The following is a 144,179-nucleotide window of genomic DNA, read 5'->3' as shown; positions in this document are numbered from 1 at the left end:
AAGCTGATATTGTTTCAAAAAAAAAATCACAAATAATGCAGAACAAAAGAACTGATGCACTCAAAGTGAAAATTCATTGATTCCCACTGTCTTAAGAAAACTACTACACTCTGCCTTCAAATGCATCAGACTGGTTTTAGTTATACCAAGACAATCCCAAGAGTCAGAATGAAATAAAGCAATCTGAAAGATTTAAGAGCTGTTATCAAAAATAAATTACATTTTTTCAAGTTAAAGAAACACTGCTATGAAGGCTGAGAGCCAAGCAGCCTTTCAATAGCTGCATTGATGTCTCCTCCTGTTGCTATTAGTGCTTGTAAATTTGCTTCACGGTTCAGAAAGCCCATTGCACTCAGCTGTTCCAGTTGTTGCTGAAATCGAACTTCTGGATTTTGTAACTGCTAAGAACAAAATTTCAAGCTATAAAAGCATAATACATATTCAGCAAAATACAGGATTTAAACATAGGTGGCTTCTGCACCACTCTGTCTTTTCTATTTTTCGACTACACCTTTTTTACACTCCAAAAAATATATTCAGACAAATTCAATTAACAATTGAAGAACTTTTTTTTAACACGTCAGCACCTTCAAATTACCTACCCTTATATAACATTCCTGAACTCCAGGAAAAACTGATTGTTTGATAGAGGAGGATTAAAATCAAATTGGGTAAATGTATGTCCAATGAACAGTTTCTCAAAGATATGCATGTAGATATTTTTTTAAAACAAAACAGAGTTCAACCTAGCAATGTGTAACACCAAAGATTATGATGTTGTCGTCAGCAATATTGAACACCGTAAACTTTATTTTTCCTCAACATAAAGATCACTTATTTTGTAACACTCCCAAGTGTTTGTTGACTAAAATTACCAAAATCCTAATTGTTAGAAAGCTATAATCTAAGGCAAACTGTTAGCTGTGCTTTATAAAGGGATCCTGTTTACACCAACCCATGGCAAAATTCTGCATTGTCTCAATGGTATGACCTTCAGAGACATGTTTTTAATCAGAACTATTATAGGAAAATTATATTCTGCAAAGTAACTTTTTTAAATCATTGAGTCAATTTAGATACTATACAAAACTTGTGCACCTACTGCTAATTTTTTTTTTTGTTCTAATTCAGCAGTTTCATACATCAAGAAATAATCACCCGGATTGAAAAATCTGTATACAGTTCCATACCAACAAAACAAAACAGAATGTTGACTCAGAAGGGTTAGATTTGGCAGGATAAGTGAAAACATGTAGAATCTGGTTTGCTACAGTAACACCCACCAACACTTTCTCAGGGTTATATAACAATAGAAAGAAGTCCCTCAGTACAGCAAAGCTGAACTGACTCAGCCCATGGTAAGGGAGGAGATAAAAGCAGGACTGCCCTTTCCACCAGCTGTCTGCCATTACACTGGGTATGAACCATGTGTAAAGGAGGTGTTTAACACAGTGCCCCTGAAAGCTAACAGCATGTCTTCTTTCAAGCCCGTCTTGCTCACCTTTCAACCACCAGCAAAGCTTCTACTTCTGCTTGACTTCTGGAGCTCTCTGGAAACCCTCAATCCCCACTGTGTTAACGAAACTCACTGCAGTCTGGACCCACTGTTAGGGAATGTTAGGATGCTAGGGAAGCCAGACAATAAATTCAGACTCCAAACAGGCAGTGTGGCTGCTCTTAAGGGGACAGAGGCTTAGTTACAGCTAAAGAGTAACAGTCAGCGACACAGGCAAAGAGCACTGAGGTAAGTGTTCAATATGCTTAAGCTCTACTCTTGCCTGAACCCACACTACAGTTGTCAATGAATCTAATCTCAATCTGCCTCAATCTTTAAAGGCATTTCAAAACTCAATGGTATGAAGATGAGTATATAAAAATCAACTGTTCAGAGGACACTTTTGTTCAAATTGGATGTTTTTTCAGTATATCCTTGCACAGCTGCGATAGCACTTTTAAGCCTCCTCTCCTGCCCTTTGATCAGAGGCAGCCAGCAGGCTCTCCCCTCAGCTATCTGCCTCCTTTACAGCAGCTTACAATTAAAAATAAAGTAAAAATATCTAGAATAGAATGATGTACTTTACTTTACCTGAGCATTTGCACCAGCAAGTGCCTGCAACATCTGGTGGACAAACTGCTGGTGACCAGGTTCAGCAGTTCCTGAAGCTGGACTTGTATTTTCAGTGGAAACAGAATTAGGTATAGTGGATGCTGTAGGAGCTCCACTGCTTCCCACTCCACCCAAACCCGGATTAAATCTATAAAAATTACAGAAAAACAAATACACCACTTGAATAAAAAAATATTAGTTAGTCTCTTCTCATTCTTAGTAGGTACAAACTCTGTAAAAGATGGGATGACAATTTAAATAAAGTATTGAGACAAAGACCAGCATTATCACTATTAAGAATTGCACAGCAGACAAAAATGCAACAGAGTCTAAAACAAATTTAAACTGAAAAATGCAGGAGAACGAACCTTTAATAAAGACTTCATAGATGTGTGCATCTAAAAGGAATGAACAACACAAGGGAAGACTTCCTTCTAAATTTGTAAGATCAGTTCTTACCCTGGTATAAGCCCCGGTGCTTCTGTTGCTAATGTCTGTAAGCCCTGCTGAATCTGTAGCAGAGCCTGCATTGCTCTGGGGTTTGACATAGCTGATAATGTGTCAGGATTCTGCATCTAAGGAAAAGAGAGAAACTCTTAATTACATGTAGATGTTCCAAGGTAATTTTTATTGCTAGATGCCTTATAGAATCTGACATAATTTCAGAACTTGGCTTTCAATTTTGTAGTTGAATATTTACAGGAAAACCTTCAGTTATTTTTCTGCCGTGAAAAAACTTTCATAGAAGGTGATCAATGAAATCTCCAGATGCAGGAAAAGCCTTTCAAATGGGAATTATACAAGAAGAAGTATTTTTCATTACAGATCTCAATCTTTCAAGTCCACAGGACTGTATTAGTACATTATTCTAGAATTAGTCTCCTGTATCATACTACTGGTAAGCAACAATGCTGAACATGATGTAACTTGACTAATAGATACCTAACAAAAAGTAGTAAGTTTCACTTTCCAAGATAATTTCAGATCACAATTTGATTGTGACCATTTGTACATATCTTATCTGTAGTGTCCTCACAGCCTGAAATGTAAACAAATACACTGCAAAATATACCAGCAAGCAAATGTATAATATTCAAGGGCTCTCAGTCTACTTCAGTTACAAATTGGCTTTTGCATTCACAAATTATTTAGAAGGCAAATCCTTTTAATTTCTGAAATGAAACATCTAAATTTTAGATATATTTTAGATATAAAGTCTAACTTTATATCATTATTTTAGATATAAAGTCAAAACTAGTGGCTCATGCTCACCTTTGCGTACAGATGCAACAGGTAAGTGAAAAGTAATGTTTCAATTACAGGTAACACTGTTTTGGTAGTCAGACCTACTTCAAATAGCAGATAGGCTAACTAATCTTAGCAGCTTTCCCCTGGCAACAAGATCAGATTACTTTTGCTGAAAAGCCACATTTGATTCATGTAGAAATCACAGATTAAGGTGAAACTTCCTCTGGTGCAGAGCAGAACTGCAGAATAGGACATGAAGAACTCTGATCTGGAGTATGGGTGCCTAAAGAGACTTCAGAACAGCAAGTTAATATTCTCCATTCATCTCTTGGACTTTTATCTTTGTGATAGCTGTAAGTCAAAGAATAACTAAAGGTATAGATGGAAAAGTTAACTCAAATTTTAAAGAGGTAAACATTTTGGATTCTCCAAAGAAAGCTGCTGCAATGACTTCATGAAAATATTTAAATCATGACTTACTGTCTGATATTTGAAGCTGTCTTACAGAAATGGTGGCCCAACAATTTTTAGAGCACTTAGGTGGCCTGGAGCTCATCTCTATTAATGTTATTAATTCCAGTAGCAGCAATTCTTCCCTAGTTCTGCTGGGCAATTGCCCTTCGTTGCAAATGATGCCTTTCATTATGCAGATTCCATGGTTTCTGTCTCCCAACCCCATAATATAAGCACCAGTAGATAAGCAAGAAAACACAAATTGAAGTATTACCAACATTCTGAGAACAACCAGATATTTCTCCACTTTACCCCACCAGCTAATGCTATTAATTACCTAATTTTAGACAGTGAATACAACAGAGAACTAGGTGGTTATAACAGAAGGAGCTACCCAAAGGAAACAGAAATGATTCCTACTGTGCCTTTCTTAATTACCAATTATTCATAGATTTCAAAACATAAATGTAGTACTAGCTCCTCAGATACTACTGAGTAATTACAAAGCAGCGGCAATATGAAAACCACAGCTATTCATGTGCCTCCAATAGTATAAACAGTATCTTCTGAACACTGAACTTGCTACTATAATTCATGCATGTGCTCATTATTTTACTCATAAAACCTCCTGTGTGCAGTCAGATCTTGTCAATGCACATTTACACTGATTTGCAAGGTCTGCCTGATGACAGAACTCGTGCAGTGGATTAGGTTTTCAATTCCAAAAAAAAAATCTTGCTTGCTGTATTTTGGGAACACAGTACCACTACATACTGTGGCAACCACTACCAAGCAGATACCTAGGCTGCAAACACAGCGCTGGTATGAGGGGAAGACAGTGGTAGAAAAGCTTCAGAACCCACTTCTTTTAAATTAGCTAATGACTTGGCTCTTTTAAGGCATGCTGTAGGACCTCTTTTCCAAATATTTAAGGCAAGTTTGAAGAGGCATGAGAAAAGCATAGTGAAACTTTGACTAGTACATGGGTAAAGTACTATTCTTTTTAATTTTTGAAACAAATCTTGTCACAAACAGGCGTTTTCTGGCTGGTGTGCAGTAAGAACATTTATTCCTTCTGAGCAAAGATGCAAAAATAAATCTTAGTGGTTGTACTAGCTGTAGACAATAGTCAGGTTTAACTTTTGAAAGGGATGGAGACATTAAGCAAGAATATTATCAAGGGAAAATCTAACTTAATATCTAAAGCTAATGAGAATATATTACAGAATCTAGCTATTAGCCAAATCAAAGACATGCACCTGTTTACTAAAAATATTGCTCATTGACATGAAGACCTTTATTAAGAGCTAGTATCTCATCTTACTTGCTGAAGAAAAGTTGGAAGCTGTTGTCTCATTTGTTCCTGAAGTTGAGGATTTCCAACAAATAAAGGATTATTCAACATCATCTAGAGGACAAAAATATTTAACTTCAAAGATCAAGCAGTAAAAGCCACTGGAGGTTTTAAAACAATTACTTATATTACAGCAATAGTCTATGAAAATTACCTCACAGATTAATAATAATCTACTCCTTTGGCTAAAACTTTTCGGGGGTATTTGTTTTGCTTTTGCTTTGTTGGGGTTTTTTATCTTGTAAGTGAACGAATTTCCAGATACAAATGAGGTAGTTTTTCCAAGTATTACAAGAAGATCTTCTTCTGTTCAGCTTCCACTAGTAATCTAAGTAATAGCTTTGTTGTAAATATCATGTGAAGTCAAGGATATTTCCAAGTGAGTATTTAACACAGAAAAGATAGTATTTTTTCAATCTCAGTTCAGAATCTGACTTTTAGTATTACCACTTTAAATAAAATTTGAAAGCGGTTCTACAACACTATCCATGAAACAGCATCTATATTTCTACAGTGAGCACAGGTCACAAAAGAGAAGTTAAAACCAGAGTAATGTCGAGATACAGCACCAAGTCCCCTCCCTTCACTTCTCCCAAACTAGTGGGAGTATTTATTTACTGTTAGCTCTACCTTAATTTATAGGCAAAGCATTTGTTTTGTAAAACTGTTTCTTATGCTGGATCACAAGTTTAGGGCTGTACAAAAGATACACAACCTTATAAGTCATTTTAGAAGCATGTCAGGTATGATAACCAACTACAAACTGAAGAAACTAACAGCAACAAATTGTTAAATGTAAGCAGGTAATAATTTCAGTAAATTAGGAATTAACATTATAAACTGGCTCATTCACCGCAGGCAATTGTTGAGCTTTGGGTTTTGTCTTTTTTTTACTTTAATACACAAAATATATTACTATACCAAATGCAATTTACCTGTACTGCCAGATCAGGATTCTGGCTTAATGACTGCATCATACTTCTCATGTAGGGTGCTGACAACATATTCTGCATAAGTTGTGGGTTTTCTGTTATCTGCTGTAGTAAGCTTTGCATTCCTGGTGTGTTGAACATACCAGCTTAAAGAAAAGTTAAAGGGCATTATAGTAAACATCCAGACTACCATCAGAGAAAGTAGACTATCTAAACCCAGTATATAACCACTTGATTTGCATGAGTTTAAGACCCTGAAATATACCTCAATGTGGTTCTGCTTACACAGACACATCTACCCTAGAAGACATTGTATCCAACAAACACTCCCATTAAGCATGACATTATTAGCTGTTTTCACATTTGCCTTAAAACAGAAAAAATACTACAATTCATCTAGAGATCCCATACCTTTGTTAATTTAAGGCAGTATGCAAGCATTATTTTCACTCAGATTATTTTTCCTATTTCTTTGTTTTTCATATTTTTCTACAGAGAACTTTGATAATAGTAAAATGTTCTACAAAAGTAAATGCAATAAAAACTGAATCCAAAACCTCTCTTCCTAATGGAAGAATCATTTCAGTAAGTTTCCGAGTTTGTGCAAATATATACAGTTGCAGTAACAAACACACCTCCTAGGCCAGGTCCCAAATTCGGTCCAGTTGAGCTCTGTCCCGTAGTGCCAGAAGAGCTATTTTCAGCATTACTGCTGCCACTACTCTCACCACTAGTGCTGGTATTTGTCGTGGAAGTCTGTGAGCTGGACTGAGGAGCCCAGGGATTTGGCAGAGGATCTCTATTTTCTGTACGAGACGGTTGATTGTCCCCTCCAGCTGACGTATTGCTTACTAAAGAAGCAAATGGGTTACCTCCAAACTACACAAAGAAGAAAGGAAACATGTATCATCTATAAATTTCTAAATGATACATGAAAATAAATGTTTATGACTCTTTATCAGTTATACTCACCATTCTACAGTAATTAAATGTAAATATTGTGAAAACGCACCAACGCTGTGAGATACTAGGACTGCCAAAAAATTAAATCACATTTCTTTTTGAAAAGTGTTGCTAATACATTGTATTTTTATCAGTAAGACTGTCTTCCATATTGGCTTCTAAGTCTGAAGTCTTTTATTCTTCCACCTTCAGTTAAATGTTACTAAACACACACTTAAAAGGATTTTACTGGACCCCCACATTTTAAGACAAAGAATTACAGGAATTTAAAATTAAGAAGTAAAGAACTTTATTAACTTTAAAATAGCTTCTCAATCACACAAAGTGATAGCTGTATTTCTTCAGGCTCAGAAGAACACATGATTTTTAAAGCTTTTTCCTCTCAAGAGTAAAAGCCTGCACAGCAACTTCAAGTTTCAAGAAGTGTTTTGTTAAGTAAACATTTGGAAATTTACAGTACCTAAATGGTTTTATTTAAAAAAATAAATATTTACTTTCCATGTAATTTGTAATCTCTTCTCACCTGTTCCTGTGCTGCATTCAATATTGGCTCCTGAATATCTGTGTACATACGGCGCAAGGCATTGTATCCCCCTGGTATACTTTCAAGGTTGCTCAAGGCTCGGTCCTGGTTTCGCATCATTTCCTGCATCATTGCAGGGTTTCTAGCAAGTTCTAGTGTCTAGAGAAGTGGAACGTTTAATCTGTATTAATAAGAAATCCATTCTAAAGTGAAAACGTCAGCATTTGGCAATAACTCAGTCATCCCTGTCTAACCCAGTTTAAAATTACGATTACAGCTGAATCAACCGGCCAGCTTAGTGTGAGTCAGCACAATTCGGTATTTAGACAGCATTCTACCACAACTGATTGGTTCAGGAAAACTGGCTAAACATAAGAAAATCTCTGAATGAGCTATTATTTTCATTCTCCATCTTTTCCACACAATATACGCTTACCACTTCTAACATCACTACAGCAGGCAGCCTATAATATGAAATTTAAAATAAATACATACAAATTCAAAAGCATCTATTTATCTCTTTGGGTTTTGATACATTTTGCCACACAACATATCTTATTTATCTTCTAATTTTAAAAGCATTTAGAAGTACCCACAGTGAGACACAATGAAAATATGTAGTATTTTGGAGAATTACTTCTTATGGTAAAATTACTGGCTGGACAACAGGTTTCAAGGACTGACAGGAATACCCAATTCTAGTCTCAGAAGACATGACTACACAGTATTCAATGACTTTCAAAACTGTGCTGCAGATTTGCTGAATTACCAATCTATTTTGGATATTAACAACTAGAAATGTAAACACTAGTTGTCTATAGCAACCTTTTATGGATTTTAAATAAAACTAAATACTTCAAGAATGTTTACATACTCCACTAAGCATGTCCAATTCCTGCTCTACTGTTTACAGGTACAGCAGAATCAAAAGTCATGAACTAATAGATCTTTCTACATACCTGTCTCATTATATCTGGATTATTCAGCATGTGACTGATTTCTGGATTTCTCTGTATCAGTTGCTGCATTTGAGGATTAGCCATAATTAACTGCCTCATCAGGTCAGGATTTGAAAGCATGCTCTGAACAAATGGATTTTCCATTATCTGCACCATCATTTCCGGGTTGGACATAAGTTGCCGTTGCATTTGACTTTGCAACTCTGAAAAGTTTGAAGTATTTAAGCCCAGGCTACTCAGGCCTGCTAAACCTCCAAGGCCACCTTTAAGAGGATGAAAAATATAGTTGAGTATACTTCCAATCACATCTAGATTCTAAATACAAAATACTTGAACATATCACATATTTCAAAATAACAAAAATGAATGGAAAGTCCCATCTTTGCAAGGCTGTTACGGAGTTACCCACTAAGATAACTCCTCAAGTTATGTGTCTTAAATAACAAGACACATAACTAAAAATCCAACAAACTTTGTTCTCAAACAAAATTTGTTACAATTCTAACAACTTTTCTTCTCATTTTTCAAAGACAAGATACAAGAGATGTTTGAGTTTTAGGGCTTTAAGTCCATGTCCCACTCCCTCCAACAACACTTAACAATTGCATTTGTAATAATCGTTTATCTAATTTTAGACTATAACCAAGAGAGAACTCCCAATACAAGTTATATTCCCTATTCTAATTAAAAGCAGAGTTCCTCTTGGTAGTAATTCACCAAGAGTTAATTATGTTTTGAATTCTTGCACTTGCCAAATTGAAATAAAAAATTTCAGAAAATACTAGACAGACCAAAGAGCCATTAAACCAAAGAGATACCTGCTTACTGTGATCGGCCTTTCCAATTCTACCTCTTCCCCACTCCCAAATGCAAAAGAAAGATGAAAAATAATGAAACAAAACCCCATTGCAATTATGGAAATACGTTATTATTTTAAAGTCCATAAACTGCAGCCTCTTCACTCATAATACTATCAGACCTGAAACCTGAGAAATACTTAATTGTAAGATTAGCAGCAATTTTGTTGCTTTTACTGCATATCTTGACTTTATGTTACAGGTCCAACTTCTATGATTCATCCACATTCAGGTAACAGGATTTGAGATGCACTTTTAAGAAGCAAAAGGACACTGGAAGGAATCTCACTACTCATAGTCCCAAAATATAACAACAGTAGCACCTTACCACTAAAGGTGAAACAGTACAAATCTGAAGTTTGTGGTGAAACACTGGCACAGTTTATCCAGGGAGGTGATGGATACCCCATCTCTGGAAGCATTCAAGGTCAAGTCGGACAGGGCTCTGAGCAACCTAATCTAAAGATGCTCCAGTTAACTGCAGAGAGGTCGGACTAGATCACCTTTAAAGTTATCCTTTCCAACCTGAACTACTCTGTGATTCTACATAAAACTATTGAAATAACTTTTCTCTGGCAACTGACTGATCAGAAACCTTCAACAACCAATTCAATACATATCGGTAATCAGGTTTTTGGCTGGTCTGTTTGTTTGCGTTTTGTTTTTAAAGTTCTGTCTACATCGTAATGAAGCTTTGGGGACAATTACCTGAATCCAAGAGAAGATACCCACCATGCTACCTAACAAATATTCTTACCCAAGCCAAAAGGGTTACTATTTGTTGAAGTTGGTGTTGAGGTACTACTGCTTGATGTTGATGTGGTAGCAGTACTCCCAGCGGTGTTAGCCTGTTGAGCTGGGTGGTCTTGTGATCTAAAAAAGCAATTTTACAACTTTATAGAGAGTAACAAGTTATTTTAAGTAGTGCCACTAAATGTAGGAATAGTATTATACTTGAAAATGTTAAATTACATTTTGATTCTTGGTCAAAACGCAGTTATCTCCAGATGGCTTCCTTTGATAAATTCTTCTCAGACTCCTGTAGTATCATCAGTTTTTCAGAACAGTAGTTTCAAATATTAAAAAAGAGATGGGTACCACTGCAGCCATTACTACCTCCTCATCCCACTCTGCCAATGAATTGTTTCCTCTGTCCTCACCTTGTTTTGAAGATCCATGCCTATTTCACTGTACTCACATACTACTGATAACATGCCCCCACCCTGAAGAAATAAAGCCTAACAAATTTAATACAGAATTTATTTTGTGCCGCATCTCTAATAGGATGCCTTACTGAATGTGAAATTCAGTTAATGTCACATTTTATTAGAAGACAAGTATCAGACTCTTAATAACCTTTAAGACTTCAAGAAAAGGCTGAAAATGTAATCACATGAAGCTAAAGCCACCATAATTTAGCACAGACACTAACGGGTGCTCAGGTTATATACTCCCCATACTCTTCTATTGCAGGCAGAAATACAGATGTTACCACACAGTAAAAGAGAACATGGAACTGAGCTTGAATAAAGCTAACTTGCCCTCTGTTCTAAAGAAAAGAGACTACTTTGAAATCCAAATAAATTCTCCACTCTTGTGCAATAACCAATCTCATAAATGCCTGTATTTGCATTACCACAGAATAAAATAACTTGTAAAATTGTGAATTCAGACTTCACAAAAAGATCTGAGAAATTTGACGGTATGCAAGACTTCATACTTCAGTCCACCTTGGAGGACCTTTCTCCTGTAACAAAACTCTGCGCTTGCTCCACTCAAACAAACATCAGAAAAAAACCAAACAAACCATACAAAAAGACAATCAGAAAGATGCCTTAAATGCAGAGACTTTCCTGAGGTTTCTTTGACTTCATTAACAGCAACTGCAAACTTTGAACACAAAATGGCTATCATTAGCCAAGCAGCTGTAACTTGAATGAAGAAGATTATAGACTGTATACTGATCATGACTCTCCCACTAGACATATCTGGTTTTCTTTCATCTAGGAAACACTCACATCTTTCCTCCACAAGTAAAAGAACAATAATAAGCATAAAATCCTCTTTGTATTTTAAACTGAGAAACTATTTTGAGAAGCAACTATGCTGCTTCATGCAATACACATGAAAGGTTCTCAAAAGTGTGACAAAAAAGTAGATGACACTGAAACTTGCAGCTCAATAGTGCTCCCACGGAAAGTGGGGCATATTCTCTTAAGATAATGGTTCGTATGAGTCTCAAGCCGGTTAGCCTCCAGTTTTTTAGTGATATTCCTGTTAAGTTCACATCATCTTTCACGCCCATTTTGCCATTATGTTTCCTCCCAGCACTTGTGAACAAATGATACATGTTGACCTACAACTCTATTCAGAAACTCTATCTATCTTCACTGCCTGTTGCTAAGACTGCTACTCTGACATTGTAGAAGATAGGTTACAAGATTTCACTGAAAGTCCGTATGATTCTGGAAAATGTAGCACAGTAAAAAAAAGGATTCTTTTCTTTTCTTTTCAACAAGAATTGGTTGAGATGTATGAGGATTCCTATTTTGAAGTTACACGTGTCATATAGCTTAGAAGGAAAAAGATCATCTTCAGATCGAGTCTTGGAAAAAAACTTTTACTTATTCAGATACAGAGCACCAACAGTAACAGCAACATTCAACAGAAAAGTAAATGGCACAGTGTGAAGTAGTTGGGAACAAATCAATCTTGATACTCATGGCCAAAAATCAGCACTTTCCAGGCCACAGTGGCAGAGTCTAAATCTTGTCTTTTGGGACAAGCATAAAATATAGATATTTTAGCAAGGATACTACTGAGATATTTCAGGACAATGCTATACATTCTCAGGGGTGGTTTTCATTGTGCAGGCAATTCTCTCTAGCAGGTTTTAGCATGTTTTTAGTTTATTCAAGCAAAGCTAGTAGGTGAAAACTTTAATGCCTCATTTGAAGACAGCACAGGTACATACAAAGGATCTGTAGGTTTTTGTTCATACTTCATTTTCCCACACATAATTAAAACATTCTGCAGATAATAGAAATACACTCCTCTAAAATGATTCAAAAAAAGCAGCCAAGAGTGAAACCATGGAGTGCAATGCTGATAAGAGAGATCCAGGGTCAACCAAAAGTTCTCCAGAAGCCACAAATGTGGCATTTGTATCCCTGGGGGTTCCTTTGCCCAGAGGCAAAGTGCAAGAAGGTCCAAAAGACTAGCAGTGGTATTTCAGTATGTATAGCTATAGCTATAAACCCTCTGAAGACTGCAAGTCAAAGGGTTCCTGCCAACACTACTCATGGAGCCTCCCTGCCACAATCAAGATGGCCGGCAAAAAAAAGCAGCAAAAAAATTGCAACAGCAGAAAAATTGTTCAGATGCACAAGGCACAGAATTGCAGCATTACATAATTACTGCATTCAAGACTGGCATGGCTTGTATCAGCCTAAATTTCAGGTGGAGAAGGCACAGGGCAGGAAAGGCAGACCACTGACAGTACAAACAAGTATTTTAACTCCAGGATAGAGAACATAATCCTTCCAAGGCATGAATATGGAACTGAAGACATCAGTTTCAAACAGTACCTACAATTAATGCTAATGCTACTAATTTCATCAAGAATTTATATTTAATGCTGATGTTACTAGTCAGCCTTTGTGCCTTGGTAAGGCCTTGAAAGGGAAAGCCTACTTATGCTCTCCCCTATATTTCACTCTTTCCTTCAACATCTTACATTTTCACATTAGACATTTCACATTCCTCACCACAAATAGCAAAGACCTAAGCAGAACAGAAGCAAAACCACTTTCAGTCTAGAGTAATGAACATGTTATCGACTAATAACAAACTGCATTTGAGGGGCCTATTACTCTACTTGTTGAAAGGATTTTTATGCACTTCATAAGAAGTGCAGATGACATAGCTCAACTGATACAACTTTCTAACCATCATTCCAATACTGCTTCACAAAAAAACCAAAAAAACAAACAACAACAACAAAACAAAACAAAGAAAAAAAAAACAAAAAAACAAACCCCCCCCAAAAAAATACAAACCAACCCAAAAAACCTCCCTTAAAATCAAGTCTGTCTAGACGGATAAATTCATTGCAGTAAAGCAATTCTCAAAAATTTTCTTGCCTTGTTTTACCAAAACAGCAAGTCTTTTCTCACTGTGTTGGTAAAACAAGGAAAGAAAATTCACTGCAGAGAAAAAGAAGAAACAAAACATTCACTGCAAGTTTTCATTTGTGAAAAGAAAATCTGTAAAAAATATATTTTTGGAAGCAAGAGATGATATCTAACAACCGTGAAGCCAAAACACAGCCAGAACTAGAAAAAAAGTGAAATAACAAAAAAAAAAGCAGAAGAAAACATAAACGTAATTAAAATACAAGATAAATTAAAAGAACACTATAATTTCATAATTTTACTGTCATCTGGCACCAGCTGTAACTAAGGAGCTGATGAAGGTGATTTAATCAAATCTAATTTTGCCCAACAGACAGCTATTAATAATGTAGAGTACTTTTACTTCCCTAGAGGTAAACAGAAGATCACTTGTCATTAAGGTTACCTGTTTTGTGTTTTGATAACCAGGTGAACAGTGAGTCCATCATGAATTCCATGCTGAGTCAAAGTATCTTGATCTTTTAAAATTTTTCCAGCAAATATCAACACAAGCTGATCAGTATGGGACTTGAAACGCTTAGAGATTTCTTCCTTGAACTAAACAAAAAATTATTATTATAAATTTATGTAATTAAATACTGAACTGTAATTAAAAAAAAATTAAGAACAATCCATTTTTTACATTTGCTGTATTACCTCACTTATAGTTCTGTATACAGAAGTACATAGAGAAATACATTCTGTATTTCACAAACTAGAAATACTTCCATTTACTCAACTCTTTTTGTCCATAGGAAGATGGGAGATATTACTTTGTCATACAGAGAAGGAAATCAGAAGAATTTCACATCTATATCACTAGTTACATAAGTCATGACAACAAAAATCTGATTTCTCTTAAAGACTACTGTGACTTCAATCAGGCATGCATCCATGACACAAATACATACTAGTGTATATAGTACTTAAACACACCTGTATATATACTCATGGTAAAGTATGCATATAATTATATACTAGCAAGTACACACATACAAATGTGCACAGCACTGAAACCACCCATTCCTAAAGGACTGATGATGCCATGCCACAAAGAGAATAAATCTGTCTAGACTTTTGCTGGTACCAAGTATTTTTTCGTTGTAGATGTATTTTTGCTGCCTTCCATCCGTGTGTCAAAACTAGCATTCCTTTCCACACTGGCAAAAGTTATACCTTAGGTAGCTCTATTTTTTCACTCAATACACAACTGCTACATAAAATGCAGTTGCAGCCCAGGCCACAGCAAATAACCACATTTTTCATTTCACTAGGAAATCATTCCCTAATTAAAACAACTAAACGTGGAAGTCCACTCCACACCTTCTTAATCAATAATAACCAAGTTATGCTTTGAATGACTTCTAATTGAAATTTATTATTTTCTGGAAAAATGTCCCCATTGAAAGCAAAATATTAATAAAACTTAAAAAGAGAGATGTACAAAAAAAATTGTAAGGAATGACTTGCTTTTAAGAATGACAGATAAACTTATTTAACAAGACTAGTCAGCAGATTAAGTATTTTTAAAACAATTCCAGGTAGTTAGAAAGTCTTTCAGAAGTTCACTGTGTTTAAAATTTTTTAATTAAGTTAACCATAATACTTTAAAAAGCATCCCAAACATCCTACAGAATTCTCACTCCATATAGGAGAAAAGAATATTAATCTTGCAACTAGTCATTAGTAATAATTTTATATTAGGCAGGACTAAATAGTACAATTCCAACGCATTATGCTTTGACGGTGAGTCTCTAATTAAAAGGTTTTATAGCACAGGAAGAGAAAAATAAACAGAGTTTAAAAAAAGAGACAGTGCAAGAGACAATAGTGACTAAATCTATATGTTTGTGTGGGAGGTAAAAGTATACTCACATAGAGTCAATTTTGGTTGTTGCAGAAATAACTCATAAGTCAGCCTTTACATTGGCAATATTTAGACCTGCAAGCATTCTAGAAAGCCACGCAGTCCATTCCTTCCCCAAGTGGGTTACTTAGTATTTCTCTCAAACTTATCTAGTCTGTTCTCTGAGGTCTGCAGCAATTTTTTTCCAAGAAACCTGTTTCAGTGTTTCACTACCTTATGTCTTCATTGTCCTTCCCACAATGGACAACACAAACAGACTGCTGTTCTCCTTTGAATGAGGAATTGCAGTAAGGTTGATCTTTCCTTGGAGGTTCTTTTCTAATCTGATCATTCCCACCCCCTTTGGATTTTCAAAGCCAATTACTCTCTTCTGTAAGTGTAGGGATCAATACTGGCCAAAATATTTCACACCAGCTTCTCTACGCTTAATGGAAGATAAACCCACACCCTACAAGCTTTATTCCAATTTGTAAGAAAAAGTGAAAAATCCATGTGGGAAAACATTCATGCAAGAGTACTAACCCATTTAATAGCTATAAACTCTATAGATATTTTGTTCAGGGATTTTGTAGAACCCCAGAAGGGGCTAATGTGTGCACCTCAAATACCGATACCTCGATGGCTGCGGAGTCAACCAATGAGTGCTGGTAATAAGACAAAAGAATTTTTGGTAATAACCAAGAATTTTTGGTAATAACATGCTGTGGGAAAGAACATGTTGTAGCTGGTGAAGGTGGCCATACAGAAGTGGAACAGCACTTTTCCAGGACAAACATCCTTGCTGTAACTCCTGGAGATGAACGCAACACAGAACAGTGCAAGAACAGGAATGCAACTGAGAAACAGGCATGGACTATAGGGAGGGATCAAAACCACCCAAGACTCCCAAAGCCCTCTGACCCATTTCCAGAAAGGTCTGAAAGAACAGACCGTGCATGATAACTAATTGGCATAGAAATTCAGAAAGTTATCTCCAAGTCCGGGAATGCCTATCTATAAAAAGGTATCCTTACAAAACCCAGTCATATGTGCACCCCCAGGACTCTGAACTCCTCATTAGCTGGATCTATGTTGGAGCCAGGACTGGTGAGCTCTTTTTATCTCTTCTTTTCTTGTTTCCTTTCTTTCTTTCCTCCTCTCTTCCTTTTCATCTCACCCCTCTATACAAAACCCACTGCCATGTGCTTATGTAGTAAGTCTGGGACTTAGCAATACCAATTTCCATTGTGTGTAATCTGCAAATAAAACTTTCTAAGATTTTGTGGACCCTCTGACTTTTGTCACTCTTTTCTGTGATGTCTCACCCTTAAGTGGGAGGAAGCGCTGACAAATCTTAAATGCCCACTTCCACCTTAAGGAAAACACACCTTCTTACACCTTCTTCTCCTGAGCAACTGTTCAGGCAGTCGCTTCCTATTCCATATTCTTCTACTTAATTACCCATACTATACGTTCCAAAGTAACACAAAACCAGCAGAAATACTTATAATTTGGGACAAAGCTAATGTGTCAGAATAAAGGACAACCATACTGTGACAAATCAAAGACTGTCATTTACCTAAACGCACTATCATATTTTCCACAATATCCTGTGACAGTGAGATCCACAACTTAATACTCATCAGAAGGCTGACATTGTAGTATAAATAATATTCACAGAATCACAGAATATCTCTCAAGTTATAATGGAACCATAAGGATCGAGTTCAATTCTCTACTCTTTGCAGGACCACCTGAAACTAAACCGTATGACTGAGAGCATTGTCCTTGAACTCTAACAGGCTTCCTGCCATGACCATTTCCCAAAGAAGTCTATTCCTGTGACTGACCATCCTCCCAGTGAAGAATCCTTCCCCAAAATCCAATCTGAACATGATGCAGCTTCATTCCGCTTTCTTGTCTATTGCTGCTCATCAGGGAGAGGAGACTGGCTGCTCTCCCTGTGCTGCACCACCTGGAGGAAGCTGTAGGCTGCCATGCAAAAACAGCACTACAGCAAGACATGAATGCAACCATCAGTGCACCAGGACCCACAAAATAATCTTAACAACAACCTCTACAACAACATCCATGAATGACCAAAATGTACACTAGATCTATTTCCAGTCACAATAATAAAACTATTGCGAATAATAAGCTACTTTGGACTGAGACATATTTATATAAAAAGCCTAATCAAGATGCAATGGAAGAGTTATGGCTCTTCACTTTCATTCAGTACAACATTGGGACCTCTGAAATGACAAGGTATAAGCAGGACCAAGCCCTCTGTTTGATAATTCATTCAGAGGAAACCATCATATAAAACCTACATAACCATGCAAGACCTTTTACAAATGAGTCTGCCTGCAAAGTGTTAACTGTCAAAAGCACCTTACGTAACAGACTAGTTTCATATGCTGTTTTGGGGTTTTTTGCTGAGGCAGAGGAAGAGAATCATGTACACATATAGAAAACAGAATTCTAAAAACATTGTTGAAAAGGAAGCTAAAGATCATCTAGATCCAACTCCTCTGCAAAGGGCAGGGACACCTTTCACTAGACCAGGTTACTCAAAGCCCAGCCTGGCTCTCAATGCTTCCAGCAATGGGGCATCCACAACTTCACTGGGTAACCTGTTCCAGTATCCTCACAGTAAAGAACGTCTGCCTAATACAAAAGAGGGTAAAGTCATTACCCTTGTATCTCCATGCCCTTGTAAAACGTCCCTCACCATCTTTCATGTACGCCTCTTTTGGCCACTGAAAGGCTGCTGTAAGGTCTCCTTGGAGCCTTCTCTTCTCCAGGATGAACAAAAGTCAGCCTGTCTTCACAGGACATGCTCCAGCCCTCCGAACCTCTTGGTGGAGATGAATCCTGACTCATTCGAACAGGCCCATGTCCTTCCTGTGCCGCGACCCCAGAGCTGGATGCAGTGTTCCAGGTGGGATCTCACCAGAGCAGAGAAGAGGAACAGAATCCCCTCCCTGGCCCTGCTGCCCACGCTGCTTTGGATGCAGCATAGGATACAACCAACTTTCTAGGCTGTGAGAACACACTGCTGGGTCATGTCCAGCCTCTAACCCACAAGTCCTTCTCAGGGCTGCTCTCAATCCACCCAGACTGTATTTGGGCTTGGGATTGCCCCAACCCAAGCGTAGGACCTTGCACTTGGCCTTGTTGAACTTCATGAGGTTCACGTGAGCCCATCCCTCAAGCCTGTCAAGGATGGCAACCCTTCGCTGCAGCACTCATTCACAGCACACAGATTGGTACGGTTGGGGTGCACTCCACGTCACTGACAAAGATGTTAAACCCTGTACTGATCCCTGAGGACATCACTCATCACTGGTCGCTACTTTGGACAATGAGCCATTTACCACAACGCTGAGTGCAACCATCCAGTAAACTCCTTATTCACTGAGTGCTCCATTTGTCAAAACCATGTCTCTCCAGCTTAGAGACAAGTCATGCAGCACAGTGTTAAAAGCTCTACATAAGTGCAGTTTATGATGATGTCACTCACTTTTCCTTCATCCACCACCACTGCAATCCCATCACAAGCAATCACCAAATTTGTCCTTAGTGATGCTGTTCTGGCTGTCACCAATCATCTCCTAACCTTCCATGTTCCTCAGCATAATTTCCAGGAGGCTGTCTTCCATAACCCTGCCAGGCACTGAGGTAAGACTGACCAGCCTGTAGTTCCCTGGGTCTTCTCAATTTCCCTTCCCAAAAATATATGGGTGTTCTGTTTTGCCTTTTCCAGTCTGTCGGAAGTTTCACAGGGAACTGCCACAACTTCTCAAACACAATGTATAGTGGCTTAGCCACGTCCTTACCCAGTTCCCTCAAGGCCCATGGATGCATCTCATCAGATCCCATGGAATTGTGCACTTTAAGGCTCCTTAAAGGGTCCTGAACCTGACCCTCTCCACAGGACAGTTCTTCATTCTCCCAATCTCTGCTTTCACCAACTTGGACAGCATGGCTGCAGCACTTGCCAGCGAAGGGAACATGAGCCTGGGCATCAGTCAGTGGGAGCTGAGCCACTGTACAGTGCATCCTTTGTTTCTCTTGTGTTTTACTCTTCTCTCCCTCTTGTTCAGTACTATTATTGTTGTTGTTATTATTGTTGTTGTTGTTTTAAACATTAAACTGTATTAAACAGTTTATATCAGCCCATGAGTTTTACTATTTTTTCAGATTCTCTTCCCCATTTCACTAGGCAGGAGAGAAGAGAGGAAGCAGTAGCATGATACTTAATTGCTGGCTGGGGTTAAACCATGACAGATTATGATGATGGAAATTATTGCATATTTACACAGTTCTAAAAAAATTAATTTTGGTGTTGCTTAGGTCTCCAGCTTGCACAATATAACTAAATAATAGGATCAGTAAATTACAGTTAAAATACTTTGTCCACTAGGAAAACCAAAAGCAGAAGCCAGTTCAGTGTCACTGGCTGGAAAAGATGGGCATTTCTGTCCAATTCTCCCACTGCAGTGACTCATCCTTTTAATTAACAGGTAACAACCCAAGCAACAAGGTCAGCTCATTTACTTTGTTGCTCTAAAATATAAGTTCTACTTCATGGTAATAATACTATGCCTTGTGGTATTACAAAGGTGCTCAGCCATATCAGTGCACAGGAAAGAACTCAAAGTTGGAAAAATAATGTTTCAATACACTTGAACCCTGGTGTATTCATTGAAACTAGTTCATTGTACTCATCCAGTAACTGAATACAGTAAAAATAATCTAAAATCATGTCAATTTTTTTACACAATTATTAGACAAATAATTGTGGAGAGAAGCACAATGGGAATCAGACTGAAACACAGGACTGGTGTCTAGGCAGTGGCCTGGTTTTCCTAGGGAGAAAAGAAAAAAACATTTTTACTCAGAGTGAATTGATTCAAGGTTACTTTCTCCTCAAAGCACAGCAACTTGTAGATTTGACATGAATTAGAACAAATCTAAAGCTCATCTTGTTGAAGCACTTTGTCCAAATAACCATTTTACCTCAAGTTAACTTGTTTATATGAACTTTTCTTTTGCTTTGAAATACAGGAGCAGCGTAGTTCTACATATTGGAAACACTCATTGGCTTTTTAGCAGCACACCAGCACTTCTTGTTTATATTCTCAGTTTCCATGCCAAGTACTCCTGTCTTCATAGCAACTTTAAAATAATCACCATTAACAAAACTTGTATTTCTCTGTTCTTTGTTAAGACACATATTAAAAAAAACAATTCTCTGTGAAGCAAGCTAGGATTTTTACTACAGCTGCTCAACTTGATTGCTTCTGAAGGTTTTTGCAAGGTATGGGTGGACACCACAGTGTTGAAGTCCAGTGCTGAACAAACGCATACTGGTACCCGAGCTAGTCCAAGTAAACACTATGTCACCAAACAAATCAAATATCTGAATACACATGAAGTAGAACAACTGACTAAACCAGATATTGTTTTTCGCTGTTACTATGCAGAGCAGATCCATAATTTAAACGTTAACCTATTAACATCCGACAAGCTGGACTTGGAAGGACCCGGTAAAAAGTTATTTAGGCAAAGCAAAAGTATTAAAATTCAAACTCTCCTTTGACATGTTACCACCATATAATGATTAAAAAGCTTCTGCTAACTTGTTTTATGACATCAAAAACAGCAACTGTAATAATCTTACTATCCACTCACAAGACAAAGGTTTGTGAAAAAGTAATAAAATGAAGAAAACCAATAAATTTAGAAATACTTTCCCAAATTATCTCAACCTCAGCTTAGTAAGTAATATTTAAAAATTACAGTAACATTAATTAAGTTACAGTGACAACCTGGAAGCGGTCTTGGGCAATCAACATCCAAGTCCCATTGAAAGTAAAAGAAAACAGGCCCCTGAAAACTTCAACTACTTTGAAAATACTAAGCTACAATTTTACCTAGATTATGGTAAAAAAAAGCAAGGTTGCTGACTCTCCCCACACGAAACTCTGTTTTGAACACAATAGAGGATGACATGGAAGCAAAGGTTTGTACTCAGAAAGCTGGACTGCAGTTTTCATTCCCAGCAATCCCTCAAACAGTTCTACTACAAAAAAAGATTTTTAAACATTAGCTTGTTCAGCACTGCTGTTTCAAAACACAGCCATGACATTTAAACTTTCAACTATCTTTCCTACCAACATACACAGTTAAGGGTATTGACTGAATTCCAATCTGTCTTACATCCACAGTGAGCAGTCCCAGGAGCAAACTTTGATGAGCTCCAGCTCTCTTTCATATAACAAAATTAATAGTTACAGGTCATCTTGACCCAAGAAGTAAGGAACCAAACATACTCATGGCCATACAACCACTGATAGCTGTGTTTTCCTTTTGTGATGAATCATGACCTGGTCATCTTATGACAGAATTATAGTGACTCAGTCAAAACAGGGCTTCATTGCACAATTCTAGGACACTATACAGGAAGAAGACAAGAATTCGTCATTTCAAGCAAGAATGCAAGCACTTTTGGCCCACAGCAGATTAAGCATAGCTAGAAAGAGCACACAAAATAAGGCTTCTATGTAAGAGTATTCTGTTTTTCATGTCTCAAAGGAGCTACTCTCTTCTGCTGGCTTTGCCAATGACCCATGCTAGTTTCCCAACCAAATTATTTCCTCAAATCTCTGCAACCAAACCAACCTCACAAAGCAAACAAACAAACACATTTCAAAACATAAAGTCAGATTCTTGATGAGCTTACAAGGCTAGCAGCCCACAAAGGGCAAACAGCAGAGCGCATAGTAGCATAAAGGGCTCAGGACTCAAGTTCTAGCCATTTCTATTCCTTCCAAGGATCCTTCAGCAAGCCCCTCCACTTCTCCAAGCTTTTGTTTGGAGAAGCAATACTACTCCATAAAAGCACTTGGCTACTCCCTCCCTGTTCACTGTGTACCAGATCACAGGCAAAGCAAGGCAAAACCAAGAACACCTTCATTTAGAATAAGCACTGTCCCGGCTCAGGCTAGGATGATGGGAAACCTAACACTGAACACTTCGTGCATTCAAGTGCCTTGAGACACTTGAAAAGCAACAGAAACCTGTATCACAATCCTGAAAAAGAAGTACAGACTGGAGTCCATTACATAGTTTCAACCTATTTTGTTTGTACCATTCAGTAATCCCTGGATTACAGAAAAACAGTGAGACAGAATTGGATCATGTAAAAGAATTGAAATTACACTGTTCTTATAAAATAAAACATTACATAAAATATTAAAAGCATATGCAAGTCACGAAAGATGCTCCACTACCAAATTACCCAATGTTTTAACAATTTAACATTTACACCTGTGTGATCTTTACCAAGCAGAAGACTACCAATCTGGGATTGCAAGAACCAGGCAAGAACAAATATGAAACCCTGGATTTATGGATTTAAAGTTTCAACCATAAACTGTACTGAAACTGTAATCAAAAGTACAACTTTAGGAGCTGTCCACTTGACAAAACTCAATCCCAACACAATGGATACATTTACACTTATAATTCAGTAGCTCAAGGGTTTTATCTGTAGTCTAGTCTAATATAGAAAGCACATTTGTGTTCACCTATTTTAAAAAACATACTAGAAGGTGTTAAACATGCTATTACTGAAAAATGTATTCCTTACTGAACAGAAATTCTGTTTAAAAGTTGAACCTAAGTAAAAAAAACCAAAAACCTAAACCTGCATAAGGATTGAACCTGTTTTCTGTGGAACTGAACTCAATTTCACTAACTTTTCCAGACTGGCATTGCTCTGAAATTTTCATATAATCACTGCACTGACAATCATTTTCTGCAAGAACCTCAAGCTTCTGAAATTGTTAGCACAGATTTACTACATCCACTCTTTGTTGGCCCAGCAATAAATAACACACAGCTAGGCATGTTACTCTGTTTCGGAGTTGTAATATTCACAGAATGGACAACTCAGTAACTTCCAGTGTGCTACACACCTGCAGACAGTACCGCTGAACCAGTCACAACAAACTTATGAATACTTCAAATGTCAACACAGAGGACTAAAACAGCACCTTGAAGCATCAGCAAGCTTTAACTCTTCTAAAACTCCCTAGTTCTAAATTATGAATGTAAAACTGTGCGTTCATGTAATCAGTTACGACACCTCAACACTCAAACCAAGTCATTCACCGAGACATGAAGGCATAAGTCATTCCTAAAATGAGCACACTTCTTTGTATACAGGCTTTATCAAAACATATTCAGTCAACTCTGCTACACAAGAAGTCAAGAAACTTACAGGCATTCATCTTTACCCACCATGTATTCATTAAGTCTCTGCACTGAGCAAGATCACTATCATACCCACTCACGCATGCAAATATTTGGTTTTGTCAAAATATTACAGCACAATCAAATAGTTTTCATTGGAAAAAAGACAGAGGGACAGGTGTTGCAATCAACTGACCTCCCAGAATGGCTTTGTACTTAGTTTATTTTCCATACCAATCTGCATACTCACTGTTCTAGCTGCACAACACAGGATCGCAATAACAAATCTGTTCTGCTGGCGTCTTCCAATACAGGAAAAAATCATGACAGAAAAGTTGCAGACCTGATTTACGTTAATGGAGCAACATAAAATACAATTTGTGTAGCCCTAAATTTGGCCCTGGTATTTGACCCAAAATATTTTCCTAGAAAATCTAGGTTCTTGGTGGTATTCTGAAGTGATTGGAAAGAAATAAACAATTCACTACGTTATAATATTAACTGCAGAAATATACAGCTAAAGGGAGTTTCTTTTGCTGTGTTTTGGGGCTTTTTTTTTCAACCAAAAAGTTACTGGTACACCTATCTCAACTGTACAAACCACTTGCTGATTCCAGATGCATTTGAACAGATGCGCAATTTGTCTGGTATTTGAGATTAACCAATTTTCAAGGCTAGCTCTAGAAACCTTACCTTACTTATTATTATCAGCAGCTCATTTTTGTAGTTTAAGACAAGCAGCCAGTGTTAGTCACACTAAGGAGACAGTGCATCTTTTAGCACTGTTACACTGCCTGGGACTTCAAGCAAATGGTCGATCCACCAGGGCAATCTTTCTTCACAGGAATTAAGATATATATAAGATTATATATATAAGATATATATAATTTTATATATATATATATATATATATATAAGATATATATAATTATATATATAAGATATATATAATTGCAGATCTAATATTTTAACAAGGGTTCCAAGAGAATCAACACTCCAGAGTTTAAGGTATCTGTGGACAATAAAAACATTTGAAGTAGTGTGCTCTGTTAATTCCCTAAACTTGCATGACTGCTTCCAGTAAAAATTCATGTTCTTGCTGGGTTGCACAACTATTAGAGTTTATGACAATTGGTTATTTGAAAACCTGGCAGCTCCACCAGTATTCAAATCTGATACAAACTTGTTGAATTCAAATATATTTCAAAATTCACAGCTTAAGTAAATCTGTTTATAATTTTTGAAGGACCCAATCTAATGGCTGACTGCTTTTCAGGACAAACGCAATCCTCAGGTTAGATCTAGTTTATGAATCTCTCTTTTGAAATATCCAAACAAAGAAAAAGCCCCAAATCTGCAAAGACTTTTACAAAAACTGCATTGGCGCTGCTCACAAATCTATGGAGAACAGAGAAGTGAAAAGCACCCCTTTCAGACTGAGATTGCTGGGAAAGCAGTGGACAACATTAAAAAGCAAACACAGTCATTTTACCTTCAGGAGAAATGCCTAGATCAAGCTTGCAGAGAGAGTAGCTCACAGCACACAATACTGCAGCTGCCAAAAGACTAGAGAAGACAAGAGAGCAGTCTCAATCCACTGGCAGCTGGAGAAGACCTCAATGAAACTCAGGTCTGGGACACTTCTAGCCCAAATGCTGATGTACAAAAAACCAAAAAACAAAACACAAAACAGAAAAACCAACCAAAAAAGAAACCCTCAAAGCAACAACAACAAAACCCCCCCCCCCAAACCAAACCAAACCAAACAAAGCCAAACCAAACTGAATCTAGGCTAGACATAAGGGTAAACAAACTGAAAGAAATATTAGCATTTTCTTTATTCACAGCAACTAGGTGAAATAAAAGCCTGAGGGTCTAGCTGAAGTGCTAGCACTACATTTGAAATGTGGGAGCCTCCACTTCATGTTTTGTATCCTCCTCTATTAACCAGTGTCCTTCAGCTCACAGATAAGGAATGATGTCACGTCCAATACCTAGACATCAGTGGGGCTTTCAGACATGTAACCTTTTTCTGATGAGGTCTGCAATAGCAATGATAACAAAAAAAAAATTGGAATAGCACAAAGTTGTCACATTTAGAGCCATTTCAAGGAGAAAACTGGGAAATCCTATGTCAAATGAAGGAGGCTCATAATCTAGCAATGTCTACATCCTTAACAAGCAGGAGACTGGGTTTTTACATTTTGGTTGCACTTTTTCTATGATTTGTTGCTTTCTAATCTAAGTAAATGAAGTACTAGTCAATATTTGCACAGCAAACCTTCTACAAAACTCAAGACTTGCAGGAAAGAGTGTGAATGAATCAGCAGGTGTCACTAGCTCTGTTGAGACCAACGTTCCTGGGGTACAGAGTTTCACAGGAACACCCAAAACCCCTAGTAACTAAGTTAGCTGACAGTAGTAGTATGCTAAGTACTAACTATATTCATAACTAGCACAATTAAGTACAATAGATTGCAAATTTTACAAACACAGTACAAGCATATGACTTCCCGAAGTTCAAGGTCTACGGACAGTGTTACATCAAAAAACCACTGGAAAAACAGAGATGCAAGCGACTGCATGTATTTTCTACAGTCATGCTGGCCAGCCAGTGAGGCAACTGCTACCAAAACAAGTCAGCTCGACAGGACAACTCACAGTTAAGAGCACAAGACAAGAGAAGGCTTTGGGGTGGCCTAACTGTGGCCTTCCAGTACCTGAAGGGAACTTACAGGAAAGATGAGGCAAGACTGTGTGCAAGAACATGTACTGACAGAACAAGGGGCAATGGCTTCAAACTGAAAGAGAGTAGGTTTAGATTAGCGGTTACGAAAAAATTCTTTACTGTGGGGGTGGTGAGGCACTGGAACAGGTTGCCCAGAGAAGCTGTGGATGGCCCATCCCTGGAAGTACTCAAAGCCAGGCTGGAGGGGGCTCTCAGCAGCCTGGTCTCGCTGAAGGTGCCTCAGATGGCAGCAGCCCTCTCCCGGGCGGGGATCAGCGCTGGTGCTCGCCCATCAGCGCGGCGCGACCCGGGCGAGCAGAAGCTGCTTTGTCACGGCAAGGGCCCAAGCCCCGCGCCGCCGGAGGCAGGAGCTGCGGGCCGGCGCTCCCCGCCCCTCCCGCCGCTCGGCCCCGGCCCCAGCGCGGCCCCCTCAGCCTGCCCCGCCGTCCCTCACCTGCCGGATGCTGCTGGTCTCGGACACGGCGAACTCCTCCTTCTCCTTGGGAGTCTTCACCGTGACTTTGATGATCCGCGGCTCGGCGGCACCGGCGGATTCGCGGGTGGGGGAGCCCGGGGGGCCCCCCGCGGGCCCCTCCGCTGTGTCCGACATTGCGGCGTGCGGGCGGGCACGGCAGGGCAGGGCAGGGCAGGGCAGGGCAGGGCAGGGCAGGGCAGGGCAGGGCAGGGAAGGGCAGCGCGGGGCAGCGCGGGGCAGCGCGGGGGGCCTGGCCGGCGGCTCCCGGCGCCTCCAGCCGAGCGCCCGCGCCACGCCCGCGACACCGGAAACGGCCCGGCCGCCGCGCGCCGTGATGACGCCACGCGACGGGGAAGTTACTAGAAAGGGGCGCCGCCCGTGCGCGAGCCCGGCAGTGCGCGCGCCGCCGAGGGCCCCGCCCCGCCAGCGTGACGCAGCCGCGCGTGCGCGCGCCCGGCGGCAGCACTGTGCCCACACGGCGGGAGTGCGCTGGGCGGCTCTGCGCTCCTCAGCACAAGAGAGACAAGGAGCTACTGGAGAGGGCCCAGCAGAGGGTCACACAAATGATTTGGAGTGTGGAGTATCTCTCCTGTGAGGAGACACTGCAGGAGCTGGGCCTGGTTAGTCTGGAGAAGACTGAGGGGTTCTCAGCAATACATACAAACATCTCAAAGGCAGGTGCCAGGAGGATGGTGCCAGACTCTTCTCGGTGGTGCCCAGTGACAGGGCTAGGAGCAGTTGCCATAAATGAAACCACAGGAAATTCCACTTCGACATGGAGAGCTTTTCCACTGAGGGCAGCAGAGACTGGCACAGGCTGCCCCGGGAGGTCGTGCAGTCTCCCTCTGGGGACATTGAAAACCGCCTGGTCACATTCCTGTGTCACCTGCTCTAGCTGACTGTGACTTGGCAGGGGGTTTGGACTGGGTGATATCCTGAGGTCTCTTCCAACCCTAACAATTCTGTTATTCTGTGTAATTTTAGGTTTTAGTCCTGTTTATCTCTGTGTGCTTTAACCACCTACTTAAGGTGGTTAAAAATAAGTGGTACCTACTTCAGTGGTACACGTTCAGTGATGCTAAGGTGGTACTAGTAAGTAGTAGAGCGAGCCTTGTCAACAAACTTTATCACCCTTTCACTGTGACAGGATCCAAGGGAATGGCCTGAAGTTGTGTTAGGCTGGATGCTAAGACAGGCTTTTCACCCAGAGGCTGTTTGAGCACTGGAACAGGCTCCCTAGGGCAGTGGTCACAGCACCAGCCTGACAGAGTTCAAGAAGTGTTTGGACAGTGCTCTGGGACACATGGTGTGACTCTTGGTGATGGTGCTGTTCAAGGGCTAGGAGCTGGATTTGATGATCCTTGTGGATCCCTTCCATCTCAGCTCATTCTGTAATTCTCTAAACCTGCCTTTGTTGATGCCTTTGCTGATGACTTTGTTCAGTGACATAAACCACCCAGTTGCAACAGTCTTTCACCTGTTTTGCCAAGACCTTCCGTTCCCACAGGCAACACAGTCCCTTGCTGACACAAGTCAGGGGAAGCTTAACATTTGTTGTCAGATGCCAGAGACGTGCTTTGGATTTTCTGTAAATCCATGAGGAAAGTCACCAGGAATTTTCCCTCTGGGATCTGGGAGAGCAGGTGCTGGCCATGCAGCTGTGGTTTACTTGAGCTCTGATCTGTAACACAACAATGTGAGGTGTAAGAGAGGCCTGCAGTGAGATGCAGGGGTTTGGTGTTGGAAGATGCAAGAAAACTAACTCAGTACAGTTTGTGAAACTTCATCAATAAAATAATTCAGTATCTGTGGCTTTTAAGTTACTTGGCACCAGCTAAAGAGTGGTAAATACTTGGAATTTGCTACTTTAGAAGTACTGCTAAGGAAGCATTCTGCAGCTGGAAATCACATTTTCTTCAAACACGGACCAAAGAAACCTCAATCACAAATTAAGTTTGCATTACCAAATTAGGCATTCTCCCCAAATATTCTTGCTTCTCAGGAAATTCAAGGAATCTGTTAGTGTTTTGGTGTAAAATACATATGTGGCTTTGAATTGTAGAATCAAATGTCCTTTTTTGCTTAGATAAGAATGGATGTTTCCCACAGTAGTCTGACTCATTAAATGATTTGCTGGTTTGGTCTGCTCTTGGGGAAACCTCTCAGAAACCCTTTGTAGTTTGGCTCAGCTGGTACTAAAAGAAGTGTAATACAGCATGGTAGGCTCCAAAACACTTATCATTTTTACTAAAGGAATTTAAGACCTGCTATGAGACCTCAAAACAGGAATACCAAAAACTGGCTGAAGGGAATTCCAGGTTTTGTCTGCTCTAGAGCTTTTGTTTATTGCAGATAAGAATGATTCCAAGCATATTCACGTACCGAGCCTTTCCTTGGTCACACATGTTCGTTTTGCCTGTTAGTTGTGACGCTACAAGGCGTTGGAATTCTGCTGCAGCAGAACGCTTGGACTTATGCCAGCACCACATTATCTTGTTGACTGGTGAAGTGAGGGACATCATGCAGTAACATTCTGCACTGCAGTCAAGCAGTGATTTCATACAGAAATTAGATCAAAATGCAAGGAGATATTCCTCATCCCAGGCTGTTCATTGTTTATAGATATAGCTCATGCTGGCTGTATCATTACATGAGTAGAGTTTGTACCAGAGCCGTACAACTTATACCTCGGTTATAGCTAGCTGAGGTTTACAAGTTAAAGGAATAATCAGTTGTGTTATTTAATGAAGTATGTTTGTTATAAGGGGCAAGGATACTAAAAATTTATAGACTATAACTTGGAAGCTATTGAAAGTTCTTAACTAAGCAAAGAGGGAATTTTAGCAAAGTATGTTTTTATCTTCATGGTAATTTTGGTACAGATACCAGGGATATGGGATCTCATTTGCTGGCAATGAAAGGGTCCAGATGGAAAATATCCTAATTCAGAACAACATGCATATGGGCTCTTAGTCAGATAGTTGAGAACAAGTCTTATACACAGTGCATGGAGAATTGAAATAATACAGGAAAGAATTTTGACTTCTTAATCCTCTTAGGTGATGGATTTGAAAAAAAAAAAAAACTTCTTTCTTTCCTCTTGCTTTTCTTTTCCACTTTCTTCCACCTGTGCTTTTATTTCTCCTTTCGAAAACAATCTGTTCATTTTATCTACATTAATTGCTGATATTAAAGAACAGAATTCAGCATGTTTATTAGAGAGACCAGCATAATTTTTATGTCTCTTCATTTTCCTTACCCATGGTTATTGGTGCTTACTGCGGAAGTTCAGCTTAATTGCCAGCTTCAACTAGACAGCTTCAATTTGGTATTTTTTCCATAAGTACTTGATCTAACCAATGCAAAGCCATCTAAATTGGCTTCAAACAAACTGCAAATGAACATTAAGTGACCAGATAGTATTTTGAATCAAAGTGAGAGTAGTGCTCACATCAAGTTGAATCAAATTAAGAATATTAAAAGGTTTTGAACCAGTTTGGCTGAATTCTGTTTAATGCTGTACCTGACATTAGTGACACACTCTTGAATTTAGACAATGCCTCAGGTGGTCCAATGACAGTAAAACTTACATACAATATCTCTGGCATTCTGCTGTAAATGAAGCATAACATTCCTTGTATGTCTGAATATTCAAATCAAAAGATAATACAAATGCCTGTGATTTATTTTTAATGTAAAAGGGAAGAGGATAGACTTCTACTTTCATATGGCATTAGAAAGATAGTCTATATATTGTTTTCTATTCCTGATTTGCCAGAGCAAAGGGTAGGGCTCTTGTTTCACTCAGTTAAAGAGGCTGAATTAAAAAAGTGGCATGCTAAAGTGTAATTTGATAGACAGCAACTATCTCCTGCTGTGGATATGGGGCTCACTGTGCAGCTACTGTGGGGCTCACTGTGTGGCCTTGAGTATAGCAAATCTGAAGTACACACCCTTGTTAAGTCTGAACCAGAAGACAACATTCTGGTCAGCTCTTCAATAATTCTAATAAATGAAATAAACTTGTCTCACTTTCAGTGGGATTTGCTTTTCGGTGACTGCTTTTCTAGTTCTTACCCAGAATCACACATTCAAAATCTAGAAAAAAACAGTCATCCCTTTCATTATCCCAATCCATTAGCAGGTATTTTCCAATTGTACTCTACTCTTTTGCCCTAACCCTAATTAATTTTGTCCATTTGAGTCATAAAAATGTTTAAAGTTTTGTAGTTCTCTTTAGTCATATCCATCCCAGAATTCTTTTCTCCAGGTCCTCTCTACATGTACACTGTGATTTGGTCTTTCCAACAAGCCTCTTGGTCTCATTAACCTTGTCATATGGAACTTTCTGTTACGTTGGGCAAGTTCCTCTCATTTAAGAGCTTTAAATGCCTATTTAAAGGTAGTACAGAATCTGTGCAGTCTAAACTCTTTCAATGTTCAGTATACGGGAGCCTTTCTCTCTTCATCTTCGTTCTGGCTTTCTCCTCCCCCCCTTAGTTATGAGGGTTTGATTTATTTTCTTTTTTAATTAACCTTTTTGAAAAAGAAAGGTTTTATTGTGTTGCTACACATACAATTTACATCCTATTTCAAACTAGCTAGAACGGATACAAAATAGTGTTGAACACTTGTACAGGAAGTCAGAAGAATAGCAAAGGTGTCTATTCCGAATTTACATACAGTCACATTCTAAAGTCATTGAGAGAAAATAATATTGAAACAACTGCTGAATTTTCCATAGAAAGCATACAAGGAGTATCCTTCCTGAAACAGACTGCAGGATCTACAAAAAAAGCTTTGTCTTTGTGAACATTCAGTTATTACAAATGTACAAGGAACTAGATATGAGAAAATACAATTTTTTTTTTTCCATGAGACATAGAAAGAATTTAAGACTAAGAACAACATAGAAGAGAATAAATCAGCTGACCAAAGAATTTCTGTTTTAATTTATATTGCACAGACTCTTTTGTTCTAAGCAGGCTAATACAGCAAGTGGTGAACAGGGAAAGGAGTTGTGTTGTGATGCCTTAAATCACTGGTAAAAAATTTGAGACGCAGACATGCAGTATAGGAAAAGGGTATTGCCTTGGGTTAATAGGATCCCAGATGCACACCGACGAACAAGAGAGCAATGATATCTCCCGTATACAATTTATGGACTTCATAGATTAGCATATCTATCTAAAAGTCTCCAATAAGTCTAACACATGAAGTTGTTATTCAAATTACCTTATTCAAATTACCTGCCCCCAAAAAGGTTACAACTTAGTTTACAAAAAACATGTCTCAGTGATGGGACTCTGTTCAAGGTTGGTGCCTCATGCTCTTGAGATTGTGGGGATTGTTTCGTCTTCTCCAAAGAATTCTGAGCAAGGCAAGGGTACAAGGGTTATAAACATGTAGGGTTGAGATACAGGGAGTAAAAAGTACAGGAATGGGGAAGGGTAAAAGGATATATAAAGAGAGTATAAAAGTATAATGAAAAAGGACAAAAACCCATCAGGCATCAGTTGAATACTGAGAACTGTATTCAGCATTGCCCAAGTTAAAAACGTGTGTGTTTCTTTAACACTTGAAAACAGATTCACCTTTTTATGATGGTATCAACAGGCACTTCTAGAATCCAGTTTTGGTTTAATTTAACTAGAATTCCTTCTGCTAATCAGCAAGCATAGTACAAACTAATTTTTATGTGTGGCAAACTCAATAGTACAAGAAACAACACAGGTTAGTTCTACAGTGGGGGATGGCAGGGTAGGGGGTGGGAGAGGCTTTAACTAAATGTCCTGAAGAAAAAAATCAAACCATACCTGCCAGATAGGGATAGCTGGGCAAATTAAAACTTAGGGGAAGACAATATTGTAGAACAGCAGGTAGCCAGTCTTTTGGGCTTCGGCTTCTATTCTATTGTTGAAGGTTGGGGGGGATTGGAATTTTCTCCATCCCTGTTACCAGGAAACTGACGACAAGGTGCTCAGAGCCATTAATTTTTTTGTAAGAGACAAAGGCTGTGGCAGAGAGGGGTGAGGGGAAGAGGCACTCTGGCCGTTGGGACCAGCACTTGTTGGTGGGACACCAGAGTTGATGGAGGAAAGCTGCTGCTGTGCTTCTGGCTGCGACAGGGAGACGTCCAACTGTGCTCTGCCTTCTGTTCCTGGCTGGGTGAGATCTTGCTTGGGAAAAGGCGTGGGATCCCAACCCGTTTTCCCCATCAGGAGCGTGCACCTCCCCAGCTGCGCTTTTGCAACAACTGTAGAATAGTCCAGCTGCCTCTGTCCCCACCCCGCTCGCCAGCACACACCGCAACATCTGCTGTAACTGTGGAGTTCCAGCCACCTTTGCTGGCAGCCGAGGCGAGCCATTCCTGCCGCTCCAGCTCGCTGCTCTGAGCTCTCTGCTGTGCATTACTCTGCCATCCCACCCATCCGCCATTGCCAACCCCGTGACACAGACCTGACCCTGTGCCGCTCCAGCTCTCTGCTCTGAGCTCTCTGCTGTGCATTACTCTGCCATCCCACCCATCCGCCATTGCCAACCCCGTGACACAGACCTGACCCTGCGCCGCTCCAGCTCTCTGCTCTGAGCTCTCTGCTGTGCATTACTCTGCCATCTCACCCATCCGCCATTGCCAACCCCGTGACACAGACCTGACCCTGCGCCACAGCTCCACCTGCAGCCGCTCGGCAGTCATCACACCACCCTGCTTGGCCGGGAGCTCAACAGCGCCCCTGCTGGCTGTGATTGGAACTGCACCAAACGGGAAAGTACTTGGCAGCCCAGGGACATCTGTCACTGGGTTTCCAGATTTGTTTGCTATTGCTATTCTTGTTATTGCTTGTTTACTCTGCTATAGATACTAGTAAAGATCTGTAATTCCTTTTCCCATATCTTTGCCTGAAAGCCCTTGATAAGTTTAAATAATTCAGAGGGAAGGGGGGTCACATTCTTTGTTCTGAGGGGGGTTCCCACCTCTCTTAGGAGACACCTGTCTTTCAAACTAAGACATCTATAATATTGAATAATCAAATTACTCTCTCTAAATATAATCTAGCAATTGAATGGCACCTTGAAACAGATTGATTATTTTCTGTGCAAAGATAAATATCCTGTATTTCCTAATTCAAAATTGCTTACAAATACAAACATGTTGGAAAAGAAGTCACATCTCTATGTTATGGGCACCACTGATTTTACTAGATAAAAGTCTTGGTCTTGTAACCCTTGGTAAATATTTCCTATGGAGCAGCAGATAATGAAAACACATACCACCTCCCCAAGTAAATAGGTTTTACTTTGAAACAGACTGGAAACAAAACAGATTACTTCATTCCACCCAGCACTGTCCTGTCTGTCAGGATATGATTATGCACACCTTATCATGTGGTCATAGGGCCCACAGTTCTGAAAGGTGGCATCAGTATCATCCTGAAGATATGGTATTTGGAAACAATTTTCAAAGAATTGGCTAGAAAACAAATGAACAAAAGTAGGACAAACAAACTGGTGACGCTACAATAAGACTTTCAGCATTATTATGAAATCTGAATAATTGTGGACTATTAGCTACACTGTTTCATTTCTTTGAAAAGTCTTATTTCACTGTTAGCATCTTCCTGGCACTAGTTTTCAGAAGTCAGCGATAAATTGTAATAGCATTACAGATTCATGGTATCTGTATTAATAAAGACTTTTGTCCCACTTTCCCCTCCTGCTGCACACCTAGTGAAGTGCTGTTTTCGCACATATTTTGCTTTGGAAATGGCTTAGTGCAACACTGTCTTAAAAAAAAAAACTCTGTTAAAAGTCTTCTGGTTTTAGACTTACAGCTATTTTGCTTTGTCTATTCCTTAGTCTCTTCTCTGGTTCTTTTCCTCTGACTTCTGTGTTCTCTACTTGTTTTCCACATAACTCAAATATTTTCTAATCTGCTTCTAATCAGCCAGCTCCTACTCACACTGTAACATTCTGTAATGTTCCACTTTAGCAACTGTCACTAAATAAGTAAGATCTCAGGATTTAGTACTGCATTCAGTGCCGCACAAAAAATTCGGCATTTTTATAGTCATATTGCATTCAGTCACAATTAACATGGTCCAAAAAAAAAGTTTGAGCTTTGTCTTTTTAGTACAAAAGGAATTGTTAATTACTAGGCAAGCTCTGAAGAATTACACAGGGCACTTTCCTTAACATTTAATTGGCAGGGAAGAGCTTTTTCTATGGTAGTTGCCCATGTCAGCATCTGCATGTTGCAGCTGGAAGTCATGTAGGTATAAACAAGACACAGAACACCATAAAGTTTTAGAATCACAGAATGGTTTGGGTCAGAAGGGACCTTCCAACATCTAAGTCTATTCCACTGCCAAGATGTCCACTGACATCTTTCACTAGGCCAGGGTGCTCAAAGCCCTGTTCAACCTGACCTTGAACACTTCCATGAATGGGATATCCAAAATTTATTGTCACCCAAAACCTATTTCTAAGTATTTTTTATTCTTAAATTCTACTCAGATTTTTCTTGCATTTAACAGGTATATTTTGTTGGGAATATTTTTGTACATTCAGTCCAATACTGAAATGGTTAAGAAAAAAATCAGTATTTTCTCAGGTTTAAGAGAAGTTCCTATACAGCTGCAATGTAACAAGAATGGACTCCTGTATTTTGTTGTATTTTCTCCTATTACATGCAACTGAAATTGGAAATCTGATTCACCATTAGGAAGAAAATATTTGTTCATTAATAATTACATGGTGCTATTCACCACAGTAGCTAGGGAAAATTACCTTCTCTCCCTGTTTTCAGTCCATGTTGCCATTATATACATAGTCATCTTAAGCAAAACCCAAAAAAATTCCAGGAGGAATTGGCACTGTAACAAAATCCAGTAAAGCAGTAGGAATATTTTAAATTATTTTATTACTATTTTTATTCATTGCTTAAGGTACACTGAACAGACTGTCAGACTGGGAGTTCTCTGGCACTTCGAAAAGTACTTTTACTTGTAGTTAGTAAAGATACGAACTTTGTTAACAGCTGTTTTGACCTGAATTCTTCAAAAGCAACTTCTGCTTCCTTTTGACTGGATAACTTACCACCAACACTGTTATCTAAAATGAAATTTATCAGGAGATAAGTAGCTAAAAGTTACAACTCTTTTGAGTGCCTGACATTGGTAATCAACAGTTTTACAGCATCAGTAACTTGCAGCATGAACATGGTAAAAAATTATCAGCACCTTTTATTTTGCCCTTTCTATTCAAAAAGTTTACCGTCTACAAAAACATCAGAGGTACTTGCCATTAGTCTCATGTGAGAATGTGCTGTTAATATAAAGCTCACCGTTCTAACTTTTCATGTATCCTAGTAAGCAGTCTTAAAACAACTGAACCATAACAAATACAAAGTTATTCACATATTGACAAACAGTCAGCAATTATACTAGTACAACACACAAAAGACATCCTACAAATTTGACTGCAATATACAAACAGGGATTTTATTATTTTGAAATCTCAGTAACAAATTACATTGCAACATTTCATAATGTATTAAAAGGAAAAATAACTAAATAGAGTATTTCTTATAAAACTTGCAAATATATGCATTTGAAAAAGTTGGAAATTCACAGGGATCTTCTCCCTTCTTCCCACTGCTACAATTTGCCAAGGATAGGTGTTCTCCACATGGATACATGTCCTAAACTACATCCTTCTATGTATATTAGACACAAAATAATCTTTTCCACGCTCATTTTTATAATCCAGTCTCTAGAATATTCATGGTCACAGTTTGACCGTGTACTTTATAGTAATGAATGTGTTGGCTCATTATCCTTCCTAGAGGGAAAGGGCTGGACCTTAATTCACTCTGGGAATAGAGGTATGTGATCGTCATCTCTCTGTAGGAAGGCATGGCACTGTCTGAGTGGAAAGAAACAGAAGCATCTGCTGGGAGGAAGAACCAGTGTTGCTGAGCCTTAAAATGAAACACAGGGCCAAGAAGGCTGTATTGTGCATGTGAGGTATTGTGGTGGCATCGAGAGGTATAAGACAACACGAACAGCGATGAAACCGAACCTTTTGTCCTCCACGTGAATAGCTCTGTTGTACGTTTGGATTCTGGCAAGAAGGACATAGAGCAATTAAAAACTCATATTAACAGTTAGTTGTTGTTTTTTGTTTGTTCAGTTGGGAGGGTCTTGTTTATGTCAAAGCACAGAGTCACAATAGAAAGCAGGTTCTCTGTAAGTGTGTAAATGCTCTCTTTCAGCTGTAGTAAGTAGCTAAAGTAAGTTAGTAACTGAAAGTGTGGCATTTTTCACTGACAATCTTCCACTAACTTTTAAGAAATCAAATGTATGGCCACAAAACAAAGCTCTGAGTTACAATACCATTCAGATGCTTTCACATAGCAAAATTCCTTTATCTTAACCCTAACAGCTGGAGGTTGTAGATGCTCAAATTATATTAGACCCCAGAGAAAACAGAACAAGAATTCAGATCATTGGTACATCACTGCTACAGCTATAAACAAATGCTGTCTCTCACTTTAAACTGGGGCAGAGGCAGAATATATTTCTGAAGAACAGTTAATTCAGTAAAAATACGATGTTTATAGCTATCTGATATAATTCTGCGTGTTCACCACTCTTAAAATGGTCTACTGACAATTGCATAAACATTATCAGATACTGTGCTTACATTTAGTGGATGACAATAATTGCTCAGGTGACTCTCCAAGGAGGCCCTTCAATTTCTTCTTCAGCTCTCTGCTGGTTTTCTTATAGAAAAATAAATCTTTTTCCAGTTGCTGGATTTTTATTTCATACCCTTTCAGGGTTTCTGCAATACCTTCACTATCTTGTTCTAGGAGAAATAAAACTTGTTCAAGAACCAAATATCTCTGTCAAAAATCAAGATGCCCAACTAGACAGAGTATCTTGATGGCACTTTGCTTGAAATGTGCACATTTTAACTAACATGAAACAGGATCAAAAAGGCTGTGCCAATCCTTCTTGTTAGTTTTAATAGTATTTAGAAGATCAAGATCAGCAGGACTGGTATCTTTCAACTTTTCAGTATCAATTAATTCAATATGAAAATACAACAATTCTGATACTGCTTAAAAAATATTCAGTTTTCCATTCATACAGACACCATGTATCTGCTCCTTGGCATCCTTGGCATCAGAATTAGTGACAGCCAAAATATATCTCTGAACCGTATTTTTTTTTCAGTTGGAATACAGTATTTCTGTTAATGACCAAAGACAATACGTGGTGTATAATCCCCACCCAAGAAGAAAATACCTTTGAAATGATTCAATATAAACTGTATTTTTTTCTCGTGTTCTTGGCGCTGGTGAGTCAGCTGCCTGTCACACTGCAACTTGATGTGTTCAAGTGCAGATTCTAATTCACTCATCATGTTTTTCTGCTGTAGGGACTTCATTTCCTGTTCTTCAATCTGCACTTGTAATTTTCGTTCAGACTCACGTAGGCCTACAATCTAAGAAAGAAACACAGTTATTTTGATTTATCAAACCATTTTAAGAAAACCTTTTACCCTTCAGCCTAATAGATTAAAACATACAGAAGCAATGATCTATATAAGTCATTAAGCTTATACTGGAGACAGACTTGCCACTTCTACAAACTGATACTTTAGAACGGAACTGCGTACATTTTGGTCATATGGACTAGTGGATTTTTTTAATACCCTGCGTGAAATTTAAACTGAAAAAACCAGTGCTTGCCAGATTCTGAAAAACTTCCAACTTGCATCCCACAGAGAGCTTGCTTACAAAATTACCAAAGGTTCACCCAAGGTCACAAAGACAGATCATGTCCTAATGTATTTCAGTTTTATGTTTCCAGATGTCAGTATGATTCCTAAGCATGTAGCTGCACACGCTGAAGGGAGTGTATGTAAAATTAGTTTATACTGGATTTAGGAAAAAGAAAATATGAGTATTAGCCTGAGCTTCGTGCAGCTTCCTGAAAACCTGCAATCAGGAAGAATTTGAATACACCACCACTATTTAAACATGTTGTTTCTCCAAAAGTTAGCAACATAGAGCACTAGAAAGGGGCCAAGTAATTTCCAGATTTGCAGCACCTTTGAAACTAATGACCCTGAAACAAAATATACAAAGTTATCCCACAAGTATCCTATTTAGGATAAAAATAACATAAAAATTAAAAATAATTTAATAGCAGATCTATGCTACTGGCAGAGATTTTTACCAACATCTTAAATTTATTTTTACTTCTTGCCACCATCTCATTACCTAGAATACTGATAGAAAATGTGATAAAATATTACTCATTAACCAAAACAAACCTTGTTGAAATAACTAACAATGATAGCTCTGAGATCAGCAGCAGACAGGGAAACTAGTTTCCCTATTACATTATGCTCGCTCTGTGAAAGACTCTGAGACGATGACCTAAGTAGGTGCTGGCGATTATGAATACTTTCATTCTTGTAATCAATTGCAGCTACCAGGGCTTCAATTCCTTCTTCTAGCTGGAAAAGGACATGCTCTTCCTACAGAGAAACACATGAGTGAGATCTTTAAAAAAAAAATTCAGAATTAGTCATTAATCTTTCAAAGATCTTTAACTTCATTCTCAAGAGTGAAACTGAACTTAATGGTAAGATGAACTAGTTGTAACTATTCAACTAGAGAGAATGGAGAGAATGAAGAGAATGGAGTGGTGAAAATAAGATGTAGAATGCAAATCTAGAACATTTTTTTTCCTGCAATAACACTCCTACCACAATATAGACGTTGATCAAATGGTTAACCACAAAAGTAGAAATCACATTGCTCCTCTTATCCTTACCTCATCCTCACCACAGTTGGACTACTGCTATTTTTTTTTTTTGGTTATATTAGTTTTCTGTTGGATTAATGAATGGATCAGGTCAGTAAGGAGTTTGGTGTCCATAACTTGTGCAAGGAAGTGGCAGAAATGCATGGCCTGAAGCAGTGCATATTTTGATGAGTGAGGCATCATTTTGATGAGGTAGGGATCTTTCTGGAACATTATCACCTTAGCCATAATCTCATATTGTTTCTCAAGAGATAAAAGTAGTATGTGCATTTTATATTAATTTATTGTATCTTCAACATAATGAGTAATACTGATCAACTCCAAGTAATGAGCCATCCATGTAATATAACTTGTTTTCTCTGTAAAAATATGGAATCCTTCAGGGGAAGTTTGCTTTTTTGCAAGCTTTTATGAAAAACATCCAGGGGCAGCATTACGTGAGCACATTGCTTGTTCCGTATCCTGACATTAAAGTACCTGCCCTATGATAAACTGATGAAGTTCTAGTTCCCTTACTTCTCATTATATGACTCTTACACTGATAGAGTTTGGCAAGGCACTATCTGACTTAAGTTCCTTTTAAACTTTGCTCACTAGTACGTAATTGGTGCTATAATAACAGTATCCTAACATTGCTATTTACGAAAAGTTCCCAACCTGTGCTCCATATTTCTAGTTTATATCTGATATTTGGAGACATTTTAGGTTCTCATTGGAATGCTTTATCGAACAGTACCAAAAACCTACGTTTACGTCCAAGGTGCTTACTTACTTCAGCTGACAGCACTTTACCATCTTTCAGTTTCTCATCCATACTATTTCTCCTTCTGAGCAGCTGATCCCTTTCCATTTGGAGAATCTGAATTTTCTCCAAAATGTCTGACTTATCTTCAGGCGTGCTACCCTGAAGCTGCATATTTTTATCACACAGCTCCTGATCCAGCATAGTTAAGCGGGTAGACAATTTCATACTATCTTTGTTTAAAGCCTAAAAAAAACCACAGCAACCACAGACATAAAAGTCAGATATTCCTTTCCAGTCAGAAAAAAGTAGGTGACACTGTCATATTCTTAAGTGAAAGAATTTCTTGCTTCTTACAATGGGACCCCATTTACTTTGAGTGGACAGTTACCATAAAATATATTGTTTACTCAAAAAGCAAAATAAAAATACTCAATGTGCAGTTTCTACATAATAAAAATTAAAGGGGCTACTCATTATACATAACAAAGATAATTTGTATTCACTTTTTCTACTGAAAAACAAATATGGCAAGATATTTCCCTGCTATGTTCTCTAGATTGAAAAAGGACTGAGTCATATTCATAAATAATATGCCATAACTATATAATTTAGTGTTCTGCAATAAGAGAATTCCACAGTTCAGAATTGGTTTGGTTTCTTTGTTTTGCTGTTGTAATTTTGGAGAGAAAAAGTGAATAAAAATGTTTGTCTGTCTTAATTACATTTTGAATGTCGACTGGCCAATCCACACAATATGTACATCACAGTGGTAGAGACACAGGAGGTCTTGAGCCTCCTCTGCTGTCTTATCTGTCTTCCCTCACCAGTCTTTCAGTCAGCCTTATAACTGTGGTAAGTTTTGTGTTTTTTCTTAAATCACCTGGCTAGATCTCAGTTTCTTGATTTCCAGGAGGCTTTTCTCTTGCAATAATGCTTCTTTTTTTGCTACAATGGCTTCTCTTTTCTTTAAATCTTCTTCTAGTTCAGCTAACTGTTGGTGCTGTTGAAGAATTCTTTCCATTTCTTCATCTAGCCACTTCTTTTGCTCTTCTAACTTCTAAAGTTTCAAGAGAGATCCAGAGAACATTAACCAGGACATTCTGAGTCAGTCTTCTATGATTATGTTTCACCTTTCTTCAGAATTACTGACAAAACTGTAGAAGACATTAACATTTCTAAAGTCGATATTAATTGTGCAACAGAATCCTTATTTAGAATAACACAGAAACTGGGCTGACTTAAAAGGGCCTCAGCAATGTTACATTGCTATATCTTGTATAAACAAACTTGTATCAGATGCAGTATCTTTTCTAAAGAATATAATTTCTCAGACTAGTTATTTAAATATAACTAGATCTATATAAATAGATGTCATCTACCCAAGCACAGCAACTAGGTTTAGAAGGTACCACAAGAATTCAGCTCATTGTATTATAGTTGCCCAAACAAGCTCTTTATGGAAAAGCAGTAACAAGAAATAATGATGTAGATAGAATAGAAGACAATAAATGACAGCTCTGATCCTGCTGGCATGGTCCACTACAAATTTATTCTGAAGCCACAGTTTATCAGTGGATATATTCCTGTTAAGGCTAAAAAGTTTCCTTTATTTAACTTCGAAAATCTCTTTTCACCTTTAAAGACTTAGGGTAATTCATATTCCAGTGTCCACATCTGAAATAGTGGAGGTGGCACTGTGTCCTAGGTTGCAATATAGATGTAGTTAAGTATTCTATTACCACCAGCTGTGGGCCGTTAGCTGCTATCACCTGCTAATGACCCACTCTGGATGACAGGCAATGGGCAATCTGTTAGCTGTTACCAGCTGCTAATGACCCACCCCGCATGACAGGCAATGGGCCATCAGGGACCCACCGTGTGACTCATGGACTTATCTCATCCCATTGTGGGATGCTCTGCCCAGGATGGAGGAGCCAGGTGTTCCCACCTGGATATAACCTGGCCTTGGAACTGCCTGAGCTAGCCCTGTCTACTGGGTTCCCAGAGGACCAGAGCTACCACTGGATCTTCAGCTGGAGACTAGACCTTCACAGGATCACCGCTTCAACTGGACTACTTCAGTCGGACTGCTACTACCACCCTAACAGGGTGTTAGGTTGTATCTGACTTTGTCAGTGCTTTTTCCTTGTATTTCACTTATTTTTAATTTCAGTCTTGACTTGTGATCTCCCACTGGTTTGTTTTCAAACCAATACACACTGCTACATAGGATACATATTTTTCTAATTCTGTTATCAGCAACCAAAACCAGAGACCATTGTAATTTATGTTAGAGAAGAAAACAAAACAAAATAAAAACCCCAAACAACCCATGGAACACTTATAACACAGCACATCAAGGTCACCCTCAAACCTACCAGACAACAAACCTGATGAATTCTCAGGTCTCTGAATCAGCAATTTTGACAAATTATAGGAGAAAAAGAAACAAAAAAAAAAACTATGATGGAATACTGTTCTTCCAAACAGTATAGGAAAATTGATGACGAGGGATGAAGAAAGACTTTTTTATTTCAAGGTTCACACATATTTGGAATAGATTAATTACCTGTAGTTTCTGTGGAGTTCCCACTGAGTTATTTTGCTTCCTTTTAAACGCAGCAATTTCTTTATCCTTAAGTTTAAGGATCTTCTGCTGTTGCTCCATCTTGAGTTGAAGTTCCTATGAACAAACAAAAACCACCATTCTTCCTACATCAGTCAGTCAAATGCATTTCATGTGAGAGTCCTCACAAGATATAATACTGACCCTAAATTTATTTATAAAATTGCAATTCAGAACTAGACGTACGGCAATAAAATGGGGGGGGGGGGGCGAAGCTGAAAGAGAAAGGCAAACTGCAGATTAATGTAAAATGTTTATAGATTATTTCTTTGGTGTATTTATCAAGGAAGTTATTAAGTCATTATTGAAAATCAGGGAAAGCCTGGCAGTGTAGTTTATTGGGGAAGCAGAGGTGAGATTGATTCATCTCAGTCTGTCATAAGGAAACAGGAAGAATCCTACTTTAATTTGTTGCTGGTCCTGCTGAAGCTCTGCTTCCAGTTGCTTCTTTCTTTCACTCTCCTCATACAGTTTCTTCTGTATCTGGGACTGCTGATGCTTCATCTGAGCCACTTTCTGCTCAAGTTCTCTTGCTTCTCTCTCACTTTGGTTAGACAACGACGCCAAATTCTTGGTGTCTTGCTGCTTCTTCTGTAAGGTCTGAATGTTCATGTCAAATTTCAGCTTAAGAGCAGGAAAACTTGTAACTAAAATATGACAACTTCATTCTTTATTTCACTGAATTCTTAGAGTTAGCAAGACTTACTAACTTCTGCCCAAACAATCACTTGTTATTGCTGTGATGCCTGATGCGTTTTTGTCCTTTTATTTTACTTTTATACTCTCTTTATATATATCCTTTATATATAACCTTTTACCCTTCCCCATTCCTGTACTTTTTACTCCCTGTATCATAACCGTACATGTCTGTCACCCTAGTACCCCTTGCCCTGCTCAGAATCCTTTGGGGAAGACGAAACATCCCCACAATCTCAAAAGCATGACGCACAACCTTGAACAGAGTCCCCATCACTGAGACATGTTTTTTGTAAACTAAGTAGTAATCTTTTGGGGAGGGTGAAATTTTAATAAGGGGGCAATTACTTCATTTGTTAGACTTCTTATTAGAGACTTTTAGATAGGTGTTCTAATCTAGGCTGTCCATAAATTGTATACGGGAGATATCGTCGGGGTTTTTGCTTTTTCGTCGGTGTGCATCTGGGATCCTATTAAACCAAGGTAAAACCCCTTTCCTACACTGTGTGTCTGCGTCTAAAATTTTTTTACTAGTGATTTAAGGCATCAGCTGTAGTTTCTGAGCTATCTAGTAAAGCTGGCACAGGCAGAATTAAATGACATGAAATGTACAGCTCATGCTTGGCAATACAGTGAAAGTACTAAAATCTAGCAGAAACCACAGCTCTGGAAAATTTGCAAGGGCACAATGGTGTCAGAATGCTGGTGTCAGAATGCTGGTCCGTAGCTCAAGTCAATAGGCCAGCTACTTCTTTCTGTATGGAAGTTTTCTGAACTGCCATTCTAGTATTGAGAGGCACAGAGCACCTAAGCTGGCCCTACACAGAATATTAACTTAGATGTATCAGAACTTAAAAATAGAAGGTCAGTGTCAAACAAATATGCCTGTTAGGCCTGGTCTTGCAAAGCACCACAGGGATTTGCTTAGAGCTAGAATTTATATCGTACTTTCATAAAACATCAATTTTATTTATGGCAGGTAGTAAATTTGTAGTATCCTCCCTTGGATAGGTTCTTTTATAGGACTATATACAATGATGTATGAACATCTCATATCTCCCACTACTTTCTTAGCTTTCTTTTTTATGTATCTAACCAAGTAGATGTTAACTAGCATTTTGAGTATAATAGTATTAAGTTTCTCACTAGCTACTTCAATCCAACCAGCTTCCAGCATGTGAAACTGTTAAGAATTTTACAAGCAGAGTGTTAAGGTTCAGATATGACAGTGAGACAGAGATTTGCAAATCTTAGTGATCAGATCAGAAATACCTGCACTTTCAACTTAGCTGCCTCCATCTTTTTCTGCCACTCATTTTGTAACATGACTTTCTCAGTCTCTTTCAGTTCTTTACTGTCCAACTCCTGGAGCCGCTTTTGCGTTTCAGCCAGTTCCCTTTTGGCCTGCTCAACCTCTTGCTCCAGTTTAGTTATCTTCAAAGAATACTGCCTGCTTACAGACTGAGCATTCTTACCTTAAAGACAGCATAAACAAATAGTTTAAAACCAACATAATAATCAGTTGAAATGTAATACTCACTTTTGGAGTTGAAACATTGCTTACTTTGTTCTCGTTAAGTCACTGATTTCTAATACACTTTTTTCTGATACAACACTAAAGGAATCTGCAATTCCCTCTTAACTCTTAAATGGAGATAATGGGAGTCTTAAATATGAATTTTTCATGAGTCACCTCATGTCACTAAATAAAGTGCCATCAGAGTGCCAGAGTTAAAATATTCTGCCTACTGTAGATTTTGGCAAAATGGCTCTACTGTATTTCATAATTTTGTTTGGGTTTCTTTTTCCCAGAAGAATATACCATTTATTTATTACTCAACTCTCATCTTAATAATTAGTAAATAATCTTGGATTGTGTTTCTGCTCTGTGTCTTGTCCTGTTCAGGCAATCTGGAGTGGCACAGAATCTTTCTCAGACAACCTTAAGAGAGGGTAGGCAAAGGAGAAGAGTGTGATTGAAGGGGCTGAGGAAAGAGATTCTTACTGTCATCATATGGCTAGTTTCTGTATCAGGACCGATGTGTAAGGGATGTAGGCTAACAGGGACACTGACTTTTTCCATCATCCACTTCTGACTCCTGTTTCTCTGCTGTCATAGAATATAGAAGATACAGTGATGTATCTTCTATCCCAGAGACTATGTGACAAATACATGTCCACAAAGAGATCAGTAGCACTGGGCATACATTAAAAATTACACTACTGTTGGATAAAACAAAGCAAAAAAATATTTCACAAATAGTCTGCATATCATAGTAGACTATAACCAAAATTTACAGCCTTCAGCGCAATCATAGCAAGTAATTAGCAAGACTTATGATTTTTTAGGTTGTTAAAAGTGTTCTTGCCTATGATAGTTATGTGAAAACTAAGACATGCATGACTTCAGGTTTTCTGTGCCTTTTCTTTCAGTTCTGAGTATCTTCACTCCTAATAGCCAGTTACCTGTTCTTACTAGCTCCTTAATAAGTTCCTCCTTCCTTTTGATATTAAGTGCAAGTTCTCTTATTTTTTTCTCAGCCTCAGCAAGTCTCAATTCTGAATTCCTTAACTTCTGCATGTTAAAAACATAAATTTTCTGGAGGCTGTCAATCTCTTCACCTTGAAAAACACAAAGCAAAATAGTTATAAAATCTGGAATACGTGCTGTATTCAAAAGGTAGTGCTCTGCAATACTGACTGTGTGGCATTCTTCCATATGTCATAAAAGAATCAAAAGGAGAGACTAGAGCAAAGAGTCTTTTTCCCTGCCATGCATCTAAACAGGAAAGGAAGTATGTACTTGCATTTCAAGATCCTAAATCTGAGGAAAAACATTCCAGAAACCACTTCAGTATTTCTTGTAAGATAAAAAAATCTATTTTGTTTAACTGAAGCAGTACTAAAGATTTATATGAAACTAACTTTTTCATAAGTGAACTGCTTTCTTACCAGAAAGTATTACTTAGAGATTACTAACATCAGTTTCAGAAAGGGAAAGAAGAACAGAAATGGGAGAACCTATACTGAATTATAACAAAAAAAAACTTGTAAGAAATACACGTATTTTGCTGGGGAAAATAATTCCATGGGCTAAAGACATTATTGTATATTCTGATACTGTAGTAAGACTTGCTCTTATGACTTCCATTATACCTGTGGCTGTGTCAGTCTGTAGTGCAGATTTATTGGATAAACCAGACTTGTCTACTTGACACTTCATGGCATTTACTTCAGGAAGAAAGCACTGAGGAGTGTGATTTTGTGTCCATGTTTGGTTTATGGAATGCCTATGGAAGAACGATAAATATGCTACACTGCAAATACACAGGGATTTCTTTTCTTTAAGCATCATGCAAAGTATATGATCTTAGCAGAGAAACTTACAAAAGTGTTTATACCTTATTCGTCATCCACACCACCCCGACACACACCATCTCCCAACGCCCCAGTCTTCAAGGGGGAGTCTGACCCCCAAACAAGGATTATGCAATCTTTGCTAAACCTACATTTATTAAACTTATTTTGCAATATGGCCAGTTGGTCCTACAGGTTTACCATAAGTATTATTACACATGGTCCCCTAAGGATTAAGTGGTAATACTACCTTTGCTATACATCTGACTGTAACAAAAGTTAAAGAACGACAAAGTTACTTATATGAGGTTTTCTCTTCACAGCCTGTATTATCTTCCTCTTCATCGCTCTGATCAGAGAGGTGGCAGTGAAGGACTTCATCCTGATCTTCTATCTTGCTCAGTGTCATCTGTCTGCGAACACGGAATTCTGCCATTATCTGAGCCAGGGAGAAGACAAGAGGGCTGGTATACATCTGTCAAAAAGCACAAAAAATAGTGATGTGTAAAAACACAGCAAAAATTTAGGAATTCTTTACTTCTATTTTAAAAAAAATTTTCACCACCTGAGCTTGTAAGCAAAATTACAGAGCTTTTCTATAATAACCCTGAATACCTTTGTTACAAAAGGGTTTGCAAGAGCTTAGAGGATTTGTTCCAAATGTGAAAGAGGGCACTAGCCCTCTGTTAGCAATTCATTATCCCACATACTCAATATATTGCTAAGAATAATGATTAATTTTTATAACATTTCATACTTGAACCCTCAAAACCCCTAGGAAACCACTTGGGGGTGAAAACATGAGAGCCTCAGCACTTGTAGGTGGGAGTTTTAAGCCTAAATATTTTGGATAATTGTGGCATAGCAAATGTTGCAAGACTAATTTTTCAGTCTTCAGTGGGAAGTTAAGCAGCATCTGAGAAAGCCACCATATGTTATCATGTCATATCTAATCATTGGCCTATAATCATTACAAAGTAGAAGGAGGAAAATGTAACAGTTGGGTAGACCTTACCTTTTGGGTCTCTGTTCCTGAAGGTAGGTGAAGGGGGCGTAGCAGGTTTTTTGTGAGTGGGACACTGTAGGGCCTCCTGGCAAATGCCATGACAGATGGCCCATCTTCATAAGCACTTGGGAAATCTAAAGCTTTCAGATCTGTAAACTTCTCTAATTTCAGTTTTAGCTGATCAATGAGCATTTGCTGTTCCACCATTTTTTCAGTCTCATGGGAAAAAAACAAAAAAACAACAAAGCAAAACTGAGCTCTGTATCATATTCATCACTCCCAATTCCTCACAAAGGTTATGAATCTTGCAAGTCGTCCACTGACCCTGAATTATTCTGCAGGGCACAGGCAAATTCTGCAACAAACTGAGAATTCTGTGACGTATCATCAAGCTCATCCCCCCAACCCCACAATCCAGTAAATTTTAGACATATTTTTGTTCAGAAAGACCTACCCCACTACTCCAGCGCCCTGGAGAAGGACACTACAGTCTCCTACAGAAGGAGAATGCCAACGTGGGGTGTAACAAAACTATGTATTCTACTGTCCTCTATACCATTTCTGACAAACTGTTAATGATGGGTCATTTGCAGTAGGTACCCACTGCACACCTGACACCTCAGGCTCCAAGCTGGGTGTTAAATGAGATAAGGCAGAAGAGGCAAACCCTTCGAGGATGGCAGTGTTTCTCTTTCTTCACAAATGACTCTGCAGTCACAACTCCCTCTGGGGAAGCACCAGCACTGTCCCACCCATCCTGAGAGGGTCATCTCTGCTAATGAGCCAAAATAGACCCAATGGTACCACCACAAGGGGCAGCTGTAAGGACTTAGACCACCAAGGATTCAAAAAAATATCCTATAACTCACAGTAATACATCATTCCCACTGTGAAACTGCCCACGCTGGGGGAGGTATTGAGCATTCCCACCTGACCCTGACCATATATAACTGGGGGCTTGGGACCCCCACCACCCCAGATGGGTCCAGAGGAGGACCAGAACTTCCAAAGGACCACTGCTTTCAACTGCAACCATCACCTCAACAGGACTGCAATCACCGCTTCATAGGTCTGTGACCCACCACTCTGACCAACAGGGTGCCAGGCTGTAGTCTGATTTTGTGGGTCTAAGTCAGTTTTAATGTATATCATTACGTTTATTGTAATCTTTCTATTAAATTGTAAATCTGACCTGAAATCTCTCTCAAGGAAATTGAATGGGGTTCCTTTTTTGCACTGGTTTACTTTCAAACCAGCACAGCCAGTTTAGTTACATTAGCCTATACAGCCATCTAGTGAGAAGTGGATGGCAAAATTAGGAGCCCATGCTTGCTTTATATGTATGTTTATGTGAAATAAAATGGGAAATAAACATATTCAAATTAAACCTATGTTGTGAGTCTTATTAATTAAACATGTATATGGGCCTCCTCTTTGAGCAGTTTCACTTTAAAGGTTATTGTATTAATAAACATAAAGATTTACATAATCCCAGAATCACTTGCTGCTTTTTCTTCCACCCAGCCTCAGCTTTGCTGATAATGCTAGTTTGGGGACCTCATCTGCTTCTCCTATAGCATTCTCTGTACATTCTTCAAAAGTACTCATGTGACCTAAACTGAATCATCCATAATGTCAATAGTATATCAATTTTCAATTCACTCTATTGCTTTTGGTTCTTTCTGAAGTATGGTTAAAATCTGGCCTACTAACAACAGGGAAATTGAAGAACAGCTCGCAATGCTTTCTGTACTCTCCTACTTCGAGTAAGTACATTTTTATTCATTTTTTATGTTGTTGTCTTAGATTGAAAGCTCCTTCCAAACACAAATATGCAATGCCTTACAAGTTGACAATGTGTTGGAATATAATACATATTATTCCTATATCATAGGAAGTAGAATATATGTATGAACATCGTATTTGTTATCATTTTGGAAGCAGTAACAGGCAACTGATCCACCTTGAAGCTATTTGTCCCTGATACAATTGTACATACAACTCCACAGTGTAACAACAAATACATGTGTATAAACATTTATTACCTCATACCTGCTACTCTTGAAGTTTTTATTGTATCATGTATCATTAAATTACATATATCTGTGAATACATGTAAAATATTTGACAGAAGCACTTGCTTTTCATTATTCTACCTACATTTTATGTGTATAAGTAGAAGTGACAGTTCAGTGAAATAAAGGCGAAAATGGTGCCTGAAAGCTCTCAAGCTTCACTCCTGTCTTTGATACTGAAATAACCTTCCACTGACACTGTGAAAGCTACCTTGTATCCTCCAGAATTTATATAACCATTAGCACAGTAGAAGTTGACACTATGGTGTACAGGCAAAAAAAAAGTCTAGCCAGAGGTGACAGAAAAGAAAGAAAGTGACAGAGGAAAGAAAAAGATCATGACTAGTTTACTTACCTTTCATGCACTGACTCTCCCTAAGCCATCAGCAAAGAAGAAGAAAAAGGAGAAAAAGTATAATAAGGAGAAGAGCACTAGCTGTCCATGTTTATGCTTTTCTCTTTTAAAAAGTCATTTAATAATTTATCTGTCATCCACATATCAGGCAACACCAGGAGAATGTTAACTATTCTATCTGGAGTCTTCTCAACCTTGATATGTAAAGCACATACTAGCCATCATAATTTCATTAGCAAGCTCAAGATCTACCAAAAGAAAGAGGCAAGCAGCCTCTTTGTCACTATGTCATTTTCCACTGTGTGACTCAGTTTTCTTTAATGATAAATGATGAGAAAGTTAAGATGGAATTCTGTCTTATAAAGTCAAAAGGGGACAAAACTCTAATTCTTAATAAAACTCTAACGAAGTAAGTTTCTATACAACTTTTCAATTAAAGCATTCTACAGGATCTTTACAGTCTTTTTTAGATTCTAAAGAATCTTTCAAATCCTAGCCAATTAATTTGAAGTCAAGAAACAAAGGAGTCCTGAAACTCCTTAACAATTATACAAATCTGGGGAAATGGTTGTGTGTTACGGTTCAGGAAGCATGGAGAGCATGAATGATTCACTTCAAGTCATACAGGAGGCTTGTGGCATAGCTAGGCTCAAATATAGTCTCCAGGAATCATATTATTGTGGTGCATCCACTACATGAACCCATTTTATTCAGTGATACAGCTCTAATTCAAACAAAATGCCCCTAATATTGAGTGGCAGTAAAAAAAAAAAACATTCTGAGGGCCTGTTGAATGCATTCACACAGTAGAAGGATGGATCAACACAGATGCAAATGTACCAGTGGAAAAATACCTGTAATCTTTGTGTTTCCTGAGCCTCCTTTAAAAATTCCAGTTGTTCTTCCTTTTCTTGTAGTAATGCTTTTATCTGATTCTGCAGTATCTGCATTTCATGATTCTTCTGGCTAAATAGTTCTTCATCCATAATTAGTACCTGCTAAATAAAAAAGTTCAGCTGGAGAAAAGGGACATTAGTATTCCTACAACTGGAAAATGAATCAAAACAAAACAAAACCTCATTTGTTGTTAAAAGACATGATCAGAACTGCAAAGTCTTGAGGTATGTATAGCAAATTGTCTGAGTGGTTATCTGTAGTTTCTAGCAGCCATTTCGTCACTTCTGTTTCATTCATTGATTTTGTTCTGACAAGTTTCATTCTTCCAAAGGGAATAATGTACTCACAACCAAAACTACTTTATTGAAGTATATATTAAATTCAATTATTCTTTAGTATGCTGTTACATGTAGCTGTTACATATTACAAGATCTCAGCATCTTGTGATTAATACACTTCTCAAATGAAAACAATAGGAACAGCTGTCCTCAATTTGCAACTTGGATAACAGCTTAAAGAAACTGTAAGAATGCTTCTTCAGATGTTCTTGTGAACGAACTGATTCTGATTGAAGGAGACTTCCAAATGTTGTTACTCTTCAAGAAAGCCTGCAGAAGCTAAATACAAAGTATTGAAACATTACATCAACCCAGAAACCTTCTCATTCCTATTCTTCCTATTTTTTTCTCCTAGAGTTCTGCTGGTGCATGTATGAATGAGTTTGAGTGTTAGCTATGGCTAATCCGCTATGCCAGTATTTTAATATCACATAAAACAGCATTATCCATGTGATAACAGCTGCTAGCAAGGAAATGTGTAAGTACAGACAGGAATAGGTCCACTACTAGTCATTAAATCTGTCCATATGCAAACCCTGCTCTAAAGTCTGTAGTGTCTCATTTATTTTAGTCTTTCTCTAACCATCTCTTCCAGGCTGACATACCCACCTGGGGAAGTACAAGTTTAAGCTCAGGTCTCACACTGTTCTGAACCTGGGAAACAGAGGTTTAAAATAAGCCACAGAAGAAAATCAAGAAGGAAGAAAAAGAGCTGTGATCTAGACTGATTGAGAACAAAGAAAAGAAAAAATTTGTTTATGCAATTGCCTGGTAACAATCTGTAGGCTTATCACTTTGGTTGCAAAACTAAAAGTGGGTTGATGTTACAAATTTCTAACTTGTTGGGGCACTGTCTCCTTCCATTACATGACAAATTCAAATTAGTTTTTCTGAACTGATCAACTGACGTCAGAACTTCACTCAGTTTCCAACTAGTGTACAGCTGTTTTAAGTCATAAAATTAATTTTTGAGACTCTGTTCATTGTACAATAATCTGCTTTTTTTTTGTTTTGTTGTTCACAGTCAACATTTTAACTCAGCACATCCAATATATGTACTTCTTACATGTATATGAATATACATATACATTTACATACACAGAAATATCTTCTATTTTCCAAAAAGAATTATTTATTTGATCATGTGTCAGATCTGTTAGGAGACATTACCATGTTTGAGAAGGGTGAGAGCTCTCTGTCCCATAGGTCATTGTCTGGGACTATTATCTGTTGTGAGAGAACTAGGTAATCAGAGCTACCAATATGACAGGATCCTCATGGGATATCAGCATGCTAAGATTCCCAGATCTTGTTTTGAAATTCTCACCTCATTTGGAAAACTGTAAAGAAGTAGATGTTACCAAAATGCAAAAGTTGATATTTAACAAAAAAGCAAATGTTAGCAAGGTGATTAGACAAAGTCTGCAAAGAGTTTAGAAACTCAGTTAGCTAGAGGCATGGCAATGGAAAAGGAAATACAGGAGGTTTTGTGAAACCATTGCTGAAGAAATACGGTTTAGGAAATTATTAAGAGATAATAGATAAGACACCTCTAACTTCCTAATATTAGACAGACTAGCATATTACATACATAGTATTAGACAATACTCAACACAGGTTGCAAAACTTAGTCTCTGGGTTATCTGTAAATTCACGGATACCTGTGAAAATATCTGTATTGTAGTTATATCTGTAATGCTTCTGACAGAGTAATATATTTGCAGAATTCAAAACAACTTCTGAGTTCACAGGACAACTATTATGTGTTTCTCTGCATAGGCAGCTAAGCACACGTAGCCACTCCCTCAGTTCCAAGCCCCTAACCCCATGGAAGAGTAAAAGCAAGAAAACTTGTGGGTCAAGACAGAAATTGTTCAGTAAGTGAAGGTGAAGTGGAAGAACAGAGGAAACAACATAAGTAAAGCAAAGGTAGTTAATTAAGGCAAAACCAGTCGTTCTCTGCCTCAAAAAGGTATACAGATGCCCATCGGCTCCTGAGCAAAAACACAGCTAACATAACTGATTTAGGGTAAAATAGAAATTACTAATGTAAAAGAGCTAGAAGCTGGATAATAGTAATAATAATATTTTTTTTAGCTGATTCAGAGAGCCAGAGATTGTATAATGATTTACTAAGATATGCCAGCTGCAATTCATTTATTATTTTCTTAATGAATATGTGCCTACTTGGTACCAGGGAGGATGAAGAAAGGAGAGCCAAGTAATTGAGAGAAACCACCAAGTGTAACTGAGCATCCTGCCCTTGGACCCCAGGACTGGTACGAGTCGGTTCTCAGGCTTGGACTAGGACGAAGGACCAAGGGAGCATGCACAAGGGAACAGGGTGAACAGTTCATCGTGATGAAGAGGAGGGAATCTGTCATAATTAATCATCGGGACCCTTCCCCACAATTAATTTGAAGACACTGCGCTTGCGCGAGCATATTTAAATGAACTTTGAACTCATTATAATACGAAGCAGGGATAGGTAATGAATATGTATAGGGGCTTTGTGTAACTTTATGCATATGTAATCTGTAACCTAATATAAACCTAGTGAAGTGCCACTGAGGGTGTGCATGTCTTTGGAGGGGCTACCCCCCATGCACCCCAGCTGGAATAAACACATACCTACTTCATAACTATCTGAGTTGTGGAGTCAATTCTGTGCTTCAATAACTAAATCCCCCTCCTCCCCCTTTCAATCTCTGAGCGTGTCATATAGTGTGAAATACCTCTTTGGTTGACTTGGGCTGTCTGCCTGTTTGTACTCCCCCTGTCCCTGGGTGCACCCCCCTATCCATCCACTGGTGTTGCAGACAGAGTCAGTCCCTTGATGCTGGGCAAACACTCTTCAGTGAGACCTAAAACACTGGTGTTTTATCAGCATTGTACTAGTCAGGAATGTAAAACATGGCACACTGCAAGCATTTATGAAGAAAATTAACTCCATCCCAGTCAAGCATAGTACAATCTCCACTTCATATTCCACACCATTTGTGTCATCCTCAAGACCCACATTATCCAATGCAACCTTGTTAACTATCCTCCCCTTCTCATCCTTTGACTTATACACAGATGTCATTCCTTTATATTATAGGTCATTCCAGTAAAATACCCATAAAATGTCCACTGAGATAATTTAGTCCATGACGTGGGTTCTGTCTGGTTACAGTGATCACTCAGGACAGGAGGCCAAGCTATGCTACAAGGATTGTTGTTTGATCCTACAACAGACCAGCACAGCCCTTCCATGGTGTCACAGACTGAAATGTTATTATTCATGGCTTAAACATTGTCATAAAGATTTTTGCCCTTTATGGCAAAACTGTATAACGAAGCTGCACCACCGAAGCACTGAAGCCCACACTGAATGGGCTTCCTGACTGAAACCCTGAACTGCAAGTTAAACTGACTAAGGCTACCCGAGAAAAGAAAAAGTGACACCATTGTTCAAAGCATCTCAGGTCTGGGAAGTAAGGGATAAGGCTGGGACAGCATTCACGAAGAGCCAAGCCCGGCAGCTTCGGGGTGGAGCCCTTAGCCCCAGGCTTATCTGTCGCCATGTTTGCACAGATTGTTCCCACACTCCCCACCCCCCACATCCCGCCCCACAAAAGGAGGAAGGAAGAGAGTTTGTGGTGCAGGTGAAAACCTCTGGTCAGAAGCAGTGAATGCCCATCCTCCACTGCACAGTCCAGCTTATCTACAGGGCCCCCCATCTCGGGAAAGCCACATCTATGGGACATTCACATGAGGGGCAGCTGAGGGGGTGACATGGTCCATCAAAGGCCCCCCTGATGGGTTCCCCAGACCCTGCACCAGAGGACTGCATGTGATGCAGTCTCATGCATGATGCAATGATGCAAATGATGCAACTGATCCAAAGTCTTGCAAGAGACGGTGTCAAACTTGCCCCCTCTCAGGGGAGCAACCTGGGCATTCCCACCAGGCCCAAACCTACATTAATCCACCAGATTTTATGCTTTTGGCAGGGGATCCTTGTCACCAAGAAGACCAGATAGAGAGGATCAATGACATGTCATTAAGATCCGTGGAGGGGTGATATGTTTCTAACCTGTCTCTGTTACTCTTCCTGTTCGCCCCCACCTCTTTTTCTATTTCTTTCTTTCCTTCTCTTTCTTTCTCTTCACCTCTTTCACTGTTTAATAAAATATATCAGTTTTTTGGTATTAACATATAACCTAGTTTGGTTTTAATCTTGTTTCAGGGAATAATGGAACCTCAGAATTCTTTCTGTTTTATTCACAGAGTTCTCTTTACTCCTCTGTGATTAGAGCAGGTCATAACACATGGTAGAAGCATGGGGTTCAAACCCACGGGGACATAAGTCCATTAAATCAGTATCAGAAAGAGAAAGGGGTCTACTGCATCTCAGGAATTGCTTGACAGCAACTGCAACAGCAATCTTCCTGAAGACCCTTTTTAACCACTGCTTTTTCTCCCTATTCATCTACATATAGTTCCAGGATCAAAATAGGTGCACCACCCCCCACCTCTCATATCCTTTTCACAGTCATGGAGATAGAACTGCTGGGTAGCATGTGCCCATGGCTCACTTTCCCTTAAACACAGAAATTCCCACTCATGGTAGCCACTATGCTGGCCTGTCCAAGCAAGGAGGTAAAGAGATTATGGACATTCTCTTTTGAGTAGCTAGACCTTGTCTAACAGTCTTTCCACAGTTAAGATGCAGGCTCATAGCAAGGAGAGGGAATAGAGCTTTTCAGTAAATCACTAAGGCTGGTAGACTGGTCTGTACAAACTTGGTGCCACAGAGTCAGTCCAATTCAGCCTTGCTAGGCTGCTGTCATATGATGTCCGTATGGTCTGCACAGATTTCTGCCACACAGATCATGTGCATTGTGTATTGTTTGGATCTTTCAAGGCCTGATTATTGTCCATGTCACTGTAAACCACCTCCACCACCTCTAATTCACTCAAACTTTAGATACATTTCTCTGTGGCGGTCCACATGGCTCACTGGGTGACAACAACTTCCTTAACGACATGCTTTGTCTTCATGATCAATAGGAGTCGCCTCTGGAGCCTGGGGGTGGCTGACCCTCTTCCAATCCCTCTATCAATTCCACAATCCCTAGCAAAGGATCCCAACTGATGTGTTTCCCTACCTTCTAGTTCCAGACTGATAGCCCCACTATTCCACCTCTGGAGCAACCAGGTAGCATTTAGCTCGTCTTGTCAGGCAAAATCTTTACACCTTATCTTGCAGCTAGGTCATGGATAGGGTAGCTTCCACCTACTATGATTTCTGTCTCTTTCCTTTCCTATCCTGCTGAACAACAGGCTGCCTGTGCTGATTCTTCCTCTCTCCTCCACTGAGCAGGAGCTGCTTCTTCTTTTACTAACTTGACATCTGCTTCCACTGTTTCTTCTTTACTACAAGACCAGCTATTACAGTTGAGGGTTCAGTCTCTGGTGTAGTGTCTGTGTGGCCTCAGACCAGGAGACCTGCTTAGTCTCAGACCACCACATGCCTGTTTGTGGGCTTTTACATGAGAACCTCTTGCATTTCTAAGGGCTCTGGACATGGACTTTATAGGCATGGGCCAGATCCAACACAGCTATGGAAGTCCCTGTGTTTCACTGTTGCTCCTTCAAATGATGTATTAGTTTGATGGGTTACTGAGCCTGTTCAGACATGAAATCACAAGGTGTTAGAGGCAGCAACAGCCCTATACACCTGCCCAATTCCTTCCATCCATGCAGATGCCCCAGGGATCAATCATCTTAGAGCATGTTCCTGTGTGGCAACCCCAAATAGCTGTCTAACCTTACAAACAATAGTCAAAGTCAGGGTCACAACACATCAGTATGAACAGTCTGATTACATAAGGATACTGAAGGAACTTGGAAGCCATTACATCAAGGCTATAAAAAACTGTCCTGGAGTAGAAGAAGGGATAGGTGCCACTTTTTCCCCTCTCTCCACAAAATGTCTCTCAGAGAAGAAGAGGAGAAAAGCACAGTTGCTGTTTTTATCCATGAGGTAGTTCTTGGAGTACTGGGACACCCACAGTGTAAGACCCAAGCACCAGATCAGGCTGATGACCAGTGATTTCATCGTAGCCCTCCCAAGCAAAGGAAAACAAAATGATAAACAGACAAACCAGCAAAATCTGAAAATAGTAATTAATGATTCTTGGAGGCTATTGTGACACTACAAAGGAATCAAGCATCTGAATAGTCAAGGATACACAAGTCAGCTCCCAAAGCAAATATGCGGCTTCATGACCTACAACAGTCACTCAACAACTTAACTGAACAGGAATTAACAGCTACAAGTTTAATCTAGCACACTCTAATCAAATCTGTCATTATCTTGTAGGCCTTGAGCGGCAGGGTGGGTGCCAAAATAGAATTTTGTGGGTTACGCCAGTAGGTAGCTAAGCACACAAAGCTGTCCTTTCATTTCCTCCTACCCCCACTGCCCAGCAGGACAGAGGAAGAGCAAAGGGAAAGTAAAAGCAAGAAAATTTGTGGGTCAAGATAGAAACTGATCAGTAAGTGATGATAAAGTGGAAGAGAGAAGAAAATAAAACAAAACAGATGATGCAAAAGCTATCATCCATCACCTCCCAAGGCCAACTAGTGCTCAACCCATTCCAGGCAAAATACAGCTAATCTCTCTAAAACTCCTCCTCCCCTTTTTATTGCTGAGCATCATATAATATGGCATGAAATCTCTCTTTGATTAGTTCAGGTCATCTGCTTTGTTGTGTGTTTGCTTTGGGTCTCCAACTATTTATGCACACCCATCTATTTACTGGGGGGCAAAGGCAGAAAAAGAGAAGGCTTGTTGCTGCACAGAACACCACTCAGCAAGAGCAAAAACATTACTGTATTATTATCATGGTATTGGTCACAAATCTAAAATACAGCACCCTCAGAGATGCTATGCAGAAAACCAACTCCATCCCAGACAGACCTAGCACACTAGCACAGCTAAAACCAAAAATCTAACAGATAATACAGCTCAGCCACAAGAGTCATCTTGAAACTGACTAAAGATAACATTACTTCACTCACATCTGTTATCACTGACTGTGTATTCAAATATCCATTAAAATAAACCTATGTCCCAGAAATTAGCCAAACAAAATCAAACAGAATTGTAAATTAAATTTAAACTGTCAAATTAAATACAGGTGACAATTTTGTTCCATTTCAAAATGGGCTTCAAATTTTGGCAGACTGCTTTTTCCCTTAGTCATTTAAATAAACAGCTTATAATTAAATACCTGGCATTTCTTTAGTTCCCTCTTCAGTTGAAGAATTGTGATGTGGTGTGGCTCTGCGTTGGTCTCAGTCCCTGTGTCAGTCTCCTGGATGTTGAGAGCTTCCTTCCTTACTTTCTGTACCATAGTGATCCAGCTCTGCAACCTATCCCGCTGACTTCTTCTTAAACTAACATCATCATTCAAATCAACCAGAAAGGGGAAGGCTTCATCTACACAATTTCTGTAACTGAAATACTGAACCTGAAGGCGGGTGAGCTGCTCCTCAAGTGAACTGATACGGGCTTTTTCTTGATTTAAGTTGTGTAAATGCTGATCACTGGACTGCTGGCTCTGCAAAGCTTCCCGAAGCAATCTGATTTCAAGTTCCATTTCACCAATGCGGTCTTTTTCGGGGTTGTAATTTACTACTGGTTTATTTCTAATGTTTTTGGCTCTGTTTGCGTATTTGAGGGAATTTAAAGATTCATCAAAGTCCAGGGAGGATGGACTTATACATGTTATCATAAGAGTCTTGGCATTTCCTCCAAGGGAGTCTTTCAGAATACGAGTGATTTTAGCATCCCTGTATGGAATATGTACACTTTTCCTTTTTGGGTCTCCAAGGGCACTGATGACATTTCCCAAGGCCAAGAGACCACTATTGATCTGAATTGATTCTTTGAAGCGTTCACCAGTATTTCCAGTCTTTGCTACCCTCTCTGATCCTGCCAAATCCACAAAATGAAACTTTGAAGCGATCGAATCCGGTGCAGCATCAGTATTTTTCTGATACTCCACAGACTGCTTCTGACAAATACTGATAGTAAAAATGGCATGAGATCGACTAGAATGCTCATTCATCTGTGTTGTACCTTTGTGACGAGCTGCATTGCCACTTTCCAGCAGGCTTATCACTTCATCTGCACATTCTACTTGGAATTCCTTAGCACCAACAATCACTTCAAACACCAAAACAGGTGAAAATAAGAATAATTTAGTTAATTCTAAACTCTTTAAAAGAAGTTTGCAGCAATAACTATAAACACATATTAGAGAAACATACAAGTCTGCATTTTTATGAGGTCATAGCATATAGCTATAGAAATAGAAGATACAATATGTGAAAAGCATGAGGTACAACACATCTGAAACCTGCAGATGTGTAATATATGGGCTTATGATGTCATGACATTTGAAACAATATCTTAGACAGAAGCCACAACTCATTTACACATTGCACATTACCTTATGTAATTTACAGTCTAGTGCTAGCTAGAAAAAGTATGAGCAAAGTCAGCTCAAAGCACATTTTGCCAGTTAAAAAAAAAAGATGAAAAACAATAAAGTTTTCAGTAAAAATTATTCCCAGCCTGTACTAAGAACAGAATTTGTTTTCTGAATAGTGCAGATAGTTGGGCCTTTGGGACAGGTATCTGTTAGTAATCTAATTAAAGTATAAGTGTACTTCTACCAAGCACTCCTACTAACTATATTTTTTGTAGTATTTTTCTTTTAATGAAAGATGAAACATGTCCTAGCACAATTTAATGAAGCTGACTTTAACAGTACTGAAGAAGAGAAATAATTTAAAAAGATATTGTTGGATCCTTTTGAAGCACAGGTATTGGCTGCAAGATTTGTGCTAAACTAGTGCCTTCTACCAGCTACAGATGAAAAACCCACGACAGCTCAGTATAATACTCTACTATATTACTACCAGAATAACACAAAAATTAGAATATATTAAAAATAAAGCCAAACATAAAACAGATTATATACTTGCAGAATAAAATATCTCTGATGTGGATTCTTCTAGCAATTTCATGGCATGAAAAGGATGCCAATAGGGCAACGATTAATCTCAAAGCCTCCAAAATATCTACTCCCCCTGCTCTTAATGAAGTGGTCTCGTCCACTCATTTCATTGTAAAAGGGGAGCAAATACTTACACTATAATTGACATAACAATTGTAATTTTGAAGGGAGAAGCAATGGTTTAATCCTGAAATATTTATTTAAGTGAATAATGACACACTATTTTGTTCTAGACAGAATTTGCAGAAACAATAATTGTGTATTTACTTTATCATTTGTTGCCATTTCCATCCATATAATTGAACATCTATATTGTTCTATTTCAGGTTTAGGCATCTAAACCCGAAAGTGCTTCCAAGCAGCTAAACTGAGTTTATAGTTTCAAACTTTAACTTTTTCTTTCTTTTTTATTCATTATTAATGAATAAACATTTTCAAGAGAAACCAAGAATAATTTGGACACAAACTGAAACACAAACCGCTGAATTTCAGAGCTGAAATCCTACCTGTATTTCCCTTCTCGTCTTCTCGGATATGTAGCTCTTTCACAGAGGTCTCCAAATCCAACAAATCTCGAAGTTCCTCCTTGTAAACCTCTATATAGGATACCTTCACACGGAAGTTAATATTACAGTGTTCAGAAATATGCTGGAATAATTCCTGAATAGCCCGTGGGATTATGCCCCTTTCATCCACTGCAACTGATGCTAAAATAGAAGCACAAACATCACAGAGACTTACAGTCATTCTGTCACACAAATTGCAGCGACTGAAAACTTTGAGAGGTCTGTGATATTTGGTATGCGAAATACTAAAGAATCTGAAGAGCTCATTGTTCATAAGGATTTTTGTAGGGTTTTTTTTTTCCGTGTGTCAGAATTTTTGTTTGCATCCAGTACTAGGATTCAAATGTAAATTTTAAATTACATAATGTCAAAGTCATGAATGTTACAAAAAATATGCAGTCTGCTTTAAAACCGTACTCCTCAGAGTACAGATTTCTTCTTTACTCATTATGGTTGGCAATGAGTTTGAGAAACTATAAATTCTACTCACATAAAGCAAAATCATCAGTAACTTAGTGAGACAAGATTTATAACCAACATTTACAGTAATTTCCTATGTTTTCAAAGTAGACATAGAATGCTATTGCCAAACACTTTTTTTTTTTTTAATATTCAGCATAGGACAATGCTTCCATTAATAATCTGTGTTCTTTATCAAAGAATACAGAAGTTGTTTGCCTATGAGAGGACACCAAGAATCTTTTTTACCAAAAAACCTAGAGTTGTTCACATTTAATTATTAATTTAGTCGATATATTTATTGAACTAAAAGGTTGTTATTGCAGTGCTATGCTCAGTCTTCAACTGTGACATCCACTACCAAAACAGTTTGGCTAGCAATGGTACTTACAGGAACATTAAATAACTACTAGTGAAGGGAACAGAGGTGAAGCTGTGGCTAGCACAGCTTTTTCCCATGAGAAATTTTCTTGTGTTTTATAAATAAAGATAAAGTTTGGATGTTGTTGGAACAGTGTCCCAGAACTTGGACAGTGCAGGCCTGGCCAATCAGGCCTGGGGGAAGGCTTCTGACTGACCAATCTGGGTGACTTTTGAGAACTCTATATATGTGATGAAATCAAAACAATAAAGGTCATTCCTTCTTGCCACTGAGAACTGGTGCCTTCATTACTCTGCTAGCTGCTCAACAGCGACATGAAGCTACAACATTAAGCAGAAGAGGCCAATGGTATGGAGTTCAACAAAGTGAAATGCGGGGTCCTGCCCATGAGTCACAATAGTCTCCTCAAGCACTACAGGTTGGGTGGGGCCGGAGAGCTGCTCAGCCAGAAGGGACCTGGGGGTGGTGGTTGACAGCAGCTGAACATGGCCCAGCGTGTGCCCAGGTGGCCAAGAAAGACAATGCCATCCTGGTTTGTATCAGCAATTGTGCGGCGAGCAGGACCTGAGCCATGATTTTCTACCTGTACTCGGCACTGGTGAGGGTGCACCTCACCTGGGTCTGTGTCCAGTTCTGGGCCCCTCTCTGTAGGAAAGACACTGAGGTGCTGGAGAGTGTCCAGAGGAGGACAACAGAGCTGGTAAATGGTCTGGAGCAAAAGTCCTGTGAGGAGCGGCTGAGGGAGCTGGGGGTGTTTAGTCTGGAGAAAAGCAGACTCAGGAAAGACCTGATTGCTCTCTACAACCACCAGACAGGAGGGTGCAGCCAGGTTGCGGTTGGTCTCCTCTCCCAGGTAAAAAAGTGACAGGGCAAGAGGAAATTGCACCAGGTTGCACCAAGGGAAGTTTAGATTGGATATTAGAAAAAAGTTCTTCACTGAGGGAGTGCTCAAGCATTGGAACAGTCTTAGTTGTGGACCTGGAAATGCTGGGTTAATGGTTGGACTTTATGATCTTAGGGGTCTTTTCCAACCTAAACGATTCTGTGATCCTATGATTCTAAATAAAAGGAAGACTCTAACAAGGTATTTATAATAATCTGTTTACATCCATTTGGAAGAATTAAATAATAAATGTCTTTGATGTCACAGAAATTTCTCTCAAAAAACCCCAAACAAACAAACTCAACAATGAGTGAGTAAGCAAACAATTTAAGTGTGTAATGTAGACATTTTCAAGGTAAGATAAACATAGCAAAACTCTCCAAAACCACTACATTTCAGAAAAAATATCTAATTTAAGTTGCATGTTGAAATGTAAAAGAAGACTTAATAAATTGTTTTGTTCTTAGATATTTTTGGCATAGTCTAATTTATGGAGAAGTTTTTAGAACTTTAGTTTTCACATAAACTTTGGAAGCTCTTTTTTTTACTACAGGTTTTTTTCCTTGGGCCTTAAAAATCTGCAGCATCATCTGCTTATGTAATAAATACTAAGTTTGCACAAATACACTCTTTACCAATTTTAAAAAGCCCAAAACCCAAATACCTTTCTATAACCTACCAATGTGGTCACCACCGATGGTGTAAGTCTTCCCAGAACCAGTCTGTCCATATGCGAACACTGTAGCATTGTATCCTTCAGTCAGAGACACCAAAAGAGGCTTAATGCAAACAGAATAAACTTCTTCTTGGGTTGAGGTTTTGCCAAATACAAAATCAAAAGTGAAAATATGGTCCTTTCCAATGATAACTTGTTTAGCATTTGGGACTAATCTGACACACACTTGGTGGTTATGAAGTATTTCTTTGGAAAGTAGAGGTCTGACTCGGACTGCAACTTTAACTGGGATCTCCTCCATGCCAGACTCCACCCCTGTCCTTCCCACTCGGTATTCACATAGTCAAGAAGGAATCTTGACTGTTCAACTCATTCACAGTTGTCTGCTGCAGCTAAGAAAAAAAAGGTTTTCCATGTTATATAATACAAAAGAATTAATTTCCTGAAGTGGAAAGTTGAGATTTCCTAAGGAATACATGAGCACCACTACAATCTTGAAAAGTACCTGATATAAATGCAGTTCTATTAATAACTGTCTAATCAATACATTAATTTTGCCTCTATTAATTTTCAAGCTAGCAGACTGAAGTCTGAAAGTTGTCTGATTTCCTATTTGAATATGACAGAGTCATACAAAGCAACAACATTGTAAGAGCTTGTTAATAAGCACTGTTGATAAAGCAAAGGCTTACAATGGATCCTCTCATTTTCCTATTCCTGCACTCATATTGCATAGGCAACAAAAATCAGACAAACAAATCCTTTTTCTCCAAAAGTTGTATGTACATACATGTTTCAAAACCCTCTTCCACTACAAAGCAACAGACACTTCTAACTCAACAAGCCCAAAGAATTTAAATGTGATTTTAAACGTATCTAGTCACTACATGTACAGCACTCCTCTGATTTTGATCTGAAACTTTAAGCACGTGTGTAATTATTTTTTAGTAATTATAATTTTCACATTCTTTATAGTGCTTGGTGCATATTCGTTCTTACAGCATAAGCACAGCAGCACACCTATAAATATTAAGCAATTGCCTTTCTTTACAACTGTTTTTCATTAGAATTCAAAACCTGCATGGCATCCCACACACATTTTTTCAGTTGTTGCTCCTAATTCTGAGAATCTTTGTCATTGAAGGTAAAGTTTGCTAAACTTTCTGCTCTCACACACAGACTTCAAGAAAGTTATACTACTGAACTGGCAGAAATCAGCTAAGCCCCCAGAATTCAAGTTCGTTGATAACTAACAGCTTAAAACGGTGTTGTCTTGCAGCTGCAAACAGAAGAGCTTTTGCATTTCATTTATTCCTTTTAGTTAGAGGACCTGGCTATCCACATCTGAGAAACCATCTGAAGTTTGAGAAAAGAAAAGCCCCATTTTATTGACTGAGCATAACAGCGAGCAAGCAAAGCATGAGAGTGAGCCAAGACTTGCATAATAAGGGACATGGCAATCAGAAACAGATACATCAACATACTAACTACAGATTAAAACCACATTTTGATTGATAACTGAGATTAGTTATTTGGTTACATTATTTTTTTTTACCCTCTAGAAAGTGCTGCACTGAACCGCCAACATATCCTACTCTTTTTAAAGTTACATTAATAAACAAACAAATTAATTAACAAACCGTGTCCCGGGCGTGGGAGAGAAACCCTATTTCGTAGGAATGTATTTTATAAAAGAACGTGGGAATATGAAACATTCCCAGTATGCCAGATCTAGAGAGACTAGACTTCGGTGCCGATGCCGGTGGCTGCCCTAAAGCAGGAGCAGCCGCACTGGCAACCTTTCCGCCTGCAGGGAAATCGTGAGGGCGGCCCAGCACATTCTCCGCGTTTGCCGCGTCTCCAAACCTGAGGAGTAGCCGGCTTCGGTGTGAAGCGTGGGTGTCGGGAGCCGCTGGGGCCGTGCCGTGGGCCGTTCCCGGGCCGGAGCGAGGGCAGCAGGGAGGGCAGCAGGGAGGGCAGCAGGGAGGCGGCGGCGGCTGCGGGGCAGCGCCAGGCCGGCCCGCGTGTTTACGGCCCTCGCTAGGCAACGGCCGCCATCTCGGGCGGCCGGCCGCGCTCACAGCGCCCCCAGCGGCCGGAGGAGCAGCGCCGCTCCCTCCTTGCCGCCCCGCCCGGGCTGCGCCCCGCCGGTCAGCAGGGACGCTGAGGGGCTGCAGCGCGGCCTGAGGAGCGCAACGGACCTGGGGGCGGGCTGGAGCACAAGTCCTGTTAGGAGCCGCTGAGGGAGCTGGGGGTGCTTAGCCAGGAGAAGAGGAGGCTCAGGAGAGGCCTTATTACTCTCTACAAGTGCCTGAAAGGAGGGTGTAGCAAAATGGCGTTCGGCCTCTTCTTACAGAAGGAAATAGCCTCATGCTTTGATAGGGAAGGTTTAGGTTGGACATTAGGAAACATTTCTTCACAGAAAGGGTGATTAAATATTGGAACGAGCTACCCAGGGAGGTGGTGGAGCTGCAGGTCCTGGGGGTGTTTAAGGAAAGACTGGACATGGCCCTCACTCGTTGCCATGGTCCAGTGGACAAAATGGTGTTCAGTCACAGGTTGGACTCGATGAGCTCAGAGATCTTTTCCAACCTAAGTGATTTTGTAATTCCTCCCCTTCCTTCCTATCTTTCTCCCCGCGTGGACTGAGCCCCCCCTTCTCACCCGCGGCAGTAAAAACACAGATAGACCCCATGGAACGTCTGTCACTGCACTGTTTATTGGACAAATGAACCGGTTCTGCTTCCATCTCTGAGCAGTAAAGAATGTGCTGAGCACCTGCCACGTCCGTGCAGGTGTGAGAGGGGATGGGCACGCACAGGGAGGGGCTGGGGAGTGAAGTACACCACAGGTCTGCACACACACAGGGTCTGCACACAGGCAGCCACGTACACCAATACAGAGCTCGAAGCAGGAGTAACAAACCCTGCCTTAACACGGGCTGTCTGCAAAGTTTACACTGTTAATTCGAGTCAGGGAAAGAAAAAGATTAAGAGAAAAGGTAACAAAACAATGGAAAAAAGAAAGCAAATTCTTAATACATCACCAGAAAACATGCATTCGATTTAACAGCTCCACATTAGTGCATGACAAACCACCACATGAAAAGCAAAACTGCAGTTCAAAAGATAAGGCAACAATACACCAGTTATCGGACTGGACTTAGTAGTATATACACCGTACTCGGTGAAATGGGATATCTTTCATCTCTGCCCTGTGATCCCTGGCGTAGTCCCAAAGATAATAATCAAGTAAAACCGCATTGATCTTTTCACGCATGTCCTGACCCTTCTTCTGATACAGCTCCTGAAGGTGCTTACAAATCAACGCACAACACCAAATAGAACAGCCACGGATCTCTACCTCTTCTTTATCTCCAGACTGGAAAAGTGTTCCTGCAGACACAAGAGACATTTACATGCAACAGACAGAACACCAAGGACTGCCTAAATTTGCCCATTTCTTTCCCCCTTCACATTTATTCTGTTCTAGGATTCCAGTTCTCATGGCTTATACTACAACTGTTAACAATGTTGCTATACATTTTCCAATGGTTACTTTAATTTTACCATATGCACTTAGAAGCTTCACTCCCATTCAATTCAAACAACATCCCGTATTCTAAGGAACTGCTTTAGGAACAGGGTGTACTGCAAATCATATGCTCATTTGTTTGCTTGTGGAGACAAAAGAGAGTTTTTTATTACAGTTTATTTACTATACTTCATAGTATATTATCTGCCAGGATAACTCAAGTCTAAGATTTTGAAATTAAAAACAGCCAACCTCCCAAAAGAGCTAAATGTAAAGAGAAACACTAGACTTATTTAAATGGAAAATGTTCTCATTAGGATTCATGGATGGATAAAATGTCTATCTGGTCTATTTAATATATAGATATGCATAAAGACATAAATATACATATGGCCATTCTATTAAGATCCATGGGCAACTGCATTCATCTGTTTATCTTCCTGAGTATTTCTGAAATTGCATAATAGCAGTTCTGCACCTAAATACAGTCATTTTACAACGCAAAAGAGATTGCCTAATTTTTATTCACTAAAATTCATGGTTACTAAGTACTGGAAAATGGAATCATGCTTAAAAAATGAGATTCTAGTCATATGCAGTTAACTTCATTTAAAGTAATTTCATTTATTTAATATTAAAGCAACTTCATTTATTTTTTAATGGATGCTTATAATATTGCTGTGCTTGTTAAGTAGCAGTTCAGTACAAATAAAGACGCATTCCCATATTTTTACATATTTGAATTAATAATTGTTTCTTTTATATAAACCTCAAAAATCATAACTATTCTCATGCTGTAAAGTGGTTTTGCAACAGCAGCTTTTCAGAAACTCAAAAATCAACTATCTTTGAGTCTCTTTAATCCCTCCCTTATCAATGTTTAATCCTCAAAACAGTTAATTCTTTATAAAAGAATTTTCTTTATAATATGTAGTCTTAAGATCTCACTCAGGATCATGGTTAGAGAAAAAGCTCCTTCCTGTTACCTTACCACTACCCAAGAAATTTTTGTTCCCTGGAGGAAAAAATGGACATATAACCCTTACATGGACAACACATTACATTTTAGAACTAGCCTTAGTCTACAACGTCAAGCAGTCAGATTACTTGGTATCAGCAAGGGCAGAACAAACCTTCACGTAGTTTCTTCATCAGTTCTTCAGAATACTTCATTGCTTTCAAGTGAACAAGAACTTGAGGAATTCTGTAGTCAGCAAATATTGTCAGACTAGAAATATCATCAAAAGAGCCATCTCCTTTGCCTTCTAATACACTCCATGTGTCAGCCACAAGTATTTGTGCCCGTTTGTAGAAAGACACCTTCTTTTTCTGAAGAAAGAAATGTATGGATTATTTAAGTGCCTGAAACATCAATAAATATAGCAAGTAGCATGTTAAGCATATCATATTGTTAAGCAAACATTAGTTAACTAGAACAGAACTGCTCTTAAAACACTCTTCAACATCTTAAAATCTAAACTACATACATCGCACTACAAACAAGAATTATGTGGAATGCTCGTAAATAAGCTGAAATAAAAGAAAAACATAATAAAAATGAACTGCAGTGAATAAAAATTGTTTAGAATATGCTTGGATCTCAGAACACATTCATATTGGTTTACTTCCAGTTGGCAAACACTGTCATTTAAAGTACAGCAACATTAATTTTCAGAAACTCTACAGTTCATCGAACCTTTTAATTTGACGAGAGACGCATAATAGGCATGTGTTGTACTAGACAATTAAAACGTTTTGTTAATCCATTTATCTATACTGTTAAAGAAATAGAATTCTAGACAAAACTTTAATGAATGCTCCTCTGTGTTTACTGCCAAGATGCTGTAACTATTCCTAACAGCAAATTATACTTTTTGTCCTTAAATGCTATTCTCTGAAAACAGAGAAGTTCAACTACATTTCAAAGAACTTGTACACACATCCTCAAAACTCCTGCCTTCCCTATGCCTCATTCTATACCTGACATAGATGCACAAATGTACTTCTAGAGAACATATATGATTTCGTATGTTAAATAACAAAACACCACCTGAAACATCACACAAGAAGTGGTAACAAGAAGTAAATAAAACAACCAAATTTTATCACAGCCCCTAGTGCCCTGAAACAAAGGTGTTGCTCTTTCACAGCATTAAAATTTTTCCAGTAGGAAAGAACTGGTTGTCTCTAGCATCAAACCATTTCACAGGAGCAGAGAAAGGCAGAATTAGAATGGAACACTTCATTTCATGCTGCAGTTTAATGTGGAAGAAAAATATTATCTCGGGCTCATGACTGAGCAGATATTTTATAATTTCATTGTTTCAATTGTTAATTTTTATGTTGCACAGAGCTTATTAAGTTTATGTAAAAATCTCAATATGAAAAAGCCTACTAAGCATTTCCAGTAAATTTTCCCACTATTTATCAGAAAGCAAGGAAAGCACTAGGTGGATGATACTACATCTCAAAGAGGAAGAACTTAAGAACTTCTTTGCTTTGCAGGTGACTTGACAGATTGTCCAGAGAGGTTGTAGAGTCTCCCTCATGGAAGACACTCAAGAACTGTCTGGATACAATCCTGTGCCATGTGCTCTAGGGATGACCCTTTTTGAGCGGGGAAGCTGGACCAGATGATCCCCTGTGGTGGCTTAAAGCCTTAACCAGTATGCAATTCTGTCTGTGAAAGACAGTGAGACAGTACAACTTAATAAAAAAATTGAACTTTTTCAAGATGGCAATATATCTTTTTTTTCTGCAACACCCTGCCTTTCCAGGAATAGTACCACATACAAGGACATTTACATCTTCACTTAAGTACAATCTGCTAATATGAAGGTATATATCTAATTATGACCTACTGACATTAAAAGAAAGGAGGAGTACTATGTTGGCAAAGGGCAAAATGTAATAGCACAGCCAGTAAAAAAAAGCAAAGAATAAGAGGATAATGGGAATTTTACAATCTCAGTCCCAAGTGATGGATGGTAAATAAAAGATAAATACATGCAATGACAGTGACTGGAAGATCAGAAAGGACCCCACTAAATCTCTGTCAGAACACAAAAACCCTGAGATATGAGTATAACATCACCTAAAATTTTAACTCCAGTTGGGAATCGAATGCAGCACAGCATCTAAATATGAGTTACCCACCAAAGAGAAAAATATGTTTTTGGGATTTTGGTTTTGGTTTGCATTTTCTTTTTCAGAAAAAACTAACAGTGAAAATTTCTGTGATTATGTGTAATTATTAAAACTATTTTGTATATGTATTCAGAAAAACATACGGTCAAATAATTATGTTAATTTTAGAAGTTTCCCTAGAAGGTCAGCTGCAGCAGTCTGTGGTAGAATGATTCCAATGTAGGACTTCTTTTGTAAACATATATATTTCTTCTATGGGGAGTTACTGAAAAGCACAGCTTTGCTGTTGGATGTCTCACCACCTTTCCAGTTCTCTCCTATCCCTTTAAAAGTCTTACTTGTGAGAGCTCAACCTGCTGCCATAAAAATTATGTGATCCACCTTCAAAATACACATGTTGCTTAGTGAAAGCAGGAAAAAAGTTTCCATATTCATGCAACAGGTTTTATTACTAAGTCAGTGCTTACGGTCTGGGATCACTTTTGGAACACCTTTTCAATCTGTAGTCTGCTGCTGCTTTTAGGGAGGCTTGCTTTATAAAGCACTCATCATCATCTCATGAATGTCAATGAGTACAGTCACTATAAAGATAAGAAAATATCACTTTAATTAGAAAGTATTTCCTTTTTGATCGTAAAAATTGTCAAAATATTACTTTATATGTAAAAAAAACTCAAATAAACCAAACCGGTAGCTTCGAAGATTAATTAGAAAGAACCTCTGATTTTTCATGTAAACATATCTTGCTTCACAGCAGGAGATGAAGGAAGATAATATCACATCTCCTACTGAAGGGCAATAAATGCAGTAAGTTGTAAGCTTCAGTTACTGGTATTCCAAGAAGTTACCTTGAAAAGACTGCACAGACTAGTAGCATAGGCTGTATCATCACTAACATAAAGTCTTTTGGATTTAATGATGTAACAGCTGAGTACTACTGCACATGCAATCAAGAACAGGAGCTGCTACATAAGTCACAGAGGCTAAATGAAGATCATCCTTGTATAAGAGAAACCTGGGAGAGAAAAAATACCAGACAGTCCCTGTTTAATTCCCATCAGTTTCTTTCAGCAAAATGGCTCCAAAAAGCTTCAGTGTACTGTCAACATCGACAAAAGTGTGGGTTACTTCTATTCTGTAGTCATTTGTGTAATGCCTGTTCAATCAACAACCGCTAGAGGCTGGAGTCCCAGTAGCTGTGAATAAATTCGACCAGTTTCATTTCCTTCATTAGCTGCAGAGAGCCTCAAGGTAAAAGAAAAAAAAGATGGCAGGAGGAACGTTGTCAGCAATTCAAGGGAAGGAAAAAAAAAAAAAAGGAAAAAGGATTCTCATTTTCCAGGCAGGAATTATCTCAAGTGCTATGCATTTGTAAGGAGTAAAAAGGAGGCACGGCATGATCTAATTGAGAACTCAGAGTATATCAAAATAAATTGGAGCAAGTGATGAAGATGGAGACAGCATATAAAAAAAAAAAGGCACTCCTCTGGTGGAAAAAAGAAAGTGACTCTTATCCTGATTAGCTACAAACTATCAAGACTCTTTTACTGTATTACTAAATTGTATGGCTTTTTTTCCAGCACTTTAGAACTAGCTTACCTCAAATACAGCTTCATCTCTGTAAGAAGGAAAATTTTCCAGTACGAGATGCAGCAGTTTCTGAGCACTCTTCTCACTCATTTTAACACAGGTGAGGAAAGATCCTCCAAACTTCTCTAACAGAACTATTCCACTTTCATTCAGCACTCGATGTCTTTCTTCAATCAAAGGTAAAGGCACTTCTGTGTCAGAGCGAAATACATGCCTGACTTGGTCAAGTGTCATGGTGGCAAAATAGGATGCACTCGTGATAGGTATTCCTTTAAAAAGTGAAAATAAGATATTTAGGCTATCATATAACATAACAAATAGATCTAATGCAGTAGTCTGCTAGAGGAAAGTACTTCTACAGGAAGATTTTAAAAGTCTATCAACTCTTAAATCCACCTTTGTTTTCGGCAATAACCCCACTCACAAAGCTGCTCAAAACTAAATTCTTGAGTGCACACAATGCTTTCTTCTATAGACAACAAATTTCCAACATACAACCACAGAATTGTTCTTACTTTTTGTATGTAATTTTTCCCAGCTGCTTAGTCTTTGTATGTTGAGTGTGGTGTTTACACAGTACACTGGCAAATATAGTCAATATATAACTACTGTAGTCAGTATAGGCGTGTTTTCCCTTGGATCCTAATCGTGCTGTGCATTCACAAGAAGCGTCTTAACGTTAATGCCCACTTAATTTACAAACAACTATGCAGAAAATTAATTCACCTTTCATCTATACCTACAAACATTTTTTTCCTGAGAACAGCAAAAAGAGCAAATGCTAAAGTACTGGGTTTAAATACAAAACTGTAAAATACTGATTTAAAATTCTGGTTTGAGAGGCATGTGGGTTTTCAAACTTATTTTAACCGCTCTGGTATTAGATTAGTCCAGAGGATTCTCAGTTTATGCCTCATTCTTTTATTTGTCATGGAAAGATAAAATTTATCTCAAGAACACATGTGGAATAACCCAAATCACGTATAACTCACTCCTGGCAATCGTTATAGTCTTTCTAATCGAAGAGATAACCCAGTTAGAGCCACGAGTTAGGTGGTTTCAGTACAAAGGTATTTTGAAAGCACTTCCAGTTCCCTTCCTCAAGCTCTACGGGCTGGTTGCACATACAGAGCTACCGACACAGCGAGCAGCAGCTCCCAAGAGCGGGTCCCGCTTCCGAGCCGCCGCCTTTATTTAATACGCTCGGCTTCCGACACCCCTCACCCGCTGCCCCGGCCCGGCTTCCCCGGCGCTCACTGACCGTCGTCCAGGGCCCTGTTGACGGCGGCGCAGAGCGACCAGTAGCCGCTGTAGGTTTTATCCTTGTACTTCACAAGGTACTTCCGCTCCTCCTGCTCGGACCAGAAGGAGAAGTTGAGGGTGTCCACCAGGAACACCCAGTCCACAGCCTCCTTGTCGGCGGCCCGGGGGTTCAGCTCGTGGAGGCTTTTCCACCCCGCCAGCCCGAACTCCACCGTCGAAGCTTTGTCGAAGAGGCTCTCCGCCACCCGCCGCGCCCCCTCCTCGTCCACGGAGACATCTTTGCTGTGCTCGGCGATGAACTTGGCGGACTCCAGGGGGGACGGGAACCCCTCCATGCTCGGCAGCAAACACGCACGCTGCCGAAGCCAGCTCCCGCGCCGCGCTTCCCGCGGGGCGCGCAGGGGAGCGGCCCAGGCTGCCCCACCCCCGGCGCGGCTCTCGCCGCCTGCCCCGCTCCGCTCCCCGCCCCGCCGTGCGGCAGCCGCGCGCAGGCGCCGGGAGAGGCGGGGCGCGGGCGGCTCTCGGAGCAGGGGGCGAGCGCAGACCTCCGGCCCGCGGGAGCCCCTCGATCGGCACACCCACAGTGAGAATCGCCCCCTCAAAGCCTGCCACGGTGAAGCAGTGGGCAGACTCCGCTTCATGGTAGCGAAGTTTTCCAGAACATTCGCGTCACGGAAGAGTGGAAAAAACCAAAAGCGCCAAAGGAAGAAAAATGGACATGTTGAGTCGTTGAGCTTTTCTCGCCAATCGAAACAGAAAAGAAACTAAAGACCATCCACAACCCTTCTTATACACATCATCAAGCTGGAGACACACAGAAATTCAGCCTGTTTTACTTCACTTGCATTTTGCCCAAAACCTTTGCCTCCATTGCATAATTCTCTCATTTAGATACCCTGTCTACCAAGCTACGTGCCTTCCCTTCCAAAAGACAGACTGATGGCGTTTCAAGTTTCTACAGAATTTGCTACTGCTCTGCTACGGGGGCCAGCCTTATGTGTAATGTCTCAGGCTCCTCACTTCTACAATTCCATTTTAAAAGTAGCTGCATTAAAAAGGCCAAGTTCATGCACCACAAACTATGGGGAGGAAACAACAAACCAACCAAACAAAAAAACAATCAAAGAATCCACACTTAGTCTAGAACCACCATATCTGTATGTGCCACACACCTTTACGCTTTTTAATCTTTTTATTCAGGAAGTGAAATTAAAACTTTAAACTATAAATACAAATGCCAAGGTATTACATGAGATATCCAGAGGCTTTATATTTTTTTTCTCACAAATAATTCTTACGGAATTCAACATACATCTGGGAAACCAAACAAGTTGAAGTTTTGCATACAACGAAAAACAAATCACAGAGTTATACTCTCAATTTGCCAATTCGCAATTTCTACCTCATACAAATAAAAGCTCAGGAAACAGGTATAATTTATTCAGTAATGGTAGAGCAACTGTCATTTCTAACAGTGTTATCTGCATTAAGCAAGCTGTTTATAATCAGGTGTACTTTACCACTGTTTACTCAGTGACATCACAAGTTTTAAAATATTTTATTTATATACTGTTACCAATATATATATGTATTGCAAAGAGGGCCAAACACTTGCAAAAATGTCAAGTTTTACACAGCATTTGCGTAAATATTTTCACCTTTTTTTCCCCCCAAACAGCAAAGCAGTCATTGTTTCCACACGATTTCTTTAATGTCAAAAACCCCACATAACTCCATCTATATATCAAGGAAATTGAAGAGCAAGTAACAGCAACTTTAATTTATATAAGGAAAAAAACCCCAACTAGGTGTATCCATTTTAGTTATTACCTTATGTAGACCTGAAGAAAAATGACCACCAAGAATAGGTTGACTAAATTTATTTAAAAATCCTAAAATGTTTCTTAAAAAAAGCATTACATTCTGCACACTGCTCTCAACAAATGCCAGGGACACATGGCCTACCATATTCTCCCCCCTTCAAAGTAAGATACAGTGTACATAAAAGCAGGGTGTTCACAACAATTACATAAAAACAGTACAATTTACCACCAATGATGAACAAAAATAAAATTCACTCTCTCTGCTGCTTCAAAATTTCAATGTTAGTCTCGTGCGCCCTTCCCCCCCATGTATTTGTAAGGAACTAAAACATTACATCTGGTGTACAGCAAAGATTCCACTACACCTCAAATGCAGAACACCTATGAAGCAGAGGAATGTTGGCTTTTTAAACAGAAGCAGATTAAAAAAAAAAGGGGTGCAGGACTCCTTCAGTTCTTCACTAGTCTTAGAAAAACTTTCCAGAATACTGCTTCACACTATAAAAAAGAAAAAATAATCTTGCATTAGAATCCTTCAACATCTGCATACTGCTTCACACTATAAAAGAAAAAGAAAAAAGCATGTATTAGAATGATGGACCATACATCTTGCATCAACATTAATAATGACATTCTTAGAGCATATTAAATTGCAATTTCCTAATACATTTAAAAGTAAATAATTTTAAAATATCAATGGCTAATAATTTTATTAGTATTTTCCGGCATAGTTAAATATTAGTAATCTCAAGCCAAACATTCCAGTTAAGACATTAAAATCTGCAATAGCAGCCAGAATGTTAATACAGCAAATGATATCTGAAGCTGTTAATACTTGGCAGAAAAGGCAAAGTACTGTCAGCAAGGTGTGAAATGCTGCATAACAGCCCCAAATCGATTTCAACTTGTCCTGTAGAGGCATGGTCTGTGCCATATGGCAGACTGTGATTTGTTGTCAATTTAGTTATCTAAAAACAACAAAATCACTAGTCTTCCACACAGAACTAGGCCAACATCCACTGAAATCTTCTATATTTTCTACAGGCTCTATGTAATTTATTTCAAGTAGTTTTTTTGCAGCAGTTTTCACCAGACAAAAGAGAGGACTGCTTGGTTAAGATGTCTTCCAGCAAGATTAGTTTTGAGGTCTTCATTTTAATTAGAATGGAGAACAGAAGAGAATCAAGGCAGAACTACCACTGGAGAAGTTAGGTTCAAATAGTTACTTAAGAACTGCCTTCTTAGAAAAGTGATTCACAGAGGAGAGCAGTTTTATAATATACATGTTAATTTAAAATTGCCAGTACAGACAATATTTAACTTTTACTTGCCTGTTCTGCAGCAAATACTGTGCATTTTGTATCTGGTCCTGTGTTCCTGTAATAGTTATTATCCGATCTTCTGAGCCTTCTAATGGTTCATCAATTTTGATCGAAGCTCCTGACTCATGACGTATTTGTTTGATTCTCTGGCCTCCCTTTCCAATAATAGATCCTGCCAACTAGGGAAGAAAGCAAAAAAAATTATTTCCTGATACAACTTTCTTTCTAAAATGTTACAAAATTACAGACAGCATTTGAGTAGTTTCCACAAATTCAGTTTCAAGTATTGCAATGGGAGCTTATTTCTTTATAGCCTAAAAATATCTCCTGCAGTATTAATTGCAGTAACACAGGTGGGATAGAACTGGGAGAACCAGTTCTTATTTGCAAAACACAAGTTACACAGACCATCTCTGTTACTTACTATTACCCATCAGTAAAATTGTTTAGTATGTCTCTGAAGACAGAAAACAATACACTGTTGGTGATTTAGAAACAGTTATTACTTCTGATTTACTTAAACAGTCTAAGAAATGGCTGGGACTCTTTTTTTTAGAAGAGAAAGCATGAGTTGAAAGCAAGTCAACTTTACTTACGTCTTTGGGAATCGTTACTTGTGTTGTGATGATGGGTCCACCAAGATCTCCATATGAACCACGCCCCCCTGCATAAGAATAATCTGATTTAAGTGTATGTATCAAGCCCTTTAGTAACTACATAATGAACTACATGAAAAGATTCCATATCAACACTTACCATAACCAGAGCCACCCTCAAACTGTAAGAGAAAAAAACATTAATGTGAATAGCCATGCTTCATTACAATATTTTTGTCTAAAGTATTATATTGTTTACTTTGAGCCCATTTAATCAAACATCTCAACCCTCAACCTGATATAAACACAACAGTGTTGTGACATCAAGGGCATCCTGAGGCACAGGGAAGATCAGAAAAAAAAAGGAAAGGGTGTGAGACCACTCTGTGCCTTTGGACCAGAGGCCTTCTTGTGCAGGACCACAAGCTGGACGCCATGAGCCTTGTGGGCCCATCCAACTCCAGATATGCTGTGATTCTTATCCTGCCCTGTCAAAACCTCTAAGAATAAGGCATAAAAGGACAGAAGGGATTCAGCCATTCCAGTTTACGAAGGCAGTCTCACTATCTCCGATTCTCACAGATGCCTCTTGATGCTAATCTACATCTGACATTTGTACTAAACAAACATTTAAATTACAAGAGTACAGCCTAATTAATGCTACCAACACAGCTCACAAGAGACTCCTATCTTGTACTGGGGCAAAAAGTCTACCCAGCAACTGTCCATCATCCTACTTCATCTACATCTTTGGGAAAAACAACAACGAAGCTCTACAACTTGCCTCTTGATTCAGGCTGTACTACAACCCTTTACCTCTCTGAACAAATAATCATGACATGACTTACTTCTATTACATTTAAACTACCATATACCAAATGCAAATCACTGCAATTAGCACTCCAGCCCTTTTATTTTTAGGATTTATACACTTGCATTTGATATCAAGTTCTCATTTAATCTAATGTGTTCTAAGTGTGTGCAACACCCCACATTCATACTTTCCTACAGAAGCTGAGAATAAATATACATGGTTCTCTCAGAATCAGCTTCTGAAGAGACTCCTGGGATTTGTGAGAGGAGGACAGACGCTGTCTAAAGGTGAAACTGTTGGCAAAGCTGGTGACATTTCAGTGATAATATTTAAGAAAAGAGCAAAATATTCCCAATGTGCACTGACTGCAGGAGTGAGCAAAGAGGAAAAAGTGAGTGAAACTGGCCTGCAGACACCAGTGTGAAAGAAGGGGTAAAGATACTTCAGGCACTGGAATGGAGATTGCCCCGCACACCATGGAGAGAACCACGCTGGAGCAGACAGCCACACTGCAGCCCATTGAGGGATGCTCTGCTGAGAGAAGGCAAGTATGTCCTGGAGGAAGCTGCAGTTTATGGAGACTCCAACCAGGCACAGATGCCCAGCAGACCCCTGTGGCCTCTAAGGGGACCAACACTGAATCAGTCTGCTCCTGAAGGACTATACCCCATGAAGGGGACTCACACTGGAACAGTTCTTAAATGCAGTCCACTGGAAACAGATCATTTGAGCAGTTTACAAACAACTGTATAATCCCACGGAAGGGACCCTACACTGGAGCAGGGGAACAGGGCAAGGAGGAAGGAACAGCGACAAATGTGATACACTGACTTGGAACCCACCATTCCCTATCACCCCTGCACCATTCATGGCAGAAGAAGTAGAAGGTTAGAGAATGAAGGTGTGAAAGTTGAGGCTGTGAAATAGTGAAAGGTGGGGGAAAGGTGCTATTACGTTTCTCACCATGCCACTCAAAGTGGTGGTAAACCTACCTGCAGTCAGCTCTGTTCTGCCTATGATGTTAATTACTAAGTGATCTCCCTGTCTTTATAATGAGCCACAGACCTTTCTGTCTTATTTTCTCCCCTCAACCTACTAAGAAAAGGGCATGGGAGCAGCTGGCTGGGCTCTTAGGAGCCAGTCAATTCAACCGACCACAATCACCTGGTCAAAGAAGTTACAAGGTAACAACTTTCCCAAAATATTCCTTACTATCATTCTTTTTAGAGCAAAATGGAAGCTATTCAGATTGAAGCACTGAGTTTGCCCTTTATCGCTAAACAACTTGTATTGTCTAATCATGTTACTAAGCAATACATATTGTACGACAACATATAATAGAGCTCACAGTGGAGTCCAAAATACAAGTCAATGAAGGACTCTACTTAAGGTTTAATTCAGAAGCTGATCACACCCACACTGCATACACATATATATTCCTGTTGGTAATTACCATAGCATTCCTTTCTGGAGTAATTTCTTGAACTAAAAAAATCTTTCCTTGATCATGTCTACCTCCCCAGACTACAAAAATCCAGAATTTGATAGCAGATGCTGTATATATAAGCTAAGAACTAACACTTCCTATTAATTAATCACAAGTACTAATCTGGCAACATTTTGCCATCTTCAAGACATCGCCAACATCTCATGTACTCCATGATTTCTATAATGGAGTGACTACATCAGTGAACAAGAGAAAGGCTACAGATACTATGTACCTGGACTTCAGTAAAGGCTTTGACATAAACCCCACATCCTTCCCTCCAAACCAGAGAGACGGATTCCATGTGTAGGCTCTTTAGTAAATAGGGATAGTTGCATCCAGAGGGTAGTGTCAACAGCTCAGAGTTTCAATGGACACTAAGCGGTGTCCCTTAAGGGGTGGCCTCCTCTGGGACCAGAGCTATTCAATGTCTTCATCAATGACAAAACCAGATCAAGTGCACCTGCAGCAAATTTGCAATCCAACTGGTGCTGTTGACAGACCTGAAGGACTGGGTGCCATCAAGAGGAACCTGGACAAACTCAGAAAGTGAGTCCATCAGGATCTCACACAATTTAACAAGACCAAGTGCTCCACCTGAGCTGGGGCAACGCCCCCGGTACCAACAGGCTGGGGGATGAACAGATGAGGAGCAGCCTTGCTGAGAAGGACGTGGTGGAGGAGAGGATGGACATGATCCAGCTATGTGCACTTGCAGCCCAGAGGAGCAACCATGTCATATGCTGCATCAAAAGGTTGACGGAGGAGATTCTGCCTCTCTAGTCCATTCCTTGGAGCCCCAGCCATACATACTGCCTCCAGCTCTAGAGCCCCAAACATTAAGGACATGGACCTACTGGATCAAGTGCAGAGGAGGCTCATGAAGATTATTAAAGAGATGTAACACCTCTCCTGCAAGAAAGCTTGAGAGAGCTGGGGGTGTTCAGCCTGGAGAAGGCTCCAGTGTGACCGTATTGTGGCCTTCCAGCACCAGAAGAGAGCCTACAAGAAGGCTGGAGAAGAGCTTTCACATGGGCATGTAGAGGAAGGACAAGGGGCAGCTGCTTTAAATTGAAAGAACATAGGTTTAGTTTAGGTATAAGAAAGAAATCCTTTACTGTGAGGGTGTTGAGGCACTGGAACAGATAGCCCAGAAAAACTCTGGATGCCCAATTACCAGAAGCCTTAAAGGCCAGGTTCAATGGAGCCCTGAGCATCCTGGTCTAGTCCAAGGTTCGCTACCCATGGCAGGCAGGTTTGAACTAGACCATCTTCAAGGTTACTTCCAACCAAAACCATTCTATGATTCTGTGATAATTTCCCAAAACCTATCTGAGCAAATGATGTATTTTCAAATACATTGATAAGTAAAGCATTATAGTTATTCACAAATAAAAGAAGCTACTTTAAATATTTGCTGCTTGAAATAAAAAACCCCGTAACATTATGAAAGTAACACAAACTATAAATCCTAAATACATGCATCTACAGTACATCAGTTATGCAGCAAGTTACCATTTGTCAAAATGGAAAAAGGGTGTGTAAGTGGCAAAAAGAGGTACAGAAAAGCTCCTCTATTTTTACCATGCTGCTGCATAATTTCACATTTCTATTAACACTATCTGCCTTCGAAGGACACACTATTAAGACTGCCAATAAATTCCATGTCAGAAGGATGACTTATAAATTTTAAGAGGTGCAAGTTCGCATGGACCACACTCAAGATCTCTTAAAAAAAATTTGCTTTAGCACTTAACTTATTAACAAAGCCATTTTCAAAACACAGGCTCAAAACACTCACCAACTCTGGTGGCTGCATGTCATCACAGGCATCCACATGACACTGCATCATCTTCCGGACACAACAGAAGAGGAAGAAAAGGAAATCCAGGTCATACAGACTTTTAGGGAGAACTTGGCAAGCAAATACAATACATACCCCTACAGAGAAGCCTTTATACTATCAAAAAAGACTCAAAATTATGTGATTTAGATTTCAAGACTTATGGCCTTTTAATTTTACTTTGAGGCAACTCTGAATGGTTACCCTCATGTTTTCCTCCTTTTTCTCTTGTGTTAGCAGGGTTTTTCTCTAAGAAGCTCAAGAAACTAACGGCAAGGCTAAGCTTAAGTATTTTCTTCCTTTCAGAAAAGCTTTAAGAGCTATTACATATGAAAATAATTTATCTATATTTTATTTTTGCCATCTAGTAGAGAAAGAGATTTAATAAGATTGAAACAAGTAACTGCAAGTGATTATGCCAACAGCAGATTAAGCAGGAAGGACACTGTTTCATGTTCTACTAATTCATATCCATATACCTCTCATCTAGCCAGTAAGTAGACTAACAATCTACTGCTGCCTAATTGTATTACAAACTTTATTGTTTTTAAAACATATATGGCATTTCTTTCTTTCAGAATTTTACTGTTTCAGCAACTAATGTTCATTTGTGCAAAATGAGTTCCTCAAGCTGTGTTCTTAACACACAGAGCAAAACATTCTACGCAGCGGGCTGATCTGTACTAGTCACTACTCAGTACTAGAATAGAAACCAGATGACAGACGGGCTGCACAAGGCAAAGAGCTTAACTTTTACACCTAATAAAAGCCCCACATGCACTCCAAACTCATGTCAACTTCTTTTATTGTAAGTCTTTCTCGTTTTTAAGAGCAACCTAGGAAAGTGAAATTTTGCTACTTCCTTCCAGCATCTGCATGAATAAATAGCACAATTGTCATACATTTTTCCCTTACTAATATTTTTACATGTCCCTGAGAATGAGTGTATTAAAAAATAAAGAAAACTCAGGATTCCACAGATCACACTAGTCACTGGATTTGATTTAGGGTAGTTACACACTGAAATATATAGCTCTATATAGAGAGAAACAAGTCTGTACTTCAGAGAAAAAGCTTCAGAACAGATTATAAGTCAAATGAACATTTCTAACAGCATTATGTAATTACACTAGAACTTTAAGTCAGGCTAACAGACAAGTATCATCTTATGTGATTAACTCTGTATAGCCAAGAGGAATTAACCTATCTTTTAAAATCAAAATGGGTTTTTCTCATCTCAGCATTTACAACGCTGTCAACACTGTCACAGCTCTGGAATTCCAGAATAGCCACAGTTCAGCACCCAATCTTAAAGGCTGTCAACTACTCAATCTTTCTGCCTTTAGTGAAAAAGAGAACTGGAAAAAATTATTTCTGTACATTCAATTTTCCACTACTTTAGAGATGTTCCTCTGTTGTTGCCTTTTATTACATCTATATAAAACAATCCATATGAAAGAGCACTTCTGTTCTCTAAAAGCAGCTTTTCCCATCATTAGATCACAAACCACAATAATATTGGTTTACTCCAGTTTAAATCTTTAGCTGTAGAACATTTTCAATTTGAAACAAAGGGTAGCACAGGAGGACTTTACCTTTTGGCATGACACTTGAAGCTGTGATGTCACACTCAATGTGAAGACTTCCTATCTGCTGCTTCCTATATGCTTACACAATTAAGGATACTATGATGATGATTAACTAAAACTAGAAATTAATACCATCTTCACTGGGAAGTAGTCCTCACTTTAACCAGGCTATAGTACTTGGTCATAAAGGAGCCAAAGTAATGAGTGGCTTCACTATGAAAAGGAAATAAAATTGCTTTTTTTTTTCACAAAAGAAACCAAACTAGCAGAAATTACTCCACTTGCTTGAAGAAACTCATGTCAACAAAGTGACGGTCAACCTGATAGGCTAAATGTAAGTCAAAATGGATTTTCTATTCTCGCTGTAATGAAATAAAAATAGAACACACTACTGCCCAAGAGTCAAGCTAAGTAAGACTGTGCTCAACCAAATACCCAAAGAAGGGCAGGCTGCTCAGTTTATGTACTCTAGTACAGGCTTATTAGCTGCAAATAGAGAAACACAAAACCTGAGCTGTGAAAACATGTAAATATAGGTAAGGAATCTTGGAGGTGCACAACTCAATTCTTTCAGTTTCTTAGCATATGAAACAGTTTTTTTACATAACTGTACGCATTTGTAAACGTGAATCTTTCTTTTTATTATAAGCACAAGACATTCCTGGAATTTGTAGTTCCAATAACTCTTATTCCCAAGAACATGTGAAGCCTTTTAAGTAACCGATTTCACAGCTCTTCTTCATTTCTCTTTTACATTCACTTAGAAGAAAAAAAGAAATGTGTCAGCCATCATTTTAAAGAAGGTGCCAAACAAAGCCAGAGAAAAGAAGGTTGTCACTGTAACAATCCACCTCTTGTGTTTTAAGACCAGCTGGGAATTAAGCACTACACATCTGCTTGCTCACATCCCCCTATTCAACCCCCAGTGGAACTGGGAGGAGAATCAAGAGTAGAAGTCATAGCTTGAGGCAAGAACAGTTTAAAAACTGAAATAAAGTAAAAAACCAACCAACTGAAAAGAACAGAAAAACCCCCACCCAAAAACCCAAAAACCACAACAAAACCCCAAACAAAAAAAACACCTAAAAAAAAAGACAAACGAAAACCAAAACCAACCAAAAATTCCCCAAACCAAGCAAAAAAACACAACCCAAAAAACCAACAAAAACAATCAACCAAAAAAACCAAACAACAAAAACAAAAAAACAAAACAAAAAAAACCCAAACAACAAAAAAAACTCCACCCCACCCTACTGATTAAAAAGCACTAAAACCAAGGTAAAAAACAACAGTAACACACAATACAACTGCTCACCACTTGCTTATCACTGCCAGACCCCATCCTCAAACCCCCATGGGCCACCCTTCTGGGTATCTCCCCCAGTTTATACACTAGGCATGATGTTCTATGGTGTGGAATGGGCCAGTTCAGGTCACCTGTCCTGATTATGATCCCTCCCAGTTTCTTCTGTGTACCTACTCACTCACAGAGCATAAGACCCTGAGTAAGTCCTTAGGACAAACACTACAGATAAACAGATAAAAAACAGAAATATCATCGTTATCAACATTATTCTCATACTGAATCCAAAACACAACACTTGACCAGCTACTGCGAAGAAAGTAACTATTCCAGCTGAAACCAGTAGAACCTCTTGGTTTTTCTTCTTCTGAGCAAAGAGGAATCTTTTCTCAGAACAGCAGACGGCTGCTGAGGAGTGACAGTTCAGAATGTAACATGGAAAACTATCTGTACTCTTTGTTTTAAGGTTCTATACACTATGAGATTTCCTCCTCCCCCTTAGCAAGAATTGATGTAGGATTCAACTTAGCAGTGGTCCTACCTCCAAAATATCTGGAATTACAGTGGATTTTTTGCAGAGAAACCAGAAAATAGACAACAATTGATTCAAAGAGAGAGCACCTTCCATCAACTAGAGCTCTTCTCAGATACTGTTCCATAATGTGTATCTGTGCTCAAGTTTTTTAACATTTAGTGTTAAGAATGCTTGAGTAACTCATGAGAGAACATTGTTCTCCCACGTTTATCTGAAAAATGCACCAATTGCTGTTCCTGTCACCTTGATTTAAAAAATATAGAAGGTTTTTTAAAGTGCAAGAAAACTTTCAGGGTTGAGCAGAGTCAAATTTCCTGAATTGTTTTTGATCACAGGGAAGAAAGAAAGAAAACAGAAAGCAGAGTGCTGTTTACACCTCAAATATTCATCAACAGGTGAACCACTTGTACAGACAAAACATTTTGATTTTACTGTCAGAACCATGCATGTCCTACATGAAGGTGCACGTATTCAGCAACAGGAGGTTAGCATACTAACTCTGCTTATGGAACACAATAGGGCAAATTTTAAACTCATACCATGCCATCGTAGCGGTCTCCCGGTCTGCCCCTCCGGTCATAGGACATCAGATCTCTAAAATAAAAAAGGCAGCACACCATGTTAATTGTGTTATGTGTGTTATGGAATACCTTGTTGATCCTAGTCTGAGTTTTCACATTCATGGCTTACGCATAACTTAGTATCAAACTACTCCACTCAAATACTGTGTAAGAAAAGTTCCAGAACTACTGACTATAGTTCTATAGTACTGCCAACGTACTATGGTGCAGCAGGTAACTAATTTTCAGTGAATTTCAAAATACTCTTGTCTAATACAAGCTCAATACCGCACAATCACTACCAGCACGGAAACATGGAAAAATCACTGAAAATATGACCCAGGAGAATTTAGACAACATGAGTTTTTGCATAATGCACTTATGCAACAACTCACCCGCCACGAGGTGGTGGTGGAGGAGGAAGAGGAAGATTACGAGCTCTGCTGCCACCTCTACCCCCACGACCTGGTGGAGGTGGTGGAGGTCCTCTGCGGGGGCTCATATCATCATAGTCTCTTCTTGAGGGAGGCATGGGTCGTCCGCCACGACCAGGGGGCATTCGGTCAAATCCTCCTCTTCCACGCATAGGAAAGCCCACTGGCCGTCCCCTTCTATCATCGAACATCATTGTGAAGCCACCATAGTCGTATGTTTCATCATAGAAATTAGGATCATAAGGCTGGGCTCGTCCTTTAATCGGAGACTAACATGAACAAACAAACAGAACAACCCCTAAATCAATTAGTTCTATTACAACTAGCACATTTAATTAAACTAATACAGTAAATATGTAAGTACGAATTTATGCATTTGGAACATGGTCTTGATTTCACAATACTGCCAAGAAAGGAGATGCTGATGTGTTTGCTGTGAACTTAACTATGACAGTAAAACTACTAATATGTGACAGATCAATTTTGTTTTCCTTCATCTTCAATTTTTCCCTTTTGATGATATGCAAAGCACAAATAATGGCCCATTAGTAGCAAAAACTGCTTTCCTTCCTCATAAAGTTCACACCAATTCTAAACACTAGAAACAGTTTCCAAAGTTCTTAACTGTCAATCACTTTGCTCTTGGGAAAGTAGGAGGTACTGAATCTACACTAGAAACTGAAAGACAGAATTTTTCATCCAATTAGTATCTGAAACGTTCATAAATGCCAATGAAAGAATAAATTAAAAAAATATTACCTCAGAGATAAGATCCAAGATAATCTTGATGCATTCAACAACTCTATCAGGTTTTCCACCAATAAGCACCACTCTGTCAGTTGAATGAGGACAACACTCTTGAAAGAGCTTAATGGTAGTCTGAGTGTTCTGTGGAAGTAAGGAAAAAAAAAATCAATATTGTCAAATATATTTTAAACTTTAAAAAACCATTAAAACATCTTAAAAGAAAAAACTCAAAAGACAGTTAAGATCCCAGCCACTTAAGCTCGCATGCTTGCTTCTGAGTTATCACAACAAATCTGAAGATGACATTGTCTAAAAATCTTGCTGACATAAGTTTTGTACAAAAGTAAAAAAAAGTTCAATTTTGTCCTATTTCAATTATAACTCATCTACAGCATCCTTTAATATTAGAAAAAGGACCACATAACCATTGTGAGCTTACAGGCTGTATTAACTTTCAAATTAAACATGCTCTGGATACTAACACAGCAACGTTGCTAGGATTATGTCTATTTATCTTGCCGGTCTTAATCCACTCAAACAAGTCTTGGCTTATACCTGAACTGAACTGAAGTTGCGTCCAACACTATGCCAAAAACTCATCCATATGTTTTCAACTCAGACATTAACCTTTTTAAATCTTAATCTTTCACTAAAAAAAAAAATAAATTGTTTTCTAGGAGTTAGATTTAAAAAATAAAAAACATTACATCCTTTTACAGTAATATTCATACATCTATTGTGGAGATGTTTTCATTCTAGACTGTTTTGCATGTCCAACCACACAAATAATTCTACTCTATGCAGCAGTTTGTTCTAAAGGGAAAGATGAGTACAATTTTAATAAAAGAAATTAAAAATCCTGTCTTTAAAAACAGTACTCTAACACAAATACTGTTTAGCAAAGTCCTGGCTCTGCCACCAACATTACTTCTGATGGTCTGCAAGAAAGTTGCAACTCTCATATCCATCTCACACCATCAAAAGCACTTATGCAACATGTTCAGAAGGAATTGCTGCAAAGGAGATACTTACACAGACTCCTTACGAACAGAAACATTGTTAACTGAACAAAAAACAAATCTCAGAAGAACACAAAGCAAGTACCTCTCTGAGTTCTTTAATTTTAGCACCCTTGACACCAATAATTCCTCCTGCCAAACTCTGGTGAATAAGAAGCCGAAGTTCGCAGTCGAAGTCACTGCCTTTGTAGTGTTGATACTGCAAATAAGATGCATATAGGCAGAAAAAAGAAAATATTAATCACAAAAATTCAAAATATTTCGGGTGTTAAGCTTTTTCTTCAAACACAATAGTATGATTTACTGCTGAATTGTAATCCTATACTTGTTTTGATACAATCACAACAACTTAAACATCCCACCGCAATGTGAAGCATCAGTTTTCTGTATTTTTTACATCAGTTATTACATTACGCTGCACCACTTGCTACAAAGACTTAAGAAGGTATCAAACAGTGCAACACTTATTAATTTAATAAATAATGACAGACTCTGCCCTCTACTGAAAAAAATGCCGACATCTGGTGTGAGAGCCATAATCCTTCCTTAAAAGGCTCTTGGCATTTTTAATTTTTCTGATTTCCTGCATTTAAGAAGTAGCAAATCATCTAGAACCATCTCATTTCAAAAGCTAATCTCTCCCTTCTAAACAGAATAAAATTTAAAGATAAATACCTCTTCTAAAGTAGGGATAATCTTCTTCAAGATTTCTCCAATTGTCTCTATATCTGCACTTATACTCAAGATGCTGTTGGAAGCCATGACGCCAGACAATATGGAGAAGGTAGAAAAGAAAAACCAGAAGTAAATTCTTTTCGTAACACACAAAATTTTAACAAGATTTACTACAAAGAAGAGTTTACAATTAATATTCCCCACTTAAAGTAAACCTGTTTGCTCAACTTACAACACATGCATGTTTTGTTTATGCCCAGTATATATGCATGAGAAATTTAAGATTAGGTAGGTCTTGCAGAGAGAGAAAGACAGAATGGGCTTTTGGAAGGGCTCAGATTAAGTGGGCAAGAAATTGACGCAGAACTGAAAAGTAGAAGTGAATATTCATGTTCCCCGCCACCACTAATTAGGATACCCTTGCTATTACATTCGTAGAACTGGCACACCTTCTCATATTAAAAGTGAGGATATGCAAGTGGTGAACGTTGTATCCAGAATAAGGTTATGAACTCAGATTACTAATGGGCTCTCCAAGAAAACAAATACAAATGCAAGACAAAAAAAGACAAAACAAATGAGAAGTGAAGGAAAGCGAACCGGAATTAGCATTTCATCAGAAATAATTATGAACAGGCAATGTTGAGGGGAGCAAGGTGGGCCACAAAGACAGAGCGAGAGACTATTTTGAACCAATTTGATTTACAATGCAGCAAATATGCAACACTTGAAGCTGTGCTCCTTCCATTGAAATAAAATTAGTGGATTGTTTGGGTGGGCAACTCACGTAAAAGTTCAGTGACAAAAAGACTTAATGGGGAAAATAAGACAGAAAACTTGAAAAAAAACAATACACCGTCTATAAGGGGATACTATTTAATTATATCAAAGGCAGGTAATAAAATACATTTCTCTCTTTCTAATCAGGCAGTGAGGCATAAACTGTTGGGACATACCGCTCGGGGCCACTGCTGTCTGGGACTGAAACACTGGCATTGTACTGCATTGGTCATTGGCGTTCGTGGATGTTGGCATTGGGCATGGGTATTCAATCAGAAGTTGTCAAGTATGGTACCCGTTTGGCAACGAGCACATTTTTGGGCATAGCCAACCAGGGTTTTCACATGGGCGTTCAGGGGCGGATGGGCCAACGTCATGGTGGGCAACGCAGGGGCAAGTCGATCCAGTACATGGGCAACGGAGATATATGGCCAAAAAAACAAGGAGAGGGAAAAGGGGGAAAAGCAATAAATTTTAATTTAATACAAACTATACTCATTACTCTCAATTAATGAAACAAGCTTAAGTTGTTCTGAAGACTAATACAATAACGGATTGCTACACCAACTGTGGCCTAACAGTATGGACCTTAAAAATGAGTCACTTGATCTGACTAAACTACTTTTTACTTCTAACAAACGACGTTTCAGTTGCAGGCTGGCTCATGAGGGTAGACACAAAACCTGTTGAGATTGATAGTACTAGAACTTGGGCAAACTGGGAAAGTTCATGTTCCAGACCAATCTCAATTATCTGGACTTAGGTGACATACTGATTTACTCAAAAAACCAAACCAAAAAAAAAACAAAAGGAAAGAAAAAAACCCGATAAAAAAACCCTAGAAAGAAAAAAAGGAACAACTAGCTGCCAAAGTTAGTGAGCATATGTATGATCCCTGACCATTTCAACTAAAATCTCAACTCTAGTTGCGGTAGTTTATGAACTTAGTTGGAACTGATTTGTAATGATATACTGCCCAATCTTGTACTGAACAGAATCTTGATCGGAAAAACCATTGAAATTGTAGCTGATGTTAAGTACAGGAGTGTAAACAAATGGAATTTAAGAAGCGTTGCCAAGTTTTATAAATACAAACATTAATACTGAGCATGTGTCTAATCACCAGAGTCAACCCCCCATAAAATGTGAACAGGCATTAAGTCATGACCATTTAAAAATGCTTCCAAGTAACAGAACAGAATGCTCCTTTAGTGTTTTATATCCATATTTAAAGCAAGAAACCTTAACATTACTGCTTTTGTGCTTCTTGTGCAAGCTGTTAAGGAAGAGATGGATGATTTCATTTTGCTTTTTTAAAGGAAGTTAAAGAATTCCTCTATCACTGGGTTAAGCCAGCCACCTGCAAGGGTTTCAGTAGCACTGTAATTGATTCAAGCATACGGGAGTGATACTATTACGGGTATTTTACCTTTGTAAATATTTTTAATTAGGATTGTAACTCACTTGAAATGCGTAATTTAGCAGAATCCTATTAAAAAGTGAAGAGATTTAATATAAACCTCTCCTCCCATGCGTCAAGCTGGGTTTTAATTAAAATAGAAATTGAAGAAATAAGTTATCTATTCTGACAATCAATACAAATGGCTTGTAACTTGGATGTCTATAGAGTTGAATTGCTCCCATTTCTACAAATGCACGCAATCAAGTTTTCGATGTAGTGCTCTGAAAGAAGTGGTTTTAAATTAGTTCAAACTCATATATACTCACGTCTGTACGAAGTGCTTTAATATTTTTGCCACCTTTTCCAATCACTGCTCCAGCATTCTGGAAAATAGTTTTCAGAAGTTATGTTACAACAACACAGACTAAGTTTTTGAACTCAAGACTAAAAGCAGTAAATCTGTTTTTGCTGGCCAAGGAGGTGGGGGCAGACACTGCTTTAGAAAGGCTCAAATGAAACAAACTCAAAGTTTGTCCATGTAAAAAAATGACCAAAAGCTCTTAATAGCAAGGAACACAGGAGAAAGAAAGGTAAGTCAGCTTTGGCACTAATATTTCAATTCCAAACAGAAGTTTCTAGGCAATTCCGTCTATATTAAACTTCTCATAGACTAGAGCTCTAAAAAACCCCATACTAAATGCATGCAATGGAGGCCAACTATTTTTTCAATTTCTCTGATTAGCTTTTTTCTTTTCTTATGGAATATGTTTACAAATTCCCCTTTTGTGTTCCAAACACTTGATAATTTCAAGTGCTAATATTGTTTTACACCTCTGTAAAATAACTAATTTCTCAGAGCTATACAGACCGAGAAAGGCTGAAATTAACGTTAACAGCTACCAACTTCATTCAAGCCACCGAAATCAAGAGGAATAAACTGGTGAATAGTAAGTAACAGTAATTGCAAAACGACATTTTTACCAGGTTCTTTCAAGGATTATAGGCAAAGTATTGCTTTTATTACACACATCATACACTGTGTTAACAGCGTATAAAACATTTCATGGTACTCCACATAACTTGACTATTAATCAGAAATGCTACAAGGAGTTAAGTCAACATTCTTTCATGCCAACACAAAAGATGTATTTCAGAAAGTACAAATCATCTAAGCAAATGGAAACACTGAAAGAAATTCATAGACAGCAACTCTGATTATTCACACCTGTCAACAACATCACTGCAACCCCTGAAGCATTAATCTCACATTTCTTCCTGTTGATATAGCTGAACATTTTAGTAGATCTGTTTGAGAGTTACCAAAATCCTGAGTTCTCATCTCTCATATTTAATTTAAAATTACTATCTTATAATCCTCTAAACAGCCTTGTTACCAAAGACTCATATACAGTCATTCCCCTCAAAATAGCCACCATACAGTCAAATGTGAGCATATCTTAGAATCTGTATTGCTCTACTTCTTAATGTACTCCTTTTTTAAAAACCTTGTATTGATCCTTAGGGACTTACCCTTTTAAGAGAACCCCGGGGACAATTCCATTGCAACACACCTGTAACTATCATTCTTACGTACTGAAAATTATTCTAAGAAGTTACCTCATTTTCAAGAAAGTATAGTCCTTCTAAACTTATTTCCCAAAATACACTTTGTCTCCACCATCTTTAACAATGCCGTACACAAAAGCAGTAAAAACGAAAAAGCATACTTTGCTCTGAAGCAAGATGCGCAATTCAACCATCTCATCGGTGTTTCGAGATCTTTTGAAGGCCTGCTCTTCCTCCATATCTTCTGCAGGACGTTTGCCTGTAGAGAGGTCCATAGGGGAAAAACATAAACATTTATTTAACTTTCTAAGTCGTTATAAAGTGGAACATGTGCCAAATATATGCTCTGTACTATTAATACATTATTTCCTATTAGGGCAAAACTAATCACAGTCCATTCTGAACATCCACAGCTCAGAAACAAAAGTCTTTACTTCAACAGCTTTCTTACTGATTAACAACTGAAAATGGATTTAAAAGTCTATGAACTATGGCTTAAATGAGAACGTTGCACACAGCCAGTAAGAAATCAAGATACTTCATCTAAAGGAGTGCAGCATCACCCACTTAGTATTTATTAATAATCTACAATTGGGGAAAACCTTTCAGGCATAAAGCTCAAATAGTAGTTTGGCTAGCACTGAAATACTGGTGGAATAATAGTAAAGTAGCACTTCAGACACTGTTTAAGAAAAACTGGCATGTATCAACAGCACTAATGATCCACCTTCCCTTGTAATTATTCCCAAGAAACTTTGCATGAAGCTATTCAGCTATATTTCACATATTGATACTCCTGCATGTAACAACTGTAATGACCAAATGCAATTAACAGATATGCCCTATAGCTTACATACATACTCACATTCTCCATACAACTGTGAAATATTTTTTAGTATTTAATCATAGTTTTCAGTTGCTTATGTCTAAAAGATGCCAACAGAAAGATTGTGTTTACGCTTCAAAAGCATGTGTAATCACATGATCTAATTAAAACCGAGGGTATTTAATGCAAAACGCAAAACTATTGCTGATGCAAATACACAGTAAAGTTAAACAATTACAAAATTCTTAGAAATAGTGAAATTTTTAAGACATTCTTTCTAAAAATGAATAGTCCTTTAAAAAATTTACCATTTGTCTCTGTGTTGGTAAAGGTCTCTTCCTGTTGCTCAGTCTCCATTGCCTTTTTTTCTTATGTGGACGAGGCAAACCTGTTGAAAAATAAAGATGATACATTTTTCTGTCAAAAGGCAAACTGTGCATCATGCTAAAGCGAAAAAAACCCCCAAAAATAAATGCCTACTACTAGAACGTACCTCTATTTTATATCCTTGCAGACAAAAACTGAAGTATTCTGGGCGGGATCAAAATCCAACAGCCTATTGCTTCAAGAGCCTATGAAAACAGCATACATGAGTTGTGAGTCTCCCCATGTAACAGCTCTGATACTCACTACAGCCAAAACCCAGAGGTTTGACCTAAGCTATCGCTGCAAATTTTTTCTTTATTAAAAAAAAAAAATAGCCAAGCCTAACACACCACTAAAATAAACGTCAAGTCTGTAGACCTACATAAACTTAATTTTCAACTACAGTTTTTGGGCACACGCTAGTTTTAAGTAACCACATAATCTCAATGTTACATGTTATGTGCCTTGGTTTCACTTTTTAAAGGACACTACACCAGAACCTGGTCTTGCCGTTTGGGTCAACACCATTTAAACCTAATAAAAAGTCCTGTTAGAGTAACTGTCAGCATTTGTTCTAAAAATTCTCTACCAATGTACTAACATGTGTTTGAACATGCCTTCCTCTCTAGTATAATTGATAAATAAAATAAAAATTGCAAATTCTAGATACACTAAAAAAAACACTCTAAAAATACCACCCTCTGTAGTCACATATAATACACTGCACACACAGCCCCACAAAACCTCTAAAAACAGCTGAACCTCACTACAATTTTCTGGAATAGATTGTGACCTGCTTTTATTACATTAATCTTGGAATGCTACTAAGTCACATCAGTGAGAAGTGTAGACAAAAGAAACAATTTTGCAACTTACTATCTTTAAAAACCTGACTTACAAACACAGCTAAACTATCACTTATTTCCCCTCGTATTGCATTAACTTCTACTGTCACAACAAATAGCAGGCAATTCTGGTATCCACAAAATGGGGAGGAAGTGGGGGGGTGGAAGAAGCTTATGTTAACTTTTTAAACACACTCTCAGACAACTGCATAATTGTTACCCTGCTCGTACGGGCTAAGGGCAGGCACTGCGTTCCCTGCCTTCTCAGTACATGCTGGTCTTTCCAGGCACTTGAAGCGGGCTAATGGGCACGCACAGGTTTAATAATAGCGGGATCTCAGGCAGACACTGCCAAAACTGCGCCGTTATGAGGACGGAGAGTAGGGTGGAACCGGATACGGTGCAATAGCCCTTTCAGAGCCCAGTTAATCTACCCCAAGAATTTTAAGGCTGCGGGGAGCGAACTGTAATCAGTTACAACGCATTGCTTAGTCTCCCCTAGTCAAACCTCCCCATACGTCAGGTGTTCTCAGTAACCTTGCTCAATTAGGTACATCGAGAACATTCGCATCAGTAATAGTCAGATTTCTTCTAAATAACGAAAGGTAAAGCAGACACAAGAGGCAGGACCACCTCTAAGAGGTGAGGAACACCGGCGCGCCTCCAGAGCGCAGAGGCACTTCTCGCCCGCCTCTATGTCCCCCTCCCTCGTGCGCCTCCAGCTGCCCGCCCAGCGCGACGGGGACAGGGGCGGGAGCGGCGGCGCTGCGGTACCCCCGCGGAGGCTCAGAAATGGCGCCCTCCGAAATGGCGCCCGCCCGCCCGCTGCGAGGCGGAGCCGGGAGCGGAAGGGCCGCCGCCACCACCACGCGGCCGCGGGGAGCGTTATCCGGCTCTGCCCGGGCGGACACAAAGGAGGTGCCCGGCAGCTCAAGGGCTGCTGCAGCGGGCGGAGCGGGGCAGCCCCAGCGCCACGGGCACCCCGCCCGCCCCCAAAAGCGAGGCCACGATAGGGAGCGACCGCCCCTCGATCGGGCGCTGCGGCTCCTTCCGCGCAGGCCGCGGCCCGGAGCGCCCTCCCTGCGCCCGCCATAATCGTCACCAGCAGCTCGCCCCGGGCATGGAGTTACCACGCGCGGGAAGACGGCGGAGGCCGCTGCGCCCCCGCCCTTAGAGCGCACCCGCTGGCGCTGAGGAACCTGCGCTGTGCCCGCGGGGCAATGGGCGGCCGTCTGAGGGCCCCCAGCAACAGACGAGGCGGTGACACACCGGTGTCCTCCATACAGCGCTCTCCCCGTTCTACCGCCATCCCCTCGGGAGCCCATGGGAGCCTTGGAGCCACGGCTTCCCACGGCGATAGAGGCCCAACGACAGGGGACACGGGCCCTCCCGCACCGCTGTGTCACGCAGCGTCGCCGAGCGGGTACGGCGGCGGCTCTGCCGGCCCAGGCGAGGCCTAGGCCCTTTTCCCGCCCCCCTCCCCTCCTCGTCGGCCCCGACCGCACGGCGCCGCGGGCTGCGCGTACCTGCGCCCGCCACCGGCCCCGCCGCGCACGGGAGAGAAAGGGGAGCAGCGCCGGCCGCCGACGCGCACATCCACCAGCGCCAGCCGCGATTGGCCCCGCCACCGCCCCCCGCGCGGCGCCGCCGTCGCCCCGTTGGGTGAGGCCGCTGCCCGTCAGCACAGGAGGCGGCGCCGCAATCCGCACCGCCCTCCGTGAGGGACGGGGCGAGACGGGGCCGGGGGAAGGGTGCCGCCGTTAGACCCGCTCCGCGGCTGGCCGGCCTTTCCTACCTGGGCGGCGAGAGCCGCGCTGGGAGCGGCGCGGGCAGCGGTGGAGCGGCTCAGAGAAGCGGGAGCGGCTGCGGCCGGGAGGTGAGAAAATGGCGGCCGCTAAAACCCCGCCTTGTGCGCGCAGTCCGGCGCCGGCCGTGGCGAGACTCTCGCGATGATTAGACTGCGCCTCCCATTGGCTGTTGGGTGCGCGCGGCGGTTTTGCGGTGCCCCATCGCTGAGGCCGGCGGCGCCCTGTGCGCCCCGCCCGGACCGCTCGCTCGCTCGGCCCGGTGAGTTGAAGCGCTCGCCCCTCCGAGGGCGCTGCGGAATGCGGTCTGTCCACATCCTCATCTTCCTTCTCTCCCTGCCTCTGCTTCCCTCCCTCGCCTGCTTCACCGCTGTGCCAAAAGCGACTCTTTACTTGGGTCAAGTAACTGCGCGGTATCTTCTGAGCGGTGGATCTTTTGGGGAGAACTTGGATGCAGGGTGGTTTTATTGTTCGCTCTGAAGGCTTTATGGCAGAAAAAAAAATCCAACAAAACCCACGCCTCGTGTTCCTTAAATATTTTTGTGGTAGTTTTTGTTTTCGTTGTGTTCTGTAGAGAGATTGGGCTCCTCGGTCGCCCATTCTAAGGGATTGAACATGATCCATGCACGGGTAGGCAGCCTAATATCTTTTCAATGTTTGTGTCAGTGATCTGGATGCAGGAGTTGAATGCACCATTAGCAAGTGTGCCGACGAGACCAAACTGAGAAGTGCTGCTGACTCTCTCAAGGCACAAGAGCCTTGCAGAGGGATCTGGATGCATTGGAACACTGGGCAATCATCAGTGGCATGGAATTTAACACGAACAAATACCAGATTCTGCCCCTGGGATGCAGTACAGCTGGGCACAAGTATAAGCTGGGGGAGGAGTGTGTGGAGAGCAGCCCTGCAGAAAGGGGTCTGGGGGTGCTGGTCAGCAGCAGCTCAGTGTGGTCAGCACTGTGTGCCCAGGCAGCCAGGAGGGCAAAGCCCATCCCGGGCTGCATCAGACACAGCAGCACCAGCCATCAATGGACAGGATCATCCCGCTGGATCCACCCTGAGACCTGTGTGCTGTGCTGGCCCACAGTCTGAGAAGGGTGGGAAGGTCCTTGAATGGTCCAGAGGAGGACAACAGAGCTGGGGGAAGGGCTGGAAGGCACAACCTGTGAGGAGTGGCTGAGGGCTCTGGGTTTGTCCAGTTTGGAGAGAAGGAGGCTGAGGGTGACCTCAGTGTTCTGTACAGCTTCCTGAGGAGGCGACCTGGAGAGGGAAATGCTGGTCTCTTCCTGGGATCCAGCAAGAGGAGATGCGGGAGCGGTTCAAAGCCGTATTTGGGAAGGTCCAAACTTGGCAATAGAAATAATTTCTTTACCAAGGACAACAAAGATGGTGAAAGATGTAGAGAGTGGCTGAGGGAGCAGGGCTGGAGAAGAGGCGGCTCAGGGGACACCCTACCGCCCTCCACAACTACGTGAAAGGAAGTTGTTGCAAGGTGGGGGTCAGTCTCTGAGAATATAGCCTCAAGGTGTACCAAGGGAGATTCAGATTGGACACGAGGAATTTTTTCACAGAAAGCGTTTAGGCGTTTAAGAGTTGAACAGGCCCAGGGAGGTAATGGAGCCACCATCTCTGGAGTTGTTCAAGAAGTGACTGGACATTGCACTTGGTGCCATGGTCTAGTTGACATTCAAAGGTTGGGCTCAATGGTCTTGTAAGTCTTTTCCAAGCTGAATGATTCTGATTCTAACAGCATAATCAAACACTGGAATAAGCTTCCTGTTGAAGTGGCTGATGCCCTAAACTTGTTAGTGTTTAAGATGCTTCTGGCCAGCATCCTTAGTAATGTGCTTTAACTTTTGGTTAGTGCTGAGTTGGTCAGGTGGTTGGACTAGATCATCATTCAAAGTCCCTTCCAACTGAAACAGTTCTGTTCTGCTCTGTTTGTTCTACAGCTGCTCTGCACAGCTACTTCCTAAACTACCAAGAAGTTAATTAGCCACTGATGTCCCTGAGATGATAAGCTGCCAAGACTTGGTGCTATTGCAGCCAAGACTTGGACTGGGTCCTAGAAAACAATGTTTTCTGTTGTCAAGTGCAAAGCTTCCAGTCACAGAGTGAAAGTCACCCCTCTAATACTGATGTTGATAGACCAACCACAGCTTGGTTCTATAAATCCTCTTACTTCTGTTCATAACAGTGCTGATGAAGTGGGGCAATAGCATCTTAGGTCAATTCCTAAAATAAACAGAATGTTAACAGCAGCACACATAGAAAGAAAACCGTAAAAAAAGAGGAAATATATTTTAAAAACAACTGCAGTTTTGATTTGGGTTTTGTTGTCCATTCACTTTCATCCATAAGAAAAGGAGTTCAGTTATATGTTTCTAATTAAATCAACTGAAAAGGAGCATGGTTGCTTGTATAAGTCTCCACTTTTTTTTATATTTTGCACATACCTTTAATGCTGATAATTACACATACATTTTATGCTGATTGAAATGTTAAATGTTGGAAATGCCTGTGAATTTTACTGTCTGTAGAAGTGTTTTTAATTTAATTTTTTTATACAGTATGAGAATGAAACTTGTCATAATTTCAGGTTTTTTCAGAAGATTAAATGTGTCTTTTTGTATCCTGTTTCAGGGAATTCAGTCTCTTACCATAACAGAAAATGTCTACATCTAACATTGCAGCAAGAGTGGAAACCTGGCTTTCATCCACGTGGCATGTTAAAGTTCCTTTGACATGGCTGGAAGCATGTATTAATTGGATCCAGGAAGAATATAGTGGCAGTAATTTAAGTCAAGCTCAGATTAATAAGCAGGTATTTGAGCAATGGCTTCTTACTGATCTGAGAGACTTGGAATATCCCATTTTGCCTAACTGCATCTTAGACACTCCCAAAGGAGAGTTATCAGGCTTCTACTCCATACAGATTGATTCACTGGTTGATGTTAGCCAGCCAGCATATGCTCAGTTGCAAAAGCTAAGAGGGAAAAGCACTGTAAATGAAGAAGTAACAGCCAGTACTCAGGCATTTCAGAAGCCCTGGGAAGCAAAGCCTACTCGAATGCTGATGCTACAACTAACTGATGGAATACATCAAATTCAGGGCATGGAATATCAACCAGTGCCTGTTCTCTGCAGTAATCTTCCTCCTGGAACAAAAATCACTGTACAGGGCAATATTACATATCGTCTTGGAGTTCTTTTGCTTAAACCAGAAAATGTGAAAGTGTTGGGAGGTGAAGTTGATACATTACTTGAGGATTATTCTCAGGAAAGAGTCCTTGCTAGATTAATTGGTGAAACTGAAAACCCTAATTCTGTTGGACAAGCTGGACATGAGCAGATTATTTCAAGTCCTGTGGATGAATTAGAGCAAACTCTTGGCCCTTCAGATGAAGAGCTTTTAGCCAGCCTTGATGAAAACAATGAATTTTCTTTAAATAATAGAACATCTTTAGAAAGTGGATATTGTAGTAGAAGCAACAATTTTAGTACAGCCTCAGGTTCACTAACTGCACACAATGGAAATGTTTTGCTACAAAGATCTGGAAGTCTTCTTCCTCATTCAGATGAACAAGTTTCACCTCCCATAGAATATGCTGATGGCTTTTTAAATGACTTTCCTTCAGAAGATGACTTTCTTCTGGAAGAAGAGATGCAAAGAGAGATGGAAGAAGTGCCATCAGTGGTCATGAATAGAAATGTTGGTTTAATTACTGGGAGGCTTCCACATACATCTAGAAGCTCTTGCAATTCATCTTTAAATGGCACTGGTGAAGAAGATGATGTGAATGAAAGAGGTAAGCCCAGGGAAGCTACCAGCGAGGAAAAGAACTTGGGAAGAGCAATATTTGATGAAGATGGAAATAGCATGAATAACATTTTGCAGCACAAGGGATTACGTCAGACCTGCAGTTCATCAGACTTTTCCTTGGAAAATCCTCCTGAGGAAGGACAGAATTACACAGACTTAGATGAGAGCAGATGTAAATACCAGCACACTTCTGACAGCAGGGTATTAAATGATAATTCTGTATTTTCCTTGGAAATGGATCCCAAAGGAGATCAGCAGGAACACGGTTCACAGATCTTTCCTTGCAAGTCAGTAGAGGCACATTTAGATTTAGATTCTCCACCTTTCACATATATTTCCCTTCTCCTTGAAAAAAAACCAGAAACTGTTACAATTCTGAAAGTTAAATGTTTTATTGTTACTCTTACTGGGAACCTCACAAATAGCAATGGGTCCTGGGGTATAAAGGCAAAAATTTCTGATGGCTCTGCTTATCTTGAAGTAGATTTTGCTGATGATATTCTAACAAGTTTGATTGGCTTTTCAGTGGCTGAAATGAATAGGCTGAAAAAGGATCCAACTTTACGTCTAAAACTTAAGGATGGTTTAGAGAAATGTCAAAAACAACTGATAGACCTCTGTTGTTTGATGACTATTGAGTTTAATCCCTATCAGTCTAAAGCTACTGTATTAGTTCTTCATGATGCTGATGTTAGGCATCTGGAACAATTGAAGAAACGTTTGAATAAATAACATTTGCAGACTTGCAGACTATATATTGGGAAGCATTTAAGTCAGATTTCCCCTGAGGGACTCTTGAAAGTTAAAGTGTTGTATCTTTTATCAGGACTTATAATGTAAAAGTGAGAGAAGGAGATTACAAAACTGGGCAGTTTGTTTCTTATGATGACAGTATGGGAATAAGCATTCAAATATTTCTATCTTGATTTAAAATTTCCATGCATCATTTTCATTCTGCAAAATCCTGCATGTTGTGGTGGTAATTCTGAGTAGCAGAATTAGTTGGAAAATGTATAACAATGAACAAATCATCTTGTTATTTTACTTTTTCATGTTCTTACCTGTTTTTTAAAGGAAAGGTACAGGAGACTCAGTTTTTTCTTGGAGGAAATCAGTTGAATAAATTTAAATAACAATTTAAATAAACAAATTATTGTTTAAATAATTGTTTAAATACAGTCCTTTTTGACTACACCAATCTAAATACTCAAATATATATTCACTGTGCAGGAACCTAAAGTACAGAGAAATGAAAGATTGTCTTATAAATGTTCAAGTGTGAGGAAAAAATCCAATACTATACAAAAATTATATTTAAAAACCTCTGTATGTTTAGAAATATTTAAAAAGCCAAGTGTTTTAAAAGCTTATATTAGCAGAAAATTATTACAACATAAGAGGATTCTATTTTTTTGTCATGGCTAATAGTTTTGTAACTAGAGGCAAACTCATTCATTAACTCTTACGATTGATTGACTGTCCTTTTCACAGAGTAGTGAAATACTTGTGCTGTATATTTGTTGTGTAGTATATTTAATGTTGGTCTTAATTTTAATTTTTTTTTAATTTCTGCTTCTAAAATGTATCTAAAATAATTAAAGTTTTCATTTCAATTTTAGTGGAAATTGCTTAGTCACTTTGGAAGAAAAATATTTATCTTGTTGAGTGTATAGAGTATGAGCAATTGTCTGATTCAGTTTTTTTGTTCTTGTTTTTTCTTCTTCCCATCCTTTCCCCTTCTCTTGTTTGGTTGGTTGGGTTTTTTTTTTTGTTGTTGTTTGGTTTGGGTTTTTTTTTGGTTTTTGTTGTTGTTGGTTTTTTGGGTTTTTTTGTTTTTTCTTATTTTTCCCTTAAGTTGGTTGGTTTGAGTTGGGTTGTTTTCTTGGGAATTTAGAAGAATTAAAATTGTGGCAGGAGAACCAATGACAGGAGCATTCTGCCCAGTGTTGGTAGTGTTTGCAAAGAATGTAAAATTGGTGGCTAGGAGAGGGATTTTTTTTAAAGTGATCTCTCAGTGTCTTTTTTCAGAGCCTTTTCTTTCTCTGAAGGATGTTATTTAAGCCATTGGGATTTACTGTGATGGGTTGTCAGTGTTGCCTTACTGCTCAATCCCAGTTTGAGAAGCATGCTTCAAGACTTCAAGGAAAACTAGAGGTAATTTGCTAAGTAAGGCAAAAATGGAGTGAGGTAGAGCATGGGACATCTTGAGGGTTTTCATGCTTGAGGCATGAGGTTCCTTAGACTTTATTTTGTACATTTTAGAAATATATACATCCCCATGTCCCTTTCTTTCCTCACCCTTCTGACTGTGAAGAGTGCCTGAGCAAATTATAACCCTGTGAGTCACCTTTGGGTTCATTTGCTGAGGTTTTGCGAAATTGAACATCGTTTAGAACCGTAACAGCAAAAGCCTGTCTGAAACCTACATTGCTGGATCTTTAGTTACAGTTTCAGAAAAAATTGCTTATTGGTAGGAAACTGACCAAGCTTCATTTCATGTAATTCTTGCAGAAGTTAATAGAGCTGACTAAACCTTTCGTGCAGTTTTATGGAAATATTTCTCCTATAATGAGTTAGGAAACTTCCTTTGAAGTTTTTGCCTTACCATGTAAAGGGATAGGAGTCCTTAAAGTTCAAATGGCATGAATAATCCACAGATTTTATTCCGTTTGTGTGAAGCAAGAGGAATTTATGCTAACTGCAAAATCAAATTAAGTATTGTGTTTGGTTTAGATGATGAAGTCATACCTAACCCTCCTTTTTTGCATTTGTGTTAAGGTTTAGCCATATCTGCTACAATAATTGCATGTGTCTCCTGTTCTCTTCCTTCCTCCCTCACCTTCTCCCCACCTACCACCTCCTATTGTCCTTGTCTTCATTTTCAACATGTTCTTCCTCTAAGGCCACTCTCATACCTGTGGTCCAGGGCAAGCAAGATGATCTCAATAAAGCTGTTTACAACTTGACTGCTCTGCAGATATTTCAGTGCAATTTTCTGGTGTTTCCCAGATCCGTGTTCAAGCTTTTAGAATTAATGAGAAGTATTGCATAGTTTTTCCAACATGAAAAGGAATTAAATTAGTGATATTGAGAAAGCATGCTTAGATAAGAGCTGATGTCAAACAGAAAATTGTTTATGTGTCTGTGTGTACCAGTCGTTGGTTCTTGCCTTATCTATTTTATTTGCTCTCAGAATCAACTTCTCTCTTAGCAGTCTTGATGTTTTAATGCTGTGTGTATGTATTGTGTGCATGTATTGCCTCACTGTGCTGGGCAGTGGTGTGTGTCAGTGCCCTTCAAATAACCACTGTTCTTACAGACTGAATTCAGAGCACAGGCTGCAACCCTACCAGAGGTATGGCTGCATTTCTGGACAGTGCAACAGAATTCCTGTACCAGCTGCTTAAGGCAATTGTCATGGCAGCTGCTCTCACAAGTTATGTGTAGCCTTCTGGCAGAAAGCAGCTTTTGCTCTTGAGAAATTATCTCTTGTCTATATTATATCACAGGCTAACGTCTTCTTTTTGTCTTTGTTTCAGTTGCTAAGTAGACTTCTGTACTTGCAGTGTATCTGGCTGCAGTTTCAGAACCTGTGTTCTTCTGGAATGTTTTCCTTTTAATGGGAAAAATAAATGCTTTTTTCATTGCTGGTCACAGTGAAAGCTTCCAACTAATTCAGTTTCAATATATGAAACCTACAATATTCTTACATAGGGACATGGATGTTACTCTGTTAACAATGAAAGTTTATTCTTGCTTTTCTTATGGTTATTAAGAAAATGAAACCAGTAAGTGTGCTATGGCAGTGCCAGGTACCTGCATCAGAATATCTCCTTTAAAAGCTCTATCCCTGAGGCAAGCTAGTAGAAAAAAGAAGGTTCTCAGAAACTGCTGTGCCCTAGTTCTTTTCAAGGTATTCACTCAAACTGTAGAACAAGGCATTGGCTGGTCCAAGAAATATGGCAGGTTTCCAAAAAAACTAGGCTGGCAAGAATAGCTTGAGGATTAATCTAATCCCACTGGCTATTAGTTTGGCCACAAATATGCGTGTTATTAAAACCCAACAACTTCTTGTTGAATGCAGGCAGCGTTCTAGGGAAGCAACAGCTAGTGGAGAAAAAATAATTTCAAAGTATCAGTGAAGAGTGTGAAGGGATTTAGTAACAGGTATTCTGGACTGCTCAGTAATGTGACCTCACACTAGAAGAATTATATGTTTCAGGTCATATCAAAAGCAGAAATTTTCATGGTAGTGAAACGTTAGATGGAACAGTAAACATAACATTTGATTGTAAGTAAAAACACCTATTTCTTAATGTCTTACGTAATAATGTTAAACATTTCTGTTTTGAATAAAAAGGTAGTAACTTTATAGGGAGGAAAGAATGATTTATAGTACAATATTTCTGGATTATCTGGTGGCAAGGAAAATTAAATGTATTTATCTGAGAGGAAAGGGCAAAAAGGATGTTAAAATGTAAGAAACACCTCATTTCACATCCAGTTCTCTTGTGTTGCAGTCCTAGAAGGAGCAGAATACCAACAGTAATGACAGCAAATGAGAGGATAAAGGTAAACTGATAGTCAACAGAAGAGGCAAGAGTTTCTTACAAATCAGTTGCTCATCTGAATGTGTATGTAATATATTTTTGTATCAGTCTGTCACTTATTTTCCTTAAGGATTTTTTTTCCTAATTGTAAGGGGTTTTCTAACAGCAAAATTGCAGTGTGTTGCTGTTAGAATTTGTCCAGCTTCTTATTCTTAAGGCTCAACAAACCTGGTTCTCTCATCCTTGCCAAAACATAGCATGTGCTTCATCTCTCTGACCACCTTGGCAGTGTCTGCTGGTCACCTGCTTCACTATGTCAGTGGCTTTCTTGTGCTAGGGAACTCCAAATAGGACACAACACTCCACATGCAGTCTCACCAGTACTGAAAGCACAGACGGCAGCTTGCTGTCTTGGACCTTCTTGCTGGCTCTGGTGGTCATTGCCACCACAAGGTTACACTGCTGACTTCTGTTCTCTTCCGGCTCTTACTCTAATGCTTCCTAACCAGTTGGTTCCCAACCCATACTATTGCATGGAGTTATTTCTGCTAGGATGAAGGAATTTGCATTTGTCTTAGTCAAACTTTAGGAAGTTTCTACAAGTCCATGTGTCAACCCATGCAGTACTGGTTCTCTATCACTTACTGCTTTCTTTCCTTTTCTTGACCCTCCTTGCCACATGTGATAGCTTCTCTACCACTTGCCCTTTGTTTACACAAGTGGAAACCTCTTCCTAGAGGAAATGAGGTTGGGCAGACATGACTTGACATTGGTAGTCCTGTGCTGGCCATTTCAAGTTATCCTCACCTTCATGTGCGTAGGTATGGATTTAGGGAGGATTTGCTCTAGCCTCTGGGATTGAGGTCAGACTGTCCAGTCAGTAATTCCCTGGATTCACCTCCCAGAAGATAGGTGTGGCACTTGCCTTTTACTACTTGTCAAGTACTTTGTGGTTGCTGTAACCTTTCCAGTGCCATCGAGAATGGCCTTGGTGAGTTGCATGTGTCTGCAGGGTAAAGTATTCTTGCTACAAGGAGGTGCTGATACATACGATCACACTAAGAAAGACACTGACTCTAAAATACCATTTGTTTTGGTTTTGCTTAGCCCAGTTTTTGCTGGCAGGGGTGGGACAAAGATGGCTTCTGTGTGTTCTGTGTGAAAGTTCTGAAAGTTTTCACCAAGTCCAGCAGAGCCAATCTCTGATGGCTCTGAAGATGATGGACATGCTGGTGGCCAAGCCTGGGCCAACTAAAGATGTTAGTTAAGCTTCCGTGAAAACATATTTAAGAAGAAATCAAAACAATGTGAGCACACACTTCTTTTTAGCTAGAGCAGGAGGACGAGGTGAAAATATGTGAGGGGAAAACAACATGGAGACACCAAGGTCAGTGGAGAAGGTGGGGGAGGAGGTGCTCCAGGCGCCGGAGCTAAAAACTCTCTGCAACCCTGGTGGATGGCCATGGTGAAGCAGGTTGTCCCCCTGCAGCCTGTGGAGTCCGCAGGGGTGCAGAGATCCACCCACAGCCCATGGGGAGCTGCCCACACCAGAGGAGCAGGTAGATGCCTGGAGGAAGCTGTGATCCAGTAGGAGTCCCAGTGGAGGGAAAGGCCTTGCTCTCGAGGTGGAACAGCCTGGCCTTAGCTCAGAGGTCTGCAGTCTGTGGACAAGAGGACTCATGTTGCAGCAGATTCAGGCAAGCTGCTGCTTGTGAGATTTGGATCCACACCAAAGAAGCTTGCATAGGACTGTCTCCTGTGGGAGGGACCCATTGGCTATGCAGAGGACGACTCCTCTTCCAGAGCAGCGGAAGAAGATCTTGGAAATCTTGGTGATAGATTGACCAAATTCCCCCCCCATAGCCTATCCCTGGGCTGCTGGTGGGAAGGAGGGGAGGAGGGTGAGCAGAGAAGTGGTCGTTTTGAAAGTTCTATTTTACTTCTCATTTATCCTCCAACTCTGTTAGCCATAAATCACTTTGCAACTTTTAAGTTTTGAGCCTGTTTTGCCCTTGGTGTGTCCTCCCTCAGTTCCTTAATTCATGAGCCCTCTGTGTGTGTGTGTTAGCTTTTTTTCTCTTCTTTGCACAGCTGTAGCAGGGAAGAGTGGAAAGAGCAGATGTTGTAGGTACCTGGCATTTGGCCAGGGTCAAACCACGACACCATTTCAAACACTAGTTATTAGAGCTAACACTTTCAGATAAAGGCAAGGCCATGCAAGTGGCATAAGCTCTGCTGGCTCCTCCAACACTGTTTGGCCTGAACTCATCCCACCACCAAGAGATTTGCACAGCCCAACACAACCTGAAGGCCACACTGACTGTGCACAGCACAGACCTGTGCCTGCTCAGGTCAGCCATGATGTGGGTCACTGAGCTCTCAGTGTGTAATCATCATCTGGTCAACATCACCACATTCCCTGTCTCATCACTTGTAGTATGCTGTACTACTTTTCTACAGGTACTGTTTGTAAGCTTGGGAAAATGGGAGCTTCTCTTGTCATCTGCTCGTGGATCACCTGCTCCTTTTGGTATCTGTGTTGCCTGTGTAAGCTGTAAGTTATGTAGGCTCTATCACAGGTCATACTGTAATACAAGTCACAGTTAATGCTGGCTTTAAAATAGTTTTACTATAGTGGCAGTGCAGACGGTGGAAGAACATAAGATGTTTGACCAAATGAAACTATTTAAAGTGAAATATATAACTTACTGCTTTGTGACAGGTGAATACCAAAACATCCAACTTTTACTTTGTTTTCATAGACAAAACTGACACTGATTTCAGCAAAGTTCTGTTAATATAAAAAAGGGCAAAATGCAGGCTTCACAAATACCATCTGAATTGTAATACAGCATAAACCAGAGAGGTGAGCTCAGATGGATGAACTGAGATATTCATAGAAGGAGTTACAGATTAGAGATCTTTCAGGATAAGGGTATTTCCCAGTTTACCAGGGGAGCTCTCACAGAGTCATTGTGGCAAAGAAAATGTGTTCAGAGAAGCACAACAAGGCTCATGAAAGGTCTAGAGAACATCTCTTATGAAGAATGGCTGAGGGATCTGGGTTTGTTTGTCTGGAGAAGGGGAGGCTCAGGGGGCACCTCATCGCTCTCTGCAGCTCTCTGAAAGGAGGGTGTAGTGAGCTGGGGGCTGGTGTCCTCTACCACACCTGCAGTGAGTGGACAGAGGAAATGGCCTTAGGCTGGCACAGGGGAGACTCAGATTAGATATAAGGAACAAATTTTTCACTGTTAGAGTGCTCAGGCATTGGAATAGGTTGTCCAGGGAGGTGGTGGAGTCAGCACCCCTGGAGGTGTTCAAGAGCAGTCTGCATCTGTTGCTGGGTGATGTGGGTGAGTGATTGAGGGGTTACAGTGGCAATGCTGGACGGCAGGATTGGATGATCTTAAAGGTTTCTTCCTACCTTGACAATTCTATGATTCTTCTATGAATAGCAGATTATTGTTTCAAGTCAAGGACTTCTTTTATTGATTGTGATAATCACAGTCCAAGAATAAGGCAATGGTAGCAGTAACTGCAGAAGATAAAACTCTGATCTCACCTTTAAAGTATTGACAAAATCACAGCCTTCAAAAAGCATACTTTCAAATTAAAAAAAAAAACACATTAAATACCATGGTGAAAATATGCATATGTTCAAAGAATCAATGATGGAAATTTGTGGTTTGTGGTAATTAAGAGGAAATGTTTTGTTCCACTAACAGCATTTAGGAAGTAAATGTAATCACAAGCTAGATATTCAGAACTGACTTTCCTGCTCCTAGGACAATTTCTTTTTATGTTTACAATTACAGTACAATCATCATGTAACAGATGTATACTTTATATAACATTTGAGAAAGTATTATTGCTATTAAACAACAAGTCTATCATTTATTGTAAAGAAAAACAGCAGCCCTAATGCTGCTAGCTGCCTAAGCACATGCTTAGGTAATTTACTCCCTTTTACCACTTATTAGTTTAATTCCCTCACAGTTTCTCCAAACTAGAAAGTGCCATTAAATGGAAAGTGTAAATAAGGATCTACTTGTAAGTTAAAGCATTCAAATAATCTTTCATTAGATGCCTTTTTATGAAAACACATGTCTTTTGTCTGAAACCTTTTATTTACAGATGGGCAACTCAAATGCAAATATTGGTGAAAAATTCCTTTGAGCTGCCAAGAATAGTCTGCTAAGCGTATGTGCAGTAAGGGCCCATGTAAGAATTATATTACTTTAAAATAAGTGTTAAGAGTATAGAAGAACACTGAAATAGGTTTTTCTTTGTTTTACAGGTGGTGAAATGAAAATGCAAGCATCAGTTGTTAAGTGCCATGGGATCACATTGGACAGTGCAGGCAGACAAAATAGGAGAAGAGTAGGTGTCTTACGGGGACCATTGTTATTCATGAAAGAAGATGAGGCTGATGCTCATGGTATGTTTAAAATCAACATTACCTTTAATCTATGACCTTCTTATTTTCTAATACCAGTGTCGTAAAATATGAGTTATAATCTTTTAATGTAAAATAATAGAGAGCAGTGTAAAATAATCCTCTGTCTCTAGCAAAGTGTTTTGTCTGCTATCTAATACTGGTGATGGTTCATGACTAATTGAGAGACGTAAAAGTCTGGTTTTCTTCTGTCAGGTGATACAGGTTAGGTGATTGTTGTTTTCCCAACTGCATGGGAAAACTCCTGATTCAGTGACCATTCTTCCATTTCTATTATTTGAGAAATAGAACTGGGAGTTAGTTTGGTCTAATGATATCTTCATAATGGCCTTAATAATAATCAGTAAATTGTGCCCTGGTACATGGGCAAAGATAAAGAGGTAGAATAATAGTGAATATTGACAGCTATGTACTATTTCTCCATACGTAAGTATTGTTAATCACTCTGCAAAGACAGAAACAAATATACAAAATGCAGCATATCGACATATTTATACGTTTTTCATATTTTTAGTAGTAATTTATCCATGTGACACAGAATCTGCGATTCTTCATCTGTATGCTATGTATTGATGGAGTTTTTACAAAATCACTAGCTTGTAGATAGACATTAAATATTAAGGCCTCTGTTGCTGCTTCTTTGTAGAGGGAAGCTTTCTTTATAAATTTTCTTTTTCATCAAAGATATATGAAAATGTGTGCTAAGGAAAAACTTGAATGTTTTGATAATCTTAACAAACATTTAAATCCACAGTTTACGTTATTTATAAAGACTCATTGTTTTGTGAAGTGAATAGTTTTGAATCTAAAAGTAAAATATTTTGTCTTCAGTGTAATTTGTCACTTTAGGTCTTCCTAAAAATAGTTCCAGTACTTTCTATTATATTATACCAAGGATTTAAATGTTTAAGAAAGGTGTTTTGTGATGGAAGTAAGCAAACCAGATTTTGACTATGACAGAAGCATATTCTAATATTGGGAAATTGTGTGTCTGTGTTTCTGACTTCATGTTGAGAGTGTAAAGGATCATTAGAGGAGGAGAATTTGTTAGTGGAAAAGGAAAGGGTGGTTGGCTAGAAAGTCAGGTATCCTAAAGGAATTGTATTTTAGCAAGATATTTCCTTATTTGAGTGGGGCAGGGAGAAAGAGTGAAAGCTTAAATAAAACAACTTTTAAAAAAACCCAGCATCATTTACTAGTTTTAATTCAATTTGTTTTCTGTAGAAAAGACTATTCAAATAAACTACAGTTGCTGTCCTAGGCAAGGAAGCAATGTGCTTTATACATATGGTGTGCTTGACGTTGCTCCACTGGTGTGCACAGAGCAATCAGTAGCAAAATTTTATTGGACCCTCTAATAGCAGAGCTCATCTGTCAAAAACTTAAGGCTGCTCTATTTTTTTTTTTTTTACCATTCTGTCTCATTTGGAATGTTGTTGAAAACAAAAACATGTATATTAGTTCTACAAAAGAAGCCTGCAAACCTCTCAGATGTCTCAGGTAATCTCATGCTTTTCAGGCAAAGGAAGTGAATTTGTTTGGTTATAATGGGGAAGAGGCTCAGTGTAACTAAATTATTTGTGGTACAATTTACACGGACTGACAATTGTTGTACATTGTGGTATTGGAATAAAGATGCTTAAACTGGTATAATTTGTGTCATTTTGCAGAAAGCTGTGTAATAACCCCAGCTAAAGAAATAAAGCCCATGTTGGACCTAAAAATTTAGGTAGAATGTGGCTGACTGAAAAAAGACCAAGGACCTGATCATTTCATACCTTAGTTCTGCATTTGCTTTAGATCTATATGAACCATCCTGGCCACTAAAAGAAGTTATTAAACCTTTCCTGGCCCTGTTCAGTGCTTGCGTACCATTTTCTATGGCCGGATTACAAAGAATTAAAACCATCAACATTGACTTCTGGGTTAAAAATTCTCTGTAGTTGTTGGGGTGGATTTTAGCTTGAACCAGTTTCCTGAGGTAAAAAGGAGGAACTTCTGAGGGGGTGGAAAGATGTAGAGGGAGGGTCATGGAGAGCTGCAGATGACAATTTATTGTGTGTGCAGCCATAGCCACTGTTCTGCTGAAGGATAGCAAGAAACATCCTTTGGAGTCTGCAGGGGGAAAACTGAATGAAAATATAGGAAGAGGCCAAGTCAAGAACAGAAGGGAAGGAAGCTAAGAGGTTGAGCTCTGAATATCAAAATGAGAAAAAGCTTACTGTATCCTTTGTTTTCTTCCGTGAACAAAATAATGTCTTTATTAGGAGCAGTAAAGAATAACAAAGAAGGATGGAAAAAGGGAAAACCAAAGCTTTCTGTGATGTTGAAAACTGTAAGTGATTATTGAAAGCCCAATTCATCTGCTGAAGCAGGTAAAAATGAAAATCATATATATTAATACTGATTAAAGCTACCAGTGAACATATACAAAATAATTTGAACAAATTGCTTAATTTGACGGGGCTTAGTATCTATGCTATTTTTCTTGTTGAAATTTTCCTGTCAAAAGAGAAAGGAAGGCACAGTGAATCATTATTTTCTCAATATTCCACTAAACTTTAATGTCTTACATCTGGAAGTGTTAAAGTATATACTGTACTTCTGTGAATGAGTACAAAATAATGTAAACAATAACAATAATAATATGTTTGTCTTTTAGAGAGGTGGCAACAGAGAATCATAGAATTGTTTGGGTTGGAAAATATCTCTAAGATCATCAGTCCAACCATTAACATAATAAAACATTACCTTTAATAAACCTTTAAACAGTCATGAATCATGATGCTGACTTCATTTTTCCTGACAGAATTCAGAAGGGCATGCGACACAGATATCACACAAGCAAAAGGACTTGTATGTTTAGGACTTTACTCCCAAAGAAAAGCAAAATATCATGTGTGTTAGTATATTTTGAACCCAATTCTACACCATCCTGCTCACTCATTGCACTAAACTCAAGGCAATGAGTACAGGGTCTGTTGCAGTGCTTTGCCCATCCCTCCACTGGTTAGGAACACAACTTTCTTCTAGGTATCAATATCCCAGTTCTTCTCAGCTGCAACAGTAAAGTACCAACTTGTTCTAATTAGTACACAGATAGCCATGCTGAATTTTGTAGCAGTATTTCCAAGAGTGAAGGGGAGTGTGGGTAAAGTGTGAGGAAGGATTCTCAAAATCGAGTTTTTCCATGATGTTTTTTTAAGCAACACATATACCTGTTCTTTATTCCTCAAAGCATTTTCTCCAGCTGTGCAGTTGTAATTCAGCAGTGTCATGTATTGTCACTTCTGCATTAGTAAATAGCTAGGGCCTGCTGAGTAATTATGAAATAACCTCATAATGAAATGCAGGAAAGGGTTCTAATTAAATTTTAAAGTTGCTAAACAACTATTCTACTTTAAATGAGAATTTTCAATCCATTTATCCTAATGAGTTCTCAGAATACATTATTAAAGTATATAAATGATATGGTAAACACAAAATGTGATTTTCCACACTTCCAGTGTATAGAGAACCATTTGTACACAAAATATACACAAGAATTCAAGTATTAACTTATGATGGAATAATAGGGCAACCACATGAAATTTTTAATACTTTTTTATTATATAACCAACAGTAAAGGAAGCCTGTAAAGGTTGATATCAATAACCCATGTAGTACAGTAGTTTGTCTCTGAAAATGTCTAGTAGTAGGTGTGCAGAATAGCATGGCAAGGGTAAAGTGTTACCTCCCTGATTCTTTCAGCAATCTTAGGCTTGTGGACATCCTCCAACAGAGGTTGTATCTTTGCACTTAATAGTCCATTTTTGGAAATCAAGAAAATGAGATAATCAGCCCATGCCTATGTCTCGGTTTGAAAGACGGGTGTCTGCTAAGGAAGGTGGGAACCTCCCTTAGAATAGAGCTTATGACCTCCTTTCCCTCTGAATTATTGAGACTTTGAAATCAAGGGCTTTCAGGCAAAGATATGGCAAAAGGAATAACAGTTCTTTACTAGTATTTATGGCAAGGCAAACAAGCAGCAACAGCAGTAGCAACAACAAAAAAACCAGAAACCCAGTGGCAGCTTTCCCTGGGCTGCCAGGCGCTGTCCCTTTGGTGCAGTTCCAGTCACAGCCAGCAGGGGCGCTGTTGGCTCAAGCCGGGCAGGGCAGTGTGGTGATTCCCCCGCGGCTGCAGGGGGCGCTGTGGCGCGAGCTCAGCTCTGCCTCCCTCACACGGCAATGGCGGGCGGCCTGAGGGCAGGACAGGCTGCAGCAGGGAGCTCAGAGCTGTGAGGGCAGGACAGGCTGCAGCAGGGAGCTCAGAGCTGTGAGGGAAGGACAGGCTGCAGCAGGACAGGGTGCAGCAGGGAGGGCCTGACAGCAGGATGGGGTGCAGCAGGACAGGGTGCAGCAGGATGGGGTGCAGCAGGATGGGGTGCAGGGAGCTCAGGGCAGCGAGCTGGACCCGCAGCGCTGGCTCACCCAGACTAGCCAGCAAAGGTGGCAGAAACTGCAGCTGTGGCAGAAGCTGCAGTGCGTTCCAACAGGTGGGGGCAGCGACAGCCAGGCCTCTCCGCAGCAGCTGCGAACGCAGCCAGGGAGACACGCGCTCTGGGAGGGGAAAGAGGGTCGGAATCCTGTGCCCTTTCCCAAGAGAAAGCTCACCCAGCAAGGAAGAGAAGGCAGTGCAGAGCCGGCCTTTCCACGGTTGCAGCGAAAGGGAGATAGCAGCTTCACTTTTCCACCTCTGGTGCCCAGCAAGCAAGTAAATTTACCAGTGGCCGGGTGCTCCCCTTCCCTCACCACACCTCAGCTACATCTTTTGTCTCTTAAGTATCTTGTTAGTTTCTTAGCAACAGAATGGAGAAAATTCCCCAACCTCCGGCAGCCTACATCAAAAGTTTTAGTAAATATAAAGTGTTGTTAAAATTTAGTTTTTGTCTACCAACTGTGATTCAGGAACTGCAATACTTACGTACAAAAAGAAAATATTTTGTCAATATAAGATCTCTTCCTAGATTTCTTACCTTCGTGCCCCTTTCTGTTACCACACAGTCCTTAGTCAGGTTAATCTGTTTCAAAAAATATCTGGTATGTGCACCGCCTGTAATAGAAGTGTAGTTAATGCCATAATCCACATACCATCATGAGAAAGGGGTAATCAATAGATAACTCAAGTTAACTATTGAGAGACAGAATATGTGAATTCTAAAGCCTAGAAAAACAGGATTCCCTTAATCTTATCAAGATAGGAGGGACACGAATCCTTTGAAGCCAGCACAGAAAGTGCTGAATCACCTCATAGAGGAACACGCATGCTTCAGAGAGAAGAGTGAAAAGTGAATTGTGATGAAGACTACTGGGACTTTCTCCCTGGAGGGGTTTTTGGGGGTCTCTAAAGACCACTAGGACAGATGGCGCGTGTGTGGTGCACATGCTAATGATGTTAATGACTTCTGAGAAATGATATGTATAACCACTCCTATCCCAGGAAATGTGATGAATATTCATGAATTTTACCTATAACACTGTCTTTGGAAGTGCCGAGGTGTGTGTTTGGAGGAGTGAATTCCCCCACAACCGGTACACTGAATAAAAGCAAATACCCACTTCTCTGACTTTGTCTCTGAAGTGTCTCCAGGCTTGCTTGGGGTGAATCAAATAGTATTATGTAAATGGTAAGAACAGCACCAAAGGAACCAACAACAACAAAAATCTCCAACAGGTTTATCTGTCTAAGTATGAAAACTGATTTAAAACACTAACTGAGCATTTATAAGTAACATTAACCATCATAATATTAATTAATAATCATTTGGAGTTCATAACAAGGCTACGTAAAGTAGCAATTATAGTATTGTTTAAAAGATCTTTTTGATAACTGAAAAATTCAGTGAGGATAGATAGAGCTAGCCTAAGGCCGACCCCCACCTGGCTGCACCCTCCTTTCAAGGAGTTGTAGAGAGCAATAAGGTGTCCCCGAGCCTCTTTTTCTTCGGGCTAAACACCCCCATCTACCTCAGCTGCTCCTCAGGTTCTGGACTCCTGCTCCAGACCCTTCACCTCCGTTGCCCTTTTCTGGACATGCTCCAGCACCTCAACATCCTTCTTGTTGTCAGGGGCCCAAAACAAGGTGCAGCTTCATCAGGGCACACTACAGGGGGAAAATCCCTTCCCTGGTCCTGCTGGCCACACTACTGCTGACACAAACCACGATGACACTGACCTTGGCCACCTGGGCACATGCTGGCTCATGTTCAGTGCTGTCAACCAGCACCCCCACATCATTTTCCCCTGGGCAGCTTTTCTCCCTGTGGCAGTGCCTGGGGCTGTTGTGACTCAAGTGCAGGACCTGGCGCTTCACCTCATTGAACGTCAGTCTGTCCAGATCCGTCTGCAGAACCTTCCTACCCTACAGCAGATCAACACACCCACCCAACTTGGTGTCATCTGCAGGCCACGTACATGCACTCAATCCCCTCATCCAGATCCCTGACCAAGATATTAAACAGGATGGCCCCAACACTGATCCCTGGGGAGCGTCTGTATTGACAGGCCACCAACTGGACGCAGCACCATTCACCAGCACACTCAGCCTAATCATCCAGCCAGTTTTTAACCCAGAGAACAATGCACCCATCTAAGACATGAACACCCAGTTTTTCCAGGAGAGTACTGTGGGAAATGGTGTCAAAAACTTTGTTAAAGTCCCAGTAGACAATGTTCACAGCCTTTCCCTCATTTGCGAAGTGGGTCACCCTGTCATACAATGAAATCAGGTTGTTCAAGCAGGACCTGCCTTTAACAAGCCCCTTCTGGCTGGGCTGTCCTGCAAATGCTATGCAATGACTCTCAGGATGATCTGCTCCATGACTTTCTCTGGTACCAAGGTCAAGATGGCAAGCCTGTAGTTCTCTGGATCTTCCTTCTGATACTGCTGTAGATGGGCATCACATGGGCCAGCCTCCAGTCATCTAAGGTCCCTCGTTTAACAAGGACTGATGATAAACGATGGAAAGTGGCTCAGAGAGCACTTTCACCAGCTCCCTCAGCATCCTCAGGTGAATTCCATCTGGACCCACAGACTTGTGTGTGTCTAAGTGATGTCATGTGTCACTGACCATTTCTCCTTGGACTATGGGAGCTTCATTCTGCACCCTATCCCTGTCTTCCTCTTCAGGGGGCTGGGTAACTCAGCAACTTATTGCTGTCTCCAAGTCTGCCCTTTCACATACAGGAAATCAAGTAGAATAAATTCTTTGTCCAGAAAAGCTGGTTTTCTGCTTTTTTGGTTTACAATCCTGAAGACTATTGAGGCTGATTATTTTACAAGATGAAGATTATCAGAATGCACCAGTTTTCCATCATGTTCCCTTTTTGTTCCAGTGTTTTAAGTGATGAATAAGAAGTCAATGGGAGAACAATAGTCAGAATAGAGCAGGTATTTCTGCCCCAAAAAGCAGGAGACTTGTGTAACTACTCTTTTATATTAAGTCTCAAAAGTATTAAGTTTTTTGTTTACTCACTGATATTCAAGCCTGAGGATGCATACTTTCAAACTTTTCTCCACACTCACTTTCCTACAAAGTCAAGGATTCTGATTTGATTTGATTTCAGGTAACCACATAACAGCTGGAAGAGAGGTAGCACTACCATCTTACATCTCATATGCTCTGTAAGTATAGATACTCTATTGAAAGCAGGGTCTCTGATGGTAACCACTTTATAGACACAAACCCTCCCTTTAAAGGCACTCTGCTTTAACTGTACTGCATGTAGTGTGCCACGTCTTGAACTGGAATGTCTGCTGAGGACTTTCCTTATAATTGCAGTCACTGGCACCAGTGGTGCTCTAGCACTTAGCACAACAGCTAAGAGGAGAGGATTTTTTCAGGCACTGCGGACCTCAACTTCTGAAGGAGAGAAATGGGCAAATGAAGTGGAGAAGACTGAGTTTTCAGAAGACAGAAAGTAAGGAAAAGGCAGAGGGCTAGAGGAAAAGAAAGCTCAAAAGTTACAACAAATCATGTTTTTGTAAAGGGTTGTTCAGGTGCTCAGGACAGTCCTGAATTTCCGGGTATCTGGAGAGAGCAAGAAGAAGTGAAAGCTGGAGATGTAAGAGGAAGGCAAGGGCCAGATAGGCAGAGAAAAAGGAAATTTGGTTATGTGGAGGGCTGTAGAAGAAGAAAGGAAGAAAAGCTATAGTGAGAAACTTGAACAGCTGTGGGCAAGAGTCTGCCCATGAACTGTAAGATGGTGGTAAATGGGCAGATGCTAAAAGTTGGAAGACTGGAAACTGTCAGGCTGGAAAAAATGTAGAAGTTTGATGGTATGGCAGAAAAGGATGGGCAGCTAGGCTGGAGATGCAGTGACTATAAGCATAGAGATAAGAGAGAGAAGAAAGATAAAAGAGGTAGATCTGTTCAAATGCATTTTCCTATGACTGTAAAATTGCATGAAGCTGTAAAGTTTTTTTAGGGTCAAAATACAGAGCATTTTCCTTTTGAAGAATACCAATATTTGAGATATTCCTAAAGCTGTCCCGGGGTGGATGCAGGTGGACCTACAAAAAGTGGCCTTATTTGAAAGGCTTTTTTTATCCTAACACAAGTGAACTATGACCTACAAATGTGCCATTTTTGCTTATACACAGCTCTATAATTTCTGCATCTACCACTTAGAATTACCAATGCATTTTTTGCCAGTGGAGTCCTATTTATTCTAAAAACTTCTGCTGGCACAGCTCCTGGTCCTTAGCAATCACATAAGGCATCTCTGATATAAACTGGCCTTGGTTCTAATTTTAGGTCTGCAACCTGTGCAATTCATTAGCAAGAAATGGAAAAGAAGATATTGTAACAGTAGCAGAAAGGGAAACCTTTGTGATATCCAGAATGGAGTCCTCAAAGATAATAACTACTGACAGGTGTCTCCTGTACTAAAAAATGGGAGGATTTCCAGCTTTCAAAGTCTAATTTCAAAATACAAAGTATCTCTTATTTTGCAAAAGCTTCTTCTTTACTAAATTGGTTTTAAATGTCAGTATATATTTATCTATATCTATATATCTACATATCTATGTATATATCTACATTGTGTAAATCTGAAACCTTGGTGATGCCTAAAGAAACCCTTTTGACATTAAAAGTTGAGTTTGTTCTTGTCTGACAGTTTTTACTAATCCAGTTGCTGCTGTTCAAATAGGACATCATAGCCTATTTTTCACTTGTTCCTTGGTTTTCCTGGAGTAAGTCATGAGCTGTGTGTGGTTTGGAGAAGTGTCATTCCTTTTAAGAGTGATTTACTTTGCTCATTTTATCTAAATCTTCAGTAAATCCTTTATATGTGGTGGGATTACCAGCACATGCAGCCGGCAGACCAAAACTACTGACATTTTTCAAATATGAATTATTTTAAAAAAATGACATCCTGTGTTTATGTATGTGTAATACATTAATTAAAATGTGCCTTTGTAAAATTTGTATTTTTTTTTCTTTTTCCCTAGCATCCTTTCTTTTTCCCTAGCATCCCAACCAGGTGATTGTGAGACCTGTTTTAAAACCACAGATACTGATGAACTGCCAGTAAATACTATAACACTGATGTATCTGTGCTATCTATGCTGTGAAAGCTGTAACAGGTTTCCGCATTTTTGGGGGCCTTTGTGTGTGTAATGCAGAATTCAAGCAGTTATTTCTGAATAACTTCTTTAATTTGGTCTTGCTGTAACATAGAAAATATTTTAAAGTGTCACAACATGTTGCACTTATTGCATACATTTCATCCGAAGATCAGCAAACAATGTGTAAAAATATTTCTGCTTCCTAGGGAGCCTGACACTGTTAGTGATGTTGTTTGGTTTTATTATGAAATAATGAAGAATATTTTCTTCAAATATGTTTGCATTTTCCTTCTGGGTATTTTTGAAAATACCTTTTAAAACAAATTCTTATTTCAATAAAAACTTTAAAGCATTACACAGACTCAACCTGTGCCCCCAGGGTTGTTTCTACTGATGTTATTCTTTTTAATGCAGTTCCAGCAATTAATAGAAATGGTCCTGAATGGAGACATCTGGAACATAAAGCTAATTATTCTGTGTACTGACTTGATACAATATGTGGAGCTAAGGAAATGCTTTTTATCTCTCCAGAAACAAAGAACTGTTATCGCATGAACAGTGATAAAAGAAAGAAATCCTATCTTGGTTTAAATAGGACTCTGTGTATTTCCAGTTATAAAACCCCAAACCTTCAAACAATACTAAAACCAAAATTTGTAGATCCCATGACAACCACAGAGTAAGTAGTCAGAAGAGAATAGTAAATAGTTTTTGTTCCAAAGAAAATACAAGAAATGTTCTTTCCTGTTCCTGAAGATGAGAATTTATTAGACCACTTAGCAAATAATTTGGTTTTACAGTACATTACCAGGAATTAGTGACATTGGTTATATCTCTAATTATGGGTTTTTTTAAATGTCCTTAGTCTACTTTGAAAATTTTTGAAGTGGAACTTTATTATGCTTACCAAATTGTTTAAAAGAGCACAGCACTCTTAAAATAAGGGTCACAGGTGGAATGTAGCAAAGCTAAAATGAAAGGTAATGGAAAAATCCACTACTTATCTTCACTGCTTAAATTATGTGATTGGGTAAATGGATTTCTCTACTTTCTAGGAGTGTGCTTCTACATTAGTCTAGCAGCAATTAGAGAGAAGAGGTTGCTCTGCGAATTATCTCCATGAACCATGTAGTTAATCTTTTTATTGTGTAAAGCCTAAAAAATTGCTCCTAATCAATCCACTTCAATTTTCTGTCTCAAAATCATTTATCATCCCTTTTTGTCCTAGAGTACTTCTAAAATGCTTTCCTGCAATTAACTAAAAGGAGGTGGTATTTGTATCAGTGAGCATATTGTGGTTATATGAGGTAAATCTTACTGTCACAGCAACAAAGACTCTACATTATTACCTAAAAGTTCTTAACAAATTGATTAATGCTTTTAGAATAATTAGTCCCCATTTCAGATGTAATAGTGGTCTCTTATTTGATAAATAAAAGATGCACCTCTTGATTACAAAAATAGACTCATAGAAAAGAATCATAAAACATCCTGGATTGGAAGGGACCCAGAAAATTCATCGAATTCAATCCCTGGCCCTGCACAGCACCATCCCCAATAGCCACACCATATGCCTGAGAGCATTGTCCAAATGCTTCTTGAGCTGTCAGGCTGGTGCTGTGACCACTGCCCTAGGGAGCCTGTTCCAGTGCCCAGTCACACTCTAGGGGAAAAACCTTGTTCTAATATCCAACCTAAACCTCCCCGACACAACTTCAGGCCATTCCCTCAAGTCCTGTCACTGGTCACCACAGAGGAGAGATCAGTGCCTGCCCTTCCCCTTCCTGGGGAAGTTGTGGACTGTAATGAGGTCTGTCCTCAGTTGCCTCTTCTCCAGGCTGAACAGATGAAGTGACCTCAGATGCTCCTCATACAGCTTCCCCTCAAGGTCCTTCACCATCTTTGTAGCCCTCTTTCAGACACACTTTAATAGGTTTAGATCCTTCTCATATAGTGCTACCCAAAGCTGCCCCCAGCACTGGAGCTAAGGCTGCCCCAGTGCAGAGCAGAGCAGGACAATCCCCTCCCTTGCCCAGCTGGCCATGCTGTGCCTGATGCCCCCCAGGACAGGGCTGGCCCTCCTGGCTGCCAGGGCACTGCTGACTCATGTTCAACTTGTCACTGACCAGGACCCCCAGGTCCCTTTCCATGGCACTGCTTTCCAGCATCTCATTCCCCAGTCTGTCCATACACCCAGGGTTGCCCATCCCAGGTGCAGAATCCAGCACTGCCCCCTGTTGAACTTCATATGGTTGGTGTTTGCCCAAACCCCCGATTTGTTGGGGTCTCTCTGCAGGGCCTCCCTGCCCTCGAGGAGTCAACAGCTCCTCCCAGTTTTGTATCATCTGTGAACTTGCTCAGTGTCCCTTCCAGTCCTGTGTCCAGGTCATTTATGAAGATGCTGAAGAGCACAGGGCCGAGGATGGAGTCCTGTGGAACCCCACCAGTGACAGGTCCCCAGGCTGATGTCACCCCATTCCCTGTAACCCTTTGTGCCTGACCACTGAGCCAGCTGCTCACCCATCACATGATGTGTTTGTCCAGCTGTGGGCTGGGCATTTTGTCCAGAAGGATCCAGTGGGAGACAGTATCCAAAAGCTTTACTGAAATTGAAAAAGACCACATCAATTGGCTTCCCTTGGTCAGCTCCTGTGCCCTTCAGAGGAGATGCTTAAAAGGTGACCAGCAGTGATGGACCTCAGCACCTTTAAAAATATTTTCCCCACGGGACCTTTCTCACTATTACTCTAAGCAACCTGAAATCTGCTCTGCCCCTGTCCAGGGCTGAAGTTTTGCTGTCACTTTTCCAATTGACACCAGAGATTTTAAACTTGATCACTTCATGGTCACTGTGGCCAAGACAGCACCAATCACTGCTTCACCCATGACACCTTCTCTGTTAACAAGCAACACATCAAGATCATCTTTTCTAATTGCTCCTTTAGTACCTGCACCATGAAGTTATCAACATAGCAGGACTTCTGCCCCCGCCACAGGAGAGTTTATCTGTTGTTTGTTAGCTGATGCAATAACTCAGGGCATCTTGCTCTCACAAACCTCACATAAGCCTTTGTGAAGTGACTCAGTTAGGACTGTTTGCGTTCTAGTGAGTTATTTCAGCACAATGGGATTGATGCTTTCAGATGATAGTAAACATCTTGCTGTGGAAGCAGATGTGTAAAGATAGGTTGGAATTTCTGACTGACAGTTCACTTTACAAACTATAAAAGTTGCACCATACTTTCACAAAGCAAAAATCTTCTGCACATTCCCTGAAATGTGAGGTGTTTTTTCCCTGAAGTTGGGACACCTAATTCGTTGTTGCTTCTGAGGGGCTGAGTGAAAGGACTCTGTGTACACGACCATCAATTAAGTGATAAGTCACATTGACCCATAATCTATACTAATTCTTTGCTAGCTACAATATAGGTACCTTTATGCCATGCACTGTTTTATGTAATCTACTAGTAGTCCTTTTTGTTTTATCCTGTCTACTTAGTAACACTGTCTAAGGCCTTTTGCTTCATGTCTATTCAATAAATAACTAATTTTAAAATATACCTGATCAACTATGCTTACAAACTTGTGAGCCAGAGTGATTTAGGTGCTGGTCACCTAAGTAGAGCTGCTGCCAAAACTCTGAGCCTAAGGTAGGGTTTGTATAAAACTCTCACTCAATCCATAACAATCATTCAGGCGTTTTAGGAATCTTCTGGACCTGTTTGTGCCAGATGTGTGGTTTTCCCAGTTAATATCTGGCAATTTGAAGTCCCCTGTCAGGGCAAGGACAAGTTGATTTACAGGTGTCCCACAGTTCCTCAAAGAATAATTCATTGGCATTGTCATCCTGGCTAGGAGGTCTGTAGTAGATTCTTACACTGACATCTGCATTATTTGTTTGCCCCTTAATCCTTATAGTCTCTTGTCTGTGCCAGTGCCACCTGTGAGCTCCATACATTCCACTCTTCTGTTATACACAATGTCACCCTCCTACATCTCCTGCCCTGCCCATCCCTCCAGAAGATCCTGTAACCATCCATTGTGGCACTGATCTCTGCTCCAACATGGGTCACAGGACTCATGCACTAAGATTCACTTATGCCAGTGATATTGTACCTCTGGGACTGGGCCAAGAGTTTGAGCTCCTTTTGCTCACTCTTCATGCTGCACATGTTTGTGAGAAACATTTCAAGTGTGATTCATTGTAGTTAACTCCTCCTGGAGCAGACTGAAGGATGCCTCTAGCACTCAGTTCCTCGAGTTTTGTCATGCCACCCCATTCCTTACCACCAGGGAGCCTGGTTTTGTCCCTTCCCCTCTTCAAATCTAAAGTTCTTACCAATGCACCCTGCTAGCTCCTGTGCTAGAACCCTTTTCCCTCTCTGAGAAAGGTGCATCCAATCAGATGTTGGTAGACCAGGTGTTAAATACATCATACCATGGTCAAAAAGCTCAAAATTTTTCCAGTTACATCAGACTTGGATCCATGTGTTAGTCTGAGAGGTCTGCCTGTTCCTTTTGTTATTCTTCCTTGCTACTAGAGCGACCAAAGAAGACCTTGCCTGTGCTCCTGATCCTTCAACCAATCATCCCAAGGTGATAATTCAATACTGAACTATCTTATGTTTTGAAAAGAATCTAAACTATTTTGAATATTCCTTCTTACAGATAGCAGGTCACTTACTAAATCAGGGTTCTTTTTGACTTGTATTCCTGAGACTTACAGATTTCTCCTTTTGTGAGCAGTGATATTTTGTATTGCTTAATGATAGTCATTAGCTCCTGGAATATGGTATTCATTGTGTTCAGGTTAAAGAACAGTAGGAGATATGGTTTCCATGGTAGGCTACTAGTTTAACAGGAAATTGTTAAATCTCTATATTTTCTGTAGTATGCAGATGTGATGTTCATGGCTGGAATATTGCAAGGCTTAATTAATTGCACTTGAGAGCCACTAGCAGATGAGGTTCTAAAAAGTACTAATGTCTGAATAAATATTTTGAGTCTAGTTTTGTAATCCTCTGGAAAACAATGATATTATTACAGCTGATAAAAAGTGAGAATTCTGTTTCATTATAACAGTCAAGGTTCTAAAGTTTGTTTCTCTTCTGCACTGGAGTAAAACCAAAACTTTTAGAGCATTTTCACAGGGAAAATTGGATTGTAATGCCATTTTCTGAATAAATTATTCAGGTCTTCAATTTCATCTCTCAACTGAAATAACTACCTGACTTAAGACATTTAAAACCTTTCCAACAAAAACTCCCTAGAGCTAACTTAACATCTTTGATACACTTCAGCTTGAATAATCAGGATATTTTCACCAAAATGTGTTTTTTGAACATTCTGCAATCAGATTTACTGGTTTAAATATTTTCTGATCAATAAGATCTCATGATGTACCTGTACACATTCCAACAGAAGCTATGATATAAGGTTATTCAAATTTGACTTCCATATCCATTTTTAATTTTGCTGAAAGCAGTGGCACCAGAAATAAATCATATTCAGAATGTCATAATGTTCCTATTGGTGTGCAATAATGATACTTGAAAGTTCATTAGGATAGCTAGACATCTTCTCTAATTATTTGAGAAGTAATTTAGTGCAATCATTGTGTACAGTATGTGTGAAACTTTAATGCCCATAGCATATTATGGCACTTGGCACCTGAGAACTGAGCACTGAACAAGTTAACAGGTTCAATTCTGACTCATAGATGGATACATGCAACCAAAATTCACATTTCAGTGTATTCTGACTTGTAGATGGATACAGGCAAACCAACATTCACATGGTTTGCTTGGCCAATAGCATGCAAGTAAAGGAAAAAAGTGTTCAAATTAATAAATTCCAGGTTGACCTTTTTAGGCTAAAAGATATAGCCTGGAAGTCTCTTGGATCCAATCAAAGTTTGGGCCGGAAATTTTCTGGGTAAAATTTCTAATTAGAGTGTTACTTTATGGTGAGTTAATCTTTTTAGGTAAAGGTATTCTAGAACAACAGCAGGGATTTCTATATGCTTCCAAACTTACTTTCACAGCCAGTGAAAGCTGGCTTGGAAAAAATGGAAATAAATTCTTATCTGTGGAGACCTAATATCTAATACTGATAAAAGTATTACTACTGGTGCTCAACAGGATTCTCCAACATGCTGTGGTCAGCAAATGAGTCTGTCTGGTTCTTCACAGCTCTTAGAGGAGGGATGTGGGCTGTGTTACAAAAAGATTTCTCATGTTGCTTGCATATTATGTTGCACTGCCTCTGAATCTGGGTTTCAAACAGCAGTTGAGAAATATTGTTTATGGTCCTTCAATGAGTGTACACCCAGTTCCAGATAGGATACTGTATTACTTGTAAATGTGAGAAGAGATTTTTCAGAAATATTTGGAAAAATTTGGTGCTTCTGAGTGTAGATAAAGGGTTGGTTGGAATACAAACAGAATTTAGAATGCAAACGAGGTCATAATGCTGTCACTGGCATTAGGGTGGAAGATTGCTGGTCTACATTTTCTCAGACCTGTACAAGCTAGCTGTATTATAAGCTTCTTAAGAAAGGCAGGTAGCCAGGTAGAAGAAATTAGAGCTTGGTTCCAGTATTACAGGAGTTTTGAAGGACATTACTACATCTTTTGAAACCTTCTGATGAAAAGGAATGTAGACTTAGCTTAGCTGCCATATTTATCAGCATGAAAACGTGGGTTTCTGTACATGAGAATGTGAAGGCATATAGGTGTAGAGATTTTTATATGAATACAGATATGTACTGTTTCTATTTTTTCCAGAAAAACAGGAGAGGCGTGGAACTGAATTATTAACCCATTCATTCATATGCAACTCTGGGAAGTGTGACATATTTTGTTTCTTAAACATTGCAACCATAACCCTAAGTTAACATCACTTTGTAAACAAAATCAACAGCTTTTTCCCATGCACTTCTATATACTCTGCCTGAGACCAAACTACAGCCCATGTAGCTTCCACTCAGAAGTGATTGCAAATGTGTTTGTGTGTCTCTTTATTTGCTTCCCAAACCCTGAAATTAACTAGGGCTTGGCTAGAGATGCAAGCTTACAGCTACTGATGTTTGAACTGTTGGCACACACTTCTAGTCTTCTTCACTGGTCTCACAGGCAGAAGTATAGCAACTCTTGTCAGAGATACATCTTCCTAGGCATTCCTGAAAAAGTAGGAATCAGAAATAACTGTATTTTAAAAGGAAATTATTTCTTCAAATAATTAAGTCAACAGACTTTTCTGAAAAAAGGTCTGCAATTTCCTGTGAGCTACCCTTGTACTCTAAAGAAGATAAATAATTCAGCTGATGGTCAGGCAGCAGAAGTCTTTGGTAGGTCTCTGACAAAGAACTCAGGGTCTGGTTAGATTTATTAGTCCTTCAAAGTCTCATTATACTTTTCTTTAGCAATATGGGCCCAGTAGAAGTTCACTGAGTAATCACAGCTCTGGGAGGGATGACAACTGAGGGAAGAAGCATGGTCCCAGGTGCTGGGCTTCAGTCTGAACATTGTGACGACTTATTAAAAACAGAGGTCTCTCTACCAGCAGGGGAAGACTAAGGTGACCAGAATGTGATCATGTGATTTGTCTGTGCAAATAAACCTTAATATGGCATCAAGATCTTCCTCTATAGTGTGAGCCTAAGCATCGGGTTAGGTACATAGGTATTTAGGCGCTGGACAATAAGACTGTTGTGGTTTAGGAATGGTATTGCCCAATTTAGCAATCCTGCTGAAACCACACCACCACTCGCTTCCCCTCCTCACAACTTCAAATGAATGCACTAAAGGCAGAGATCATGCATTAAGATATGAACAATTTGCTGGAAGGAGCAATGAGACAAGAAAACAAACAGCAACAGCAGCAATACTAATATGAAAATGTTAGTAAAAAATGTACAAAGAGGGGGTGATTTACATGCAAAATGCTCACAAAGCTCAAGACAATGAAACATTTGCCAGTGAAATATCTGCTTCCCTCCATTTGCCGCCACCCGCAAGTCAGTGCAGAGGTTGAGTGCTGGCCACTTCTCTCATTCAGTGATATTCAAAGCCAGCTGGATGGCTTTCAGCTCTGCAACCTGACTTGATCCGTCTTGTCCCTCAATAGGTTCTGGGACTCACCACATAGGGCTCCATACAGCTGCTTTCCATTTTTGGTGTATCCCTATGATATGGCAGGAGCTGTCAGTGAAGAGAGTGTATTACTTTCATTTTCAGGTCGCTGGTTATATGTTGGGGCCTCCTTAGAATGTGTCAGCTTCTTGTCCTCCTAATCTTCTATGTGATATTCTGAAATTTTCACCTTCAGGCCAATTAGTGATGACTTTCAAGGTCCCTAGGTATTTAGGGTTTCCTATTCAAGCTTGCTCTGTGATCAGCATGGCCCACTTACTCCCCATAGCATCAATGTCATAATGTGTGGACTTTCTCTTTGAGCATCCAACCCAACACTGGCAGTCAGGATGCCAGGACGAGCTGTGCTTCAATGCCAATCACTTCTGAAGCACCTTGAACCCCTCCATAAGATGCCAGTATCTCTTTTTCTGTTGGCCATAGCTGGCCTTAGATCCTTTGTATCTCCAACTCCAGGATCCCAGGGGTCATCAGTGAGACATCTCAGGTACTTTTTGTCAGACGTTCCAGGAATGGCCATTCTCTGTAGCTGTAGTGTAGAGTATGTTCTTCACATCTTGCCCTGTCCTGGCTGGCCCAAGGACTACCTCATGAACAATCTTCTGTTTAATTTTTTCAAAAGCTTGTTGTTGTTCAGGGCCCCAGCTGAAATCATTCTTGTTCTGTATCACATGATAGAAAGGGATTAAAATATAACTGACATGTAGTGTCAGATTACAGTCTGGACATTGTCCTACAACGTAGTTATACCAATTTTACAACCGTAGTCTGTCTGCTACAGTACAGATAAGCACAGTCCTATGGAGTACATTTAAGTTCTAAGTATATTCTTAAATGGATTATCCTGAACTTGCTTCAATGTGAGAAGGCAGTGCTTACTACACAGGAAGCCTAGCAGTAAACAGAGTGACAGTCTTTCAAGACTTGTTAGAAGGAGATCCATGGCGAAAAAAAGAATGGAAGTACATGTAAAATTATGAGAGTTTAAGTTTTCTCTTAGAACAGAATAGATCCAGCGGACATACCTCAAATGGAAAAAAAAGTGAGACAAGATTGGCAAAAATCATAAAGAAGTTCTCAATCCCAGTAAAAAAGATGAAAAGCATTAAGACCCGGAAAGAAAAGAAACAAAAAATACAAGGACAAAAAGAAAATGAGAAATGAGAAGAAAGAACCTAGCAAAACAACATTAGCAATGCTAATTGTAGACAGAAAAGCAAGGATCTTTCAAGGGGAAGAATTCTGTAAATGAGAACAGTCTGCTTTGGAAAACCACTTGTAAAATAAGTATTCAGTAAAGAGGAAGAGTCATCTGTAGATGATTAGCAGCATGGCAGAACACGACCTCCTCTTCATTTGTGGAAACCCACAAATGAAGAGGAAACCCACTCTTTTTTTCTGGTGGGTGTATTTTGTTCTTGTGCAGCTTCACTAGCAGCACCTTCAAAACCTACTTTCATGATTAGTATTTGTGTTCTCAGTATTCTCACAGATGGTGAAATCACCCTCATGGGTAACCAGATCGGTCAGGTAACTGATGGAGAGCTCAGGGTCCATGTGGTGCCAGTTAGCTGGTTGGCTCTTCCTCCTTTTGAAAGAATACCCAGGCAATCTTTAAACACTATTGCTAAGAGCCTTCTCTTCCTAGGACACATTGCCCAGTCTGCAATCAGTACAACCAGTAAGAATGAAACTCTGATTTGCCTGTCCTGAATCTCCCACATGAAAACATTTAGGAAACTGCAAATTTTATTTTGCAGAAGCCAAGTCATAGATGATTTCTGGTTGCCTACTGGTACAAAGCTGCCAGGGTTGCAGTGGTGGTAGGTAAGGGAATTGATGTATGCAAAGTATTTGACACTGTCCAGCATGACATCCTTGTCTCTAAACCAGAGACTGCTTAACAGTTTGTCAGTGATATGGACAGTGGGAGTGAGTGCATCCCCAGCAAGTTCACCAATGCTACCAAACTGGGTGGTATGGTTGACACACTGGAGGGAAGGGATGCCATCCAGAGGGACCTTGACATGTCAGATACATGTCTGAAGACAATAATTATTGCTACTTGTTGTTTAAAACACAGCATCGACTTATTTCAAGTCTGGTACAAAAACTATTTTATCTGGTGAAACAGGGAATACTTGCTTATATTGAGTTGTAGGGTTCTACAGTCTGACCAGTCAAAGTCATTGATATTGATTCCTGCCTTTCCTTAATGCACATTTTTGTGTCTGGCTGCCACGCACCATGCATTCTGTAGATCCTACAGACCCAGTAGAGTGGGACCAGAAATAGGAAAGGAAAATAAAAATATATTTTCTCCTGTGAGAGGATGGTATAAGTGCAAGCCTGTGTTGTTGGGCTTTAGCAATTCCATTTTATGAGCTGTAATAGCAACAAATCCTCTGTCAGCATGTCCCCAGTTTTAATGACCAGTGCCCATTTTGCCTCAGACTTGGAACAATAAATCTCAGGAGCCAGTGAAGTCAGCTGAAATATCCTCAGGTGTGCCAAAGTCAGCAATTTGCACTGAAAGGCTACAGTTTATCTTCTTACAATGTCATTTTAAGATGCTGATTATGCTAAGCATTTTGTGCCTTAGTGTTTTGTTTCATACTATTCCTTGTTTGCCAATGCATTGAAAATTTTGGACTGGCAATTTTGGACCGACAGTATAAAGGAGTGAATCTTTGTATTTATAACATATTCCTTTAGATAGCTCTCTTTTTTCTTCCTCGGTAGACTGTAATAAGATTTCTTTTTAGTTCCTTCTCTGCTCATTCCTTTTCGAAAAGCATTCTGGATTGCTTTGACATATATAGTTCAAAAGTTCAATGTTCTTGATAAATACATGTCTTGGTATGTAAAGGTTATGCTGCTTTTAGTAAATCATCAAGAAGTTCAGTTCAATGCTGAGAAAAACACACCCCTGCACACATTAAAGAAAAATAATCCACCAGTCCATGCATTGTCTTCCTTTACTCTGTGAAGACTAGACTAACTAATCTTTGCTAATTAATATTTTTACCTGTGCCATTTGTTTTATTTGCAGTCTTAGCTGTGAATTTCCGGAGGTAGAATGACTGTTCTTAACAAATAGTCTATTCCTCTTCATTTTGTTCAGCACTTCATTTCTTTATAAGTTACTGCTGATTTGCAAACCTGACGTCCAAATGTTTCTTTCAAATCTCTAGTCTGCACATTAAAATGGAAAAGTGTTAAATTTGGAGGCCAAAGACTTAGACTCAACCAACAGCCAGCAGAGGTCAAACAACCATTATCAGGCTTTCATAACTGCAATTTACAGAAGAGGTTGGGGTTTTTTTTGTAATTACATTTGAAAATCAACTCAATTCAACTCTGCTGGATAATATCAGCTAGACAAAACAAAATGGTTTTTGTCTAGCTATACTCACTTGCGGTGTTACACCTCTTGACCTTGTTATCCTGTGGACTTGAAATAAACTATCCTTTCACAATCCTTGTTAGTCTTGTTTCCAGTCCATAAAGAAACCTCATATAAATGAGATATGTAATACACAACCTTTAAAGATAACTTTTAAATCTGTATCCCTTAATATTAGTTAAATTATTTTTCTTTCACGTTTACCTCCTTTAAACAGGTGAAAGTGGTGTGCTCTCTGTTGCCTGCTAGAAATCAACATTAATACCGGTGGTAAGTAAACAGGCATCTCATCTTCCCCATGCCAGATGTTCATTAATTGTAGAACTGAATAATGGATAATAACACAATGTAGTGTATTTATCAATCCATATATCTTTTTTGCAATGCAAAAGAGGTCATCTGAGACTTTCGTAGGTTTTTTCAGCTCTTACTATTCATTAACAAGGAGCTGCCTGAAAAGGCTGCTGTGTGACAGAGAGGCCACATCACCTGGAAACAATAATGGAGTTTGATACCACATGAAATAGTAATTTGCTTTGACCACAGCTGGGAACAGTTGCTATAATCAGTATCACTCAGAATTAAAGTTACACTTACAAAAGGATATGAGGTGAGATTGGATTAACAGTGACCAAACTAGCTTGTTTCCCATGAACTCCAGACCTTTGCAAGAAGAGGAGGGGAAGAACCAGTGGGACGATCACCACATTGTTAACACCAGAGTTAACAGCCTCGTTGCCTGAAAAAAATGCACGGCCATTTTAGTGAACTGTAAAGGGAACAATAACAGGATAATTATCTTCAGAACACACAGACCACTGTATTGTTTACTAGGACTTTGAGGTTAAACCCCAATTTAAAACATGAAAATCTTTTTTTTCAATCCCTTCAGGAACTTCATGGAGAAAACTAGAAAAATGCCCATGAAAAATGGAGTCCTAATTCTGAAAGAACTACAGTGCAGTGTTACAATAAACAAAGAGGGGAAGGAGTTTAGTGTGAAAGCAGTTAACAGCAGATAACAGCTACTCAGCTTTGCCACGGCAAACTAGCTCTCCATCACTGTTTGATGACTGCACTGCTTCTGGTCCCTGATTTTCCACTGAAGTAATAAAAATGGTCCTGTTTTTCAGCAGAAAATCAGCTATTCAGCATATCCAAGAGTAAGCATTGTGCATATTTTTAAAAATTCCGAATGTGAAACAGTAGATTTAAAAAATTTCTGGTGGAAGGCTAAGAGACAAGAAAACAAAACATATTTTAGTGCAACTGTTATATCAAGTGTTATTAAATGACACCTGGCATCTGTTTGTCACTTTTCTTTCTCTTTTCCAGTCTCCTTGCCAAATGACTGCTAATAAATAGATTTAACCCGTGCCATCTGTTGTTTTACTGCAGACCTATGTACTGTAGCCTCCGGTTTACTATAACATTACATTTAATCAATTTGCTTTTGCCAGTGACATTTAAAATATACACAAATCCAGGTGAACCAGACAACCACTCTTTAGAAGCAAAGAGAACCTCCTCGAGCATATGTTACACTACATTCTCTTTCATTAACAAGACCCCTTAGTCTTAGAGTGCACTTGGAGTGCATCTTAGCTGTGTTTGTGTAAAGGAGGCTATTTATTAATGTACAATACTGGAAAGGGCAGGAGAATCCCCATATGGTCTATTGTACAGCTGATTAAGTAATTGAAGAATGGATCATAATGAGTTGACTCTTTGGTTCTTTTCCATTATTAGATTTCCTTTCTGCTTTGCAGCATTTTTCTTTCCAAGGGGAAAAGTACTGCTGTCACTTCAGTTCCTTACAAAATAATTCTGACTTTCAAAAGAAGAGGAACTAGTAGCACTGAAATTTCTTTTTCTGAGCACAGCAGTAGATTGTAACTCTATCATCTTTCTGTCCTCATCACAGGAGCCAGAAGCCGGCTGATAGATGTTTAGTAAAGGTGGTGCGCAAGCACTGAAAATTGATCTATCTTGCTGTCATATACACAGAGATTAGGCACAAATGAGTAAATACACTTTTTTTTTTTTTCCCAAAGCTTTTTAGGGCTATACCTACTTGTGTCATGAAACACAGTTATGTTACTGTTTGGTAAAAAGATGGAATACTTCAGATAAATAATTTGGACAAGATATTGCCATTATAACAATGGAAAACTTTTAATCATTTTAGTGTGGTCAGTGACTTCAAATCTGGGTGTCTGGAGAGCACTCAAGTAGTTGGGGTTTCTTTCCTTGTGTAAGAGACTAAGTGAAGATGTCCTGGGTTTAAGAGGTCCTAAATATGTGCAGAAATTGTATGAGTGAACTGAAAGAGAGCTGCAAGTACTAAGTGCTATCAAACAGCAAAAATCAAGAGATGAAGTTGCAAACACTCTTTGCCCTATCTTTTTGATGAAAATCCTTTGAAGAAGTGATGCTTCTTAATTCTTGCTCATTTCAGGACTCAAAACTGACAATAAAGAGATTTGGCAAAGGATCTTTAAAGCAGGTGGCCAGGATGAGTAATACCCTTATGCAACAGCAGATTTTTCTGTGGTATTTCTCAGCTCATGGAAGCATGGAGGTTAGTAGATCCTAATGCTATTTAACTGCTAAATAATTAACTTCGTTATGTAAAATGTAGGCTTCTCTTAAAGATTATTTTGTTCTTCAGATAGTCAATTCTTCAAAATACTTCCAAAAACAATAATATGAATTCAATGTGTGAGTTGTACTTACAGCACAAAAAATAAAAATGTAATTTGATACTTAAAGAGACATCAAAAAATATAATTACATCATTAAATACTGGTTTAAATCAGAATTTCCACATATTATCTTCCCTTGTTTATAATTTTTTCAATATCACAGTGTCCTAGCATTTAAATTCAGTTAGGAGTGACATAAACACTCTATCTATCTCTCAATTTCTTGTTCTTTTATTTGATACTGCATCATAAATCACAGAATCATAGAATTATTAAAGTTGGAAAATACCTCTAAGACCATCAAGTCCAACTGTCAACTTAGCACCATCACCATGTTCACTGCTAAACTGTGTCCTCAAATGCAGTATCCACACATCTTTTAAACACTTTCAGAGATGGTAACCCAAGCGCTTCCTTGGGAAGCCTGTTCCAATATTTGACAGCATTTTCAGTGAAGAAATACTTCCTAATACCCAATCTAAACCTCCCTTGGCGCAACTTGTGATAATTTCCTGTTGTCCTCTCACTTGTCATCTGGCAGAAGAGACCATCCCCTGCCTGGCTACACACTCCCTTCAGGTAGTTGTAGAGAGTTGAAACATTTAATTTAATTTCTTTCCAGATCACAGAATATTCTGAGTTGAAATCTGATAAGGTCTCCCTGGAACCTCCTTTTCTCCAGGCTAAGTACCCCCAGCTCCCTCAGCTATTCCTCCTGAGACTTGTGCTCCAGACCCTTCCCAGCTCTGTTGCCCTTCTCTGGACACTCTGCAGCACCTCAATGACCTTACTGAAGTGAGGAGCCCAGAACTAAGCACAGGAGTCAAGGTGAGGCCTCACCAGTGCCGAGTACAGAGGAGCAATCTCTTCCCTGGTCCTGCTGGCCACACTATTGCTGACACAGGCCAGGATGCCATTAGCCTTCTTGGCTACCTGGCCACAATTGGCTTTAGTTCAGCCAATGCCCATCAGCACCCCCAGGTCCTTTCTCCTGGGCAGCTTTCCAGCCTCTCTGCCCCCAGCCTGTAGCACTGCTCGAGGCTGTTGTGACCCAAGGGCAGATCTGGCATTTCACCTTGTTGAACCTTGTACAACTGACCTCAGCCCATTAATCCAGCCTGTCCAGATCCCTCTGCACAGCCTTCCTGCCCTCAGCAGATCAACTCTCCCAACACCTTGGGAGTGGGAGAATTCTCCTACATGTAAACTTGCTGGGGGTACACTCCATCCTCTCACCCCTCTTGTTGGGGAAGATACTAAACAGGGTTGGCCCTGAGACTGAGCCTTGGGGAAAACCAGGACTCAGGAAGGAAACTTTTAATTTATTAATTGCTTGATTAATGAATTTTACTTATAAATGGTGACTTTACAAGGTTCAACATACTGCACAAACTTAAAAGGTGAAATCTTCCAATCTTTAAATTTTAAAAAAGGTGTGAACTATCAAGACTGCATTGTGAAAAAAAAACAACCTGAAATGCAGACCTTTTTTTTGCTATTTTAATAGTGGTATGGGTGATAATTTTACTGGTGTTCAATTGCTATGACCATTTTCTCTTTTTTCTGTTATTTAAAATTGAAAACATCCCTAGTGTTTATAATGAAGACTAACAATGTGCAAGGTATAACTACAACAGCTATATTGGTTGATGTCCAAGGATTACCTCAAGAAAATGCAGGAGTTAAAGCACAGATGACAGGATACCTACAAAGATGAACAAAGAACTCATAACAAAACTTGGGCACCTAAAGGAAGAATTCAAGAGAATGAAGAGAGCGACACTGCCCAAATGTGCAGGAATTAGATTAAGAAAGCCAAAACCCACCTGCTCCTTGACTTCAGTCTTTACTGGTAGGACCCATCTTCAGGAGCACCAGGCCCCTGAGACCTGTGCAAAAATCTGAAGTGAGGAGGACTCACCCTCAGTGCAAAGGATCAGCTTAGGGAATGTTTGTACAAAGTAGACACATGCAATCCATGAGGCCTGATGGGCTGCACCCACAAGAATGTAGTCAAACATTGAAACAGGCTTATAAAGACATGGTCGATGCCCCAAAACTGTCAGGATTTTGGAGGCATTGGGGCAATGTCCTTAATAATGTTTTAAATTTGGTCAGTCATGAAGTGGTTGGGCAAGGGACTTGATAGCTGCAGGTCTCTTCCAGCATAAATATTCTAGTATATTTTATTGGCAGATTTTGGTTCCCATAAAATTAGCAGATCATATACTCTAAAACTGTTAGTGGTCTGTGCCTTGAAATTTCAAACTAAAGCAGATTTCCCAGCTCGAGCACCAATCTTGGAAGTTGTGTCTGCAAGACTGGTGTGTTCTTAGTGTACTAGTTAGCTGTGGCCCCAAAGAACTGACATAAAGATACTTCCTCACAGGAAATGTAATTTTCTTGTAAGAGAGAGTCCAACACACCCATATTTATCTTTGTTTTGACTGCTTTCTCCCATTCTATAATGTCCAAATAGTGCCAGCTGAAGACCTATCTGAAAATAACAGCAGCTGTAAACTCTGCTTGCTGGCTTCTAGCTTCAAAATAGCTCCTCAACAGATGCTACACAAGGACAATTTTTCTCACCATCTTTGGGGTAGGAATTTCATCATTTCTTGCACATGTAAATGCTAAGCTTCCAAAGAAAAGCATTGTTAATGTTGTCATTCAAGGATTTCAGAGCAACAGAGCTCAGAAAATTCTGTAATTAATCATGTGAAGTGTCTGAACTAGAAATGGAAACTGATCTGGTTTCCACCTTACCCTGGCACGATCCAAATACAAAAATGACTTAAGTAAAAGCCAGGAAAGCAAGAGAGCCCATGAAAATGTAGAAGAAAAAATTCATTTTAGATCCCCTTTTCTGAGAATGTGCTCTCTTCAATATTAACAATACTCAGCATTTTAACATGCTACTAAACATGAAGAGCTATTTCTCCATGTGTTTGAAAGCATACAGATTTACTCAGTCAAAGACTGCTCCCAAAATACAACTGCCCACAAAAAATAATCAGGCACTCCTCCTGGACCATTTCTATCCCCATTTGCAAGCATCCAATATTGTGAGTATATAGCACATCTGGGGACTTTGATAGAAAGGTGATTTGTTGCACTCAAAAATGTTTATGTGCAAAAGTGGATAGATTAAACACTTTGTGATGGGATGCAGATCTGTTCACCTCTGTATGTGTGCTGAATTTGGTACAGGCTGTCTGAAGCTGAAGTGGTGGATGGCTGTCCAATAGGAAAGACTGTGGAAGTTTTATTTCTTAGTTCTAATGACAAATACACCTTTTAGAAATAGCAAGCCGTCTTCTCTAGAGCTATTGGCTGGCTACCCTAGGAGTTGTTCTGCACAGGGCTGGAAAGTGGAGTGAGGTGAGGGTGAACCAGTGAAGGGATATTTCTGAATCTCAGTGGGAAAAGCCCAACAACAAATGGCTAAATAAGGCATCTGCTTGAATAAGACATAAAAAGAGGGGGATTATGGGTAGTGAGAAGCATCTTACATCCCCTCAGATTCTGGGCATGCCATGTTTATGCAGCAGCAGACAGGGTCCTGTGGGTTTTCCCATGGCACACTGCCTAGGGCAGATCACGTCCACGGGGAGAAACTCTCCTTTTCTGTCATTCACCATCATGTAACTTCCTTACAAGTAAACAATTCTGGCAACAATGAAAAAATTATTTAGCTGCTTTATGGATTCTGTCTATCCTGCTGCTATCAATCTTTCCCTGGTGGGTGAGTGATTATTGTTATGACAGAAAAATTCTTCATTTTCTATTCCAAAGCTATACCACAACACTGTTAGGCACTCTGAAACACAATGTCATATCCCAAGACAGAAAAAAGGGATTGTTCCTGTTGTAAATAACCAAGATGTAGCTGCTAAACAGTGTCAGCAATACATATGTTGCTTTTTTACTTCGGGTAAACTCCAGTTAATTTCTAATAATGACTTATGCTGGAAAACCACTGTATTGACTTCCAAATTTTTGTCTCTCTTATAGGTAATACATTTATCTTAGCTAGAAGAAATGAAAATCAAGCTTGTTGGGTATTTTGTACTTCAATTTGTAAGAGTAAATGAGAGTTCTTATTATATTCCAGGAACAATTTATATATTAGGTAAAACACACAGCAGAATTTTTAATTCTGGCAGAGACACTACTGGTAATAACATGAGAATTCTGTAATTATATTACAGATCCTGCAAATAAAGGCCTTCCTCAAGGAAAGAAGTTGTATTAGTCATCTTGCAAATCAATCTTTTATATAAAAAATAGCTGGGAATAATAAATGTCAAAATTGTCTGCTGAAATATAGTGCTGCAGCTTTGGGTTTCTGAAGGTTCTGAGTTTCTTTCTGTTTTTTAGAGCATGAACAGTAATCCTGTCAGGCACAACAGTACCTATGCATAGGGTGATTTGCAGGGACATCATAGGCATGTCCTGCCAGTAAAGGCAGGGATGGAGAAAGCTGGCTGCTCTCTATGGACAAAGAGGGTCCAGAGTCCTTGTGAAGAGTAGGGAGGAGAGGAAGAATGCAAGTTAGAGCTGGTCTAGTGAGGTACTGCATGGCCTTACTTTCAGCAGCTTCACAGGAGCTACTTTAAATTGGCATTATGCCACCCACTGCTGGGCACAGCAAATTTGCTAGGTCACTCATGCCACAGAGGAGTTGGGATATTTCACTAGAATAATACTACATTTCCTTTGGCAAGAAGCATGAGGCCTGGGGCAGAAGTGACACACCAGAAATTTTCTTACACCTTTTAATTCTGTATAGTCACATTCTTTGAAGACTCAGTTTCTTTCTTGCACAAGTAAAATTTTAAGTTTTATAGCAATTAAAGGAAATGTAATGAGAACCCCTTCTTTCTTTCTTCATACACTCTTTCTGTGAGTGTGTCCCTCTCCCTGGGCAAAGTGTGGGCCCTCATCCTTGAAAAGTCTCCCAGTCTCCACTTAGTTGCTGTGATTGTGTTGGTCTTCATCCTCAGTCCTACACTCTGCTGCCTCTTCTCCCAAGACAGGTTGCAACTCGCAGACGACCTCTTGCTCTTTGGTATCCACCATTGCATCCTGCTCTCCTGCCACCAAGGGCTCCTGATGATGACGCTGCTTGCCACAGGCTTGTGTCGTCTCTGTCCTTCCCTATCTCACCCCAGAAGAAATGTCCCAGCAGGGTTAGAGGTCAGTTGCTGGGGATAGCTAATGCTCCAGCTTTCTCTCCATGTGATGCCTTCTGTGATGGCTGCTAAGTCACTCTGGATCATTTTCATGACAGAATCACATGGCATCACCTCACATCTGTCACCTTAAACAGCTGGGTCCCAAGCATCTTCAAAGCCACTATCTGTTATTCCCATGCTTGTCTGAAAGAGCCACAAGGAGATAGCAGAGTCTTCTTCATTATGAGCAAAAGCCTTCACAGGCTCTTTGGAGAAGAAAGGGTCTGAGCTGTCAAAGGTTGCTGAGCTACACCATATAACCCCTTTTGTAAAAATTGGCTTTGAGCTCACAGACACAAGGAGAAAATACGGAGAAGTGTACACCCTAGAAACTCTTTCAAGAGCCAGCTGGCAACATTTGTTGTGTTGTACTTCAATGCACATGGATGCCACTGTGTTATTACCATTTCTTTTTGAACTGGTGAAATAAAGTATGCTGCATACAAAACTACTTTGCTAGAATTAATTTCCCTCATTTTTCCCATGTTAGAGTCCTGCTACAGATTGTACAGAGGAAGTATACAGTTACCATAACACAAGAGTAGTTAAAAAAGATATTTAGAGTTAGTAAACTTATAAAGTCTTTGAGTCCTTTGAAATTGTCTTTGCTGGAATTTTCAGAACTTTCCTAATTATTGTGATCTATACAACAAGGTTGTATGAATCCCACTTAGAAGATGGCCAACAGTGATTCAGAAAAAACCTGAGCAGGATGAAGTCTCCCTATTCCAAAATTATTTATGAATTAATTAGCTGCTGGAGCATTTAAAGGCTCTTTCAAAAGCTGTTATAGCTCCTGTCCAAACTCAATGATTTGAGAAATCACTAAGTTCTGCTTTAATTTACCAGAAGAATAATGTAGTAAGCTTTATATTATATCACTGAGCTACGAGGAACAGCCTTCTGTTAAAAATTTTAAAAATTACAAAGAAAAAGTTTTTCTTCTCTTCCTTTTTCACAGATTACATGAATTCCAGAATTGGACTTGTATGTATTAGAAGATAACCAGCTTCTAGGTAGTTTGTCATTGTAGTTTACTTACTTAACTTCTATGTGTAGAAGAAACGTGAAACATATCTAAATCTCATAATATGGAAAAAGGAATGTTGTGCCTCCTGGCAACAGTGCAGGCAAACATGCTGCCAATGTACAGTGATCCTCTGCAGGTAATTTTTGTCTTCCTTTATAAATAAGAGAGATTAAGAGTTTATGAATCATTGCGCCTTCAGATCACATGCACCTTCCATTATTAGAATATGTAATATAAAATTTAAATTAATTCACACTTGCGTGAACATACTGTACATAGGTCACCACTAAGATATTTACTTAAAAATAACTGATTGCCTTCAGCACATTTCTACTTTTCACTGTCAGGATGCTAATCAATAGAGTGTGAGAACTCTCTTGGCTTTTGCTAGTGTATGCCCCACTACTTTCACACAGCCTGGCTTGAAACACCAAACATGTACATAAACACAGACACTGATGTTGATATACCATGTGTCTGGTATATCAATACTCCTTCAGGTCAGAAGGCACTTCCAAAGCATTATTTCCTCCTCTTCAAGCCCTGACATCACTATACTCTGATGCCAAGTGGTCAACCCAACAGACCTTCTACCCCACACTCTAGCTCTTATATTTTAATCTTTTCAGTGGTCATGGCAGAACCCTCAGTTCAAATCAACTAATTTCCTTTACGAGCAGACCCAGCACCTTCAACCTGGAAAGCATTGTTATCAGGTTACAAAAGTCCTCCCACCAGTAGCATGGTTTAATTTCATTAAACCTGGTTCCTATGTTTCTGGTCTTGATTTCCTCAGATTTGCATCCAGATGGATGAACCCATAATAACGTTAAACATTATTCAACTACTAGCTTTGCATTAAGCTGAAGTTGCAAACCACAATTTTTTAATAAGGATAATGCTCAGAAAAATAACATGAGGATTTTGATTGTAGTCTAGATGCAAACTAATCCATTACTGAGGATAAGGAGTATTGGCTAAAGCAATGCAAGATGACCAATGGTAAAATACCATGTTGTAGTCCCTGAGCTACTTTAAAGTGCACTTGAGAAAATCATAGAGAACTTGCAATTACAGACATGTGGGGTTTTTTTCTTCTCGCTGCCTTGTTTATCTAGAAGACAAACTGGGTATAAATTTTGTTTGATTTATGTTATTTCATCCAGTCCAGCTTTAAAAAAAAATGTAAAACAAAATGGAGAGATGGGTTAGTTTCCTCTGGTAGAATTTAACAAGTTGTGATGCATGGGTCAGTTCAGAAGCTGAAGCAGCTAATGGTCAAAAGAAAGACAAAAGTACAGGGTAGCCAAACAGTTCCAATATGGCAACCTCACTGTAGTGTTTGGGGCTGAGCCTCAATATGTTTGCCATTTTTTTCCCCTTGTCAGCCAGTGCTAGCATTTGAGATCAATGGAAACATTGAAATTTTCCTCTTCCTTCTGCCTTTAACATGGTTTTTTTTTAATTGATTAAGAAGAGAAACCAAACCCGAAAGTGCTTACAAGCACCTATCTGGCAGTCACATAAAATAATTGATGCCTGGGTTTTTTTGAGCTAATCTGAAAAGAATACTTAAACCAGCCCGTATGTCTTAAAGAAATTTATCTCCTCTGTTTCTTTCAGCACAGCACATGTACACAAATTCAATAATTTGAACAGAAAATTATGTCATTCTCTTACTGATTTATTAATTCAAACAGACTAATGAAACTTAAGAGGTATATAGTCAAAAGTTCTTGAACTGTAATTGTTATCAGTATTACTGTTTGTTATCTCAGCACACATTTCTAGGGCCTGAATACTCCTGCATTGCCTTGCTTCAGTGACTGGGCAGCTTTTATTTACTAGTGCCATCTCATTACATGCAATTTCATCTTTCAATACAGAAACTCCCTAAATGATCACATCCCCACTAAAATTAACAAAAATGAATATAAAAATTCAAGAGAAAACAAATTAGAGAAACATTACATTGAGGATACAAGCTAGTGTTTTGACACAAAATTTTCTATCCTTGAATGCCCTTATGCAACACCTCAAGGGTCCATGTCACTGGGGCACTTTGCAATAATACCCACTGGTCTTCATGGGAAAGGGCACTCATGTTTAAACATGTTTCCACCCATGGCTATGTAGGACATCAAGTCAGCAATTGTGTTCTCTTCTGGGTTTGGCTTCCTTGGAAAACAGCCTTGGAGATGGCATTGATAAAGTGGGCAGACACTGGCAGCCCGGGGCTGTCTCAGCAAAGATACTACATTAAACAGAAAATGGATGTGCTTACTGCCTGTTAGAGCCTGTTCAGCAATGTCTGTCAGTGCCTATCTCCTCCAGGGAACGAGATGGTGTTTTCTGAAGCTGGAGAAACTATTATCATCAGAATGCGCACTTCAGTTTAACTTTTTTTTGAGCTGATTGGGACCAGCTGAGGTTTTAATCACTGCACTCCAATCCCTCACCCTCTGTGGAATTGTTAGTAGCTCTAAGGGAGTGTGGTATGGATTTTACTGTTCAAGAGCTTGTTCTTGTGGCTGGTGAAGAACTTGTGCCATGACTTCTGAAGGGACTAAAGCAGTTTTGCACTGCAATCTCCTCAGTCAGAGAAAATGTGATGGTGTCTCCCTTTTCAGCTACCGAAAATCAATCATGGAAATTTGCAGGGGAGATAATCAACAAAGCCAAGAGTACTGACTCTGGTTGGGATAGAGTTAATTTTCTAGTAGCAGCTTGTGCAGTGCTGTGCTCTAGATTTGTGGCCAATACAATACTGATAACACAGCTGTCCTGCTGAACAGTTTTTTCCCAGCATCCAGGGCCTCTCTGTTTTCCCTCTGCCACCACAGTGAGGGGACTAGGGGTGGGCAGGGTGTTGAGAGGGGGCAAAACAAGGCAAATGAGCTGAGTTACCAAGGGAATATTCCTCATGCCACAGGCAGCAATGAAGCAAAGAGGAGGAGGTTTAGGGATGTTGGCCATGTTTTGCTCCAGAACTAGCTGGGCAACAGTCTACCTGTGAGAGGTGATGAGTGGTTTTGCACCACTTGTTTTGTTTCAATGTATTTATTTCTTCTTCCATGTCTTCTTCACCTATTGAACAACTTTTAGCTGGATCTGAAAGGTTTTTTGCCAATAAACTTCCTTTGATCCTCTCCCATTCCACTGGGGGAGAGGGGGAAAGTGAGCAAGCAGCTGTGTGGTACTTAACTGCCTACCAGGGTTAACTCACGTGATAGCAATTAATGTTTGAAGGGCTGAAGTTTCTGTTGTTACTGAGCAGAGTTCACTACTAACAGCATAAATTATAAGAAATGTTAAAGCAATCCTACTCTCATTGAATAATTTTATTCAAATCCTGCTTTTTGTCTGTTAATTATATAGAAATTATCAAACTTTCCTCATAAATACTTGCAATGCGAGTGTGTGAAAGTCGTTGTTTTAAAAGACTTTAACAATTTTGATTGCAGTAATTTTAAAATAATGACTTCAGAAGAGTTAAGGTACTCTCCCCCTGCTTCTGAAAGTTTTCTCTGGTAATGGAAAAGACTGAGAGTTTGCTAATGTTACTCAGAGCTGTGGAGAGGGTCCTAATCTGAGAAACTGTATTGTCAAGTGGAGTGACGTCACTGCAGAGTCAAGCCAGAGCTTATTCTATTTCAGTTGACCTGGGGGTCACTCTTACATGTGTGTGAGGAGCAAACTCTCCCCAGCATTGGTGGCTACTGGCATTTGTAAATTTGATGTAGAGGCAGATACGTTCTGATGCTTTAATAAACTCAGATGTTTTGTGATTCCTCCATGCTGACTCATAAAGGAATGTGCTTCTTCTTTGGACATGAAATGGGATGCACTAGAGACCCACCCACAGCTGACTGACACCAGCTGCAACCTCACTGCAGCAGGGAAGACTTACAAAGCTGAGGCCAAAACCTGGTGCAGGGTTTAATATGTAGCCTGCATAGCAAGCTAGCACATCTGGAGAGTCACAGTGAGGCTGGGCAAGGTTCTAGCTGGTGAAGAGGAAGATTTATGCCAATCATTTAGTAAATACTCAGTTTAACTCTATGGTAAATGTATATGCAGGTACACTATCTGGTGGGAAGTTTTGCTGCTGTTCAGACAGCAAGAAATGGACTTCCAAAGTACTTCCAGGTCAGAAAATGTGAAGCATTGTGAGCAGATTGTGTTGAAGTCTGGCTCTGAGGAAAGTGCAGCATGAGGCTAACACATGGCACAGAGCATTGTAGCGTGTCATAGGCACTCATCAGAAAGCTGTATAAGGAATCTCCACAACTGCCCAAAAGGAGGGTGCAACCAGGTGAATGTCAGTCTCTTCTCCCAGGCAACCAGTGACAGGACAAGGGGACACAGCCTTAAGCTGCTCCAGAGGAACTTTAGGCTGCACAGTAGGAAAAAGTTCTTCACAGAGAGGGTGACTGGGCATTGGAATGGGCTGCCCAGGGTGGTGGTGGAGTCACCATCCCTGGAGGTGTTTAAGGAAAGACTGAATGTGGCACTCAGTGGCATGGTCTAGGTGACAAGGTGGTGTAAGGTAATAGGTCAGACTTGATGATCTCAGATATCTTTTCCAGACAAGTTAATTCTGTGATTCTCTATTCTTCCTTCACTCCTGTGTTGAAGGACAGTTTGACTGAGGCTGGGGCTGTTCAAACCCTTATTTAACAAGCTCCAACTAATAAGCATGTCTTTTACATTTTTAGAGCTTGAAGATAGCCCATTGCATAAAAGCTGGTTACCAATAAAATCATGGTTTTGTTCAACTTGTGCTGTCTCTCACACAGTGCAGAAAATACAGGCTGTGCTCTGAATGCCATTTGGTTCTCTGATCCCAAATGTCCTGCTGATGCACTCGCTCTCTTTCTCTGTGCTGTAATATCAGATGGCTCCCACTCTCAGCAAAACTGCTGGCAGTCAGCCATTTGGAATAGACAGCCACAACATGCAAAGAGAGTCTTGCCCAGCTTATTAAATGGATTTTGCTGGACAAAGAGTGATCAAAAGCTGGAATTTTCCTGGGCGGTGGAGTGTTTCAAAGTGGTTGTTTCCTCCCCCCCTTTTTTCCTCTTTCTTTTGTTTTTGCAAGGCACGATTTGTTTAGAAATTTTTCTATTTCTCAGTCCCTCCTCAGTTTGCAAGTTCACTAAATAGAGCTTCACCTGCACCATGGTTGTTACAAAACACTTATATTTCAGAGAGAATGATTCCCCTGTTTGACAAATAGACAAATACACAAAGGGTGACATTTCAGTTTTACAGTTCTCATAACAGGGGATGAACAATGACAGTGTTAGTACTGAGGTGGCATAGAGAAGTATTTGAAAGAGAAGAAAATTAGTGAGTGTATAAACACTGGACCATCAGGAAACAGCCGGGGATTTGCTCTTTGTTCTGTGTGAGTTACATCCTGCAGCAAAGTTGCATGAGCTCAAGTACCACAGGCAAGTAAACTCACCAGGA

At 39.6% G+C, this 144,179-nt stretch overlaps 5 protein-coding genes across 24 annotated transcripts in view; 1 reads left to right on the top strand and 4 right to left on the bottom strand.

Moving 5' to 3' along the window:
- The window catches only part of UBQLN1 (ubiquilin 1), a 37,485-nt gene extending 10,299 nt beyond the window's left edge, over positions 1–27,186 (bottom strand). Inside the window, exons 1-11 of one of the 6 annotated variants that reach the window (XM_085042936.1) lie at positions 26,862–27,186; positions 13,975–14,126; positions 10,154–10,269; positions 8,540–8,802; positions 7,581–7,739; positions 6,730–6,973; positions 6,098–6,240; positions 5,133–5,216; positions 2,567–2,682; positions 2,087–2,255; positions 1–401 (exon numbers count right to left, since the gene is read on the bottom strand). The exon at positions 1–401 is cut by the window's left edge and continues 883 nt beyond it. In XM_085042936.1, the coding sequence (XP_084899062.1) occupies positions 246–401; positions 2,087–2,255; positions 2,567–2,682; positions 5,133–5,216; positions 6,098–6,240; positions 6,730–6,973; positions 7,581–7,739; positions 8,540–8,802; positions 10,154–10,269; positions 13,975–14,126; positions 26,862–27,017 (1,758 nt within the window). In that variant the 5' untranslated portion in view covers positions 27,018–27,186 and the 3' untranslated portion in view covers positions 1–245. Of the gene's footprint in view, positions 421–2,086; positions 2,256–2,566; positions 2,683–5,132; positions 5,217–6,097; positions 6,241–6,729; positions 6,974–7,580; positions 7,740–8,539; positions 8,803–10,153; positions 10,270–13,974; positions 14,127–16,049; positions 16,227–26,861 lie in introns of those variants that run through there. The other 5 variants (XM_085042937.1, XM_085042938.1, XM_085042933.1 and 2 more) reach the window with 5 other exon arrangements.
- An 8,599-nt stretch (positions 27,187–35,785) lies between these two features.
- On the bottom strand, positions 35,786–65,942 carry KIF27 (kinesin family member 27). 6 transcript variants are annotated; one of them, XM_085042471.1, is made up of 18 exons: positions 65,729–65,941; positions 63,866–64,254; positions 61,403–61,603; positions 59,103–60,040; positions 51,439–51,582; positions 48,164–48,370; positions 47,448–47,623; positions 46,948–47,081; positions 46,258–46,413; positions 45,064–45,266; positions 43,498–43,695; positions 43,039–43,152; positions 41,350–41,526; positions 40,497–40,712; positions 39,228–39,434; positions 38,195–38,393; positions 37,587–37,751; positions 35,786–37,004 (listed from the first exon to the last, which is right to left on the bottom strand). In XM_085042471.1, coding segments are annotated over exons 2-18 (3,735 nt in total). In that variant the 5' UTR covers positions 64,164–64,254; positions 65,729–65,941; the 3' UTR covers positions 35,786–37,002. The 6 variants fall into 6 exon arrangements, with proteins under 6 accessions (XP_084898597.1, XP_084898599.1, XP_084898598.1 ...); XM_085042473.1 differs by having other exon boundaries at positions 51,439–51,579; XM_085042472.1 differs by lacking the exon at positions 65,729–65,941 and adding an exon at positions 65,503–65,683.
- A 616-nt stretch (positions 65,943–66,558) lies between these two features.
- QNG1 (Q-nucleotide N-glycosylase 1) lies at positions 66,559–73,835 on the bottom strand. The gene is made up of 4 exons (XM_085042479.1): positions 73,395–73,835; positions 72,143–72,402; positions 68,530–68,725; positions 66,559–67,257 (listed from the first exon to the last, which is right to left on the bottom strand). Exons 1-4 carry the CDS (start codon positions 73,729–73,731, stop codon positions 67,025–67,027), a joined length of 1,026 nt encoding a protein of 341 aa, XP_084898605.1. The 5' UTR covers positions 73,732–73,835; the 3' UTR covers positions 66,559–67,024.
- Positions 73,836–75,261: 1,426 nt separating this feature from the next.
- On the bottom strand, positions 75,262–95,864 carry HNRNPK (heterogeneous nuclear ribonucleoprotein K). Of its 9 annotated transcripts, none has more exons than XM_085042485.1 (16): positions 95,723–95,864; positions 93,210–93,288; positions 93,025–93,104; positions 92,052–92,149; positions 90,651–90,707; positions 89,099–89,142; positions 88,143–88,215; positions 87,553–87,681; positions 86,461–86,589; positions 85,663–85,970; positions 85,247–85,301; positions 81,239–81,289; positions 77,298–77,319; positions 77,138–77,220; positions 76,551–76,720; positions 75,262–75,778 (listed from the first exon to the last, which is right to left on the bottom strand). In XM_085042485.1, the coding sequence occupies exons 3-16, from the start codon at positions 93,071–93,073 to the stop codon at positions 75,745–75,747; spliced, it is 1,302 nt and encodes a 433-aa protein (XP_084898611.1). In that variant the 5' UTR covers positions 93,074–93,104; positions 93,210–93,288; positions 95,723–95,864; the 3' UTR covers positions 75,262–75,744. The 9 variants fall into 9 exon arrangements, with proteins under 9 accessions (XP_084898611.1, XP_084898606.1, XP_084898610.1 ...); XM_085042480.1 differs by having other exon boundaries at positions 92,052–92,162; positions 93,026–93,104; XM_085042484.1 differs by having other exon boundaries at positions 75,262–75,717; positions 92,052–92,162; positions 93,026–93,104.
- Positions 95,064–103,927, top strand: RMI1 (RecQ mediated genome instability 1). 2 transcript variants are annotated; one of them, XM_085042478.1, is made up of 4 exons: positions 95,064–95,350; positions 98,376–99,842; positions 101,604–101,709; positions 103,095–103,927. In XM_085042478.1, the coding sequence occupies exons 2-4, from the start codon at positions 98,404–98,406 to the stop codon at positions 103,173–103,175; spliced, it is 1,626 nt and encodes a 541-aa protein (XP_084898604.1). In that variant the 5' UTR covers positions 95,064–95,350; positions 98,376–98,403; the 3' UTR covers positions 103,176–103,927. The 2 variants fall into 2 exon arrangements, with proteins under 2 accessions (XP_084898604.1, XP_084898603.1); XM_085042477.1 differs by lacking the exons at positions 101,604–101,709; positions 103,095–103,927 and having other exon boundaries at positions 98,376–100,628.
- Positions 103,928–144,179: the final 40,252 nt, after the last annotated feature.

Source organism: Lichenostomus cassidix, chromosome Z (assembly GCF_008360975.1).
Source record: "Lichenostomus cassidix isolate B80296 chromosome Z, HeHo_3.0, whole genome shotgun sequence".
Classification (NCBI taxonomy): Eukaryota; Metazoa; Chordata; class Aves; order Passeriformes; family Meliphagidae; genus Lichenostomus; species Lichenostomus cassidix.
This window is presented reverse-complemented; position numbering and strand designations above follow the sequence as displayed.

Bases quoted from the DNA above. Each gene is read 5' to 3' on its own strand.
- KIF27 (XM_085042471.1), bottom strand. From the start codon at position 64,163: ATGGAGGAGATCCCAGTTAAAGTTGCAGTCCGAGTCAGACCTCTACTT. The intron at 51,583-59,102 runs GTATTTAATTAT...TTTTTTATTTAG, and splicing joins GGGAACTAAAGAAATGCCAG to CAGGTACTAATTATGGATGA. The intron at 48,371-51,438 runs GTATTTTTCCAC...TTTTCCCATGAG, and splicing joins AGGAAACACAAAGATTACAG to ACTGAAAAAATGGTGGAACA.
- QNG1 (XM_085042479.1), bottom strand. From the start codon at position 73,731: ATGGAGGGGTTCCCGTCCCCCCTGGAGTCCGCCAAGTTCATCGCCGAG. The intron at 72,403-73,394 runs GTCAGTGAGCGC...CACTTTTTAAAG, and splicing joins CAACAGGGCCCTGGACGACG to GAATACCTATCACGAGTGCA. The intron at 68,726-72,142 runs GTAAGCTAGTTC...TTCTTTCTTCAG, and splicing joins GAGATGAAGCTGTATTTGAG to AAAAAGAAGGTGTCTTTCTA.
- RMI1 (XM_085042477.1), top strand. From the start codon at position 98,404: ATGTCTACATCTAACATTGCAGCAAGAGTGGAAACCTGGCTTTCATCC.
- HNRNPK (XM_085042480.1), bottom strand. From the start codon at position 93,073: ATGGAGACTGAGCAACAGGAAGAGACCTTTACCAACACAGAGACAAAT. The intron at 92,163-93,025 runs GGTAAATTTTTT...TTTTCCCCTATG, and splicing joins TTACCAACACAGAGACAAAT to GACCTCTCTACAGGCAAACG. The intron at 77,320-81,238 runs GTGAGTGTTTTG...TTTCTCTTACAG, and splicing joins ACATGCAGCCACCAGAGTTG to TTTGAGGGTGGCTCTGGTTA.